This window comes from Rana temporaria, chromosome 11 (assembly GCF_905171775.1).
Source record: "Rana temporaria chromosome 11, aRanTem1.1, whole genome shotgun sequence".
Lineage (NCBI taxonomy): Eukaryota > Metazoa > Chordata > Amphibia > Anura > Ranidae > Rana > Rana temporaria.
In genome coordinates this window covers 57,908,780-58,052,958 of record NC_053499.1, presented here as the reverse complement: position 1 = coordinate 58,052,958, position 144,179 = coordinate 57,908,780, and the positions used below count along the sequence as shown (strand labels likewise).

The 144,179-nt window shown below is 45.8% G+C and overlaps 1 protein-coding gene across 4 annotated transcripts; it reads left to right on the top strand.

Annotated features, from left to right (window-relative positions):
* Positions 1 to 42,380: 42,380 nt before the first annotated feature.
* LOC120917363 (3-galactosyl-N-acetylglucosaminide 4-alpha-L-fucosyltransferase FUT3-like) lies at positions 42,381 to 102,421 on the top strand. 4 transcript variants are annotated; one of them, XM_040328598.1, is made up of 3 exons: positions 42,381 to 42,478; positions 93,099 to 93,311; positions 101,134 to 102,421. In XM_040328598.1, the coding sequence occupies exon 3, from the start codon at positions 101,209 to 101,211 to the stop codon at positions 102,265 to 102,267; it is 1,059 nt and encodes a 352-aa protein (XP_040184532.1). In that variant the 5' UTR covers positions 42,381 to 42,478; positions 93,099 to 93,311; positions 101,134 to 101,208; the 3' UTR covers positions 102,268 to 102,421. The 4 variants fall into 4 exon arrangements, with proteins under 4 accessions (XP_040184532.1, XP_040184535.1, XP_040184534.1 ...); XM_040328601.1 differs by lacking the exon at positions 42,381 to 42,478 and adding an exon at positions 70,284 to 70,481; XM_040328600.1 differs by lacking the exon at positions 42,381 to 42,478 and adding an exon at positions 76,543 to 76,585.
* The last annotated feature ends 41,758 nt before the right edge of the window (positions 102,422 to 144,179 follow it).

The window sequence follows — 144,179 nt, the reverse complement described above, 5'->3', positions numbered from 1 at the left end:
TCCATCATTGGTGTCAGGGGGATAAAGTACACTCCATCATTGGTGTCGGGGGGATAAAGTACACTCCATCATTGGTGTCGGGGGGATAAAGTACACTCCATCATTGGTGTCGGGGGGATAAAGTACACTCCATCATTGGTGTCGGGGGGGATAAAGTACACTCCATCATTGGTGTCGGGGGGGATAAAGTACACTCCGTCATTGGTGTCGGGGGGGATAAAGTACACTCCGTCATTGGTGTCAGGGGGATAAAGTACACTCCATCATTGGTGTCGGGGGGATAAAGTACACTCCATCATTGGTGTCGGGGGGATAAAGTACACTCCATCATTGGTGTCGGGGGGATAAAGTACACTCCATCATTGGTGTCGGGGGGATAAAGTACACTCCATCATTGGTGTCAGGGGGGATAAAGTACACTCCATCATTGGTGTCGGGGGATAAAGTACACTCCATCATTGGTGTCGGGGGGATAAAGTACACTCCATCATTGGTGTCGGGGGGATAAAGTACACTCCATCATTGGTGTCGGGGGATAAAGTACACTCCATCATTGGTGTCAGGGGGATAAAGTACACTCCATTATTGGTGTCGGGGGATAAAGTACACTCCATCATTGGTGTTGGGGGGATAAAGTACACTCCATCATTGGTGTCGGGGGGGATAAAGTACACTCCGTCATTGGTGTCAGGGGGATAAAGTACACTCCATCATTGGTGTCGGGGGGATAAAGTACACTCCATCATTGGTGTCGGGGGGGATAAAGTACACTCCATCATTGGTGTCAGGGGGATAAAGTACACTCAATCATTGGCAAATGTAAATCCAGTAAATCTACCCCTGTGATAAACAGAGGGTGGAGAGACCGGAACAGATTGGGGGGGGGGGGGCACCCAGAAGAAGACAAACTATGACTGGGGTAGGAATGGAAAGATGAGCGCACACATAACCTCTAATGCCATGACTTCTGGTGTGGGGACCGCTCATCCAACTGGTCAAAGACAAAATCCCTGCGCACTGGTCATAGACACATACCTTTGCTGGTGTCAGGCTCTCCTCCTCCTACATGATATGGAGATGGAGATGTGGAAGACAACTGGGTCCTCTGGCTTTTCTCCTAGGCTAGCTTTGTATCCAATGTGACAGTTCAGGAAGAGGAAGGAGGCGTTTCCAGGGCGACTCACAGCATGTTATTGGCTGAGGAAGGAGGAGGGGTAACTCCAGTAGCCCCTCCTCTGTGCTTGAACACAGGTAGAGCCTGCACTGCACTGTGAATGTTCTGGTGTTTGGATACCCAGACAGATGCCCAATTGATGGGGGTGCTTAAAGAAATGTTGAAGGTGGTATAGCACCCCCCATCCTGGTGCCTCCACTGAATGGAACATAAGTGTGGGACATCACGGCCCCCGTAGTCCATTGATCACTTCCTCCAGCCCTGTAACTGAATGTCCGTACCTCTGTATAGACCTGCAGCTGGAGGAATAGTCTGCAGGAGGCTGAGCATTGCACCGCCATCCACTGATCCTGATTGTAATGCTTTTCAGGCTCAAATGCAAAAATAAATAAATGCACGTTTTTTTCATCTGTGTGGGTGTGTTCAATGTTTTTTTCCAAAGGTAGAATTAAGATAAACTGTCGGTGTAAGTAGACTAATAAAGTTATGAAGAAATACTTTGTGGGGCGGTACAGAGATATAGTATAATCAGAGTATACATAGATTCTCTTAAAGTGACCCTGTCACCACTACATTGGCACAGCTGATAACTTTGGGGAAGATTCAGGTAGCAATTGCGTCTGCGTAACCATAGTTACGCAGCGCAATTGCTTAGTTGCGCCGGCGTAACGACTTTTCTGTATTCAGAAAGCTCGTTACGCCGACTGCAGCCTAAGATATGACTGGCATAAGGCTCTTATGCCGTCGTATCGTAGGCTGCATTCTTACGATGGCCGCTAGGGGGCGTTCCCGTAGTGGTCAGCGTATAGTATGCAAATTGCATACTAACGCCGATTCACAACCCTACGCGAGCCCTGCGTACGCAGTTTACGTCGTTTCTGTTCGTCGGGTTCCGCGTAAGGCTGCTCCTGCTATTAGCAGGGGCAGCCAATGCTACGTATACCCGTCGTTCCCGCGTCGCAAATTTAAAATTTAACGTTGTTTGCGTAAGTGAATCGTGAATGGCGCTGGACGCCATTTACGTTCACTTCGAAGCAAATGACGTCCTTGCGACGTCATTTGCCGCAATGCACGTCGGGAAAGTTTCCCGACGGAGCATGCGCACTACGTTCGGCGCGGGAACGCGCCTAATTTAAATGATCCACGCCCCCTACGGGATCATTCGTCGGGTTCCGCGTAAGGCTGCTCCTGCTATTAGCAGGGGCAGCCAATGCTACGTATACCCGTCGTTCCCGCGTCGCAAATTTAAAATTTAACGTCGTTTGCGTAAGTGAATCGTGAGTGGCGCTGGACGCCATTTACGTTCACTTTGAAGCAAATGATGTCCTTGCGACGTCATTTGCCGCAATGCACGTCGGGAAAGTTTCCCGACGGAGCATGCGCACTACGTTCGGCGCGGGAACGCGCCTAATTTAAATGATCCACGCCCCCTACGGGATCATTTAAATTACGCGCCCTTACGCCGGGCAGTTTTAAGGAGATGAATGAAGCGTAGCGCAGATAATTTGCGTAGGCGCAGGGTAAAAACAGTACGCTGCGCCTCCGTAAGAAGTGCGCAGCGGTACCTGAATCTACCCCAATGTATTGTAGGTAATCATAATATTCATTGTGTCATCATGATCTTCCCCATACACATCTACTACCGCCATTTCTACACATTCTGTGACCTCTATATTCAGTAATAAGAGAGAGAAATATGGAGGCTGCCATTGCTGGGATCTCTTCTGGAAATACTAGTGTCCTGGCTATCATGGTGACCCAAAGCTTACAGGACTTTCTGAGTCACTGACCCAGAACAAGTGTATTAGGAGATCTGACTTTTCTCTGACTTCACTAGCTACATGCTTTTTCCAGGTCTGTGAATGAGAAGGCATTGAAGCCAGAGGCAGCCAAGCACCTGGCATTTTCAGAAGGAGGAGGTTATCAATGGCAGTCCTGTGTTTTTGTCAGAACACGCCTCCTTTAACCACTTTCCGACCACCGCACGCCTATTTACATCGACAGAATGGCACGGGCAGGCAGATTGGCGTACAGGTACGCCCATTTAAATCTGCTGCCCAGTGGGCGCGCGTGTGCCTGGTCCCAGGAACTCGAGTCCCCCGATTGCGGTTGGCAAGAGCAATACAAGGCATTCATTCCCCTATTCTGCCTAGTGACACTGTCACTGATGACCGTTCCTCGTGATTGGGAACGGTCATCAGTGTAGCCACGCCCCCTAACAGTATGAATCACTTCCTAGGAAACACTTAACCCCTGCAGCGCCACCTAGTGGTTAACCCTTTCACTGCTGGTGTCATTTTTACAGTAACCAGTGCATTTTTATAGCACTGTTCGCTGTAAAAATGACAATGGTCCCAAAATGGTTTCCAAAGTGTCCGATGTGTTCACTATAGTGTCGCAGTCACGATAAAAATCACTGATCGCCGCCATAACTAGTAAAAAAAAAATTATAAATAAAAAAGCTATAACTTTTGCGCAAACTAATCAATAAACATTTATTGCAATTTTTGTTTTTTAACAAAAAATATGTAGAAGAATACGTATCGGCCTAAACTGAGAAACATTTTTTTTTTATATATATATTTTGGGGGGATATTTATTATAGCAAAAAGTAAAAAATATTGCATTTTTTTCAAAATTGTCGCTCTATTTTTGTTTATAGTGCAAAAAATAAAAACCGCAGAGGTGATCAAATACCACCAAAAGAAAGCTCTATTTGTGGGAAAAAAAGGACGCCAATTTTGTTTGGGAGCCACGTCGCACGACCGCGCAATTGTCAGTTAAAGCAACGCAGTGCCGAATCGCAAAAAGAGGCCTGGTCTTTTACCTGCATTTTGGTCCGGGTCTTAAGTCGTTAACTTCACTTTCAATGATAATGGTAAACAGGACAAATATAGATGGGGAATCTCCCTAACGGGGACACAGGCAGAAATAAATACATAACAGGAGTTCTAATCCTTCTCCACCCTTTCCAAAAAAAAAAAAAATTGCCTTTAGTTATACTTCGGTGGATCTTCAGTGGGGCTTTGGTGGAGCTTCGGTGAGGCTTCGGCGGGGCTTTGGTGAGGCTTCGGTGGGTCTTCAAGCGAGATTTGCCATAGACTTCTATAGAGCCTTTGAAGTTGCTTTGAAGCACCACTGAAGCTACATGGGGTATAATTTTTGAAGCAAAGCAAAGCAAAAGCAAGGTGTAAACAGGTCTGTAAGTTAACCATTTTTATTAGTGGCAGGAGCTTTGACTGGCGTTCAGAGAACCTTAACAAAGCCTGTTGAAGCCGAAGCTAGTGTAAATGAGCCCTTATATAGACTTTCTTAGCTAAAGACAGTGGCGGAACTACCGCCATAGCGACCCACCCGGGCGCTATGGGGCCCGCAGCAGAGGGAGGATAAGGGGGGCCCGGTGAGGATGAGAGCACCGCCGGCATGGTCTCCCATCCAGGGGAAGAGAGAGGAGAGGAAGAGGCGAGCTGTCCATATCAGCAGAGAGCGGAATTGCCCGCTGTAATATCTTTCATTAGAACTTTCAGTGTTCCAGGGGCTCACGTCACATACAGTAGCTTCACCTCTTGGCCCGGCACCTTTGATAGACAGAACGCTGGTCCAATGCGGGACATGTGACGACATCAAAGGCGTCGGGCCAAGAGGTGGGGCTATGTGACGATGAGCCCGGGAAGATGGGAAATTCAAATGAAAGCTATTACATCGGGCAATCCCGCTCTCTGCTGATCCGGCCAGCTTGCCTCTTCATCTGCACAGGTTAGGCTGTATTAAGCACAGGCAGTAGGGTTGCCACCTGTCAGGAATTCACCTGGACAGGCCGATTCACCTGCATCATCTTCCCGGGTTTCTGACTGCCTGTCACCCGGACAACAGCCACCTGGGAACCCTCAAAAATTCTTATAACACCCCCATAAAAATGTAATCAGGATTCAGGATCCATAACCTGTATAAGAATGTGACCTATATTTACATATATGTAACTGTCTGGATGGAAACAGCCCTAATTACAAGGGACTTGTTTCTCTCTGTGGAGGGATACAGAACCTCCTGGCCGCATAATCCGATGCTCTGCTTCTAGTCCCAGCTACTGGAGCCCTGCCAGGACTCTTCACTGTTTACAGAGGGAGCTGTGAGTGAGTGGGCGGGAAGAGGAAGGAGCTGCACGGTGTGTGAGGGGACAGCAGGACAGAGGGGAGGAGAGAAGCTGGCGGCACATTACCAAACTATTCATGTAAGTATTCCTCTCACAGTATGTTGTCAAGTGTATTTATGTCTGTTTGTGTGTATCTGAGTGCATGTATCTATCTCAGTGTGTGTGTATATATGTATATAATTGAGCACATGTACAGTATATATATATATAGGTAGATTCAGGTAGAAGGGCTTAACTTTAGGGCGGCCTAGCCTAGCCTGTTTAGGCTACACCGCCGTAAATTAGCTAGGCTAGTATTGATTCTCAATCTTCTTACCTGCTAATCTACGGCGGCGTAGCCTCAAACGAGCGGGCGCAAGGGCGCCTAATTCAAATGACTTGGAGGGGGACGTGTTGTATGGAAATGAGGCTTGACCTCACGTTTTTTGACGTTTCTTTACACTGCACCTACATTTCCCAGTGCGCATTGCGGCTAAGTACGCCGTACGGGCCTATTGATTTCGACGTGTACATAAACGACGTAACTCCCGATTCGCGGACGACTTGCGCAAACGACGTAAAAAATTCGAACCTCGCGGCGGGAAGGCCTTACGGAAACGACGTTAATCGACTGCGGCGGACTCGCGTACGTTCGGGAATCGGCGTACAAGCTCATTTACATAATCGACGCCGGCCGCAATGGAAGCGCCACCTAGCGGTCAGCCAAAACATTGCAATCTAAGATAGGACGGCGCAAGCCGTCCTATCTTAGATATGTTTAAAGAGGAGTTCCACCCAAATTTGGAACTTCCTCTTAACCCACTCCTCTCCCCCTTACATGCCACATTTGGCATGTAATTTTTTTGGGGGGGGAGTGGGGGCTTCAGCACGAGTGGGACTTCCTGTCCCACTTCCTCCTTCCTGTAGGCGACTAAGCTTAATCGCCTTCAGGAAGTGGCTGCTGTAGGCGATCGCCTAGGACACGTCACAGGTCCTAGGCGATCTCCTGGCCAATTACACGGCGCGGCGCCGGGCCGCGCCGCTCGTGCATGCGCAGTGCCGCGCCGCTCGCGCTCGCGCATGCGCAGTGGGTGCCCGGCCGTGAAGCCGAAAGCTGTCACGGCCGGGTGCCCACACTGAAGATGAAGACGCCGGCCGGGGAGGGGGGGAGAGGAGCGGAGCCCCGGCCGGCGCGTCGCTGGAGCGCTGGAGCAGGTAAGTGCCTGTTTATTAAAAGCCAGCAGCTACACTTTTTGTTGCTGCTGACTTTTAATAAACATACAAATGGCTGGAACTCCCCTTTAAGTGTATCTCTGTTAGAGAATACACTTAAACATAGGGCGGCGTAGATTCAGAGTTAGGCCGGCTTATCTGTAGATAAACCGGCCTAACTCTTTCTGAATCTACCTAATAGTGTGTATGCATGTACCTGAGTGTGTATATAGGTATGTATGCATGTTTCTTAGTATATATATCTTAGTGTTTCTTTACAGCATGTGTATATGCATGTATCTGAGTATATATACTGTATGTGCATGTACTGTATATAATTGAGCATATGTATATATCTGAGTGTGTATGAATATATCTCAGTATCTGTATGTATTTGAGTGTGTTTGCATGTTACTAACTGAACATATATCTATGTAATTTACTATATACAATATATATGGAATAGTGTGTTAATTGTTTTTAGGTTTATGTTTATATGGGAAGAATTGTTATTTAAAGCGGAGCTCCACCCTAAAGTGGAACTTCCGCTTCTCGGATTCCTCTCCCCTTCCGGTGTCACATTTGGCACCTTTCAGGGGAAGGGGGGTGCAGATACCTGTCTAAGACAGGTATTTGCACCCACTTCTGGGAATACACACTGTGGGTAGACTGAGGGTAGTGCGTCACTTCCCGCCCCCCCCCCCCCCCCATTGTGTTCTGACAAACACGCGGCTCCCAGAACACAGCGGGGACCAGTGAAAGACGCTTAGCGCTGATAGCGCATGCGCAGTAGGGAATCTGGAAGTGAAGCCGCAACGCTTCACTTCCTGATTCCCTTACCCATGGGGTGGGGGCAGCAGAGTGACGAGGGATCGCTCGTCTTCTGCTGCTGACGGCGCTGGACTCCAGGACAGGTAAGTGTCTTAATATTAAAAGTCAGCAGCTGCAGTATTTGTAGCTAATGGATTTTAATATTTTTTTTTACAGTGGAGCTCCGCTTTAAGGTTAAGTTCATCTTTTGGGGAAAAAAAATAAAATGACAATTTTTTTGCAGGTAAAAAATTTGCAAATATTTTTTCCCCTAAGAAATCTGTGAATAAAAGACACTGAGCCTTGTGGACGCCCACTGTCATGGGGGGGGGGGGGGGGTATTGGGGGGAGAGGGGGTGGATGCTGAACATGTTACATTTTATGCCCTAAATATGGGTGTAACTTGTTCAGAAGGGTGAACTCAGCCATTCATTTTAGTGGCCAGGGGGTAGTAAAACCAGTGCTAGGGGAAGAGGGCTGTGCTGGGAGATAGAATTTGGTGGGAGAAGGATTTGTGCTAGGAGGAGGAATTTGGGCTTAGGGGAAAGATTGGATGGAGGGGATTTGTGCTGGGGAGGGGGCATTTGTAGGGGAAGGGCTTGTGCCAGGAGGGAGATTTTGGGGGGAAGGATTTGTTCTAAGGTTGATTTGGGGTGGGTGGGAAAATATTTGTGCTGGGGGGACGGGGGGGGACTGGGAGAGGGTTGTACTAGAAGGTAGAATGTGGGGGAGCTACAGCTGCTGATTAGCATTTTCTGACAGGGTCTAGTGCTGCTGTCAGAATCCAATAGGGAGATTCCTCCATCTACAGAACTTCATTTGCTTGGATCGAGTTACTTTTTATTCAGCCAGTGGGCTGAACAAAAAAAAAATTAACTGAGTATGGTCAGCTAACAGACTCTGCACTATTCACACTATTGTACATTACATACCTCTGGCCAAAGTGATCATTGTCTCCACAGTTGCTGGTTGCTAATCAGTCCCTGGCTTTTTTGACGACGTTCTTCTTTAAGGTAGGCTCAGACAGAGTTAGCTGTCTGTTTATTTCCAGTGCACATAAAATGATATGTAATGGTAGCGTTTCATTTTTTTTAAATAATAGTGCTGATGGGTATGCATATCTGTGAGACTACTTCTTGTGGCACAGCAATCAAAGCCTCTTTTATGAGTTCACGAAGGTTTGATTTATTAAACCATACTCCATTCACTGTTCTCTGTAATTGGGCCAGCACCCAGTGTTCACCGTGATGTGCTGTGCATGCCACATTACTGCTCAAGTTTGGGTGCCCAAGGTCTTGTATAGTTATAGCAACACCCCTGTATTATACCCAGGCCCACCAACCCCATAAGGTAAGCAATACTCCACTCCTGGGCTGATTTAACCTAACATTTAAACAGGCTGTTTTGCAAAGTATTCATTGATTTTTTTTTCTTTAGAAGAATTGTCCATCTCACTACCCCCCCTGTTCACTCCCACTCCAAGGTCTTTAACAATCCTATCGTCTATAGCAGCCCTCAAAATTTCCACTCGCCTGCTAGCATTTGGCGAGTGGATTTAAGCTGGGGGCGAGTGATGACAGGGCTGCATGACCAATGTCCCTTCAATCTGTGCCTACACTTAGAGCCCCGATGCGATTGGCGGCCGAAGAGGAAAGGTGCATGCTCGGGAAAAGTAGTGTGGTGAGCAGCGCACAGGCAGAGCAGTACACAGGTGCTCTCCTTACAATTCTCATTAAGCCATGGTACCTAACAGTATGACCTCTCTGAGCCTGCCCCCCTCCCCCCGACCAATGTAGCTGGAGAGCAGAGAGCAGGGAGCAGGAAGTAATGAGTCAGGTGGAGGATTGCGAAAATTACCACTCCGGGTGTCCCAGGTAGGCAGTGCAGCGCTCACTGAAAGTTGCCCTGACATGAGAGTGGCAGCCTTCCAGTTTGTGCAGTTTTCTTCTCCTTGTGCTCTATGTAGGTGTCCAGCAGTTCAGCCTGAGCACTGTGAGCAGACTGGTCTCAATGTGTGCTGTGCGGTGTCAATGTGCGCTGTGCTATGGTGTCAACGGCTGTGCAGTTGTGTGGATCTCGGCGCTGGATTGTACTCCCTCCCACTGTGCTGCAGCTCCTCTCCTCACTGCCAGCCTGAATAAAAGGGGGAAGTGGGGACATGCAAGCATGGAGCCGCACACACAGGCTCCTGATGATGAGATGAATAGGAGAGGGAGAGAGAGGATGGATGGGAGTTGCAGAGGAGACAGCAAGAGAATGGGGAAGAGATCCAGTTCTAGTGCCCTGTCCCTCTGGTCTGCCCCCAGTGCCCTGTCCCTCTGGTCTGTCCCCAGTGCCCTGTCCCATTTTGTTAAAGTTGTTTAAGGTAATATTTAATTGTGTAACTTGATTCCGCATAAAACATTTAACAGTGTCATTCCATGAGATATTCTACGAGGGCGTATTTAGGGGCGCAATTAGGCATGGAGCAGTGTATGAATTAGGTGGGGCAACTGGTGGCGAGTAACCCTTGAGGCCTGGCTAGTAGCTCAGGGCTTGAAATTTTGAGCCCTGGTCTATAGTGTATACTAAAAAAAAAAAAATGCTGTGCGCCAGTAAAGTGTTCGGGTTTGGCTTGAAGAAAAGGTGGCAACCCTACCACCAGGGCACCCTCAAAAATTCTTATAACACCCCCATAAAAGCTTAATCACACTTAAGGATCCATAACATGTATCAGGATGTGACCTATCTTTACATATATGTAACTGTCTGGATGGAAACAGCCCTAATTACAAGGGGCTTGTTTCTCTCTGTGGAGGGATACAGAACCTCCTGGCTGCATAATCCGATGCTCTGCTTCTAGTCCTGGCTACTGGAGCCCTGCCAGGACTGTTCACTGTTCACAGACCATGTATTGGAGAGGAGCTGTGAGTGAGTGGGCGAGAAGAGGAAGGAAGGAGCCGGGCACCTGCAGCGGGTGGCACAAAACCCTGCCCAGATATATGATGCAGTGCAAGATGGCAATGCCAATAGTGCAGCAGTGGTCACCTGCGTTGGGGAGCTGCAGGCCACCACTGTGAACCTAGTGGCAGAGGTTCAAACACTTACTGAGGCCGTCCACGCCAAAACGGCTGCCATCCAGGAGGAGGGGAGGCAGAGGCAGCGCAACCAGCGGCATAATGTCACCCGCCAGCTGAGCATGCAGGCCCAGACTAACTACTTCCTGAGCCGGATTGCCGTGGCCTTGGAGGGCAGGCAGCCATCACCTGCCAGGAGTGGCACACCCGGGGATGAGCCACCTCCAGATGTCCCACCCCCCCACCCCAGGCTCCCCCCAGGCAGCTGAGGAGCCAGAGAGCTGCCACCAGGCGCAGCCCCCGTCAGCCCAAATGAGTGGCTTCATTTTTTTGGGACTCAGGAGTTGAGTTTTTTTGGTTATTGCTCAAGTCATGAGCCTTTTTTTTTTTAAGCACACAGTGAGGAGTGCTGGCTACAGTGTGACTGGTGTGTGAATGTGGGGGTGACACTCCTGCCAGCAAAGGGGTGTCACCTCGGTCGTTGGGGAGAAGTTATCCCCATGACCCGTGTGAATGTCATATGAATGGACAGCGACACCATTTGGGGCCTTGGCGCGGCGTTGCTGCTCCCAAGTCCTGCATGGTGGACTTGGGCTAATCCAATGTGATGTGGATGTGGTGTGTGTGAGCAAGGGACCACAGTGGTGTGCATGCGTGCATTCTCCTTGTGCCATGATGAATGTGTGTGTTTAACGTGCAAAGATGTCTTCTGTGAGGCGTCTCCTGATTGCTGCTCCCTCAGCAGACGGGGTACCCTCGGTTAGGGGGGGAATGTGTGGTTCGGGGGTCAGGTCATCACGTATGTCAATCTCCAGGCCCTTTCTCTCGGCAAAGTTGTGCAGCATGCCACATGCACCGATGATCTGGCACACGAAGTTTGGGGAATACAACAGGGTCCCCCTGGACTTATCCAGGCATCGGAAACGGGACTTCAGGAGGCCAAATGTGCGCTCCACCACTGCACGGGTACGTATGTGTGCAGCATTGTAGTTTTGCTCTCCTGTGGTTTGGGGAGTCCGGTATGGAGTCATGAGATGGGGCCCAAGTGCATATGCAGAGTCACCTGGAAGGGAAAAGACAGGAGGATGTTAGTCGTGCATGTGCCCCTCGTGATGTCTGCATCATGGGGACGGACAGTCATGCCTGACACCCATGTCACTCACCAACCAGCCAGCTGTCCCTGTACACGTTCTGTTCAAAATCTGTTAGGATGTTGCTTTGACGGTATATGTAGCTGTCGTGGCTGGACCCGGGGTGTTTGGCACGGAGGTGCCATATGAGGCATTGGGCATAGGCTATCACCTGTACGTTGATGGAATGCCAGTGCTTCCGATTGCGGTATATGTGCTCTGTGTCACGGGGGGGCCGTAGTGCCACATGTGTGCAATCAATGGCCCCCACGGTGAGTGGGAATCCTGCAATTCTGTAGAAATCCGCCATTGCCTTCTGCCGCAGATGCTCCTGGGTGGGTCTGATGATGTGGTGGGACATGCTTGTGAGGATTGCGGGGACAACCTGATGCACACATCTGCTCATGGTGGATTGTGACATCCCAGCCACTACTCCACTTGTACGCTGAAAAGAGCCACTGGCGAGGAAATGGAGTGTTGCCAGTACCTTGACCAGTGGCTGCACTGCATGTGCGCGTTGTGTCTTGCTGGTGATGTCATCATGCAGGGTTGTGGCTAATTCCAGGATGGCATCAGGGCTGAATCTGAAGATGCGATACACCTCGGAATCACCCATGCCAAAGACGTTCATACGCGTGCGGTATATCCTCTCCCGTGCCCTCCTACGAGTCGATGGACCCATTAGTAGTGCTAGGACCACGGCTGCCCCTGGCATGTTGGCACACAGATGTGGTCTCCTGCAAGTGTGGTTGCTCAGCTTGCTCAGCTCGTCCGTAACGGTGCTGCTGTAGCTGCTCTGCAGCTGACCTGTGCAAGTCTGGTGCAAAGATAATCCAGCTTTTTGATGGAATAACTTTAAGCCTGACGTACGACTAACGCGCACCGCGCATAGCCTGCGTCGGGCGCTCTTACATGCGTGAATCGGTGTATCTCCCTCATTTTCATATTTGAATAGGAAATCAATGTGAGCACAAGATGCGTCGAGCGTAAAAATGCGCCCACGATACGCCAGTGTAGAAAAGTTACATCGGTCGGAGGAAGCCTATTTTCAGGCGTATCTTGTTCTGTGGGTACGGAACATAAATCCGCCGGTGCATATTTACACTTACGCCGCGTATCTGTAGATACGCCGGCGTAAGTCTTTCTGAATCTGGCTAATTGTCTTTGAAATTGCCCCTGCCCCCTATTAAATCCAATCTGGGGACAAAACCAGGGACAGACTTGGTCCGGGGACAGTGTCCTCAATCAGGGGACTGTCCCCTGAAACTGGGGATGTCTGGTCACCCTACCCTAGAGGGTACTGTTTTTTTATTTATATCATGCTGTAGTTATATTAAAAAAATATATATATATATAGAATATTCAATCAAAATTATATCAATGCAAAAGTTCTTTGTACAGCAGGTCCATTACACAAAACAAATCATCAGCTTGTCTGAGCCACTAAGTGTAGGCTAACTAACAGGGTGCCCCCTAATGAGTTCCCTAAAACAACAAGAAAACTTTTTTAGTCTTTAGACTCAGCGGCATAAAGAGTTAGGCCTCGTACACTGATCCGCGGGTCAGTTCCAGCAGACAAATCCGGTCGGCCCGAGCGGACATTTTTCGGCGGAGATTTCTCCAGCCGACGGATTTCCAGCGGATAAAAATTTCTTAGCATGCTAAGAAATCTATCCGCTGGAATCCAGTCCAGTGGATTGATCCGGTCGTCTGTACAGACTCACCGTATCAATCCATCCGCTCTCCTCCCTCGCATGCATCGTAATGATTCGACGCATGCGTGGAAGTAATTACCTTCCAGCGTCGCGCATGTCGCGGGGACGGCTCGACACGTCACCGTGGATGGATTCCGCGCGGATTTCGATCTGATGGTGAGTACAGCCATCAGATCGAAATCCGCCAGAGGATTTATCCGCTGGGAACGGTCCGGCGGACCGTTTCCAACGGATATCCTCTGGTGTGTACGGGGCCTTAAAGAGAGCCCCGAGCATCAGCCAGCTAGCATAAATAAAGGCAGAGACCAAAAATAGCTAAGATGCTAAGATGTGAACCTAGGAATGGAGACATTATCCAAAACCAGACCCATAGGTCTGGGGCAAAAATCTGCAGCTAAAGTCTGGGGCCTGCAGCCCTAGAAAGTTAGCCAAGGAACTCTCAGGAGCTGTGAAAGACTATTCAGTCTAGTGTCCAGAGGACCTGGATTGGCGGCAGCTTCTTTTCAGGTCTGTGAAATGTTTCCCAGAACTGCTTCTTGGTCTGTGGGGTTGACCACCTTTACGGTCATTGGCCAGACTGTGCCTCCTTCACCACTTGCTCTAGATAATGTACCTTCATGATGCCCAAAATCCTTAAAGCGGATGTAAACCCTCACATATACCCAGTGAAGTGAACAGCCTCAGATGATACACAGAGATTAAATAAATCTCCCTACATAACTTTTACATGTATATCTTCTGTCTTCACCTTTATATACTGTTTAGAAAGTACACGTCCTGTTAGAATTTTCTATTCCTGATTCACCTGTAGGAGTGGATTATTGCTAGACACTGAGACAGCTGATTGGAGGAAAGGCACACACTCCCTCCCCAGAGTTTGCCTGTAAATAGTTTAGCTGTGTGCTAATCTATTTATAGCAATCTCCCCCGACACACTTCTGCCTCCTGTCTTGGAGAACTTGCCAAAAGTTATCAGGCTTATAACAGATGAACGAAGCAGGACAAAGTTACGGGACATATTGCTTTGAAGAGAGAGAGAGAGAAAAAAAAACACTGCAAATGTAGCACAGCCCCCTTGGGGACTGCTGAGAATTACCTGCTAATCTGCATGGCCATGACCAAGTGAACATTCAAACTCACCTGACACTCTGGGTTTAGACATTCTTGTAAAACTTTGTAGCAAGAATCAAACAACTCAGTAATATTAGGTTCTGAATATTTTACTTGAAGCAAACGGGAAGGTTATTTCACAGAAGGAGGTAATAAATCTGCTGAGCCGGGATAACAGCGCTGTCTCGCAAAAAAAAAATCCTCCCAATGTTTCAGCAACAAACAATATTATATACATATATGTACACTATATTCAGATCCGAAGTCCCCTCCTAGCGGATGTTTCAGTTAACTACTTATTTTGCCTCTTTGAGAAAGATGTAATCTAGCCAGCCTATGCTATCCTAATGGAAGAACAGGTCTACAGAAATTAATATATATGCTTTCCTATGAGTAATGGCGAAAGAGTTCCACGTTTCAGATCTGATGTTCTTCGCTAGCTAGTTGGAGCTCATTAACTGTAATCCGTTTGGTTGTAAATGTAGCACCCCCTTACTTTCAGTATGGGCACTACTCTAAAGTTAGTGGGGAATGGGAGAGTTATTTTGCTCCCATTCATAATTTGCTAAATTTGGGCTGCTGTCATTCCTGAACTGTCCTGTAGGTCAGTCTGCGCTCCAGGGGTGCCGATCCCACCCCTGGGCGACAGTTGGCGCTAGAGGGGTTCTGACAGAGCCACTTTTCCCCAGCAGCCAATTAGAGGAGTTTTCCCTCGCGGGGCATGCTGGGGCAGGGTATATCTGTGGCAGACGCCATTTTGGTGTGGTTCTTCGCGGGTTCCAGGTGCGGCACCCACCTTTAGGGTGTGCGCATCCAACAGACCCCGGCGATATGGCCTACCAGGCCGGCGTCGCATGCTACGCGGAGCTCCATGTTGCTGAAAGGGGCCCCAGTGACTTGCTGTGTCCCCGGCTCTACTGAAGAGATCCCAGGCTGTGTGCCGCTTGGTGGGGGGTCGGCTTGAGGAGAACCCGGAGGCAGGTTGTCCAATAGGGCTTGAACGAACCATCGGGGATCTGGTGACCGGGACATTGACAGGTACACTTCAACTGTCACCCGGTGACCCTGACTTAATTTACTGGGAGGATTCGCTCAATCCATTCAGCTCATCCAAGTACTAGGCCTGTGGCAGAGGTCCCTAGAGCCAGGTCTGTGGCAGAGACCTGTTCCTCCCAGCAACCTTAAAGTAGCGCTTCGGCTGCCAAACTCGTGGCGGGAGTTTGTCCGGGGGCACTTCACCCACTCTGGCTATAGTGGCGACGAACTGTGTTTATTACTACTGAGAGCAGGATTGCTCGCTTCATATCCAGGCCTGATACTGCAAAGTTATCTACCGCTTCATCAACCTTTCCTCTCTACCTCATGTTGATGTTGGTCATGTTGGGCCGAGAAAAAAGCATTCAGAAAACCTTTATTTACTGACTGGACATTCGCTCACTAATCTACTCATCAACTTCACCCCTAGACAACGGTAAGAGGTAACTTAATACGCCGATCCCAAAACAACCAGCGGCTCCTGAGGGGGTAGCACTACATAAATAAAGCAATAGGTTCTGAGCACAGTGTTAAAGCAATGCAGTAAAGTGTTCTCGGGGTAAAGTTGTCTGTGCACAGTGTTCTGTAATAGTGGTAATAAATGGATAAAAGGTCGAGCAATTTGCCCTCTCACCAACGACCAAATCAATCCAAGGTCCTCTGGATAGGAACACGTGTAGCGGCATTCGGGCAGCGGATCCGCTGTCTCGGCCTTCCGAAGTGGAGCTTGCCCCACTTACCCACACCAATGGGCAGGTGATCCAAGTGATGTTAGCCAGTGGCGGAACTACCGCCATAGCGACCCACGCGGGCGCAATGGGGCCAGCCGGGTCGCTGATGGGGAGGCAGATCGGTGCACTTTGACAGTTACAGAACCGATGCTGTGTATCTCTCCCTCCTGTCGGCATCATTTCTGTAAGGGCCCTTTCACACTGGGGCATTTTTCAAGCGCTTTAGCGTTAAAAAAAGCGCCTGTAAAACGCCTGAAAGAAGCTGCATCTGCAATCCCAATGTGAAAGCTCGAGTGCTTTCACACTAAAGCGCCTGAAAAACACCCCAGTGTGAAAATGGTCTTAGCGTTAAAAAAAGTGCCTGAAAGAAGCTGCATCTGCAATCCCAATGTGAAAGCCTGAGTGCTTTCACACTGAGGCGCTGAGCTGGCAGGGCGTCAAAAAAAGTCCTGCATGCAGCTTCTTTGCAGCGCTTTAGGAGCGGTTAATACACCGCTCCTAAAGCCCCCTTCCCATTGAGGAAGCTTTTTTTAACGCCAAAGCGCCTGAAAAGCGCCTCAGTGTGAAAGGGGTCTTAGCAGCGCTTTACCAGCGTTTTTCGGGCGCTGGCAGTGTGAAAGGCCTCTGAAAGCACTTGGGCTTTCACATTGGGATTGCAGATGAGGCTTCTTTCAGGCGCTTTACAGGCTTTTTTTAAACGCCAAAGCGCCTAAAAAACGCCCGAAAAACGCCCCAGTGTGAAAGGGGTCTAACTGTCACAGCGCACCGATCTGCCTCCCTGTTCTAGCCACATGTGATCCTCATCCTCCTATAGGTGCCTGGTCTCCCCCCCCAGCGCTGCCTGCTTTCCTCTCCCTAAAAGCTGGGGGATTCGTCAGGACACTGTGAGAGCAGTCAATACAGAAGCGCTGCTGTATTTACAAGTGACAGCGCTCTCCTCCCGACGGCCGTTTAGAACCCTCTCTGCTCTACAAAACACATTGTCTATCTATCTCTATGTGAAAGCAGAGAGGGGGGAAGGGGTGGGGGGTGTACACAGACAGGAGCTGCGCCACTAGGGTGACCACATTTCCAAACTACCATTCAGGGACACCCCCCTTCACAAAAATCAGGTGGGATTTATGATTTCTCCAATCACAAGCAGGAGGCGGGGACTGTGCTCCTCCAGGCATTCCCGGCCAGGGCAAGTACCGTCAGTGAGTAAAGCAGTGATGTGGCGGTCTTTTTTGGGGTCATCAGATTGGCCCGGGAGATGGCTGTGTCAGTTTCATTGCGGGACACTGTATTGTATTGAAGGTGCCCGGGACAGACCTGCAAAATGCGGGACTGTCCGGGGCAATCTGGGACATGTGGTCACCCTATGCTCCACGGACATGCAGTGAGTTACAGCTTCTCTTCTGCAGCCCATCTCTGATGTTAGTTGGGTGACCGGAATGCTCACTACTGAAAGGGGGAAGAAGGGGGGTTGATGCCAGAGGAATGTGTATTGATGGAGGGTGGGCTCCAAACTAATCTGGGGAGAGGAGAGCTCTGTACTTGGGAAGGAGGGTACTTGCATGTGCACAGATCACCCCTAAATCCTGCACACCGTACACAGATCACCCCTAAATTCCCCCATACACAGCTCACCCCTCAATCCTTATAAATTTTATATGTAGGTGCACCCGTATGATTTTTCCGTTAGTATATGTGCGCTTTCAGGGTTGGGGGACTTTTCGTTTTTTTTTGGGCGGGGGGGGCGTCATTGAAGGACCCGGCCTTGGGGCGGCAAAGGAAGTAAATCCGGGGGGGGGGGGGGCCCATACAACATTTTGCTATGGGGCCCTGTAATTTCTAGTTACGCCCCTGATGTTAGCGACAGGATGTTCAACAGCGGATAGCAGAGCTGGGCACCTTAGGCCGCGGGGTGGAAGTAAGGCTCTGTGTGGTAGGCCGCGACCCTTCTCTCCCTGTTACACAGAGAGGTCTGTCTGGTATCAGGCCCAGGAGGAAGAGAGTTCTGCGTGGCCCTCTCGCTCCTTTTATGGTCACTCCCAGCAACATTCATGCCACCATAAAGATCCCTGAGATGTACAGTACCTGCTGCCGAGAATGTGTTTTTAGCACGACGGCATCGCGCTGATTCTCGGCGACAGGGTGCCGACATCTCGCACTCGCTTGAATAGTGACAGCACATTCCAGCAAGCGCGTCATAGAAGCGACGGGAGATCCGACTTGGATTCCCGCCAATTCTACACGTGTGCGGCGTCTGTTATGAATCCTGAGGGGGAAGTCCCCGCCGGATTTTAAATAAAAATCTGGCATGGGTTCCCCCCTCAGGAGCATACCGGGCCCTTAGGTCTGTTATGGGTTGTAAGGAGAGCCCCCCTACGACGGAAAAACTACGTAGGGGGTCCCCCTACAATCCATACCAGACCCTTATCCAAAGCACGCTACCCGGCCGGCCAGGAAAGGAGTGGGGACGAGCGAGCGCCCCCCCCCCTCCTGAGCCGTACCGGGCTGCATGCCCTCAACATGGGGGGGTTGGGTGCTCTGGGGCAGGGGGGCGCACTGCGGGGCCCCCCCACCCCAGAGCACCCTGTCCCCATGTTGATGAGGACAGGGCCCCTTCCCGACAACCCTGGCCGTTGGTTGTCGAGGTCTGCGGGCGGGAGGCTTATCGGAATCTGGGAGCCCCCTTTAATAAGGGGGCCCCCAGATACCGGCCCCCCACCCTAAGTGAATGGATATGGGGTACATAGTACCCCTACCCATTCACCTGGAGGAAAAATGTTAAAGTCAATAAACACAACACAAGGGTTTTTAAAATAATTTATTAGTCTGCTCCGGAGGCACCCCCTGTCTTCTTTAGCTCTTTTTACCAGGGGGGGGCTTCTTCTTTGACGTCTTCGGGGGGGGGGGGGGGCGCTCTTCTTCGCCGCCGTCTGGTTCTCTTCCACCGCCGGGGGCGGTCGCTTTTATAAAAGCGCCCACCCCCCGGCGGGTTTCCTCCGACGTCTTCGGCGGGGGGTGGTGTGCTTCTCAGGGGGGGGCTTCTTCCGGTATCCGGGGGGGTCTTCTCCGCTATCCGGGGGGGTCTTCTCCACTCTCCAGGGTCTTCTTCTATGTTCGCCGCTCTCCGCTGTTGACTCGGCGCACCCCGGTTCTTCCTCCCACTGTCCGGTGCCTTCTCCTTCAGCGCTGAGCGTCTTCTTCTTCTTCCGTGCTGTGACGTCTTCTTCTTCTGGGCTGTGACGTCTTTTTCTTCTTCTCTTCTCCCGATGTTGACACGTCGCCTCTTCTCGCTGCAATGACGGGTGCGCGGCTTGCATCGGACTTATATAGGCCTCACAGTCTCATCATGCTCTGGTACCTACCCACGTGATACCTACCCAGACCCAGGACGAGGACCTAGTCCTCTTTACACAACACTTATCCACCTCTCCCCTAGTACAACACAGCAAATTCAGGCCAAAATCCATCTTCAACCCCACGCATGCTAAGGGACCCTTTCTCCAAACATTCTATCAAGTTGTATACTTATAGGTAGATTCAGAAAGAGTTAGGCCGGCTTATCTACAGATAAGCCGACCTAACTTTGAATCTACGCCGGCGTTTGTTTAAGCGTATGCTCAAACAGAGATACGCTTAAACAAAGCTAAGATAGGACGGCTTGCACCGTTCTATCTTAGCTTGCAATTTTTCTGCTGGCCGCTAGATGGCGCTTCCATTGCGGCCGGCGTAGATTATGTAAATGAGCTTTTACGCCGATTCCCGAACGTACGCGAGCCCGCCGCAGTCGAATTACGTAGTTTCCGTAAGGCCTTAGGCGGCCTAAAGTTATTCCACCTATGAAGTGGAATAACAATGTTAAAGTATGGCCGCCGTTCCCGCCGCGAGGTTCGAATTTTTTACGTCGTTTGCGTAAATCGTCCGCGAATCGGGAGTCAAAATCAATAGGCCCGTATGGCGTACTTAGCCGCAATGCGCACTGGGAAATGTAGTCGCCCGGCGCATGCGCAGTAGCAAAAAACGTCAAAAAACGTGAGGTCAAGCCTCATTTCCATACAACATGCCCCCCTCCAAGTCATTTGAATTAGGCGCCCTTACGCCCGCTCGTTTTAGGCTACGCCGCCGTAGATTAGCAGGTAAGTTGATTGAAAATCACTACTAGCCTAGATAATTTACGGCGGCGTAGCTTAAAAACACTAGGCTACGCCAACCTAAATTTAATCCAATCTACCTGAATCTACCCATTAGATTTCATAAAACTCTGCAATCAGACCCACACCAGCCATTCTAATTAGGGTTGTCCCGATACCATTTTTTTAGGACTGAGTACAAGTACCGATACTTTTTTTCATGTACTCGCCGATACCGAATACCGATACTTTTTTTTAAATGTGTCCCCAAATGCAGCCATGTCCCCCCACATATGCAGCCATGTCCCCCACATATTACAGCCATGTCCCCCACATATTGCAGCCATGTCCCCCACATATTGCAGCCATGTCCCCCACATATTACAGCCATGTCCCCCACATATTACAGCCATGTCCCCCACATAATGCAGCCATGTCGCCCCACATATATCTAGCCATGTCCCCCACATATTGCAGCCATGTCCCCCACATATTGCAGCCATGTCCCCCACATAATGCAGCCATGTCCCCCACATAATGCAGCCATGTCCCCCACATAATGCAGCCATGTCCCCCACATATTGCAGCCATGTCCCCCACATAATGCAGCCATGTCCCCCACATATGCAGCCATGTCCCCCACATATGCAGCCATGTCCCCCACATATGCAGCCATGTCCCCCACATATTGCAGCCATGTCCCCCACATATTGCAGCCATGTCCCCCACATATTGCAGCCATTTCCCCCCACATCTACCTGAATCTACCCATTAGATTTCATAAAACTCTGCAATCAGACCCACACCAGCCATTCTAATTAGGGTTGTCCCGATACCATTTTTTTAGGACCGAGTACAAGTACCGATACTTTTTTTCATGTACTCGCCGATACCGAATACCGATACTTTTTTTTTAATGTGTCCCCAAATGCAGCCATGTCCCCCCACATATGCAGCCATGTCCCCCCACATATTGCAGCCATGTCCCCCACATATTGCAGCCATGTCCCCCACATATTACAGCCATGTCCCCCACATATTGCAGCCATGTCCCCCACATATTGCAGCCATGTCCCCCACATATTACAGCCATGTCCCCCACATATTACAGCCATGTCCCCCACATAATGCAGCCATGTCCCCCCACATATTGCAGCCATGTCCCCCCACATATATCCAGCCATGTCCCCCATACCTGGATGATGCCGCCGCTGCCACGTTAATCAGCGTGCGGGGAACATTACAGCTTTTGTTTGAATAGCTGTATCCCCGCCGCGCCGTGTATAGACACTCTCCCTTGCTCGGGATTGGACAGATCATCCGTCCAATCCCGCGCAAGGGGGAGTGTCTATACGCGGCGGGGATACAGCTATTCAAACGAAAGCTGTAATGTTCCCCGCACGCTGATTAACGTGGCGGCTTTACGGTACGCGGCGGCTTTGCGGTTTGCGGCGGGGCAAGTATTCTATTCAGGCATCGGGGGCATTTGCGGGAGTACAAGTACTGGTATCGGTATCGGGACAACCCTAATTCTAATCATTCCAATCTCACCCCAAATGAGAAAACAGCTCTCACTGACCTTGCCCAGCACCATGACTTGGTTGTAAAAACCGCTGACAAAGGCGGCGGGATAGTCGTCCAAGATAAAAAGGATTATCTTTTGGAAGCCTGCCGCCTTCTGTCAGACACTACGACATACATCAAACTTCGGTCCGATCCCTTATCGAACTTTATGGTTGAAGTATCTACACTCATTAAAAAAGCAAAGGAAGATGGCATAATCACCAAATTAGAATATGCTTTTTTTAACAGGGACTCTTTCTCCACACCATACTTTTATCACATACCCAAAATCCATAAAAACACCACCACCCCACCCGGCAGGCCAATAGTAGCAGCCATGGACAGTATAACCAGTCCTATTTCACAATAGGCCGTGACGCGCTGCTCGATTTTGGCGCGAATGCCCCAAAACGTTCGCAATTCGATGAATGATCGAACATACGATGTTCGAGTCGAACTCGAAGCTCATCCCTAGAGACAAGACTCAGATGGTAAGTTAAATACTTCAAAGCCTACAACACTCTCTAAACACTTGGTGATGAACACCTTCATATGCTAACAATATGATTGTATCGCAGACAGTTCCATTGTTATCTCATGATTCGTGCTTATGTTTCTTTTAATTTTGTAAAATCTCAATAAAAATATTTAAATATAAAGAGAAACCTTTGTGATGTAGATAATAAGACTCCTTTGCAAAGTCCATTTCATCACAGATTTTTCCATCCAGCATCGGAATATCAAACATCTTATTCAAAAACCCTGGCATATTTTGGGCAATAATAGGGTTTTGAACACTATGGCCCGGATTCACAGACAGCAGGCGCACATTACGCCGCCGCAGCGCATCCCCCTGTGCGCTACGCCGACGCAGCGCAGAGAGGCAAGCACTGCATTCAGCAAGCTATTGCTCCCAAAGCTGCGTCGGCGTGGCGTAGATTTCGAAGGTGCAGGCCGGCGTAGGTGGAAGTGGGTGTGACCCCATGCAAATGATGGTCCGAGTGTGGTGCAGTGTTTTACACCCGGAGTATCATAAACGGCGCATGCGCCGTGACGTGGACGCATGTTCAGCACCCCTCTGTACCTGCTCACAACTACGCCGGTGTAACCCCCTAAGATACGCCGGCCCACCGCGTACGCCGAGAGCATAAGTACGCCCAGCCATACGCCCGTCCAGCGCAAAAGTACACCAGCTTGTATTCCCTAGGGCAGAGGTAATTTTGTTGTCTGAGCCATGTCAGATAGTGAAGTGGACAGGGAGAGGAGAAAGAAAAATTTCTCAGCGGAAGAGAGGGCGATCCTGACCTCAGCAATATCCAAGTATGATGCCTACCTCCATGGCACACAGAGCGCCAGGACCAGCAAGGCCAGGAAGCAGGAGATCTTCCAGAAGATCACCCTGGAGATCAATGCCCTTGAGCATGAAACCAGGACCTGCAAAGATATACAGAAAAAGATCAACGACATGCGTTGGCGTGTCAGGGAGAAGCTGGCCAAGGTGAGAAGGCACCTCAGGGGCACGGGAGGCGGACCAGCTTCTTCTCTCAAGTTGACACCTGAGGAGGAGGTGATTGCCAGCTGTCTGGAGCAGGAGCAGGTGGAGGGCCTGGAGGGCTGTGACTCCAGTGACCAGGACTTGAGGAGAGGTAAGTGTGTTTTATCCCCCATCCGTGTGGAGCATGTGAGGGGGTGGAAGGGATCTACGGATGCAGGCAGATACCAACAGCGTTCTGACATGCATTGCCGTTGCATTGGAGGGGATGCAGGCAACATCTGCCATTAGATCCAGGAGCGACAGACCAGGGGATGAACCTCCTCATGATGCAACACCGCCTCCACCCGAGTCGTCGCTCAGACAATTGAGGAGCCGAACCCTTGGCACGAGGCCTGGCCTACGAGAGGGCAAATGACTGTGCTCTGGACGTTTACAGCTCAGAGTATGAGCTTTATATATATTTTTTTTGGACGTGCACAGATGTATGTGCCGTCCTCCTGTAAGGGCATGATCCCTATTTTAATTTTTTTGTCACTGCACACGGTCAGGAGTGCAGAAGTGGTGACTGGACACCAGTTTGCAGGGGCAGGATTTGCCTGGTGCTGCTACAGTGTGACTGGTGTGTGAATGTGTGTATGTGTGTGTGACATTCCTGCCAGCAAGGCATGTCACCTTGTTTCGTCGGGAAGAGGTTATCCCCACGACTGTGTGAATGTGGTATGAATGGACAGCAACATCACTGGGGCCTTGGCGTGGCGTTGCTGCTCCCAAGTCCCGCGCGGTGGACTTGGGCAAAACCAATGTGAGGTGGTTGTGATGTGTGAGCTAGGGACCACAGTGGTGTGCATGCGTGCATTGTTCATGTGCCATGATAAATGTGTGTGTTTAACGTGCAAAGATGCGTTCCACGAGGCAACTCCTGACTGCTGTTCCTTCAGCAGACGGGGTAGCCTCGGGCAGGGGGGGACTGTGTGGTTCGGGGGTCAGATCATCACATATGTCAATCTCCAGGCCCTTTCTCATGGCGTAGTTGTGCAGCACGCAACATGCACCGATGATCTGGCACACAAAGATTGGGGAATACAACAGGGCCCCCCCGGACTTATCCAGGCATCGGAAACGGGACTTCAGGATGCCAAATGTGTGCTCCACCACTGCACTGATGCGTATGTGTGCAGCATTGTATCTTCTCTCGCCTCTGGTTTGGGGATTCCGGTATGGAGTCAGGAGATGGGGCCCAAGTGCATATGCCGAGTCACCTGGAAGGGGAAACACAGGAGGATGTTAGTCGTGCATGTGCCCCTCGTGATGTCTGCATCATGGGGTCAGACAGTCATGCCTGACACCCATGTCCCTCACCAACCAGCCAGCTGTCCCTGTACACGTTCTGTTCGAATTCCGTTGGGATGGTGCTTTGACGGTATATGTAGCTGTCGTGGCTGGCCCCTGGGTGTTTGGCACGGACGTGCCATATGAGGCATTGGGCATCGGCTATCACCTGTACGTTGATGGAATGCCACTGCTTACGATTGCGGTATATGTGCTCTGTGGCACGGGGGGGGGCCGTAGTGCCACATGTGTGCAATCAATGGCCCCGACGGTGCGTGGGAATCCGGCAATTCTGTAGAAATCCTGCATTGCCTTCTGCTGCAGGTGCTCATGGGTGGGTTTGATGATGTGGTGGGACATGCATGTGAGGATTGCGGGGACAACCTGGTGCACACATCTGCTCATGATGGATTGTGACATCCCAGACATGACTCCACTTGTACGTTGGAAAGATCCACTGGCAAGGAAATGGAGTGTTGCCAGTACCTTGACCAGTGGCTGCACTGCATGTGAGCGTTCTGTCTGGCTGGTGATTTCATCATGCAGGGCTGTGGCTAATTCCAGGATGGCATCAGGGCTGAATCTGAAGATGCGATACACCTCCGATTCCCCCATGCCAAAGACGTTCATGCGCATTCGGTATATCCTCTCCTGTGCCCTCCTCCGTGCCTGTGGACGCAGTAGTGCTATGACCATGGCTGCCCCTGGCATGTTGGCATACAGATGTGTTGTCCTGCAAGTGTGGTTGCTCAGCTCGTCCGTAATGGTGCTGCTGCAGCTGCTCTCCAGCTGACCTGTGCACATCTGTTGCCGGGTTGCACCTCCTTTATGGGGAATAACTTTGCGCCGGACGTACAACTTACGCGCGCCCCGCGTAGCAGGCGCCGGGCGCACGTACGTTCGTGAATCGCTGTATTTCCCTAATTTGCATATTTGAATACAAAATCAATGGGAGCGCCACATGCGTCCAGCCTAAATGTGCGCCCACGCTACGCCAGCGTAGGCAAGTTACGTTGGCACGTTTAAGCCTGTTTTTAGGCGTATTTTAGTTTGTGGGTCCGGCGCACAGATACGACGGTGCACATTTGCACTAACGCGGTGTATCTTGAGATACGTCGGCGCAAGTGCTTTGTGAATCCGGGCCTATCTCACCTAACAAACCTCAGGTTGTTTTTAGAGGTGCTCCTTCTTTCCCAGTTAAACTAGCTCATAATGTATTGGACTCCCCACAAAGAAAGCCAATTTTTTTCACCAACCTACGGCTATTACCAGTGTAGGAAGTGCCAAGTATGTTCTTCTAAATGATTGTAAGAATAGCAGATCTAAAAACTTTGGCCCGAATTCACATACATCGGCGCATATTAATGCGGGCGTAGCGTATCTAATATACGCTACGCCGACGCAGCGCACAGAGGCAAGCACTGGATTTACAAAGCACTCGTTCCCACTCTCTCTTAAAGATACGCTGGGTTTCCTCAGTGTAAGCCATCGTAGGTGGAAGTGGGCGTGAGACATGCTAATGAGGCGTGACCCCATGCAAATGATGGGCCAAGCGCCATAGAAGTACTTAAAATGAACGGCGCATGCACCATCCCGTGGCCGCATCCCAGTGCGCATGCTCAGAATCACGTCGAAACAACTGCCTAAGATATGTCGAATCACTGCCTACGACGTGAACGTAACCTACGCCTAGTCATATTCACGTACAACGTAAACGACAAAACATACGACGGCTTGTGTTCCCTGGTCCATACCTTTGCATGAGTTGCGCCTCCTATATGGGGAATAACTTTACGCCGGACTTACGCAAACCGCATATATTATGCGCCGGGCGCAAGTACGTTCGTGAATCGGCGTATATCCCTCATTTGCATATGTGCATAGAAAATCAATGGGAGCAGCAAATGCGCCCAGCGTAAATATGCGCCCACGATACGCCGGCGTAGGAAAGTTACATTGGTCGGATGAAGCCTATTTTCAGGCGTATCTCAGTTTATGGGCACGGCGCATAGATACGACGGCGCATATTTACACTTACGCGGCGTAAGTGCTTTGTGAATCCGGGCCAGTGTATCTACTAGCACTTCGGTTGAGTAAAGGATAGAGCCTTTTATTACATGCTCTACTACAGGAGTTGTTTATTTATTGCAGTGCCCTTGTGGACTGCAGCATGTGGGCAGGACCAAACGCCCATTGCAGGTTCGATTAAACAAACACATAATTAATATTAGAAAGGAGTTCACTAAACACTCAGTTTATAGACATTATATGACAGTCCATAATAGAGATACCAGTAATACTATATGGGCTATAACTTGATATGGGCCTTGGGTGTTTATTAGATAATATTTACCCTTATGAATAAAAGTAATCCATTTTATCTCTGCCACCTTTGATTCCATATGGGCATAATATTTAACTATCATGATTGAGATCTTTTCCAATTTTTATAATTGGGGGATGTTTTTTCAAATGTAACTTTAATATATATATATATATATATATATATATATATATATATATATATATATATAATTATTCAACTTTAATATTATGTTTATCTATATTTGACATATTGATAACGTATACTAATCTAATATGATTAAGATTATCCCTACTTTTAATACTAGGGTGCCTTATCTTGGAAATATTGGTATACTTAGATATGGTGATGAGGGTTAATTAGGTGTACATTGAGGTGATGCATGATTCTAACATTAGAGGTCACCCTAAGATGTCATTTTTGTACTCTGTTTTTGTGATTTAATATAATGTATGTACATCCTCTTTACATGGATGTTGTACATGCGTTCTATAAAATATATTAAACCATTAAAAAAAAAGCATATTTTCAAACATATCTAAATATACAATTTGGCATTATATCGCTCCATGGAACTTTTAACCATGTTGGTCGTTATGATCACCTGGTGAGCTTTAAAGAGTCGATGGGGACTTGTTCATCCTGTCTCCTATCATTTTGGTGTTTTTAGCTCTGACGCGGCAAGATTTGTGGAGTGGAAGGGGATTAGATCAGTTTGCCCGTTACTACTGGCATTTTTTTCCTTATTCAAAATGGTGGATGCCGTTGTTACCATCCGAGGCTCAGACCGAGGTGTGTTTTTTGTGTATAAATTGCGAGTCAGCACGCCGCCCATGCCCCAGAAGGATGTCATATTGTGACAAAACCCATCGAAAGAAGGGACGTGCTGACATCACTACATTGTTTGTTATCCCGGAAGGACGGGGATTTGCTCCAGTCAGCCGGCTTTTTAAAATCTGATTTTTACCATCCAGTTTGACGTAAGTGCAATACGTTTTATATATTAAACGATTAGTTTGGTTTCACACTATGGCGAGTCTCTCTCTTTTTGGATCCATAATCATGGTGCCCGAGTGATGATCCTTTACCAAGTGGAAAACATGCTTATCCGGTTACCTTGGCTCAGTGAAAGTGCTATCTCTCCGACATTTTGTGAGGAAAAGGCCCTGGCTGGGTATTAGCCACAAGCGATTCAGCTTGTGCAAATTGGTAAGCGCGGAATTTATGTGGATATTCACTTTGTTTGTCAGTGAGATCTGATAGATCACAAGGAGGATTTACATTTACAGACTATTTTGCGTCTTCAAAAACTTCAAATTTTTGGTGGATATGATGTCATATGTCACCCTAAAGTTTCAATGCACACTGAAGCTAAAAAAAGCTATAAAAAAACGCCAGTAGCTTTGCAGGGAGCCTTTTAACATTTTTTTGCATTTTTGCAATAGCTTTAATCAGCGTTTTTCAGTGTAGCTTTTCTTTTTTTTTTTTTCACTTTTTTTTTTTAGTTTTTTTTTTAAATGGATAAAAAAAACGCTGGCGCCAGCGTTTTTGAGCGTTTATAAACGTTTTGCATTTTTTAACATTTTTTCCCGCCAAAAAAATGCACTTTGAACGCAAATTTTGGGCATTCAGAAAAAAGCCAATAAACTCCAAAGCTCATAAACACTAAAAAACGCCCAGGTGTGCATGGGCACATAGGCTAACATAGAGTTCAGTTTATGGGCTTTAAAAAAAAAAGCCAAAACGCCAATAAACTACAGTTTATCAGCTTCAGTGTGCATGGACCTATACTTACCTGAGTCCGTTCCTGATCCAGCAATGTGCGCAAGAGCAGCAGCTCTCGCTGCTGTCTCCCTCCTCACTGAGCACATTGATAGCAGAAGCCATTGACTGTGATGAGGGAGCGGGGGCTGGGGACGACCCGTCGGTCGGTCTCAATGGACACAGGAGCAAGCCTACATGAGAGCCCCACAATAAAAGCCATTTGTTTTAGGGAGTGGTTTGCAAAGTCTATTGGTTGCCTGAAAACTGGAAGCGAGTGTGTGTGAGGACTTTAAAATACTCCTTATATTAGTTCTTGTAGATGTGCCCCATAAATAAGTGTAGCACTACACCCCTCAAGAGCTACTTGGATAGGGAATAGAAATTATGGGATGCCCAGGTTAACGGCAACAATACATAGGTACAACTTCCTTGTTGTCTCCAAATCCCTGGTGATAGATAAAAAGAGATAAGAGAGAGACAACGCTCTCTCTGAGATGTTGGGATTTTAATTGGAGGTATTGGTGTCTGTTACCAAGGTGAGCACACATACGATAAGATAAGTCTAATATGTATTTTCCATGCTCCCATGTTTGCACAATTATATGTGTAGTATTTACAAAACATGCACCACAAAAAGAATTGCACACACGTGCAACCAAAGGGTTGAGTACTGGATGTAAAACTCAGAGCTAGGACTGCAGATAAAACTGAGGTGTGGTAAAGTGGCTCTGCAGCTTAAAGGGTTTGTAAAGGATTTTTTTTTTTATCTTATTAGCTTCCTTTGCTGTTTTCTTTTTTTTCATTCAAGTTTAAGTTTATTTTCAGAAAAAATAAATCAGTACAATGTAATGAACATCAATTAAAATTATTACATTGCGGCATACAGTCAAAAACAACAAGGTACATTTAGTTCATTTCCTGCCCTTCCATTCCACATTGAAACAAAGTACCATTAAAACGTAAAAGAAATTGTGAATAACAAAAAAGAATAAATATATTGAAGAAAACAAAATCCAACCCAATTGTCCTCCCCAACCTCCAGAGATACTATAATCCGTATAATCCAATCCAGACCCATGAAATTTAAAAAAATATAATAGATTGTTTGTTTAGATCTATAAGGAGGATAGATGCCTAGGGTAAACTCCACCCCCCGACACCCCTAATGGGATCACTCTGTGCCCTAAGAGGCAGAATAACCCCTATCATCCCCCCTCTCTTTTAATAGATAATAAGAATAACCCGATAACAAGAGGACAACTTCAAAACCATCCTCCATATAACATACCTAAGAGGGTTTAAGAAACCATTACAATTAGGTTCAATCAAACCATTTTAAAATAACATGTAACATATGGGAAGAATAATAAAGAATATATATTATTCTTGTCAAAATAAAGGAAAAGAACAATATATGTATGCAAAACCTGTTCCTTATTCATATAATAAAATAAAAAAAAAGAAACATAAACAAAATAATAAGAGAGAAAGAGAAATAATAATAGAGAAAAAAAAGACAGCTTAATAGAAGAAAGAAAGATAGAGAAAGAGAAAGGAGTTGGAGAAGAGATAAAAGAAGGACAAAGAGCCTACCTGTCAAAAGTGCACATCAGTCCAAAGCGAAAGCTAATACAAAATCCGCAAGGTATATGAGATTCCCATAAATTTCAACCAAGGCTCCCATATTTCATTGAACTGGGTAAGTTTATCCATCATGGAGCCAATTCTTTTTTCTTGTTCCATATCAGAAAACTGATATTATTTATCCTGACGGGTGCTAGAATTACTATAGCAGCTGCCTGGAAGAAACCATCGGTTTCTATACTAAGTATGAAAAGAAAAGTCACATGGATAATCCTTTGCTGTTTTCATGTCCTCGTTGTTCGTTTTTGCTCTCAAGTTGCTGTAATTCTTCTCTGATCTCCACACTTCCGTGTTGTCTGTTTCCTGATGACCACAGTGCTGGGAGCTTTCTCTCTGTGGTCACTAACTTAAAGGAGGTGTGATTTCTGTGTGTCTAGTTTCTAGTTTCGTTTTCCAAACCAACACTGCTCTATGGCTCTGTATGCTCTGTAAGGCAGAGAGGCAGGAAACCGCATGCAAAAAAAAAAAAAAACTAGAAACTACAGGTACATTATATGATTGATTTTTATCTATTTTTAATAATTTTTAAAAGGAATCAGTTAACTATTATGGGGCAGATCCACGAAGAAGTTACGACGGCGTATCTATTGTTTTGTATCCACAAAACAAGATACGCCTGAAGCTGGGCTAGATCCGACTGGCGTACGTTTTAGTACGCTGTCGGATCTAAGGTGCATATTTACGCTGGCTGCTAGGTGGCGCTTCCATCGAATTCCGCGTCGAGTATGCAAATTAGCTAGATACGCAAATCCACAAACGTACGTCCGGCCGGCGCATTTTTTTACGTCGTTTCCGTAAGGCTTTTTTCTCGGCGTTAAGTTACCCCTGCTATATGAGGCGTACTCAATGTTAAGTATGGACGTCGTTCCGGCGTTGAATTTTGAAAATTTTACGTCGTTTGCGTAAGTCGTTCGCGATTAGTATGACGTTCACGTCATAAGCATTTGCTTGTTGTGGGTTAATTTCGAGCATGAGCACTGGGATACCCCCACGGACGGCGCATGCGCCGTTCAGAAAAAACGTCATTTACGTTGGGTCAAGTAAAATTAACATAAAACACGCCCACATCTTGAACATTTAAATTCCGCGCCCATACGCCGGCAGATTTACGCTATGCCGCCGTAACTTTAGAGGCAAGTGCTTTGTGAATATAGCACTTGCCCCTCAAAGTTGCGGCGGCGTAGCGTTAATACGATACGCTACGCCGGAATAAAATTACAATCCGCTACGTGGATCTGCCCCTGTGTCTCTATACCCTGTAAACAGTCATTTCAGCAAAAAAAAATTTTTTTATTTACAACTCCTTTAAGTATTTGTATTTGCAAGTGTGTGCTAACTAATTCACTGTTTTTAATGCATACTGTTAGAAAGGATAATTCAGATGGTTGCAGCATGGTTGGTAAGTTGAGGTGGGAATTTTCCTTGGTTTTGACATGCGTCATCCTTCCATTTGCTCCTTGCTGCAAAGGCCAGTTATAGGCGTGGGCAGTGGCCATTTGTTTGTACTGTTAGAATACTGGTGATGGGATGCACTGGACACCTTTGCTGCCATTGTGCTATATGCTGGGTGTCCAGTGCACCCCTGTGCCTTTATGGAGGGGTGGGCTCTGTTCAGACTCACCTGCCTTTTGCCTATCAATTATAATGCCGCGTACACACCATCGTTTTCTGCGATGGAAAAATGCGACGCTTTATGTGCTTTAAAAAAACGTCATTTTTCAAACTTCAATTTGAACAACGACGTAGCATACACACCATCGCTTTTTCACAACGCTCTAGCACAGCGCAGTTCCGTCAATCACGCACGACGTCACTATAAAGGGTCGTTTCCATGCGGAAGACGGCCTCTTTTGCTGATATCGTGTTGCTGCGTGTTAGTAAAAGTTTGGTGAGATACGATTCGTGATTTTCAGTGACTGTGCTTTAAATTTCGTTTTCTTGTCTATAAGCTGAAAAACACCTTAACGAATGTGCTGATTCCATTCTGAACAGTCGTTTTACATGAATGAGCGCTGCCGTCTCCTAACTTGCTTCTGAGCATGCGCGGGCTTAAATCGACGTTTTTACGTACAATGTTTAGAACACAGAAAACGACGTCGGCCAAAAACGACACATAAAATTGAAGCATGCTTCAATTTTTTTCTGTCGTTTTTTAGAAGACATAAAACGACGTTTTTGCCCACACACGGTCAATTAAATTGACGTTTTTGAAAATGACGTTTTTTTCCATCGCAGAAAACGATGGTGTGTACGCGGCATGAGGCATGTGGAGGCTCTCAAAATACTGCAGATAATACTGCTGTGCCGTGAAGTGGCTCTTTACAAATGTGTGCAAACTAAATCCATGTTTTTAATGCATACTGTTATGCTGCATTCACACCTAGGCGTTTTTACGCCCGACGCCCCACGCTATTGCAGCCTGCAATACGCTGGAGGGGTGATTTAACATTGTCGGCTATGGAGATGGTTCACATCTCCACGCCGAACGCCGAAACGCCGTACGCCTGAAGCTCAAAACAAGTCCCGGACCCTTTTTTCAGGCGGCTTTCGGCGTTCGGCATAGCCGACCATGTTAAATCGCCCCTCCGGCGTATTGTAGGCTAAAAAACGCTGCGTCTTGTCGCGGCAAATCACGGGACAAAACGCCGCAATTTGTCACGGCAAATCGCGGTACAATACGCCGCGTTCAGGTGTGAATGCAGCCTTAGGCAGGATAATTCAGTTGGTTGCAGACTGGTCAGTAAGTTGAGCTTGGGGATTTTCTTCGGTTTTACTGGATGTAATACCAACAGTTTTTTTTTATGGAACGAGGTCTCAAGATCCACTCTTTTCTTCAGGTCAAAGCAGGGAAAAGTGGATCTTTTAAGTAATTTTACTATAAGCCATGCCTAGGGGACTTCTGTGTCTTGGCAGGGGGTACTCTCAGGGCCGGATTCCAGACAAGGCCACCGAGGCCATGCCTCAGGGGGGCAGTGGGTGCAGGGGCGGCGCCACACTGCAGCAACAGAGGGCAGGGATGGACTGGCCATCGGGACTACTGGGAGTTTCCCGGTGGGCTGATGGGCTGCATCGGAGGTCCGCGGCGATTTACCTGTCACTTGCCGGATAAATCGAGATTTAGCCAGCATACAGAGTAGCGCAGAAAGCGTGTGTAATAAGTTCTCTCTCATGTCATTCTGCTCCCCTGCGGCCCCTCCTCTCTTCCCGTCCATCCCTATTTGCTTGTGACATCATCTGGGATAGACGAGAAGAGAGGCGAGGCTTTGCACTGTACCCTGATATGTTGTGCCTTGATGTGCTATGCCCTGATGTGCTGAGCTCTGTACCATGCCTGATGTGCACTGTACCCTGATGTGTTGGGCCAGTCTGGATGAAGACCCCCTATGTGATGGTGTGTCTGTGTGTGTGGGGGGGGGGGGGGTGGCATTGAAGGACCCGGCATTGGGGAGGCAAAGGGAGTAAATCCGGGCCTGGGTACTCTGGCTCCAGGCTGGGCTTGAGGAGATCCTTACAGATCCTTTGAAAGAAATCTTGCCTAAAGGAGCACCAGGGAGCAAGGAGGACAGTATGAGTACACTCAGGTACTCACAAGGGAAGAGACTGCCACACGTACCAAGCTTTCAGGTGGACAGCGTTGGGCTTAACCCTTCCTTTCCCTTGCCCTTGGAGATCTTCAGAGCAGCCAGGTGGGCTGGTAGTTCCTGCAGGCAGTAGAGCTGGGAGCAGTTTCTACGGTGGATTTGGAGATACTCTTGTATACAGCTTACAACCCCAATGTGCTACTTCCTAGAGGGACTGACAGTTCCTAGTCCTTAACCACTTCAGTACCGGCATATAGTCTTATGATGTCCAGAGAGGGGATCTCCTATAACGGGTGGACGTCATATGACGTCCTGGTCTTTGTGAGGGGATATCTGAATGATGCCTGCAGCTAGAGGCATCATTTAGATATCATTGTTTGCCGGCGGCGATTCTGCGCACCATAAGAACGATCATATAAGCGGTTCCGCCGCTTGATCATTCTTATAGGCGGCGGGAGGGGACATCCCTCCCCTCCCGCCGCCATCCGGTGCTTTTCCCGGCTCTCCCGTGCCATCGGGGGCCCGGAGAAAGAATCATCCAGCACCGGATGGGAAGCATAGATGGTCACCAGTCATCTCTATGACCATTGGAGGCCCGGGCGCAAATTTGATGACGTCACGCCCGGGTACCCGGAAGTAAACAAAGCCACGATTGCGACTAGTAAGCATGAGATTGGTAAATCTTTTTTCACGATCTCATGCTTTCCAGCCTGGAGGAGAGATGTGGGGTCTTATTGACTTATTTCCTTTTAATAGGAATAAAAGTGATCAAAAAAATAAAAATGTAAAAAAAGTGTAAAAATAAAAAAAACTAATAAAAAAAATAAAAAAATATATATATATTTTTTAAAACACCCCTGTCCCCGCACACATAAGTCCCGCTCGCGTATGTAAACGCAGTTCAAACCACATATGTAAGGTATCGCCGTGTGCGTTAGAGCGTGTGAAACAATTCTAGCACTAGACCTCCTCTGTAACTCTAAACTGGTAACCTGTAAAATGTTTCAAAGCGTCGCCTATGGAGATTTTTAAGTAACGAAGTTTCGTACCATTCCATGAGTGTGCGCAATTTTAAAGCGTGACATATTAGGTATCTATTTATTCGGCATAACATTATCTTTCATATTTTACAAAAAAATTGGACTAACTTTACTGTTTTGTTATTTTTTAATTCATGAAACAATTTTTTTCCAAAAATGATTGCGCAAATACCGTGCAAGATAAAAAGTTGCAATGACCGCCATTTTATTCCCTAGGGTGTCTGCTAAAAAAACATATATAACGTTTGGGGGTTATAAATAATTTTCTAGCAAAAGAATGATGATTTGTACATGTAGGAGAGAAGTGCCAGAATAGGCCCGGTATGGAGGTGGGTATAAAAGCCCTGTATGGAAGTGGTTAAAGTGATTGTAAAGCCTTGTTTTTTCCATAAAAATAACAAACATGTTATACTTACCTGCTCTGTAAACTGGTTTAGCACAAAGCATTTCAGATCCTCCTTTTCTCTGGTCCCTCTTCGGCTATCCCGGCCCCTCCCTCCTGTCGAGTGCCCCCACAGCAAGCAGCTTGTTATGGGGGCACCTGAGCTGAGTCACAGCTCCTTGTGTCCATTCAGACACAGAGCTGCGGTTCGGCCTGCCCCCTCTCTCCTGATTGGCTAACTGACTTTGATTGACAGCAGTGGGAGCCAATTGCGCCGCTACTGATCTTCAGCCAATTAGGAGGGGAGTTCCAGACGTCTGAGGCACTCATGGACTTTGCTGGATAGAGATGGGGCTCAGGTAAGTATTGGGGGGCTGAGGAGGGCTGCTGCACACAGAAGGCAGGCCAGCTAAGTTCCTCCACCCCAAACACGCTCATCCATGTCTTTATTGACCTTGCTTTGTGCACTGGTCCAAATCATTTGGTGGAGAAGGATTATGTTGTGTGTTTTTTTTTCAGGGGTTGAGCTTGGCCCCTTAGTTCCAGTGAACGGAACTCTTAAGGTGTCAGCATACCAAGACATTTTGGACAATTTAATGCTCCCAACTTTCTGGGAACAGTTTGGGTATGACAACTTCCTGTTCCAACATGACTGTGCACCAGTGCACAAAGCAAGGTCCATAAAGACATCGATGAGCGAGTTTGGGTGGAGGAATCTGACTGATCCTGACCTCAACCCGATAGAACACCTTTAGGATGAATTAGAGCGAAGACTGCGGGCCAGGCCTTCTCGTCCACATCAGTGCCTGACTTCACAAATGCGCTTCTGGAAGAATGGTCAAACATTCCCATGGAAACACTCCTAAACCTTGTGGACAGCCAATACGTTTGTATTTTGTATACTTAACCACTTAAGACCCGGACCAAAATGCAGCTAAAGGACCCGGCCAGGTTTTGCGATTCGGCACTGCGTTGCTTTAACAGACAATTGCGCGGTCGTGCGACGTGGCTCCCAAACAAAATTGGCGTCCTTTTTTTCCCACAAATAGAGCTTTCTTTTGGTGGTATTTGATCACCTCTGCGGTTTTTATTTTTTGCGCTATAAACAAAAATAGAGTGACAATTTTGAAAAAAATGCAATATTTTTTACTTTTTGCTATAATAAATATCCCCCAAAAATATATAAAAAAACGTTTTTTTCCTCAGTTTAGGCCGATACGTATTCTTCTACCTATTTTTCGTTAAAAAAATCGCAATAAGCGTTTATCGGTTGGTTTGCGCAAAATGTATAGCGTTTACAAAATAGGGGATAGTTTTATTGCATTTTTATAAATAATTTTTTTTTTTACTACTAATGGCGGCGATCAGCGATTTTTTTCGTGACTGCGACATTATGGCGGACACTTCGGATAATTTTGACACATTTTTGGGACCATTGTCATTTTCACAGCAAAAAATGCATTTAAAATGCATTGTTTACTGTGAAAATGACAGTTGCAGTTTGGGAGTTAACCACAGGGGGTGCTGATGGGGTTATGTGTGACCTGAAGTGTGTTTACAACTGTAGGGGGGTGTGGCTGTAGGTGTGATGTCATCAATTGTGTCCCCCTATAAAAGGGATCACACGATTGATGACGCCGCCACAGTGAAGAACGGGGAAGCTGTGTTAACATACCGCGGTCACGGAGCTTCGGACCGGGTCGCGGGTGCGCGCCCGCGACCCCACAGCTGGGCTTAAAGGGCAACGTACATATACGTTGATGTGCCCAGCCGTGCCATTCTGCCGACGTATATCGGCGGGAAGGGGTCCTTAAGTGGTTAATATATGTCTGTATATTTACAGCAAACCTTTGCTGACAAAAATATGGAGGCTGCCATTGATCACATTTTGAAAATTCAAAAAGACATTCCCAAGATTACTTATGAATTCAGGATGCTGGAAACATCATAATGTAACCTTAGTAAGGGCAGTTACAAAAATCAAGGCTTTCCTTGATGAGTACCCAGAATATGACTTAAAGCGGGGATGTCATCTTCATCCAATCAGAGAACACTTTGCATTTATTTATAAAGTGAAAAGCAATCTCTAAATGGCACCCATGCTGAGTTGGCAACTACCTGTGTTTACAATACAATACAGCAAGGCAGTTGCTTGGCATTGGAGTCGGACCCAGAAGCTAGTGAAAATCACAATTCTCCCCATCAAAAGCGGACTAACATGGTCCCAGACCTGCAACTGGTGTTAGTGTTAGTCGGACAGAGTGAACTCACATAGTCAGTACACATGATCTCCATTCTTTGCATCAAGGAACAGTACAAGGAATAGTTGTCGTCAGTAAGTGTGGGGCAGAGGTCATTGACTCTCTGTCCAGCTGCCAGAGCTTCAGCTGGGTGGTTTGTAACATACCTGGGCTCGGTCTGCTGCTAAGGAGAGGGGCTGATCGCCCCAGCTTCCTGAAGCTGTGGAGGCACTGTAGGCGATTGAGCTGGGAGTAGAAGCTTCACTACATCAGCTTGTCGTTGGAGAGAGGGGCCGACTGCCATGGCTCCCTGAAACGCCACAGTTGTTGCTGGTGCTGGGCAGAGGTTGGTAGCACTTTGTCCTATTGCCAGCACTTCTGCTGAGGACTCCACACCATCTGCTCCAGCTAACCGTTGGGGCAGGAGGCCAGCTTCCTCCACTCCCAGACTGTGGATCTGTTGCTGGGGAGGAAGGATGACCTCCATCTCTCCCAAATTGTGTAGCTGCCATTGGGGAGATGAGCCGGCTGCTTCCTCTTCCGTTCTCTTATCTGGCTGCTGGGTTGAAATGTCTCTGTCACTGTCTCCCAGGTGCATGGATCCTGGCTGGTGGGTGAAGACTATTGCCTCCACTCTGTCTGACTGTTGGGAAGGGAGGACGACAACCTGCTCTCCCTTCTCCCCCTGGATCCTGATCTGCTGCTGGGAAGTGACCATTTCCTTCTCACCCTGGGCCTCTGGAACTGCAGGAGGTGTGGGGCAGAGGTCTTGGACCCTCTGTCTGGTTGGCAGCATTTCAGCTGGAGAAGTTTTTTGTAACTACACAGATGCTGTTGGCAGGAAATCCCATGTCCCTGTCAGTGTTGTGGGAGAAAGGCTGACTGCCTCGTCTCTCAGGAAGGTTGAATATGTTGTTGGTGCTGGGCAGAGCTCAGTGATGTGTGGCCCTGATGCCAGCACTTCTGCTGAAGGCTCACCAGGTTGTTCTTCCTCAACGGAAAAGTATATTAAAACCCTGGTCTCTGGAAGTGGTGTCTGGGGATAGAGGTTCACATCCCCTGTTCGTTGAAGGAAGAAGATGTTACCAGTGCTGGCCAAAGGATTTCAGAGCTCTCTCTTGTTGTCAGCACTCCAGCTTTGGGAATGGCCATCTCCGGAGTTTCCGCTGCCGATTCTGGGGCACGCTGCTGAACATGTTCTAGCAATTCCCTGTATGTCCTTTCCAGATGCTGTTCTTTCCTTAGCAAATATTTCAGAGTAGGTTTAAGTCACCCATTGCTCCTGGGCCGATCTCCCAGGAATGGCATTCGCAAATCCCGTTGGTCACTGGCCCATTGCTCTGGGGATGGAAAGCACTTGCCCTGCTATATACCAGAAACCTGGAGGACTCCAATCCAGAGCCCTACCCCAATCTTCTGCCTGAGCTCTAGTTATTCATCCGCAGAAACAGTTATGGAATATGCTAAAAGGATTATCCTCAGCAGCCTCGGGAACGCTGATACCAAACCCATATCTCTGCTGGGGTGATCGAAGTCTGCTATCCCAAGGCTGGATCCCAGTGAAGGTTTGGATGTCCCAAACTTCAGAAAGCATCCCACCGCTGCCAATCAAATGTGACTGAATCGCTTCCCACACTCCGCTTGAGTGCTTCCGTCACTATATCGCTTCATAAGCTCTGGAACGCAAGATCAGTGAATCTGGCTATAGCTACCCCAAGAACTAGGCAACGCCAGTTTTGGAGAACTGTTTATTTGAACAAGAATATAAGCTTTTATACACTTGAGAAGGAGGTCACTGACCACATTAACAATGACCCAAATATTTACCCAAAACATCACATAAAGGTTTAGGTAACGGGGTACAGCTGACTCATGGCTAATCCTATCACAGAGGATCCTCAATTAGCCACCCGCATGACCTGGGTGAGTAAACACCCAGAATATTACTATTCAGACATTTCATTCCAGATCAGACTTGCTGTCACCGAGCTCCTGAGTACAATACATATTATGGCTGGGGGGCTCAGACAGGTGGTTTGCTGATGACATCAGCATCTTTTAGTCTCACAGTGTAAAGTAGTCCATGCTGGGAATGTGCCATATAGGCCCTTAACATGGATCCCAGAGTCTGCGTGTCTTGGGGAGACATGGACCCAAAGTAACAGTGTTCCTCTGAAAGCCAGGGACCATGTCAGTAGGCAATAGGCTAGCATTCAGTCCCCTCCAAAATAAGGTAACCAGATTTTTTAAATGATATATGAATGAAAGTACCTTAATCTGTCTTGATATCAGTCTCCAGAAATCACTACACAGCAGGGCACAGAAGTGGTATGGCCAGCACATAATGATGCTCAGCATCCAGTAAGTGACAGTAAACATGCTGACAGGAGAGAAGAGTGTGAGCAGATGGATTACTCATCAATGTGCTGCTGCACTTTTGTTTTCCCATTTTGGGTTTGGAGTTTACTTTGACCTGTGATTTGGAGCACTCTGTGCTGCAGAGGATGTCTATAATCTATCTTTGCTGCCTGGCAGGGCTGGATGGGTCACATAACTGGCTACATGTATTTACATATCCTTTGCCAGCTAATTAGATTGTCCCACAGTCCATGGTTCAAAAGTTGGGAGGTATGCTAGTGACAGTACTATTCAGTGTTAACACATTCTATTTTGCTTACCCGAGGAGTACCGCTCTACTCTTCGTCCTGCTCTCCCCCCCCACTCGCCGCCCCTCTCACAGCCCGCTCTTCACCTCCTCTCAGCCGCTCTTCGCCCACTCTCTGTCCCTCTCACAGCCCACACTCAGCGACCTCTCCGCCTCCTCTCAGCCACTCTCCGCCCACTCTCCGCCCCTCTCACAGCCCACACTCAGCGACCTCTCAGCCAGGGCTGTCTTTTCCATTGGGCACGCTGGGCAGTTGCCCGGGGGCCCCACTTGCCTGGGGGGCCACCACCGGCTGCCCAGCAACTCCAGTAAAAAAAATGGTGGAGAGCAGCGGCTCAGAACTGTAGAACTGTATCGTGTCTACAGTCTCTGAGGAAGAGTCTGAAGAGGAGTCAAGAGTGGGAGCGCCTCCGGGATGGGGGTCAGGGGAGAAGTCAGACATGAGGAGACAGTAGGATAAAACCAGAGCAGCCAAGCTGGAGCCATCTGACTGAGCCGTGCATGTTGCACCTGAGAGGAGATCAGTGATAGTGCCGCCAGGCCAGTCTAAGGGGCAGGTGGTTGCTGATGTAAGGGGGAGTGAATACAAAAATATTAGTGACCCCCCCTTACCTTAGTGTATTTACGGAAGGTGGTCTCTGGTCACCAGAGTGCCCCACACATCAGAGTTCCTGGTGTTCCCCTTTACATCAGAGTCTGCAGGATTCCCCCTTACAGTGCAAGGACCCTGATGTAAGTGGGAACTCTGATGTAAAGAGAAAGCAGTGAACTCTGATATAAGGTAGTCTCTAGTCCCCCTCCACATCAGAGTTCCCCCTTACATCATGATCTGCAGCGTTCCCCTTTACATAAGAGTTCCCTTTCACTGTAAGGGGGAATACTGCAGACTCTAATGTAAGAGGAAACTCTGAGAAGGCTGGGTTATAGTAACCTAACCTTCATGTCAATGAAGAAATTTGTAAAACTGTAATTTTAGGTACTTTTTTTTGCAGTGGCAGTAAAATAAATGTGGTTCTGCCAGTAAATTTCATGATTTTTGTCAGTAAATTCTCGTGCACGATTGTGTAGACAGGGCCCCAGTGCACTGTATTGCCCGGGGGCCTATAATTCTCTTAAGATGCCACTGCTCTCAGCCGCTCTCCGCCTACTCTCTGCCCGCACTCAGCGACCTCTCCACCTCCTCTCAGCCGCTCTCCGCCCCTCTCACAGCCTGCACTCAGTGACCACTCCGCCTCCTCTCAGCCGCACTCTGCCCACTCTCCGCCCCTCTCACAGCCCGCACTCAGCGACCTCTCCGCCTCCTTTCAGCCGCTCTCCACCCACTCTCCGCCCCTCCCACAGCCCACACTCAGCCCGCTTTCCGCCTCCTCTCAGCCCCCGCTCTCCGCCCCCTCTCGTCACTCAAAAAAAAAAAAGTATCGGTTTAAGCATCGGGAGCATTTGCGCGAGTACAAGTACTCGCGCAAATGCTCAGTATCGGGACAACCCTATTTTCTTTTTTACCAGTAATGGCGGCAATCTGCGACTCTCTGCCTGTCGCCGCCTGCCGTTCTTCTGGCCAAGGCGGAAGAACATGCGAGCGGAGCTGAATGGGCATGCACCCGAAACTGAAGAAATATTCCCTCCGCTCTGACCAGCACATGATCATCAGAAAGGGGCACAGATAATGGAAAAAAATACATCCCCCTAAGCGAGTAGGAGCAGCGGAGCGGCGTTGTGTAATTCAGATTTTTTTTTTTATTATTCTGCACTGGCTGTCTTTGAAATTGCACCAACCCCTGTTCAAATCCAATCCGGGGACAAAACCGGGGACAGACTTGGTCTGTAGACAGTGTCCTCAATCCGGGGACTGTGCCCTAAAACTGGGGATGTCTGGTCACCCTACTCCAAAAGTCCCGGGTGAGTCTATCACAATGCGGACCTTCTTCTGAAAATAATAATTGCATGTCTCTCTGTTAGGTCACTGACCTGGAACAAGCATAGTTTGGATGATGCTTTTAATTTCCACTCTTTGCACCCTGTATGTGTATGTCAAATGTTTTGCATGGCAGATAAAATTTCACTTCTGCTACAAAAATTCTGCTCTTTGTCATTCTTCTCAATTTCCCTATGTGTTTGTTGAGGGGCAGGACTTCAGTAGTTTGAGTTCAGTTTCCTGAACCAGATCCTGCTGTGTTCATTTACGCTTCATTTGTCTTCTCTGCAGCTTCACAAACAGACATGCAGGTATTGTTCCCTTATATTTGCGCTTTTGTTCATTTTTTCTTTCAAAGACCTATTTACTCATATGATGATTTTAAAGATAGTTGTTAATTAATGTATTGATTGTTATTCAAGTTTCTAAGGATGAATTAATTACCTTAAAAAAAATCGAATAACCTGCTAATATGCTAAAGGTACATACATTATACATTGTACAATCTGATTATACAAACTCCCTTAGATTCCCCCATCCACTATGTCGTACGAGAGCCTACCTGACTGAATACAAATTGAAAGTATTGTTTATGTTTATCCTCGTGTTATGTAATTTAGGTTCATCTTCAGAAGGTTGCACACAAATTATACAATCAGATGGCATAGTGTGGGGCCAGCCTTAGATTGCAGTTTATCCACCAGTGATTGTATACCCCTAATTGAACTTTTTTTTTAGCATGTAGTCATAATTTTTCTGAATGAAAACCTTTCTGAATGCAATATGCTATATTTTATAGAACAATTATAAATAAAATAATAAAATAAAGACAAAAAAAAAAGAACAGCAAGAAAATTAATTATAAAAATGCAGTATCTTATCTTTTCACAATATCCCCACTGTACTTTGGGCTCAGCGTGTGTACAGCGTAGTGTGTACCTACAGTTTTTATATGGTTTACCATTTTAAAGGAGGCAGTTACAATCCAATTCAATACAAAGAGGATTCAGAGGGAAATTCTCATGAGGGCTTACAATCTAGAGCTCATTCACACTAGGGATAGACCGATATAGTTTTTTCAGGGCCGATACTGATAACGGTTATCGCCCACCTTTCAGGCCGATAGCCGATAACAGGTGCCGATATTCTGTACATTTAAAGTTTTGAAAAATCAACACAATTTCTACACAAATCTGGTATAAACTGAACATGTTTATTAAAAATTCACCCAATAAAAGTACAAACTAATCACATTACCGGGCTGGTTATTGGTTGCTAAGATTGCCAGGCAACCAATTATCTACTGTTTAATGTAAACAGTTAACTCCAGCAGCTCCCACCCCCATCCAGCCCTGTGCTACTGGCCGCTGTCCAGTAAAGAGCAGAGCGGCGAAGGCTTAGGGGAAGGACTGGCAATACAGGGCTGCCTGTAATCTATCTGTCGATCCCTATTCTAGCTAGTGTCGGGTGCAAGAGCGCACTCGGCACACCGATGCGACTCTGCAAATCTACAGCACATGTGATCTGTGAGCAATGTGAATCGACCCCACTTTGTCCCAGCCCTGTCAGTGGCCCCCGGCCCACCGGGCAAAAGCCTGGTGTGCCCTATGGCCAGTCAGGGCCAGTTTAAATTTACCAACCGCCTGCCGTACATTAACTGCGGCAAGGCAGCGATTTTGTCAATAGCTACTGGGGGGGGGGGGGGCGCATGCGTGCCACTGGAGCCACAGGGGGAGCCAATCTGCGATGTTCGCCGGCTACCGGCGATCGCTCACTGCAGACAGAACGATGGTCTGCCGATGAAAACAAGCAGGTCGCCATGCTGTCAGGCATGGACACTCTGATTTGTGTTCCTGTTAATCACACACACAGTTAGAAACACACTGTTAACCCTTTGAATACCCCTGATGTTAACCGCTTCCCTGGCAGTATTTTTAGCACTGATTATTGTAATAATGTCACTGGTTCCCTAAAAAGTGTCAAGTGTCAGCTAGGTGTCCAATCTGTCTGCCACAATGTCGCAATCCCGCTAAAAATCGCTGGCCATGTCCTAGGTGTACACCTACAAGGGGTTCATATCCAGTTGCTATGCTATGTTGTTAAACCTCTTCCTATCGGGTACCCCTCTTAAGGCGGTGGCGCGATGGGAACGGGATGTGGGAGCGTTCGAGGGTGAGCAGTGGGAGGAGGCCTTGCAGGCGGTCCCCACGTGCTCCCTGAATGTGGCACACAGACTGTCGCAACTCTACATCCTCTTACGGGTCCATTATACGCCAGCCAGGCTAGCACGAATGGGATTGGGGGTAGACCCCTGCTGCACCAGGTGCTGCAGGGACCATGGTGATTTCATCCACCTTTTGTGGCGCTGCCCGAAGCTCCATCTGTACTGGACGGGGGTGGTTGACACTATTAACAGGGCCTTCCAGACACAAGTTCCCTTGGAACCCAAGGTTTGTCTGCTGGGGATTACTGAAGGCCTCCTAGTGGAGGATATCCCTAGACAGGCTATAGGCAGGGCCCTGTTCCAGGCTCGCTTAGTGATACTGAGACACTGGAAGGACACTGAACCACCTACAGTGCAGGAATGGATTAAGCAGATGGGGATCACTTTGAGGTTGGAGAAGGTGGTATATCAGAGAAGAGGGACCAGCGGCAAATATGAAAAGCTGTGGGCCCAGTGGCTTGATGTTCCGGGGCTAGCCCTGATAGATCTTGTGTACGACAGGTTATTCTAGATCTGCGACCGACTGGTTCCTGGATACTTGTACATGCCCCCGCGGGGGGGAGTGGGGGATGGTTGCAGGGAAATTTACAATAATGTGTGGCTTTGGATGTAGTGACATGTCATGTTATATGTGTACTCTCCCATGTGATTTTAATTGTGATTATGCTCTGGAGTTTTGTAAGCTGTTTTTTACATTTGCTCAATAAAAACCTTTGTTTAAGAAAAAAAAAAAATCGCTGATCACCGCCATTACAAGTGAAAAAAAAAATGCCATTAAAATATCCTCTATTTTGTAGACGCTCTAACTTTTGCGCAAACCAATCAATATACGTTTATTGGGGTTTGATTTTACCAAAAACATGTAGCAAAATACATATTGGCCTAAACTGAGGAAGAAATTTGATTTATAAAAAAAAAATGTATTGCATATGTATTATAGCAGAAAGTAAAAAAATATTGTCATTCTTTTTTGTTTATAGCACAAAAAATAAAAACTGCAGAGGTGATCAAATACCACCAAAATAAAGCTATATTTGTAGGAAAAAAAGGAAATCAATTCTATTGCTGTACCGTCTCGAACGAACGCGCAATTGTCAGTTAAAGTGAAGCAGTGCCATATCGCAAAAAATGGTCTGGTCATTGAGGGGATAAAACCTTCTGGGGCTGAAGTGGTTAAATGGGATCCGGAGGAACAGATTAGCAGAGACTGCAGTGAGCGCAGCGTGTGGAAAGGGGGAGGTCTGACCAATATCGGTAAGTTTCTGACTGATACCAATTATTTGAAAGATTGTGAATATCGGCCCTAATAATTGGCCCCTCAGATAATCGATCGACCCCTAATTCACACCGTACAACTTTTGCCATGCATGTGCCAATGCACAATAACGTGCTGTAGATGTGTATTGTGGTGTGTTGCCATTTTAAGTTATTACACACATATACAGTGTCCTGCAATACACCTGCATTATATCACACCGCATTACACAGACGCCTACTGTGTTTCCCCAAAAATAAGACCAGGTCTTATATTAATTCTGGCTACAAAAAACACACTTAGGCCCTGTACACACGAGAGGATCTATCCGCTGGAATTAATCCGCGGATCCGTTTTTGGTGTGTACAACCCAGCGGATATTTATCCGCGGATTTTTTTCGGGCCGACCGATTTCCAGCGGATAAAAATTTCTTAGCATGCTAAGAAATCTATCCGCTGGAATCGGCTCCAGCGGATTGATCCGGTGGTCTGTACAGACTCACCGGATCAATCCGTCCGATTCCATCCCTCACATGCGTCGTAATGATTCGACGCATGCGTGGAAGTCCTTATATTACAGCGTCGCGTACGTCGCCGCGTCATCATCGCGGCGACGGCGCGACACGTCACCACGGAGGGAATTCCGTGCGGATTTTGATCTGATGGTTAGTACAACCATCAGATCAAAATCCGCCAGAGGATTTATCCGCGGAAACGGTCCGGAGGACCGTTCCCGTGGATAAATCCTCTCGTGTGTACGGGGCCTAGGGCTTATTTTCAGGGGATGTCTTATTTATTTATGGTATGTACAAAAAAAATTCTCCCCCTGTCAGCTCTGGAGTCAGCATTGTGAAATTCTGTCATCCCAAAAATAAACCTTTGTTTAAAGACCTTATAAAATGATGTAATGCGTTCTGTAAAAAGATAATATCATGTGCAGTGTGTCTCCTTGTGTAACATTATTGTGGAAAATACCTTACTTACTGTGCCGCTTGCCGCTCATGTGAGCCGCTGGAGCTCTTCTTCCCTACTCCAAATACTGCAGAGGGAGGGGCCAAAATCCCCAATGACATCAACCCCACTCTGAGTACTGCAGTGGGTAGGGGCTTAATAAAGTTTTATTGGAAAAAAAAAAACAGCTGACATCAGCCGGGAGGAGAGAAGAGCTCCGGCGGGTCACGTGAGCGCCCAGCAGTGCTGTAAATAAGGTATTTTCCACAATAAAGTTACAAAGGGGAGACACTGCACATTATATAATCTTTTTACAGAACGGATTACATGTTTTTACAAGGACTTTAACTAGGGCTTATTTTTGGTGTAGGGCTTATATTGCAGCCATCCCAGAAACTCACGCTAGGTGATTTTTGGGGTAGGGCTTATTTTCGGAGAAACAGGGTATATGTTTTGTGCTTCAATTTTTTTAAGCAGGACTTATTTTTGTGAGTTTAGGTAGACTGAGAGGCCATTAAAAAGAAACTGGCTGACTAATGCAATGTACCTTAACATACAAAAATGTGAGCTTTGCCGGGCACTAGATTACAGTGTAAATTTAGAATAAACTGAAGTAGGCATTTTACATTTTATGAATGTGGTCAGTAATGTCTGTCTCTGCATTTCTTCCAGTACAGTCCCAGATAGCAAGGATAACTTGCCACAAATTTGTGGTTTGTGTTGAATTGCAAGTCTGTTAACTTGCTGCACATTTTCACTGGCAATTTGTAGACCTGTACAGCACGTGAAGCACAAGTTCTAGTTGACACTTTTTCAATTTGTAGAAAATATGCGTGGCAAATCTCTAGCAAGAGCAAAGTTGTACTGCTGAGTCTATAGCAAGAGCTCTGCAAGTCTACAGCATGAACATTCAGCCACAGTGTCCCCTGTGATGGGATGACTATTGGACAACATAAATGAACCAGAACTCACGGAATGTTTGCAAAGAATGTTGATCTGGAGTCATGTGATGCGGACTTGCTGCAATTTTGCAACAAACTTGTGAAGCCTGGCAAGTCTAGCAATAGCTTAGCAAATCATTTTCAGATCTGGGGGGTTTTAGTAGATCATAAGCTCAATAATAGTATGCAATGCCAAGCTGTGGTTTCCAAAGCGAGGAAAGTCCTTTCCTGTATTACAGTTTTTCTCTATTGATTTAGCTCATTTCTTGAAACAGAAATTACATTCTGAAAACTCTAAGATCATTTGTCAAAATAGTCTTACAGTTTAGCACAACACTATAACTCACGTGCAAAAGCTCATATCTCTCCCAAAACTGTTCACTCATGCTTCAAAACCGTATTCCTTTCCCATATAAAGAGTCAGTGCCCTCAAAATGGCAAAGATTCTTCTCAATTGCTTTGGCTCATTTCTTGATACAGACCGGACGTTCTCAGCTCTTTTGATGCTTTTGCCAAAATAACCCGGATGGTTCGGCACAACACCATGGTTCACCTTCAAAAATTCATATCTTTCCCAAAACAGTTCACTCATGTGTCAAAACTAAATTTCTTTCTCATTCAAATAGTCAGTGCCCCCAAAATGCTTCATCCCTTTGGCATTGTGTAAGCACTGCAAGTCAAAATGTTTAGATGTTTTGTCTCTATGGCAGAGGACCATTGAAATATCCCTCATGTCCACCTTTCAGTCTTAGCCCAGTCCTTCATTGACAATGGTTACTGTACAGTTTTTGTCTAGCTAATTGAATACAATTGTGTATAAAACTGAAAAAAAAAAGAAAAGATTTTAGGGTAAGAGTCGCCTCCAAGGTTTGACATCACACATTGCACTACTGTAATACTGCCAAGCAAAAATTACTTTACAGTAGTGTAACCATTATCATTCACACACAAAGTAACTTCCATACTTCAGAGTAAAAAGAAAATGTATATAGCATAATATATACGGAAATATAAATTCACAAACATAAAACAAGGAAAATTACATTTAGCCTACAATGCTGTAAATAAAGCTGGAGTTTTACAACTACTGTAACATCTCTTCACTGGTCGCTGTCCTCACCCTCCCTGTCCTGTCCACCGTCCTCACCCTCCTGCCCATCCACACGCTGCTGTCTGTCTGGCCACAGATTTTTGTCAACATCACAGCGTATATTCTCCCTTGCGATGCAACGAGGGAAGAAACGGCGTGCATGTTGCAACCATCCCCTACACTGATCTCCTGTAATATCCTCACAGGCAGCGTCCATTGTATGGAGCAGGGACCTCTGATCTTGAGACCGATGCTCATACACTCTCCACCTCCAAGCAGAGAAAAACTCCTCAATAGTATTGAGGAAAGGAGAGTAAGGTGGTAGGAACACCATATCCATCCTTGGATGAGCAGTGACCAGGCCCTGATAAGCGGGCCATGGTGAAAATTCACATTGTCCCATACAATTATATTTTGTGGTAGGTGAGGCCCTATGAGACCTCTCTCATTTTCAGGGATCAAATCCGAATGAAGGTGGTCCAAGAAGATGAGGAGCTTCTGTGTATTGTATGGGCCAAGACTGGGCATGTGAGTGGCCACACCATTCTCAGAAATGGCAGCATACATAGTTATATTGCCCCCTCGCTGGCCTGGGACATCCACCGTGGCCCGGTGGCCAATAAAATTACGGCCACGTCTTTGGCCCTTGGCCAGGTTGAAGCCAGCCTCATCCACATACACGGGTATGTGAGAGGTCTCGTTTCCTTCCAGTGCCATTATTCTCTACAATAGAGTAAAAAAAGAAAACATCAAATCAAACATACAGAAGAGTCATACACTAGAGTTACAGACAGCTACATAGGAATGTTCTATGTTCCACAAGTTCAATATACTACTGGCCAGTATAACAGTGGTTCCAAACCTGGGGTACATCTTCTTCTCAGAATTGGGGACCCAGTCGAATACTGGGGCCCCGCCACAGCTTTAAATGTTCCGGGCCAACATGGTCCTGGAACCAGGAACACCGCGTGGCACGCGCACCCCTGTCTGGTAGGCCATCTCGCCGGGGGGCCGTGATGTGTGGTCACCCTAAAGGTGGGTGCCACCTCAGGAAAAGAACCCCGCCTCAATGGCGTCTGCTCCAGAAGTACCCTCCCCCAGCATGCCCCGCGAGAGAAACTCCCTCCCGATTGGCTGCTGGCAAGAGGCACCCCAGCCTGGACTCCACTGTCGCCCCGGGGTGGTATGACACCCCAGCAACCACAGAATGGACCCGCAGCACAGCCCAGCTGAAACAGAGACCCTTTGTAAAATTGCAATCAGAATCAGAGTCAACTACACTCTGATTATCCCTTAACTTTTACAGTAATAGCACCGGTACTTGGAGGTACACAGACGCTACATCTACAATATTTTTCCTGTCATTGTTAGTATCATACGTAACATCCCACTGAGGTAAGATACTGTAATACTGTAGGCCTATCACACACACGAAATGAATATGTAAATGAATAAACATATTTGTTTCTCTATGCACAGTGTCCTGTCCTATACATTATATAATTCCATCATTGATTGTGAGGCCATGGTTGATGACATGGTCTATAATTGTGGCCCAAATTTCATCAGGGAGAGCATGGTGTCTTCGTGCTCCTCGGCCTCTTCCCCCTATTCTACCACCATGCACCCTTACTCCTCCTCCTCTTCTTCATCCTCGAGCAGACAGTTGCCATTGTTCATTTACTTGGCCAGGTGACTCCATGTTCAGAAATTGTACTGGTCCTGCATGGTCAAGCTCTATATATACATGTTTGGCAGCATTCACAATCATGGACAACATCTGTCAGGTACAGTAACTAAACATACTGTTTGATTGGTCATCTGAGACCAACTCCTCCTTCGTTAGTCAAGTTCTAGTTGCACCCGACTGTCAATTGCTGTAATCATTTTATCAAATGTTCCAAGAGATTCATATATGGTATTCATGGTATTATGTTCCTGAATAATTTTGACAATTGAACAGACTATTGTGCATGTGATGACTTAAACAATGAAATGATGCTGACATGTTTTGGAGAGAACGACCATTAGACTGAAGAAATGACAATCAGTTTAGATCAACAAGATCTATTCAATTGGAAATTGTGCTAAATGTAGGCTACTTGTACTTAATCATTTGAAAGATGTACTGAGACAGTGAGACATGTACTGAGACATTTGCAATTTGATGAAATGAATGAGAAATGCCATTCAGTTGTGAACAATTGCGAAGTGGTTTGGAGACTTGTCCATGTTGTTTTGAGAATGTCATTTCTGTTTCAAGAAATGAGCCAAAACAATGGAGAAAAACTGTAAGAGAGGTGTGGACTCCAGAGACAGTGATATAATTTTGCCCCTGTACAAATCATTAGTAAGACCTCATCTGGAATATGCAGCTCAGTTTTGGGCACCAGCTCTCAAAAAGGATATCGGGGAACTGGAGAAAATGCAGAGAAGGGCAACCAAACTGATAAGATACATGGAGGAGCACAGCTATGAGGTAAGATTAGAGGAACTGAATTTATTCACTCTTGAGAGGAGGAGATTAAGGGGAGATATGATCAACATGCAGGGCTTTTTTTCAGCGGGAACGCGGGGGAACGCAGTTCCGGCACCTCCTGGACTGACTGTATGTAATGTCAAGGGGTGCTGGGGTGTGCTGCAGGGTATTGATGCTCACTGCTGGCGGATATATTCTAGCTGGAGGGGATCTATTTTTGCAGGGGGGTCTAGTGTTGCTGAGGAGGTCTAGTGTTGCTGGTGGGGGACCTATTGTTGCTGCGGGGATCAGTTGTTGCTGAAGATGATCTATTGTTGGGGGAGGGGTCTATGGTTGATGGCTGCCAGAGAGTCTATTAATGCTGGCTGTGCGGAGATCTGTTGATGCTGCCGGTAGTCTATTGTTGCTGGGGGGGGGGGATTTTGTTGTGGGTGGTACATTGTTAGGAGGATCTATTGTTGCTGGCTGAAGGGGAAACTAAATTCCATACAAATTACTTAGCACAACAAAATGATACTTAGTTCTGTATTGTCTAAAAGGGGCTGTACTGGGAGGTGGGTAGAGGATGGAACCAAGGGACGTTGCTCGGAGGTGGGTAGGGGCAGAGAAAAGTGACTCGGAAAAGGGGAGTTCCTGCACCTATTGTCTGAGAAAAAAAGCCCTGTCAACATGTACAAATATATAAGGGGTCCATATAGTGAACTTGGTGTTGAGTTATTCACTTTACGGTCAACACAAAGAACAAGGGGGCACTCTTTACGTCTAGAGGAAAAGAGATTTCATCTCCAAATACGGAAAGGTTTCTTCACAGTAAGAGCAGTGAAAATGTGGAATAGACTCCCTCCAGAGGTGGTTCTGGCCAGTTCAGTAGATTGCTTTAAGAAAGGCCTGGATACTTTCCTAAATGTACATTAAATAACTGAGTACTAAGATTTATAGACAAAGTTGATCCAGGGAAAATCTGATTGCCTCTCGGGGGTTCAGGAATTTTTTTTTCCCCTGCTGTAGCAAATTGGATCATGCTCTGCTGGGATTTTTCACCTTCCTCTGGATCCACTGTGGGTATAGAATTGGGTATATGGGACTGTATAATATTTGTTATTGTATTTATTTTTATGGTTGAACTACATGGACTTGTGTCTTTTTTCAACCTGACTATGTAACTATGTAAGACTTGCAGCACAATTGCTTGCTATCTGGCTGGTTCACCCTTAGCCATTGTGCGCTGAATTGTAAGATAACAACCAGTGTTAATTGATTTTTGAATAGGCATATTGTATCATAGCAATCATTTGTTTAAAGCTACTTTACTCCTTAATGATAATACCATCTATTTGTTGAAGTCATGTAGACGACCTGAATTTCCAATGGAATTAGTTGTTTGCTCACTGTGCCATAGTCCATGCAAAGTCATATGGAAATACATTTTATTGCTAACTGCAAATGTCACATGGAATGTGGAACTGGATAATACTATAGCCATAGCTCCCAACTTTCCTTGATCCCTGATAGCTCCTCATTTGTCCCTCATTTTGGTCTGATCTATATAGCTGTATATAAAATGCACTTTTTATCTATCAAAAGGTGTTTTCCAGTGCTAAACCCATCATCATATTTATAAATTGCTGCATTTGTAAATTCCAAAGGCCAATATAAAGGAATAGTAGGGTTAAAAAAAGCACTTGTGGGTTTTTTTCTTGTGTGCAATTTAGGGTGTTCCCGATACCACTTTTTTAGGACCGAGTACAAGTACCGATACTTTTTTTCAAGTAGTCGCCGATACCGAATACCGATACTTTTTTTAAATGTGTCCCCAAATGCAGCCATGTCCCCCACATATGCAGCCATGTCCCCCCAGCCATGTCCCCCCAGCCATGTCCCCCACATATGTAGCCATGTCCCTCACATATGCAGCCATGTCCCTCTAGCCATGTCCCTCACATATGCAGCCATGTCCCTCACATATGCAGCCATGTCCCTCTAGCCATGTCCCTCACATATGCAGCCATGTCCCTCTAGCCATGTCCCTCACATATGCAGCCATGTCCCTCTAGCCATGTCCCTCACATATGCAGCCATGTCCATCCAGCCATTTCCCCCATACCTTTGCCGCCGAAAGCCGCCGCCGCCGCCGCCGCATGGAGAAAATCACAGCATTCATTTGAATAGCTGTTTTGCCCGCGCGTATAGACACTCCCCCTTGCTCGGGATTGGACAGATCACGATCACCCATCCAATCCTGAGCAAGGGGGAGTGTCTATACACGCGGGAACACTACAGCTATTCAAATGAAAGCTGTGATGTTCCTGCACGCCGTTTAACCCATGCGGCGGCTTTCGATGCGGCGGCTTTCGATGCGGCGGGGGGGGGGAAGTATTCTATTTAGGTATCCGGGGTATTTGCGCGAGTACAAGTACTCCCGCAAATACTCGGTATCGGTCCCGATACCGATACTGGTATCGGTATCGGGACAACCCTAATTGCACCTTTAAGGAGGCGTGGCAAGGGATGTGTCCTATGTCTACATACCTTTGCTTATAGGTGTCCCTCATTCCCATCTCAAAAAGTTGGGAGATATGCTATAGCTCTAGAATTAATAGAATGCTTTTGTGATGGAAAAAAACGACATTTTTAAAAATGTCATTTAAAATGACCGTGTGTGGGGAAAACATTGTTTTTTGTCTTCTAAAAAACGACCACATTTTTTTTCGAACATGCTTCAATTTTTTATGTCGTTTTTCAAAATGTTGTTTTTTGTGTCATAAAAAATGACAGTGTGTGGGCTAAAACCACGTTTAAAACAACGTTTTTAAACCCGCGCATGCTCAGAAGCAAGTTATGACGCAAGCTTGAATGGAACAGAGTGCCGTCGCACGTGCTGTACGTAACCTACGCTTTGCTAGAGCTTTTTGAAAAACGATGGTGTGTAGGCAACGTCGTTTTTTAAAATGAAGTTTGAAAAACGTCGTTTTTTTTTCATGATAAAAAACAACGTTTTTTTCCAAGACAAAAAACGACCGTGTGTATGCGGCATGAGGCAGTGATCCATGACATATGACTTTGCACATGTAGGAGAATGTGGGACATACTGTATCACAAGGCTGGACTATGTATGAAGACAAGCCTGCAACCAGGGGTCAAGTCCTGGCGAAAAAAGTGTGGGAACTCCCACCCAAGATCCACTCCCCCACCAAAAAAAATTAAATGATACGCTCATATGCATAATTACTAAACCGCATGTTTTTTTTTTTTTTTTTCGATCTACTGTACCTTAGCAATCCTTTATGTTACTGGCCGCTTCTTGTATATGGATTCATCGGGTAGTGTTCCGTCACTTCCTCGATGCCACAATGTCTCCTGGGAGCTTTTGTCATTGTTCCCAGGAGACATTGCGGAGGTCTGCCACGAGTTATCGCGGGATTTACAAAGAACTTGCTTAAAGTTCTTTCTAAATCCGAGGAAGTGACGGAATACCCGCACACTACCTGATGAATCCATATACAGGAAGCGGCCAGAAACATAAAGTATTACTAAGGTTCACCTGCCCCTGACAGTGACTCGAGCTGGGCATCGCCGCTTAGTATAGGATTGGCTCGGGCGGCTCGGCTGCTCTAGTCCTGCAAAGGGAACTGCGTTCCTGCTGTGAAAAAAGTGCAGGAACTCCGTTCCCACGTGTTCCCGCAGGACTTGAGCCCTGCCTGTAACCATGTGTATACTGTCCGGGGAATCCAGGACTCAGAATAAAAGATATCAGATAAGCGGCACACATCAAAATTTGCAATTCCATTTGTTTAATTTTCTGATACCATCATACCTATTGTGGATGGGTTACCGTGTACTGTGGTGTTTATGGTGACATATAATTTAGAAAGATGCTATGTAAGGATGGTCATACACACTGTTAGCTTTCTTTCGTTCAACTTTCTTGCTGAATGAAAGAAATGATTCTTCCACCCAAGTTAAAGAGCGTAGATGCCCCCGCTGGGCTATTTATTCTGAGAGCCAGCAGTGACAGACTGTATTTGATTTTTATCTGCAATAAAGATGCCTTAAACGGTGTGCGGCCGATTTAAAGCATGACTTTGCAAGGCGATTTGGAGGCAAATCAAAAAAACAAATAAAAAAAACAACAAAAAAAAAACAGACAAATGTTTATCAACATTCCTTAACACTGAGACATAGAGAAGAGAATAGATACAATGGCCCGGATTCACATACATTGGCGCATATTTATGCCGGCGTAGCGTATCGAATATACACTATGCCGACGCAGATTAAGGGGAGATATGATCAACATGCAGGGCTTTTTTTCAGCGAGAACGCGGGGGAACGCAGTTCCGGCACCTCCTGGACTGACTGTATGTAATGTCAAGGGGTGCTGGGGTGTGCTGCAGGGTATTGATGCTCACTGCTGGCGGATATATTCTAGCTGGAGGGGATCTATTTTTGCAGGGGGGTCTAGTGTTGCTGAGGAGGTCTAGTGTTGCTGGTGGGGGACCTATTGTTGCTGCGGGGATCAGTTGTTGCTGAAGATGATCTATTGTTGGGGGAGGGGTCTATGGTTGATGGCTGCCAGAGAGTCTATTAATGCTGGCTGTGCGGAGATCTGTTGATGCTGCCGGTAGTCTATTGTTGCTGGGGGGGGGGGATTTTGTTGTGGGTGGTACATTGTTAGGAGGATCTATTGTTGCTGGCTGAAGGGGAAACTAAATTCCATACAAATTACTTAGCACAACAAAATGATACTTAGTTCTGTATTGTCTAAAAGGGGCTGTACTGGGAGGTGGGTAGAGGATGGAACCAAGGGACGTTGCTCGGAGGTGGGTAGGGGCAGAGAAAAGTGACTCGGAAAAGGGGAGTTCCTGCACCTATTGTCTGAGAAAAAAAGCCCTGTCAACATGTACAAATATATAAGGGGTCCATATAGTGAACTTGGTGTTGAGTTATTCACTTTACGGTCAACACAAAGAACAAGGGGACACACTTTACGTCTAGAGGAAAAGAGATTTCATCTCCAAATACGGAAAGGTTTCTTCACAGTAAGAGCTGTGAAAATGTGGAATAGACTCCCTCCAGAGGTGGTTCTGGCCAGTTCAGTAGATTGCTTTAAGAAAGGCCTGGATACTTTCCTAAATGTACATTAAATAACTGAGTACTAAGATTTATAGACAAAGTTGATCCAGGGAAAATCTGATTGCCTCTCGGGGGTTCAGGAATTTTTTTTTCCCCTGCTGTAGCAAATTGGATCATGCTCTGCTGGGATTTTTCACCTTCCTCTGGATCCACTGTGGGTATAGAATTGGGTGTATGGGACTGTATAATATTTGTTATTGTATTTATTTTTATGGTTGAACTACATGGACTTGTGTCTTTTTTCAACCTGACTATGTAACTATGTAAGACTTGCAGCACAATTGCTTGCTATCTGGCTGGTTCACCCTTAGCCATTGTGCGCTGAATTGTAAGATAACAACCAGTGTTAATTGATTTTTGAATAGGCATATTGTATCATAGCAATCATTTGTTTAAAGCTACTTTACTCCTTAATGATAATACCATCTATTTGTTGAAGTCATGTAGACGACCTGAATTTCCAATGGAATTAGTTGTTTGCTCACTGTGCCATAGTCCATGCAAAGTCATATGGAAATACATTTTATTGCTAACTGCAAATGTCACATGGAATGTGGAACTGGATAATACTATAGCCATAGCTCCCAACTGTCCTTGATCCCTGATAGCTCCTCATTTGTCCCTCATTTTGGTCTGATCTATATAGCTGTATATAAAATGCACTTTTTATCTATCAAAAGGTGTTTTCCAGTGCTAAACCCATCATCATATTTATAAATTGCTGCATTTGTAAATTGCAAAGGCCAATATAAAGGAATAGTAGGGTTAAAAAAAGCACTTGTGGGTTTTTTTCTTGTGTGCAATTCTTTAAGGAGGCGTGGCAAGGGGTGTGTCCTATGTCTACATACCTTTGCTTATAGGTGTCCCTCATTCCCATCTCAAAAAGTTGGGAGATATGCTATAGCTCTAGAATTAATAGAATGCTTTTGTGATGGAAAAAAACGACATTTTTAAAAACGTCATTTAAAATGACCGTGTGTGGGGAAAACGTTGTTTTTTATCTTCTAAAAAACGACCAAATTTTTTTTCGAACATGCTTCAATTTTTTATGTCGTTTTTCAAAATGTCATTTTTTGTGTCATAAAAAATGACCGTGTGTGGGCTAAAACCACGTTTAAAACAACGTTTTTAAACCCGCGCATGCTCAGAAGCAAGTTATGACGCGAGCTTGAATGGAACAGAGTGCCGTCGCACGTGCTGTACGTAACCACGCTTTGCTAGAGCTTTTTGAAAAAACGATGGTGTGTAGGCAACGTCGTTTTTTAAAATGAAGTTTGAAAAACGTCGTTTTTTTTTCATGATAAAAAACAACGTTTTTTTCCAAGACAAAAAACGACCGTGTGTATGCGGCATGAGGCAGTGATCCATGACATATGACTTTGCACATGTAGGAGAATGTGGGACATACTGTATCACAAGGCTGGACTATGTATGAAGACAAGCCTGTAACCAGGGGTCAAGTCCTGGCGAAAAAAGTGTGGGAACTCCCACCCAAGATCCACTCCCCCACCAAAAAAAATTAAAATGATACGCTCATATGCATAATTACTAAACCGCATGTTTGTTTTTTTTTCCGATCTACTGTACCTTAGTAATCCTTTATGTTACTGGCCGCTTCTTGTATATGGATTCATCGGGTAGTGTTCCGTCACTTCCTCGATGCCACAATGTCTCCTGGGAGCTTTTGTCATTGTTCCCAGGAGACATTGCGGAGGTCTGCAACGAGTTATCGCGGGATTTACAAATAACTTGCTTAAAGTTCTTTCTAAATCCGAGGAAGTGACGGAATACCCGCACACTACCTGATGAATCCATATACAGGAAGCGGCCAGAAACATAAAGTATTACTAAGGTTCACCTGCCCCTGACAGTGACTCAAGCTGGGCATCGCCGCTTAGTGAAGGATTGGCTCGGGCGTCTCGGCTGCTCTAGTCCTGCAAAGGGAACTGCGTTCCTGCTGTGAAAAAAGTGCAGGAACTCCGTTCCCACGCTTTCCCGCAGGACTTGAGCCCTGCCTGTAACCATGTGTATACTGTCCGGGGAATCCAGGACTCAGAATAAAAGATATCAGATAAGCGGCACACATCAAAATTTGCAATTCCATTTGTTTAATTTTCTGATACCATCATACCTATTGTGGATGGGTTACCGTGTACTGTGGTGTTTATGGTGACATATAATTTAGAAAGATGCTATGTAAGGATGGTCATACACACTGTTAGCTTTCTTTCGTTCAACTTTCTTGCTGAATGAAAGAAATGATTCTTCCACCCAAGTTAAAGAGCGTAGATGCCCCCGCTGGGCTATTTATTCTGAGAGCCAGCAGTGACAGACTGTATTTGATTTTTATCTGCAATAAAGATGCCTTAAACGGTGTGCGGCCGATTTAAAGCATGACTTTGCAAGGCGATTTGGAGGCAAATCAAAAAAACAAATAAAAAAAACAACAACAAAAAAACAGACAAATGTTTATCAACATTCCTTAACACTGAGACATAGAGAAGAGAATAGATACAATGGCCCGGATTCACATACATTGGCGCATATTTATGCCGGCGTAGCGTATCGAATATACACTATGCCGACGCAGCTCACAGAGGCAAGCACAATATTCACAAAGCACTCGCCCCCAGTCGCTGTTAAAGATACGCTGGGTTTCCTCAGCGTAAGCCAGTGTAGGTGGAAGTGGGCGTGAGCCATGCTAATGAGGCGTGACCCCATGTAAATGAAGGACTGAGCGTCATAAAGTTACGAATAACGTACGGCGCATGCGCCGTCCCGTGGACGCATCCCAGTGCGCATGCTCAAAATCACGTCGAAACAACTGCCTAAGATACGTCGAATCACTGCCTACGACGTGAACGTAACCTACGCCTAGCCCTATTCACGTACTACGTAAACGACATAAAATACGACGGCTGTGTTCCCTGGTCCATACCTTTGCATGACTTGCGCCTTCTATATAGGGAATAACTTTACACCGGATGTAGGACTTACGCAAAGCGTGCATATTATGCGCCGGGCGCAAGTACGTTTGTGAATCAGCGTATCTCCCTAATTTGCATAGGTGAATAGGAAATCAATGGGAGTACCACTTGCGGCCAGCGTAAATATGCGCCAACGATACGCCGGCGTAGGAAAGTTACGTCGGTCGGATAAAGCCTATTTTCAGGCGTATCTATTTTTGTGGGCACGGCGCACAGATACGACGGTGCATACTTACACTTACGCGGCGTATCTCGAGATACGTTGGCGTAAGTGTTTTGTGAATCTGGGCCATTGTGTCATTTCGATCTTTTAGAGATTAGGGCCCCTTTCACACTGGGGCGGGAGCTATACCGTCGGATTTGCCACGGGATTCGGCCGCTAGCGGTGCAGTATTTACCCCCGCTAGCGGCCGAGAAAGGGTTATTACCGCCCGCAATGCGCCTCTGCAGAGGCACATTGCGGGCGGTATTAACACGGTTTCCCATTGTTTTTAAATGGGAAGGAGCAGTGAAGGAGCGGTATACACGCCGCTCCTCTCACCGCTCCAAAGATGCTGCTGGCAGGAGATTTTTTTTTCTCTCCCGCCAGCGCATCGCCTCAGTGTGAAAGCCCTCGGGCTTTCACATTGAGTATGCAGTGAAGGAGTTTTTCGGGCGGTATAGCAGCGCTATTTTTAGCGCTGTACCGCCTGAAAAACTCCTCAGTGTGAAAGGGGTCTAAAGGGATGAACTTCAGTCTGTAGATTGCAGTTTAACAATTTAAAGACTAAACCTTTTTTGACACTTGTTGCTTAGAAGTTAAAATCTGTATTTTTTGCCAGAAAATTAGTTGGAACCCCCAAACGTTATATATATATTTTTAGAAGAGACCCTAGAAAATAAAATGTCGGTCATTGCAATATTTTATGTCACACTGTATTTGCTCAGCAGTCTTACAAATGCAATTTTTGGGGGCAAAAATACACTTCAATTAATAAAAAGATGAAATAAACAGTAAAGTTAGCCCAATTTTTTGTATAATGTGAAAGATCATGTTACGCCGCAAGAATCATGACAGAATTGCAATGTTTATTCTAAGCAAAAAAATCGTGATTCTCATTTTATCCAAAATCGTGTGCCTCCTAGGGCTCTGTGATATCAGCAGATGGATTGGGGACAGTAAAAGAAGTGGAGGATCAGAGATTACAGGATCAAACAGCCTTTTTACACAATGCAGAGGATTAACCCCATAGGTTCCACAGTAAGTTAACACTCCCCTTCTCCCAGAGTGACAATGCTGCTGTCCAAAGGTCTTCCTCCTTTGTCCAGAGCAGGGGCACTCTAATACAGGAGGTGTGTTACTGGTCAGATCATCAGGTCATCAACAGAGGGGGAAAAGCCTAAAGAAGAAAACGAATGCAGCCACCAATTCTAACGATCAGCAAGTTGAAATATTTTACATTTTTGTTTTTGGGTTTAAAACTTCTTTAAAGCGGAGCTCTACCCAAAAGGGGAAGTTTTTTTTTAAGCACTTTAGGACGTATATTGAAGTTCTCAGTTCATTGGTTAAAGGTAAAGCCAACGGGTGAACTCGAGTAGAAAAAATAAACCCTCAAGTGTGATGGACTTTTATACCAAGTGGGCCTCTATACCCATCTAAAAATATCTTGCAGAGGGTCATTTTTATCACATTCAGAGGGGCAGCAACTTGAAACCATATGATGGACTGGACTGCCTGACACCCTGGCTGGGTGTCAGACTACAGCTTCCTCCACTCTGGAACCCAAATCTCCCTAATTTCCAGACAGGACCAGTATATTAGGTTAGGGCTGTAGATAGAAAATGTACTCCTAGCATCAGTCAGAACCAACAGGACTGACATTATTAACCACTTAAGCCCCGGACCATATTGCTGCCTAAAGACCCAAGGGGTTTTTACAGTTCGGGACTGTGTCGCTTTAACAGACAATTGCGCGGTCGTGCGACGTGGCTCCCAAACAAAATTGGCGTCCTTTTTTCCCCACAAATAGAGCTTTCTTTTGGTGGTATTTGATCACTGTGACGAGATCCTTCCTCGCCCAGGTCCTGCTCTCCCGACACTCCTCTGCTACCAGTGAGTCAGCTTGCAGATTGCAACGTCTGATGGTCCAGTCATCCAAGGTTCCGGGGTCCGAACTACAGCTATGTGCCATTCAGACCCATTAAGAACAAACACCAGGCAGGCTGTATGTAAGTTCAAGCAGGACTCTTTATTTTCAAATACACAGCACACTTTTATACAGAATTTTGGAACATCCCACTCCCAACAACCGCTTTCCTATTGGTCAATTGTAAAGTATATCCAGTCTTCACTCAAGTCCTCCTTGACCATGCAAATGAGGACTTGAAATTGTCAACAGGGATTGGTCCAATAGCTTGGATAGAAAGACTTGTGTATTGAGACAGAAGCCCCAGGGGGTAATCAATGTACACAATAACCCGGTCTACTTAATTACTACCTCTGAGAGGTTACATTGCTTTAGACAATAGAATGCTAATTCAATGCTCCTGACAGGAGGCTTCTGACCTTTAGAACAGTACAAAGGCACTTAGCATAAACACTTACATCTTCAGACGGGCTGTCTCCGACAGAAGACACCCACACCTGATAATCACAAAGGCTTTAAACAGGCTTATCACATAATGGAAATGTCTCAATATAGCTCAGTAACCACTCCATTACTCCAAGGTCCATGACATTACTTCCCCTGGGAAACAGTCCAACAGCCGCAGTGGGACCCAAACGGGTCAACTCGAGGATGTTGGAAAAGTAGTCTTAAGGTTCCAGGACTGTCCGCTGGGATGACCCATCTGCCTTCCTGTTTTGAGGTCCTGGCCCATAATCGGATGGCAAGAGGCTCACATTCAGTCCTCTCCAAAAGCCCCTGTCCCGGCTAGGTCTGTCACACATCTCCCCCTTTGGCAGGAGACTAACACTGGGAGAGACCCCAATTCCGGTACCCACCCAGTACCCCAGATAACTTGTCCCAAACAGAGCATTACTCACCCAGCCAATCTCTGCCTCTCTCAGAGAACACGCCTGCCGCTGGGGAGAGGCCTGGACTGGCCCTTCTCCCTGGAGTCCTTTCAGCCGCTGGAGAGAAGACAGGGTGGCTGGGCTCAGTTCATCATGCCGTTGGGAATCTGGGCCAACTGGCCACCATTCCTGGGGTATACCAGTGGAGACTGCAGTCCCATCCACTGAGGCTAGGTAAAAATCCCCCGGTGCTTGCAAAGCAAAGCCGACATCCTCCTGTCTCAGTGCCGCACCATGTTCTGGGGTTGTGTCCGTGGAGATCGGAGTCCCATCCACTACCACCGGAACCCCCTCTTCTGTTAGTTGAGAGCAGAGGCCCGGGGCACTCTGCTCTGTTGCCAGCTCTTCCGCTGGGTTGCTGTGAGTGGGGACCACAGTCCCATCCACCGATATCCGCTCAAGCTGTAGTGGTGTGCAGCAGCCAGTAGCATCCTGCCCTGCTGCCAGTGATTCAGCTGGGAGTAACAGCTTCACTACCTCAGCTTGTTGCTGGGGAGGGGGGCCAACCGCCCCGGCTCCCTGGAACTCCACAGTTGGTCCCGGTGCTGGGCAGAGATGGCTAGCACTCTGCCCTGTTGCCAGCACTTCTGCTGGGGGGATGAACATTGGGGTAGTGTCCAATTGCTGGGGAGGGAGAATTGCTTCCTCTACTCCCGGTGGGGATATCTGCTGTTGGGACAACAGCTCACGCAGATCCTCTCTCAGACTCTCCGGATCCCCCTCTTTTTCTGATGCTGGGCAGATGCCAGAGGCATTCTGCCCTGTAGCCAGCGCTTCTGCTGGGGCACCCGATGAGATACTCTGGACTTGCTGCTGATCATCATTTCCCAGCCTTCCAGCGCCTGTCTCAACTCCCCTTTCTGAGACCTTCATGCTATTAGCTTGTCTCGCTGCCTGGGGGACCTCCGGTGCGTTCTTGCATTCTAGCGCTCGCAGTGCCCTCTGTATCATCGCTGCTTCTTCCAGTGCGGTTAGAACGGGAAAACGTAGGGTCACCCCTGGCCCCATTTGCTCCTCATCTTTTTGACTGTCTGCTATTTTTCCCAGACAGTCCCAGGCAACGGGAGCCCCACCCTGCTGCTGAGCAGAGTCTAGCAGCTGTCTGTAGGCGGTCTCCAGCTCCTCTTGCCGCTCTCGTTCTCTCTGTTGCCGCTCTCGTGCTCTCTGTTGCCGCTCTCGTGCTCTCTGTTGCCACTCTCGTTCTCTCTCATCCTGCCGCTGGAGGTCTCTAATGGTGTTCTGTATGGCGGTCTCTGATGGGTTCACACCATATAATGCCAACCGCTGTTGAACTCGCTGCTGGAACAAGTCTTCAACTGACCGGGGTCCTGCATCACCATCCCTCTGATCCATCTCGGCTAGCGCAATGATCAGGGTGGCCTTGTTCTTCCCACCGGTCCCTCCACGGCTCTCAAGCAAGTCTTTTAGCATGGTTCTCCTCCAGGCTGCATAGCTGGTCATTCATGGTGGTGGTTTGGAGTTGTCCCAGTAACTGGAGAGCAAATCCCACCGCTGCCAACCAATGTGACGGCTGGGCGAGGAAGGATCTCGTCACAATCACCTCTGCGGTTTTTATTTTTTGCGCTATAAACAAAAATAGAGCGACAATTTTGAAAAAAATGCAATATTTTTTACTTTTTGCTGTAATAAATATCCCCCAAAAACATATATAAAAACATTTTTTTTCCTCAGTTTAGGCCGATACGTATTCTTCTACCTATTTTTAGTAAAAAAAATCGCAATAAGCGTTTATCGATTGGTTTGCGCAAAATTTATAGCGTTTACAAAATAGGGGATAGTTTTATTGCATTTTTATTATTTTTTTTTTTTTACTACTAATGGCGGCGATCAGCGATTTTTTTCGTGACTGCGACATTATGGCGGACACTTCGGACAATTTTGACACATTTTTGGGACCATTGTCATTTTCACAGCAAAAAATGCATTTAAATTGCATTCTTTATTGTGAAAATGACAGTTGCAGTTTGGGAGTTAACCACAGGGGGCGCTGTAGGAGTTAGGGTGCACCTAGTATGTGTTTACAACTGTTGGGGGGTGTGGCTGTAGGAATGACGTCATCGATCGTGTCTTCCCTATAAAGGGAATGACGCGATCGATGCGCCGACACAGTGAAGCACGGGGAAGCCGTGTTTACACACGGCTCTCCTCGTTCTTCAGCTCCGGGGAGCGATCGCGACGGAGCGGCTATAAACAAATAGCCGCGCCGTGGTCCCGGATCGCTCCCCGAGCGGACCCGACCTCCGCATGTAGCGGGGGGGGTCCCGATCGGACCCCCCACCCGCTAATAGGCGAGGACGTACCTATACGCCCATGTGCCTGTACGTGCCATATTGTGGACGTATATGTACATGCGGGGGTCGGGAAGTGGTTAACAAACAGCACAGCATTTATACACAAAAACCTTCCTTCTGGACAGGTATGGCACACATTACAAGTCCCAGAAGAAAATGACATTACATAAACACAGAGGGCCATATTCTCTCTAAATATCCGCCTGCTTCGCTTAGGGCACTTACACTCCGCTGTCCCAACTTACTGGAGCAGGTGTTGTATTCCCCAACCACTTGCTCCATAAGTTGGGACAGCGGAGTGTAAGTGTCCCGGCGTAGCCTGGCGGATCTCCAAGGGGGCGGCTTCTATTCAAATGAAGCGCGCCCCCGATGCAAAAGAACTGGGCATGCGCCGGGCTGCAAAAAGCCCAGTGCGCATGCTCCAGTTCTCGGCGGAAAACGTCAATGACGCCTACGTGTGCGTCATTGACGTAAAGTCGTATTCAAGAACGACTTACGTAAACGACGTATCCGACGAAAAAACACGACGGGGACCCGACGCCATCCGTAACATGGCCTACGCGAGACTTGCGGAAACTTACCCCTCATATAGCAGGGGTAAGTTTCCGCTTACGCAAACGACGTTAGCGACGCGAACTCGTTCGTGAATCGGCGTAGAAGGATCATTTGCATATGCAAATGACTCCTTCATGTAAATGCCATCTAGCGGCGGCCGGCGTCATTGCATTTAAGATCCGCCAGTGTAAGTGACTTACAGATGGCGGATCTTAAGTGTATCTATGCAAAAATGATTCTGAGAATCAGGAGCATAGATACACGGGTCAAAAAAGGGAGTTACGATGGAGTATCCTGAGTTACTCCATCGTAACTTTACTCAGAATATGGCCCAGAGAGAATAGGTGCAGGAACCCAACCCTCCCTAGTCAACTCCTAGCCCACCAACTGCACCCCCCAATCCCACCATTTCTAAGGAAGTAAAGTGATGCCAAATAATAGACGTGGTTAAGGCCCGCCTTCTCCCCATCCACAGCTCACCCCTTTCCCTCTGTCCACAGCTCACTTCCCCCCCATCCACAGCTCACCTCTCCCCCTGTCCACAACTCTGTCCAAACTCACCCCTCCCCCCATCCACAGCTTACCTCCCCAACCACAGCTCACCCTTCCCCCCATCCACAGCTCACCTCTCCCCCCGTCCACAACTCTCTCCCCTGTCACAATTCACCCATCTCCCCCATTCACAGCTTACTCCCCCAACCATAGCTCACTTCCTCCCTCCACAGCTCCTTTTCCCCTCCATCCACAATTTACCATCTCCTCTCTGTCCACAACTCCCCCAACCCCCCATAAACAGCTCCCCATTTCCCCATCCACAACTCACCCTCTCCTCCCTGTCCACAACTCCCCCCATCCACAGCTACCCCCTCCTCCCTGTCCACAACTCCCCCCATCCACAGCTACCCCCTCCTCCCTGTCCACAACTCCCCCCATCCACAGCTCCCCTTTCCCTCCATCCACAACTCACCCTCTCCTCCCTGTCCGCAAACCCCCCTCCCTGCATCTACAGCTCCCCTTCCCCTCCATCCATAACTTACCCTCTCCTCCCTGTCCACAACTCGCCCTCCCCCTCCCCCATCCACAGCTCCCCATTCCCCCCCATCCACAACTCACACTCTCCTCCCTGTCCCCAACTCCCCCTCCCCACATCCACAGCTCCCCTTCACCCCCATCCATAACTCACCCACTCCTCCCTGTCCACAACTCCCCCAACCCCCATCCACAGCTCCCCTTCCCCACACCATCCATAACTCACCCTCTCCTTTATTCCATAACCCACCTTCCCCCATACACAGCTCCCCTTTCCCCCACCCACAAATCCCCCTCCACAGCTTCCCTTCCACCCCATCCACAACTCACCCTCTCCTCCCTATCCACAACACCTCCTCTCCTCCCTGTCCACAACTCCCCCTCCACAGCTCCCCTTCCCCTCCATCCACAACTCACCCTCTCCTCCCTGTCCATAACTCACCTTCCTCCCCATTCACAGCTGCCCTTCCCTCATCCATAACTCCCCCTCTCCTCCCTGTCCACAACTTCCCCTCCCCCGTCCACAGCCCCTCTTCCCCCCCATCCACAACTCACCCTCTCCTCCCTGTCCACAACTCCCCCTCTCCCCCCAACCACAGCTCCCCTTCCCATCCACAACTCACCCTCTCCTCCTTGTCCACAATTCACCCTCCCCCATCCACAGCTTACTCTCTCCCCCATCCCCAGCTCTCCTTTCTCTCCCCATCCACAACTTACCATCTCCTCTTTATCCACAACTCCCCCTCTCCGCCATCCATAGCTTCCCCCATCCATGACTCACCCCCCCCTCTCTGTTCACAACTCACCCCCCTCCCCATCCACAGCTCACTCTCCCCCCAAATACACCCCCCTTTCCCCCTCCCTACCCATCCACAGTTCACCTTAGTATGTGCTACCTCCCATCCACATCTACACTCTGTCAACATATCACCTCCCCATCCCGACTCTACCACCTTTAATTTTCCCCAACATTTTCCCATATTGGCTTTCACTGCTTCAGCCAATCAGTGCTTGCAATGCACTGTTCAGCGCCGCAATGCATTGTGGTCAGTTCGGGGGGCCAAACAAACGGTCGAACGACATGAAAGTTCGGTTGTTTCCGGAACAAGCAAACAACGAATGTTCGGCCCAAACAGTATATAACAGTATATAATTGGAGTCTTTTAAGCTTTGCAAGCAATATCAGCACAAAGTTCATATTTCACTAGGCTGCTCTGTAACATGCCTCACTGTGCTGTAAGTAACATGCCTCACTGTGCTGTAACATGCCTCACTGTGCACATGATTGGGTAATAAAATCAGCAGAGCTTCCCCTCATTTCAGGTCTACCCCTCAGATTTACAGCGACTGCACTTTCAGTGCAATTTCAAGTGCAATTGTAGTTTGCACTTGTAGTGCAAAGTGGATTTGCCTTTCGTAAATAACCCCCAATATGTATGAGATTAAACCGTGTAATATACTGGAATTTTTTTTTTTTTTTTTTTTTAAAGAGTTAGCTGGAGGTGGAAAGACTAAATAATAACCATGGGTCCCAATTTCTCTGGAAATCATGTATAATGTGAAATATGTTTTTCATTAAGCTAGTAGAAACCATCCTAGCTATTTTTTGAGAAAAGGGAACTGTGGGGAGTTCCCAATTTAAGCCTATTGCTCATTGCGTGGCAACACAAATGAATCATCTTCTCTGTATGGTGTGATATTTCTGGAATGAAAGAGAATAAACAGTTATACATTGTTAGGGTGATAGGTGTACTGGCGAATTTCGTGGAGAGATTTGCCAGACTGGATCAACCTTTTTTACAAGGCCAAAATCTCCCGACATTCGGACTGTGTATACCCGGCCTAAGAGGAGTATAGTGCCATATGATAAAAAGATGGAGCGCTGTTTCTCTGATTGATAGGGATTTAGTACATTTTCTCAGGTTGCACCACATGGCATCCCAATACTGCTCTGTGTATTGTATTCCACTTTCAGTCTTCTAGTTAAGCATATACACGAAATTTGTGAAAAAGTATTAGGACACTGCCTTTACATGCACATGAACTTTAATGGCATCCCAGTCTTAGTCTGTAGGGTTCAATATTGAGTTGGCCCACCCTTTGCAGCTATAACAGCTTCAACTTAGATTTAGATTTAGGAGTGTGTCTTTGGGAATGTTTTACCATTCTTCCAGAAGCGCATTTGTGAGGCCAGGCACTGATGTTGGACGAGAAGGCCTGGCTCGCAGTCTCCATTCTAATTCATCCCAAAGGTGCCCATTGATTTCAAAGATGCTGCTTGCAGGACTTTTTTTAACGTCCCGCAAGCGCATCGCTCCAGTGTGAAAGCACTTGGGCTTTCACAATGGAGTGACAGGAGAGGCGCTTTACAGGCACTTTGCAGGTGATAGAATTCCTGTAAAGCGCCTCAGTGTGAAAGTAGCCTTAGCGCTGCATGTGGACTTTTCATGTATTTTCATTTGTTAATCAAACAAATTGTGTTGGCCGCTTCATCATTTGCTTATACAGGTAGTGCAGAATTATTAGGTAAGTTGTATTTTTGAGGATTCATTTTATTATTGAACAACAACCATGTTCTCAATGAACCCAAAAAACTCATTAATATCAAAGCTGAATATTTTTTGAAGTAGTTTTTTGTTTTTTTTTTAGTTTTAGCTATTTTAGGGTGATATCTGTGTGTGCAGGTGACTACTATTACTGTGCATAATTATTAGGCAACTTAACAAAAAAAAAAAATATACCCATTTCAATTATTTATTTTTACCAGTGAAACCAATATAACATCTCAACATTCTCAAATATACATTTCTGACATTCAAAAACAAAACAAAAACAAATAAGTGACCAATATAGCCACCTTTCTTTGCAAGGACACTCAAAAGCCTGCCATCCATGGATTTTGTCTGTGTTTTGATCTGTTCACCATCAACATTTCGTGCAGCAGCAACCGCAGCCTCCCAGACACTGTTCAGAGAGGTGTACTGTTTTCCCTCCTTGTAAATCTCACATTTGATGATGGACCACAGGTTCTCAATGCGGTTCAGATCAGGTGAACAAGGAGGCCATGTCATTAGTTTTTCTTCTTTTATAACCTTTCTTGCCAGCCACGCTGTGGAGTACTTGGACGCGTGTGCTGGAGCATTGTCCTGCATGAAAATCATGTTTTTCTTGAAGGATACAGACTTCTTCCTGTACCACTGCTTGAAGAAGGTGTCTTCCAGAAACTGGCAGTAGGACTGGGAGTTCAACTTGACTCCATCCTCAACCCGAAAACGCCCCACAAGCTCATCTTTGATGATACCAGCCCAAACCAGTACTCCACCTCCACCTTGCTGGTGTCTGAGTAGGACTGGAGCTCTCTGCCCTTTACCAATCCAGCCACGGGCCCATCCATCTGGCCCATCAAGATTCACTCTCATTTCAGCAGTCCATAAAACCTTAGAAAAATCATTCTTGAGATATTTCTTGGCCCAGTCTTGACGTTACAGCTTGTGTGTCTTGTTCAGTGGTCGTTGTCTTTCAGCCTTTCTTACCTTGGCCATGTCTCTGAGTATTGCACAACTTGTGCTTTTGGGCACTCCAGTGATGTTGCAGCTCTGAAATATGGCCAAACTGGTGGCAAGTGGCATCTTGGCAGCTGCACGCTTGACTTTTCTCAGTTCATGGGCAGTTATTTTGCGCCTTGGTTTTTCTAAAAGGTTCTTGCGACCCTGTTGACTATTTTGAATGAAACGCTTGATTGTTCGATGATCACGCTTCAGAAGCGTTGCAATTTTAAGAGTGCTGCATCCCTCTGCAAGGTATCCTGTCAAGTCCTTCTTTTGACCCATTTTGCCAAAGGAAAGGAAGTTGACTAATAATTCTGCACACCTGATATAGGGTGTTGATGTCATTAGACCACACACCTTCTCATTACAGAGATGTGCATCACCTAATATGCTTAATTGGTAGTAGGCTTTCGAGCCTATACAGCTTGGAGTAAGACAACATGCATAAAGAGGATGATGTGGTCAAAATACTCATTTGCCTAATAATTCTGCACTCCCTGTATAGTATGTTATAGCATGATACCTTCACATATTTTTAATTTCAAAATAATGTTCCTCAACGTAAAATTGCAAAATATCATGTACCTGGTGTTGTAGGCCAATGGTGAGAGGGCTCTCCTTGCAGATAAGCTCCAGGCACCCCTGAAGGAGGTACAAGGCTCAAAGAAGAACAGGTCATCAACTTGGGCTGCTTGCAGGGATGTTCCGACTGTCTGGGTATACAGCTGAGGCACTGAGATCAGGTGGTGCCCAAGGTAAGTAACAGGTCTCAAGTGGAGTAGAAGTCAGAGGAGTAGTTAGTTCAAAGCCAAGGTCAGGTACCGGATGTAGATATAGGTAAGCATGATCAGGAGGGTAATAATAATAATGATAAATGTAGTCATATACAGGAGAGGTAGAGATATTACCAGAGCAGCATTTGGAGTGATCACCAGAGGGGAAGGCATGTTTGACATGATCTATATAGATCCAAAGCTGAAGGTAAATGCACAGGCACAGAGGTGGTGGGGGTCACTGTAATGTGGTCTGATACCTGTGAGGCCTCGTACACACGACCGAGTTTCTCGGCAAAAACCAGCAAGAACCTTGCTGGGAGATATTTTTTTGCCGAGGAAACCGGTCGTGTGTACATTTTCGACGAGGAAACTGTCGAGAACCTCGACGAGCTAAAAAGAGAGCAAGTTCTCTATTTTCTCGACGGGAGTCTGATTTGGCTTGTCGAGTTTCTGGTCGGGCTGGTTTTCAACAAGAAACTCGGACGTCTATATGCTAAGAAACCCGCGCTTGCTCAGATTAAAGTATGAGACGGGAGTAAAAGTAGCATTTGTAATGGAGATAACACATTTTTAAAGCTGTAACATACTGAAAAGTGCAAATGTCTCTTAGCAAAATTTTATTTAACACGCAAACACATGAAATTAGCAAAAGCAGCCCCAAGAGTTTAGCTAGTGGAATCGAACTTCCCCTGCCGTTGTATGTGTTGTGTGTCACCGCGTTTGAGAACGAGGAGATTTTGGCTTGACTGTGTGTACACAAAGCAAGCTTGTCGAGTTCCTCGACAAGCCTAACAAGGAACTCGACGAGGAACTCGATGTGTTTCGCCCGTCGAGTTTCTTGGTCGTGTGTACGAGGCCTAACACTGAGTAAACAAGAAATACACATGGTGGAAAAGTGTGATATAAAAAAGACGGTTTTGAATAGTATATTGTTTTATTTATACACTGATAAATGTGATATGTGGTGTAGCATCCTCTAGTGTGTACTACTAGAAGTGAGAGTAGGTAAAAGGATTTGTCTGGCCAGGGATAAACCTGAATAACTGAATCTGGGTCAGGGTTATTAGAGTCCAGGGCTGGATGACTCATCCTGGCAGCTCCCTGGTGCCTCCCCCTGGTATCTGGAAAGTTGGAGAACATTCTGGAACTAGTGGATGGAGGTGAGCAGCATCTGCTCTGCATATTTATGGGCCCTTAGCTAATCCCCAGGAGTGGGCCTGGCAGGGAACTAAGGAAGACCATAAATAGGCATTTGAGCGGGGAGTCGGGTGGAAGATAGAGCAGGGAGTCGGGTGGAAGATGGAGAGGCAGTGCTGAGGAGAGACTGTCGGTGGCCCCCAAGAGACCCTTGACTGTTAATTTTATGCGGAGTGATCAGCAGGTGCTGTACATAGTGAACCAAGTTTATGCAGCAGGAAGGAAGAAGGAAGTTGTCCCTTTTTGTTCTGTGTTATGGACATTTTCAAGTTGGGCATCCTATAATTCCCTACCCCATCCAAGTTATCATCCCCTAATAAAACAACCAAAAAGCAAGCCAGAGACTGTTTACTGCATTTGAATTTATCAAGGAAATGCTGTGTGACAGGCTGTGCAGCAGTGGGGACCCAGAATTCAGCAACTCCTACGGGGGTAGTGCTACAATTGTAAAACTTGTATGCACATCCACTGATTATTAAGCCCATTTATGTGGAGGTATCAACCTGCTGACACTCTCTTCTCTGCAGATCTGTGTCATCTGCCCTTGTGACCCCTGTCCTATGCCCTACCTCTATCCTATGTCCTGCTGACAACTGTACAACTGTACACCATCCGGCTGACCTACTTTCCTCTGCCCTACTGACCCCCTTTCCTCTGCCCTACTGGTTCCCACCCTCTGCCCTTGTGAACCCCGTTCTCTGCCCTGCTGACAGGGCTGTCTTAATAAAAGGGCACACCTGGGCACTGCCCAGGGGCCCCAGCTGCACGGGGGCCCCTGCACTTTCCCAAAAGCAGCTGATCCTTGATCCCACGCTGCCCCAAAATTGGGGAACCCATGATGGCACTAAGAGTGATGGATACACAGGGAAGGCAAGAGGGCAGCGGTGCTCCGTGCTGTGCAGAATGATACCCAGTGATGCTCTGACCCCGCCCCATGCAGCTTGAATGCTCGGGAGTCGGGAATGAGTCGTCATCATTGAGAGTCCTGTGGAAGTAGCATTGTGGATGGTGTCATGGTGAGCCCAGCTGTCCAGCACTGTTTGCACCAAAAGGCTTGGAATGCCCTTTTGGTGCTCCCTTCCTCTGCCCCTCCTTCTGCCTGCTTGATTGGTATAGGTAAAAGTAAGTGCTGGAGGTGGGCACAGCCAAAAGTTTACATGCACTGTATCTCAACTGGAAAATGGGGTACTACATGGATGGGTGTAGAGGGGTCAGAGTGCTGGGGGGATATCTGGGATGTAGAGGGGTCAGAGTGCTGGGGAGATATCTAGGGTATAGAGGGGTCAGAGTGCTGGGGGGATATCTGGGGTGTAGAGGGGTCAGAGTGCTGGGGGGATATCTGGAGTGTAGAGGGGTCAGAGTGCTGGGGGGATATCTGGGGTGTAGAGGGGTCAGAGTGCTGGGGGGATATCTGGAGTGTAGAGGGGTCAGAGTGCTGGGGGGATATCTGGGGTGAAGAGGGGTCAGAGTGCTGGGGGGATATCTGGGGTGTAGAGGGGTCAGAGTGCTGGGGGGATATCTTGTGTGTAGAGGGTTTAGAGTGCTGGGGGTATATCTGGAGTGTAGAGGGGTCAGAGTGCTGGGGGGATATCTTGTGTGTAGAGGGTTTAGAGTGCTGGGGGATATCTAGGGTGTAGGGGGGTCAGAGTGCTGGGGGGATATCTGAAGTGTAGAGGGGTCAGAGTGCTGGGGGGATATCTGGAGTGTAAAGGGGTCAGAGTGCTGGGGGGATATCTAGGGTGTAGGGGGGTCAGAGTGCTGTGGGGATATCTAGGGTGTAGAGGGGCCAGAGTGCTGGGAAGGCATCAATCTAGCAGATATATTATATGCACAGGACAGCTTTGTTACTTTATGTATGTAAGTATTTTCCCCGCTATTTCTTTGTTGTACCCCGTCCACTTCTAATCTGACCCCTGAACACTGTCCTGCTGACTCCCTATCCTATGCCCTGCTAACCCCCATTATCTGCTCTACTCGCTCACTTACACTGGCCTACTGACTCTTGTACACTTCCCTACTGACCCCCTGACATTTTTTACTGCACCCCCCACATCAGACCTGCTAGATCTGGCCTGGAAGCTACAGACAGGGGTTAGTAACTCTTGACAGGATCTCTGAAATTGAGAGCTTTCACATTCCCTGATTAAATTTTATTTAATATTATAAAAAAAAAAAAAGGATACACTCAGGGTTCATTCACAAAAGAGAGGTCCATTGGGGTGTGTTGAATGCATAAACATTAACATGCTTTGTATTATGAGCCTGTTCATTTGAATGGGCTGCCTAACACACTACAACAGATGAAACATTGTACCTGCATCATTTTTGGCAGTCAATCTCCTGCTTTGTGCTGAAGGGGTGGGCATGAGCCATGCAGATAGCAGAGAAAGAACATGGCAGTCAGAAATCACACTAAGTGCTTTGGATTGAGGCAATTACACACTATAGAAAGATATGCTTTGTTCATTTTTAATATCAGAGATTTACAACCATTTTGTCCTTCATCAGCTTTTTTATAATGAAGCACTACAACCATTTAATAAACTGGCAGAAAAATACCATTTAACCAATAAATGATTATTTCAGTACTTGTAGTTGTGGCATGCTCTGCGGAGTCAGGCAGTAACCTTCCTATTAAAATATAACCCTTCCACTAGTTTAACTATGGTTGTATCTACAGGGAATTACAAACAGGGACTTATTGGTGACCTATATTCTTTCCTACAAACAACAGCTAGCGCGGATGGTGGTGTATGGATTTGGAGAATATTAGTGATGAGGAATGGGAACAAGCTTTGGGAAATCTGACCAGAGTTTCCTTATCCTCTTCACAGTGTTTGACCCAGTTATTTATCATTCATAGGTCTCCCTATAAAATTACATATTTGGGGTAAAGCAGCTACACCAAACTGATGCCCCGTACACACGATCAGAATTTCCGCTGGGATAAACTCCTACTGATTTTTCTGACGGAATTCCGTTCAAGCTGTCTTGCATACACACTGTCACACCAAATTCGACTGTCCAAAACGCGGTGACGTACAACACTACGACGAGCCGAGAAAAATTAAGTCCACTGCTTCTGAGCTTGCGTCGACTTGATTCTGAGCATGCGTGTTTTTTTCTCCGTCTGAGTTCCATACAGACGAACTGAATTTCCAATAGAATTTTTCTACATGTTCTCTTTCTATGTCCGTTGGAATTTCCGATGGAAAAACTCAGACATAATACATATTTTGTGGCCTTGCCCTAAACTACATCGGTATTGGGAGCATATATTTGATATTTTAAATACTCTATGCTCTACACACATTCATTCTGACCCAAAAATAGCTCTGCTAGGGATTGTATCGGAAGATATTCTCCCATCTGAAATGCATGTGATATTGCTGCGGTCTATGCATATAGCCCGAAAACATATATTGCAGAAATGGATTTCAAACTCCCCACCAACAACTACTCAATGGTTTGAAGTGATTAACTGTAATTTAAGAAGAGAAGAATTGACATATAAACATAGGCTATACCCCCATTTTTTTTGAAAGATTTGGTCACGATGGCTAGACTCCAATTTGTTGATGTAAATATGTTCACACAGATTCACAAAGGTTAGCGGATCTTTAGATTCGCGTAACCTATGTGATTTAAGATCCGCCGCCGCAAGTTTTTGAGGCAAGTAGGTAATTCACAAAACACTTACCTCAAAACTTGCGGCGACGGATCGTAAATCCCCCGGCGGAATTCAAATTCCGCGGCTAGGGGGAGTGTAGTATTTAAATAAGGCGCGTCCCCGCGCCGATTTAAATGCGCATGCGCCGTCTGCGAATTTTCCCGGCGTGCATTGCTCCCAACGACGTCGCTAGGACGTCATTGGTTTCGGCGTGAGCGTAACTTGCGTCCAGCGCTTTTGAGAATCGACGTACGCAAACGACGTAAAATTTCAAAATTCGACGCGGGAACGACGGCCATACTTAACATTGGCTGCGCCTCATAGAATCAGGGGTAACTATACTCCGGAAAATAGCCGAATACAAACAACGTAAAAAAAAAAGCGCCGGGCGGTCGTTCGTTTCGGAATCGGCGTATCTCCTCATTTGCATAATCGTCGCGTAAATAAAGTGAAACGCCACCTAGCGGCCGGCCGGGAATTGCAGCCTAAGATCCGACGGTGTAACACAGTTACACCTGTCGGATCTTAGGCATATCTATGCGCAACTGATTCTATGAATCAATCGCATAGATACGACCGACGTAAATCAGAGATACGACGGTGTATCAGGAGATACACCGTCGTATCTCTTTGTGAATCTGGCCCGTTGAGTCTACAGATGAGTTGACTGAAAGTTAGTAGAGGGACAGATCTCAGTTATGCACTAGAAATACCTATAAGCCGTTAAGAAGTTATAATTAAACTGAGTATAATGACTTATCCTGTAAAGGTAATCATTAATCCATTGCTTGGATGCAAGGTCTTAAAGGAGTTGTAAAGGAAAACATTTTTTTTGCTGAAATGACTGTTTACAGGGTATAGAGACACAATAGTTAACTGATTCCTTTTAAAATGATTAAAAATAGATAAAAAATCAATCATATAATGTACCTACAGTTTTAGTTTCGTTTTTGCATGTTGTTTCCTGCCTCTCTGCTGTACAGAGCCACAGAGCCAATACAGGGCAGTGATGGTTTGAAAAACAAAAATGATTGGTGTTGAGGGGTTTTAGATACACAGTAATCACACCTCCTTGATTAGTGACCACAGAGAGAAAGCTCCCAGCACTGTGGTTATCAGGAAACAGACAACCGGGAAGTGTGGAGATCAGAGAAGAATTACAGCAACTTGAGAGCAAAAACGAACAATAAGGACATGAAAACAGCACTGCATTAAGGTAAAAGAAGCTATTAAGATAAAAAAAATCCTTTACAAACCCTTTAAGTAACAATGAATGTATAGTTTGGAAGTTGCATAGTCTAATTAAAAAAAATTGAAACAAGAAATTTAATTAGCGGCGCTAATTTAATTTCTTGTTTCAAACCTTTGGGGTGCTTACCTTATAGTTTAGCAGCAGCCCTAATTATTAATTTATTGTTTGGACACATCACCATAGCGCGGGTTTGTTAAATTTTTCTTTATATTTAAAAAAAATGTTTTGCTACGAATTGTTATTGTTAGTATAACTGTCATTTTAGTTCTTTAGTGGGTATGTATTGTATGTATTGATTTTGTTGTAAATTGAAAAACATTTTTCTCAATAAAAAAAAGCTTTTGATTAAAGAAAAAAGGAGATTTACAACCATTTTAGTGCAGCACAATAATTTTGAATAGGCTGCAAATCCAGCACATTGTAGAAAGCAATCAGACATGGACCTTTTTTTTTTTAAACATGGAGCACTACAGTGCACGGAAGGTTGTCATCTGTGTATTATGGTTATGGTGAATGTCAAAACATTTTAAAATAGAAAGGTGAACGCAGAAGGGATATACATGCCCAAACTATTATGTCTCTAAATACAAAGGTGTGAATGGGCCCTAATAAAACTAGTTAAAAAGTAATAAAACTTTATTACTGAAATCTTATATACATTATGGGGCATCTTTCACTTTAACTTCCATGTTGATGGATTCAAGCAAAGTAGCAAAGTGAACTAACTATTTTAGTATTAATCCTGCTAGATGTGATTCCATGCCATAGAAACAGAAAATGGAACAGACCCAATAACTAAATTCATTTTAAGATTACATTTTTTTTTAACACAGTAGACCAAACAGAAGAGAGAATATCCAGAGAATATCCGGAGAATAGATGTTAACAAAGTATATTGTATACCCATTTTTCTTTAACGAGTATTTAACATCTGGAGAAAGTTCAACAAAAAAAGATACATCACATTCAATATCCTCATAGAGGATGTCATGTACAGAGATGTTACATACAGGATATGTACAGTATTGCCGCGTACAGACGATCCAATCGGACATTCCGACAACAAAACCATGGATCTTTTTTTACGACGGATGTTGGCTCAAACTTGTCTTGCGTACACACGGTCACAGAAATGTTGTCGGAAATTGCAAACGTTAAGAGCGCGGTGACGTACAACACGTACAACATACCGAGAAAAATGTTCAATAGCCAGTGCGGCTCTTCTGCTTGATTCTGAGCATGCGTGGCATTTTGTGTTTCGTAATTGTGTACACACGGTTGGAATTTCTGACAACAAGTTTTGTTGTCGGAAAATTTGAGAATTAGCTCTCAAATTTTTGTTGTCGGAAATCCCGACAGCAAATGTCCGATGGAGCCTACACACTGTGTTTTTTTTCTGACAACAAGCTCCCATCGAACATTTGTTGTTGGAAATTCCGACCGTGTGTATGCGGCATATATATGATGAATAGGATTTTCATGTGGAGAGAAGGGGAAGTAGGAAAGCCACCAGTTCCTGTAAATTCTTGAGCTGTCTTGCATTTGAGATCGCCCCAGAGTGGCTCAATGGTATTGAGGTCAGGAGACTGGGATGGCCACTCCAGAACCTTCACTTTATTCTGCTGTAGCCAATGACAGGTCGACTTGGCCTTGTGTTTTGGATCATTGTTGTGTTGGAATGTCCAAGTACATCCCATGCACAGCTTCCTGGCTGATGAATGCAAATGTTCCTTCAGTATTTTTTGCTAACATACTGCATTCATCCTGCCATCAATTTTGCCCAAATTTCCTGTGCCTTTGTAGCTCACACATCCCCAAAACATCAGTGATCCACATACGTGTTTCACAGTAGGAATTGTGTACCTTTCAGCATAGGCCTTGTTGACTCCTCTCCAAATGTAGCGTTTATGGTTGTGGCCAAAAAGCAAAATTTTGGTCTTATCACTCCAAATGACTTTGTGCCAGAAGGTTTGAGGCTTGTCTCTGTGCTGTTTGGCATATTGTAAGCTACTTTGTGGCATTTGCATAGTAATGGCTTTCTTCTGGCGACTCGAACATGCAGCCCATCTTTCTTCAAATGCCTCCTTATTGTGCATTTTGAAACAGCCACACCACATGTGTTCAGAGAGTCTTGTATTTCAAGTTATTTGTGTGTTTTTCTTTGCAATTTTCCTGGCAGTTGGTCTACCTGACCGTGATTTGGTTTTAACAGAACCCCTCATTTTCCACTTATTGATTATAGTTTTGTAGCACTACCCCCGAAGGACCTGCTGGTTTGTTTTGGGTGACATGTTACCTCATGGCTCATCTGCCGTCCAGGGGTGTATGGTGAATAAAGTAGTAACCGAATGTCTACGACAGGTGTCTTTTTCTGTGCCAGAAGAGTTGAGGTAAAAGGAGAAATACCAGGTTCAGGCGTAACAATAGGGAAACAGTCCTGCTTCCAACAACACTGAGGCCCCGTACACACGACCACTTTCCTCGGCAGAATTCAGCTTCCGACCGAGTTTCTGGCTGAATTCTGCCGAGAAACCCGGCCGTGTGTACACTTTCGGCCGAGGAAGCCGACGAGGACCTCGGCGAGGAAATAGAGAACATGTTCTCTATTTCCTCGTTGTTCTATGGGAGAACTCGGCCCGCCGAGGTCCTCGGCGGCTCCAGGACTGAACTGGCCGAGGAACTCGATGTGTTTGGCACGTCGAGTTCCTCGGCCGTGTGTGCGGGGCCTTAGTCTTCTTGGCCACTCCAGCCGGAGTGGGTATGGCGTACCTGGACAGGCCTCTCTCACTGACTTGGCAGCCAGAGTATCACTCAGAACTTAGAGGAAAAGTCTCTGCCACAGACGCTCCTTAGGATTGAGGTAGCGGAGGTGATCCTCCCTAATAGACTTTGGCCTGGATCTCCTTCAGGTAGTTGCAGGCTTATGTGAAATTTTGTAAAAATGGGAAAAGTCTGCTTTAAAAACAAATGAGATAGACATGTAAGAGGGCTTCTGATTGGCTGGGTGTTGGTACTAACAGGTGCAAGTCCCCATCCCGTTTCTAGGAAAGAACAAGAACCCACCTGCTTGTAACCCTCCACCTCTGCCATATTGTGCCCATTTCCTTACCAGAGGTCTTGTCATAACATCCCCGGCCATTGGCCTTTTTATTAAAAAAACAGGAATGTCCACACAAAAAATATTGTTTCCACATTTTACTGGTAGCATTGACACATCAAACCACAGACATATGGGTCACTTAGCACTAGTTTGCAAATTACACATATTGTGGGCATACTGTAGCGGTTATTATGTGGAAACAGTACATTACACAGCACTTATAAGCCATCATCCCTTTTGCATAATCTCTTGCTTTTTGGGGAGTACCACAGTGTTGTGACCCATCTGCCTTCATACTATATCTGCAGCATTCTGCTCTATTCAAACCAAGATTCTCAAGGTGAAGCATCCTGCTCTTTCTATGCAGGGGTAGGCAACTTTGGAGAGGTGGAGATCTAACAGAACAACAAGAGATCAAAGATCATTAGGGTTTAACGTCTTTAAAAAAAAAAAAAAGACCTAGCAAGGCCTAACAAAATTTTAAGAAAAACGTAGAAAAATATAATTAAAAAAATGCCACGATAAAAATATAAATTTGGCCTACCTTAAAGGTGGACAGTGTCACTCAGTAGAGCAGTGGATGGTGTGTGGATGGTGTCAGTGGACAGTGGATGGTGTTCATTGATACAGCAGTGGACTGTGGATGGTGTCCATCAGTAGGGCAGTGGATGGTGTGTGGGCAGTGGATGGTGTGTGGACAGTGGCCCAGATTCAGTAAGCAATTGCGCCCTCGTAACCATAGGTTACGCAGCGCAATTGCTGACTTGCGCCGGCGTTACGAGTTCTCCTGATTCAGAGAACTCGTTACGCCGACTGCAGCCTAAAATCTGCGTGGCATAAGGCTCTTATGCCACGCAGATTTTAGGCTGCATTCTTGCGTTGACCGCTAGGGGGCGCTCCCATTGTGGTCAGCGTATAGTATGCAAATTGCATACTTACGCCGATTCACAATGTTGCGCGGGCCCTGCGTACGCAAGGTACTGAGTTTCCGTACGGCATCTTTAGCGTAAGGCTGCCTCTTCTAATAGTAGGGGCAGCCAATGCTAAAGTATAGCCGCCGTTCCCGCGACGTGAAATTTGAATTTCACGTCGTTTGCGTAAGTGATTCGTGAATGGCGCTGGACGCCATTCACGTTCACTTTGAAGCAAATGACGTCCTTGCGACATCATTTGCCGCAATGCACGTCGGGAAAGTTTCCCGACGGAGCATGCGCCCTACGCTCGGCGCGGGAGCGCGCCTAATTTAAATGATTCCCGCCCCCGGCGGGATCATTTACATTGCGCGCGCTTACGCCGGGCAATTTTGCCGGCGCGCCCTCGCAATTTACGGAGCTACTGCTTCGTGAATAGAGGGCAGCGCAAAATATTTGCGTGGGCGCAGGGAAAAATCATTGCCCTGCGCCTCCGCAAATATAGTGCAGATCTCTTTGAATCTGGGCCAGTGTCAGTAGGGCAATGGATGGTGTGTGGACAGTGTCTGTAGGGCAGTGAATGGTGGCAGTAGGGTTAGTGGATGGTGTGTGAACAGTGCTAGTAGGGGAGAGGTTGGTGTCAGTAGGGCAGTGGACGGGGTCAGTTTTTTTTTTTATTCTTTTATTAATTTCTTCTTATTTTTTTACAGTATTTTTTATTATTCCTTTTTACAATTTTTTAGGACCCTAGTGGGGGGCTTTTTGTTGCTTTACGTTTGAGGCAGAGAAAGGGACTGAGGACAGATTTCCCAGTCCCTTTCACAGCGAATTAATGGGAAGTGCTCTGTGCTGAACAGTTTTCTGTTCATTCACAAACTGAAGCATAGTAAACACTGTTTACTGTGCTTTAGTTATGAATGGACACAGTCAGGTATTGGTACCGATCACTGATTATTTATTCATTTAGAAAAGGAAGGGGCTAGGAAATATGTCCCTGCTCTCCATCCTGACACATCCCCCACAGCAGCCAGCAGGAGGGGTGAGTTGGGGAACCCGGCAGTGCTGGAGAGGTGGGGCAGGGTGTACAATGGAGCACATGGGGGCTAGGCAACACAAAGAAGCAGAACCTGAAGATGAGGGGAATGGGGGTAGCATGCGATGGAACTGATGGCTGTATTTTCCTCCATGCAGCAGCTGAATGCCGGTGGGAGGGTGAGGAGGAGAAGCGGGTATTGCCAGCATTTAGCTGCTGCAGGGAGAAAATTACAGCCATCGGTTCCACTAAATTCTGCCCCTCCTCTACAGGTTTCTGGGGTTGACAATCAAAGGACACGATTTACCCACCACCTGTATGCGATTGACCCCTGTTTTCCTTCCAAGTCCCATTCCATAGCTCTACCCAGTCAGATATGCTCCCTGAATTGACTCTTTTGTTCCTAGAGCTATTAGTACCCACTTAGGAGGGCTCTAACTAGCCCATTAGGCCATATTCTGCACACTTCAAATGAGACTTCTGCCCTGAGCAGGGCCATGGCCATGTTGACTACATCTGCATAGGTGTGGAGTAATTGACTCTCATGCCTCGACTGCGGCTAGGCTAATCCCAAACGGTCTTATGGGCACTGACTGCACCTATTACATCACTAAAGAGACTTCTCTAAAAAGGAAGCTATTACTTATAGCTTCCACCTTTACCATGCTATAATAAGTATAGAGCCATCTAGTGGCCAGCCAGCTAACTGCACCTGCTTACAGATAGCAATTCCCTTAGTTAGTCATTTATATCAATATTTCCTGTAAAAATGTTAGTGGTCTGCCAAACACCCCTAAGCCTAGGAAACACAATGAGATTATCAGATGAATGATTGCCCTCTTCTTTTTTTGCATGCTAGTCTCCATATCGAAAACAAATAGGTTACTAAAGTACAAAAATGTTTGTACAACAGAATAACAATTTGGAGGTGATGTTATGTATGTGTATTGTATTTATGGACAAAAACTGTACTGATTAAATGAGAAAAACCTACGATCTGGTATCATACAAGAAATTTTGTCCCTTCGGAAAATTTGGGACAAGAGCTGTGTACTAACGATCAGATTATCGCACGATCGCTTTAAAAGCAGTATTTTTTGTATGATTTTCTGATTGTGTGTATGGGCTTTTAGCACACACACACACTGTTTGGTGAGCTACAGACTTTTAAAGCCTCTAAGTATGAATTTATTGACAGGAAACCTGTTCTAAAAATATATTTCATATCCTCATATGCAACCACGAAGAGGCGAGTGATACACAGTCAAACTCATTTCAGACATGCAGGAGTTTCACAGGCAAAAATGTTTGAGAGTGTGTGGGTTGAAGTTTCTAACCTTCTGAACTTTGAATTTTTCTTGACCAGTGTAGTCAAGATAGTAGTCAAGCTATCTCCAATTTTCCTACCACCCCTTAAACCCCACACTCACATTACCATACCCCCATCCAATGATAAGACCAGACAAGAGTTTGGAGTATAAATGGCCATAACAGCCTTTTTATTAACCAAAATATTTTAATAATTTCCAAATAACCTTTTGTAACGACACTTTTAAACACACATCCTGTTGGTCTTTGACGGCACCCCGAAATTCACATTTTTCACCACCACACTGCGGGACCTTTTTACAATACCAGGCCTCCAGCCATATCCAGCTCAGAGACAACCCCTTTTCCGCAGTGCAACCAATCCCGTATTCCAGCAGACACCGTTCCACTGGAATACCCCAGAGGGGCCCATACCACGGATGAGCCCCCCACCACTTCCATCACATCTGTTTTCTGCCACCATCAAAGACACCGCCGTTACACCGCTGCTATGACGATCCGAAATACATTGAACCTGAAATAAAAGAAAACTAACGAAACACACAAAGACAAACAACAGGGAGGGTGGGTGGGAAACTGCTTCCTCCTGTCTCCCTCACCAACTGAAAATGTTCCGGACGTTCCCGCCTCCACCTTTTGTACAGCTCCTCCCCCTATCCAGCACTTTACTCCTGAATCCTCCCTTTCCATTTTTACCAACTTAACCCTTTTGTTGACTCTCCTTTCCACCTTGTCATGCCCGGCCCTTCACTATATTTTCCTTTGTCTTTTTCCGTTCCGGGCCACCCTGTATGAAGCTAATGGTGGGGTAATGGTACACAGCCCTTCTTGTACTCCCATACATCATCAGTTCCATTTTCCACATTGTAGTTCAGCTGGTGCTGCTTTAAATCCCAAAAGCAAAGTTATAATATATGGCAGCTTACAAACCCTTTAATGCATTCATTTTCTCATTTTCTATATTTTCAAATGATGAACCAGTCAGTAACTAACTTCCTGGGGTAGATCCACAAAGAAAGTACGCCGGCGTAATTTAAAAATTCCTGTGTCGTATCTTTGTTTTGAATCCTCAAAACAAGATACAACGGCATCTGGGCTAGATCCGACAGGCGTACGTCTTCGTACGCCTTCGGATCTTAGATGCAATTTTTCGACGTCCGCTAGGTGGCGTTCCCGTCGTAATCCGCGTTGAGTATGCAAATTAGCTATTTCCGACGATCCACGAACGTACGAGCGGCCGTCGCATTCTTTTATGTCGTTTCCATTCGGCTTTTTCCGGCGTATAGTTAAAGCTGCTATCTTGTGGCGTACTCAATGTTAAGTATGGCCATCGTTCCCGCGTATAATTTTGAACATTTTACGTCGTTTGCGTAAGTCGTCCGTGAATGGGGCTGGACGCCATTTACGTTCATGTCGAAAACAATGACGTCCTTGCGACGTCTCTTGGAGCAATGCACCCTGGGAGTTTTGACGGACGGGGCATGCGCAGTTCGTTCGGCGCGGGGACGCGCTTTATTTAAATGAAACACGCCCCCCTACTCGCCGCATTTGAATTCCGCGCCCTTACGCCGCGAGAGATACCCTACGCCGCCGTAACTTACGGTGCGAATTCTTTCAGGATTCAAAGAATAGCAAAGTAAGTTACAGTGGCGTAGCGTATCTCACATACGCTTCGCCCACACAGATGTATGTGGATCTGCCCCCCTGTCTATACTCTGGAAGGAGGAGCATCAGAGACACACTTGGGTAACAGCTTTGATAATCTGTAAAGAGGGTAGTGTTAAATGCACTAGCAGATTTAGATGGACTTAACTAACAATTTAAACTGAAGTCCAGCTAACGCATTTTCAGTAGTAACAGCAACAGTATGTAAAACTCATCTAAAAAAGGTAGACTAAGCTCTACCTTTTTTAAATGAGTTTTACATAAATTATTAAAAGGTTTACCATTTTAAGAACCCATGTCAGTGTTAAATGATGATCTCAACCCTCTAACTGCCACTTTTGCTGAACTGCTTGGAATGTTAAAGTAAGTTTAAAAAAGAACATCCTTCCTCCCCATATCACCAGGTGAAAAATAAAGTAAAAACGACTTAAAAAAGAAAACAAATGCAGCCATTACATTTAGGAACTGGTAAGCTGTGATACAATACATTTTTGTTTTTAATACCACTTTAAGTGTTTTCTGTGCTGCGTTGATTCATTGGAAGTATACACTCCCTCCTTGGAACCAGACCAAGCGACAAGCGACTAGGCAATATGATTTAAATGAAAGAACATGAGCTCCGTTGTTGAAAAGTTTTTCACTTACATACCTGCTACCATTGGTTTAGATGGTATGATATGGTGTCTTCTCTATGAAAACCAATGCAATGCTTTGCTGTGGTTGTTTGTAAAATACTAGTTGAAGGACTATTTAATTGTGTCAAAAGTACCGTATTTATTCGAGTATAACGCGCAAAATTTTATACCCCCAAAAAAAATCAACGTTTTGGGTGCGCGTTATACACGAGGACTGGGGTGGGATGACAGTGGCGGGACCGAAACCGAGTATTAGCGGGAGTACTCGTACTCCCGCTAATACCGCCGATACTAGAATACTTCCCCCCGCCGCTACCGCCACCAACGCCGCTACAACGTTAATCCCCGCGGCGCGGGAAACATTACAGACAGCTTTCGTTTGATTAGCTGTTTTCCCCGCCGCGCATAGACACTCCCCCTTGGACGGATCTGTCCAATCGCGAGCAAGGGGGAGTGTCTATGCGCGGCAGGGAAAACAGCTGTTCAAACGAACACTGTCTGTAATGTTCCTGCGCCGCGGTGATTAACAGTAGGTGGCTGCATATACAGGGGACATGGCTGCACATACAGGGGACATGGCTGGTTATATGGGGGACATGGCTGCACATACAGGGGACATGGCTGGTTATATGGGGGACATGGCTGGACATACGGGGGACATGGCTGGACATACGGGGGACATGGCTGGACATACAATAAATACAATAAATGATTTTTGGCAATTATAATGATTTTATACCGATTTTTAATCGAAAATTAGGGGTGCGCATTATACACGTGTGCGCGTTATACTCGAATAAATACGGTAAATACAATGGTGCATATATCACCGCGCTACCTTACTAAACATATAAATGGCAGCCAACACCACAGAATCAGATCAATTCTGCAAATAAAAAAACAAAAAAAACAACAAAAAGTGTAGCGCTAAAAATATGTGTGAATAGATATAACGATGTAAATGGTCATATAAAAATAACACCAAGTGATCGAAGTTCATTAAAGGTGATAAAGTACATGAATGAATTCATGAGTGAGGGATAAGTCTCAATAATGATTCCAAATCCAGAAAGTCCAAACAAACGTGACTAATGTGGGAAATAGATTGAGAATTGATAGCAGATCCACCGCCAAAGTGAAGATGGGAGGCTTACCGGAAAGCGTAGACCCAAATAAGCATATACTTAATGAGTCATATAGGCTTATGAGGTGACGGTATCCAGACTCCAAACCGTTAAGATAGTAGACAAAGGATGGAATTCTAAAGAGATCCACTCCATATGCAATAGATGGTAGACTGTAAATGATGATGCCAGGAATAGCCAATGAAGACCGTGGGCGCTTACAGGAAATCCAGAGGCTCAGAGTGTAACAGATAGGAAAGGAAAAACAAATGCGTACATAGTGTAATAACGTTTAAAATTCTTTACGTGACATCAAGAGATAAAACATTGCACTCACATTTCAGTAGTCATGGCAAGCATGTAACGATATAGCAGTAGAGTCAGCATAAATCCCGGCGCGTTTCGATCAATTGATCGTCATCTGGGGCGCTCAAGCGATATTTAAAATATTAAAGTACATTTTTAAATATTAAAGTACATTTTTAACATCTTTTAACTGCTTGCCGACCAGCGCATGACAATATACTTCGACACAATGGCACGAGCAGGCAAATGGGCGTACCTGTACGTCCTTTTAAATTTGCAGCCCAGCGTGCCCGCGATTGTGGTCGGCAAAGGCAGAACAGGGGGATGCCTTTGTAAACAAGGCATTCCTCTGTACTGCCTAGTGGCACGTCAGTGATCTACTGTTCCCTGTGTCACTGGTAGCGCCTCCCCATAACAGTTAAGCCGCGTACACACGATCGGTCCATCCGATGAGAACGGACCGATGGACGGTCCATCGGTTAACCGATGAAGCTGACTGATGGTCCGTTGCGCCTACACACCATCGGTTAAAAAAACAATCGTGTCAGAACGCGGTGACGTAAAACACACTGACGTGCTGAAAAAAAGAAGTTCAATGCTTCCAAGCATGCGTCGACTTGATTCTGAGCATGCGTGGATTTTTAACCGATAGTCGTGCCTACTAACGATCGGTTTTGTCCTATCGGTTAGGAATCCATCGGTTAAATTCAAAGCAAGTTGGCTTTTTTTAACCGATGGTTAAAAAACCTATGGGGCCCACACACACGGTCAATCAGACCATTGTCCTCTGTTTAACCTATCGTGTGTACGAGGCCTTAGAATCACTCCCTAGGACACACTGAACCCCTTCAGTGGCACCTAGTGGTTAATCCCTTCACTGCCAGTGTAATTTTCACAGTAATCAGTGCATTTTTATAGCACTGATCGCTGTAAAAATGACAATGGTCCCAAAAATGTGTCCAATGTGTCCCCCATAATGTCGCAGTCACGATAAAAATCGCTGATCGCCACCATTACTAGTAAAAAAAATTATTATTAATAAAAATGCCATAAAACTATTCCCTATTGTGTAGACGCTATAACTTTTGCGCAAACCGATCAATAAACGCTTATTGTGATTTTTTACCAAAAATATGTAGAAGAATACGTATCAACCTAAACTGAGTAAAAAAATATTTTTATATATTTTTTGGGGATATTTATTATAGCAAAAAGTAAAAAATATAGCATTTTTCTAAATTGTCGCTCTATTTTTGTTTATAGCGCAAAAAATTAAAACCGCAGAGGTGATCAAATACCACCAAAAGAAAGCTCTATTTGTGGGATAAAAAGGACATCAAACATTGGAATCCAGTGCGTCTTGCAGGTTATGGGCTGGGCGCATGGATTAGGGGGGCGACGCCTCTGCGTCCTTTATGGACGGGCAGCCACTGTCACTTAGAGTACATCATCAGTTCTTACTCTTCCCAGGCTCAACCCACTAAGGCCCCAGGAACTCCCATGGGGACCACGACTAAAGCGTTACACTACACTGTACCTATACCTCTCTAAGCTATCAATAACTAGCTGTTTCCTGCAGAGATCTATATACAGAACCTTCTACGGTATATACTGTATATCGTCTTCTAATGGGGAAAGGGAGATCTCTAGTGGCCAAACAGAGAACTGTGCCTCTCTTTACTATACTGGGGAGAAGCGATACAAGAAAAATTCCCTTTGTAACACCCCGTACATTTAGTGCATAGAAATGAATAAAATGTAACCTTGTGACATTTAAAATAAAATTAAAGTTAAACAGTGCTCTGCACTTTAGAAGCATAAAGCACTGCCGGATACAACTGACACTTTCTGAATGGTAACATTTTGTGTTTTATGTACAGGAAATGTGAACCAGCCAGTACTTAAATACAAAGGTTTAAAGCTGAACTCCATGTTTCCTTTCACTTGAAATTTTTGTTTGGGCCAAGCTGGCCAAAACTATTTCCATAATTTTCCATAACTAAGCTATTCTGCAGCTGTCAAAGAGGGTTTTACTCAGAAATGTAATATATAGAGAAAGTGTTCCTCCTCATCCCATGGGTGTCCGCTGAATTTTTTTCAGAGGGGGCGCTTCAGCAGCGGCGATGCACAGTTGCATTTTAGCCTTTTTTTTCTAACCTCTAGCGCGGGTTAAAAGCCCCCCCCCCCCCCCCACGTTAAAATGTAAAAACACCCCACTGTGCCCCCTGCATCTTTCAATATCTCTTTGTCACTACTGTGTACCCCCGCTCCACAACTGCACCTCTGAACCCCTTTACATTACACGGCACCCCACAGCTCTGGACCCCTTTACATTACAAAGCACCCCACAGCTCTGGACCCCTTTACATTACACAGCACCCCACAGCTCTGGACCCCTTTACATTACACAGCACCACACAGCTCTGGACCCCTTTACATTACAAAGCACCCTACATCACTGGACTTCTTTACATTACACAGCACCCCTTTCCCTTGATTGAAACACTACACTATATTGACAGTATATTTATTTCAGGTCAAAAAGAGGAACCTTTTGAAATGAGGGACAAATGGATTTGATTCCAGAAGAGGGACAGGCACTCAAAATAAGGGACAACTAGAGGGGAGGGGAGCTCTGCAGTCACCGATTAAATTGGCCCCAGGGCCAGCTCGGCCCTGCTCCTGGCTCTCCCTGGTGATTCCAGGGGGCAAACGACCCCCCTTGCCCTATGGAGCGGATGCCCATGCCTCCTCCCTATGCGTACAGAGAATCGAGGAGGTGAGAGATTTGTGAAAAGGATCATTATCCCTGCATGCTTTCCCTTGGCTGAGGATATTACCATCTTTTCTGTCCACATCCTATGCATTCTGTAAAAATCACTCAGTGACAAATGAGTATCCTGTAGCGACACTATGTCGGCCAAAGGGTTTGTAAAAGTTTGTTTTTTATTTTCTAAATTAAGCTAGTGCATTGTTGGTTCACAAACCTTTCCCTTCAAAATGTTTTTTGTCTTTGTTTTCTTTGTCTGAATTCCTCACTTTCTGTTCCTCATCAGTAAGCTGTTCTGGCTGACTAACCCCGGCAAGCTTACTGAGGAGAAACAGGAAGTGAGAAATTCAGACAAAGAAAAAAAAAACATTTAGAAGGGAAATTGAAGGAAAAGGTAAGTGAACCAACAATGCACTAGCTTAAAGCGGTTGTATACTCTCTGATATTACTTTCACCTACAGGTAAGCCTACATTAAGGCTTGCCTGTAGGTGCTTGCAATATCTCCTTAACCTACATGGTTAAGGAGATATTTGCAGAAAATCAGGCACTGATATCTACGGCGCATGCGCACTGAGCCCCTCAATGGGAAAGTGCCGGAAATGCGTGCATGAACGGGGAACGTGCTGGTTTTGCGCGCATGCGTGGGAGTGACGTCATCGCCGCTCCAGCCAGTCACAGCGCCGGGGCAGCGATACCCAGAAGTCACTCTGGGTATCATGGCAGCGGAGGAGAGGAACGAGGGTCACTGCGGGGGCTTCGATCTAAGGTAAGTAATTCATAATAAGCTAGTATGCTAGTCATACTAGCTCATTATGCCTTTGTCTTGCAGTTTTGTTGTTTTTTTTTTTATGTTTTTTTGGGTATACAACTGCTTTAAAGGAACCTATTTAGAAAATAAAAAATTAACCTTTACAATCCCTTTAAACCTTTTAAGATGTTAAAGAACCATTTTTTTGTTGGGTTCCAGAGACCATTCACATTCCAAGAAACCATTTTCATGTTATCAAGAAATCAGATACATTGAAGTGTTTTCCATGTGGCTTAATACACACAAAATTTGAGTCTTGCATTGAGACAAATATAGATCCTTGATGTCTACACACCTTGGGTACCTGTAAATAAATGTGAGCTAACTATAGTAGTAACGCAAGCGTAACAAGCAAATAAACAGCAGGTATAAGCTGTAAATCAGCACGGTTGAAGTACAACATGCACCCAACCATGTGAATAACTTCAGAGCAGATCAGAGCTAAAAATGGCGCTTAAAGCGAAACTTTACAACTTTATAAAAAATAATGTTCTTTAGCAAGAAACATACATTCCACAATAACAGTAGGGAAACTATGGGCTAGATTCAGATAGCTTGGCGCTTCTTTTGGCCGGTGTAGCGCATCTCATATGCGCTACGCCGACGTAAAACAGGGAGCCCAGACCAGTATTCACAAAGATCTGGCACCGTACATTGCGCCGGCGTAGTGTAAATAGGCCGGCGTAAGCCCGCCTAATTCAAAATAGGCAGGTAGGGGGCGTGCTCCATGTAAATTAGCCGTAACCCCATGTAAATGAATGGCCGTTCGTACGGCGCATGCATGCTCAGAATCACGTTGCAAATACTCCCTAAGAAACGTCGGCTCAATACTTTAGACGTGAACATAACCTACGCACAGCCCCATTCACCTACCACTTACGTAAACGACGTAAAATTTGACGGCTGTTCCGACGTCCATACCTTAACATTGGCTGCGCCTCATAGCAGGGATAACTGTACGCCGGACGTAAGCCTTACGTAAACGGCGTAGCGGGCGCAAGTACGTTCATGAATCAGCGTATCTAGCTCATTTACATAGTCTATGCGTAAATCTATGGAAGCGCCCCTAGCAGCCAGCGTAAATATGCACCCTAGATACGACGGCGTACTAAAACTTACGTCGGTCGGATGAAGCAGGAATTCAGGCGTATCTAGTTCCCTGAATAGCGGCGCATCTTTCAACTTACGCGGCGTATCAATAGATACGCCGACGTAAAGGGTACGTGAATCTAGCCCTATATATTTAGATGCCATATAGAATGGGCCAAGTACAATGGTATTGTTATTGCAAAACAATAAATGGTAAAAACAGGAATATAATAAACAGATGGGAGTACGAAGCTGGCATCATTAGAGATACGTCACAAAGGCAAGGCAAAAAATAATCCCTTGATAGCCAAGATCAACTGTTGAAAATCAACAATTTGGGTCTATTAAATGGGTAAGGGGGGGGGGGGATTCCTTGTCACTAGAGAGGTGTCACCTTGGAAGCTCCTCTGAACTGCACTTGCTACATCAGGCGGTGGAACCGGAAGTAAAATGGCCGATATTTGTGAAAGCAGGGACACGCTTTAGGCATTTTATGGTTAAAAAATATTTTTATTAGAAGAAAACCAAATGAAATAGGTACATTCCAGTTTTACATACAGCCAAAAAACACAACAAGCCTTGGACCAGAAGGATGTTTGGCTCACATCGCTACACTCTGCCTGATTTGCCAATATAACAAACCATAAAGCTATGTATGAAATAAATATGATCTCAAATTATAAATGGAAGTATAAATACAGAAATAATAAATAATGTAAACTACTGAGTGGGTAGCCCAACACCTAGACACACAACTACTGCACACTAAAGCCGCGTACATACGATCAGTCCATCCAATGAGAACGGTCCGAAGGACCGTTGTCATCGGTTAACCGATGAAGCTGACTGATGGTCTGATGTGCCTACACACCATCGGTTAATGAACCGATCGTGTCAGAACGCGGTGACGTAAAACACAACGACGTGCTGAAAAAACGAAGTTCAATGCTTCCAAGCATGCGTCGACTTGATTCTGAGCATGCGCGGGTTTTTAACCGATGCTTTTGCATGCTAACGATCGGTTTTGACCTATCGGTTAGGCGTCCATCGGTTAAATTTTAAAGCAAGTTCTAATTTTTTTGACCGAAGGATAACTGACCGATGGCGCCCACACACGATCGGTTTGGACCGATGAAAACAGACCTTCAGTCCGTTTTCATCGGATGGACTGATCGTGTGTACGCGGCCTAAGAGGAGTGCTGCTGTAATAAGGGAGAGTAGGGTGACCACATTTCCAAACTACCTTTCAGGGACACCCTACCTTCCCAAAAATCAGCTTGTGCTGTAACGAATCACAGCACAGTGATTGGACACAAGAGGTAGGATTTATGATTTCTCCAATCACAAGCGGGGGGCGGGGATTGTGCTCCTCCAGGCATTCCCGGCCATGACAAGTACTGTCAGAGAGTAAAGCGGTGATGTGGCGGCCTTTTTTTGGAGGCATCAGTTTGGCCGGGGGGGGGGGGGTGTGGCTGTGTCAGTTTCATTCCGAGACACTGTATTGTCCTGGAATGAAGTTGCCGGGGAAAGACCTGCAAAATGCGGCACTGTCCCGGGCAATCTGGGACATGTGGTCACCCTAAGGGAGAGGGAACTCCACCTGTGAAGACAAAAGCAAGGGAAGGGAGAAATTGGTGTAGATTTATGGTGTAGTACAAGGAAGAAGAGAAGTCCTCAAAACTCATCTTGCGATCTTACTTTTACAGGAGACCATCGTCCACTGAGAGCTGCCCATGGGATTGAGCGAGCCGAGCAGGAGCTGCAGAGACTTCTGGCATCCAGCCCAATTCTTCACCGGTCAGCTGGACACAAAGTGATCCAGACACTGTGGCTGCTCATCCATCCTTTCCTTGTGACTTTGTTGTGTGTTGAGTGGGCTCTTTCTCATGGAATATATGCATCCTTTCACATTTTATTTTGTGAGTATATAATATGTTGTTTTTAATAAAGCCCTTTGATCATTTTACGACACCAGAGGTCTGCGCTGTTTTCTCCCTTCCCTTGCTTCAGTTTTACATTCAGTTCTGCTCAAAAGTTTTAGGCTGTTGTGAAAAATATGCTGTAAATTAAGAATGCTTTCAGAAATAGAAGTGCTAATAGGTTATGTTGATCAATTAACTAATTGGAAAGTTAATGAACGGAAGAGAAATCCAAATGAAATCAATGTGGTATGACCACTCTTTGCCTTTAAAACAGCATAAATTCTTTGATTCTTCAAGGTACACTTGCACACAGTTTTTGAAGGAACCTGGCAGGTAGGTTGTTCCAAACATCTTGGAGAACCAACCACAGATCTTCTGTGGATGTAGGCTGCCTCAAATCCTTCTGTCTTCTCATATAATCCCAGACAGGCTCAATGATGTTGACATCAGGGCTCTGTGTGGGCCAAACCATCACTTCCAGGACCCCTTGTTCTTATTTGTCATAAGATGCCGTAAGAAAGATACCTATGTACGGTAGGGGTTCATATTTCCAAGGAAAATCATAACACTGTTTCAAATGATCTAGCATGGGTTGTCTTAAGGAAATATTATGCCGCATACACACGATCATTTTTCGGCATGAAAAAAACGTAGTTTTTATTTTCTATTCTATTTGAATTTATTTAATTTTGAATTTAGGAGGATGGTTATATTCTTTCTATTTTATTATATTCATTTTTTTCCTATTCTGTTTTTTCTATTCTATTTTATTCTTTTATTTTCCATTTTATTCAAATTAATTATTTTTCTATTCTATTCAAATGTATTCTATTCCAATTTTTGAAAATGACAATATTCTTTAAATTTTTCATATATATTTTGATCGATATTTTTACTTTCTATTCTGTTCTATTCATATTTGAATTTATTCCATTTGAATTTATTTGAATTTCGTAAATCTGATATAAAAAAAATGTATATTCTGTTTTCTTTTCTATTCAATTCTTTTTTTCTATTCTATTCTTTTCTGATGTATTCAAATTTGAATTTCAGAATATGGTTAGATTCAATTTTATTCAATTCTATTCCTTTATTTTCTATTCTATTGTTGTATGCTGTTCTTTTATTTTCTATTATATTTTGTTCTATTTCTCTATTCTTTATCATTCTATTCTTTTATTTTCTATTGTAAAAACATTTTTTATCCCTTTATTTTTGTTCTATTTTTTTCTATTCTTTTATTTTGTCTTCTGTTCTATTTTACTCTATTATCTTCTATTCTTTTATATTATATTATGTTCTCTTCTATTATATTATTTTCTGTTTTATTCCTTTATTTTCTATTTTATTATATTTGGAAATTTGAAAATGTCGTTATTCCGCATTCGTTTAACCACTTAAGGACCGCCTAACGCCGATATACGTTGGCAGAATGGCACGGCTGGGTACAGGTACGTTGCCCTTTAAGTGTCCAGCCGTGGGGCGCACTCGCTACCCGGTCCGAAGGTCCGTAACCGCGCCCGCGGGATCCAATCACCGCCGGTGTCCCACGATCAGATCACAGGAGCTGAAGAACGGGGAGAGGTGAGTGTAAACACACCTTCCCCGTGCTTCTCTGTGGCAGTGTCACTGATCGTCTGTTCCCTGTTATAGGGAACGACAACCAGTGACATCACACCTACAGCCACGCCCCCCTACAGTAAGAATCACTCCCCTAGGGCACACTTAACCCCCCCTAGTGGTTAAACCCTTCACTGCCATTGTCATTTTCACAGTGCATTTTTATAGCACTTTTCGCTGTGAAAATGACAATGGTCCCAAAATTGTGTCAAAAGTGTCCGATGTGTCCGCCATGTCCGCCATGTCGCAGTCATGAAAAAAATTGCTGATCGCCGCCATTACTAGTAAAAAAAAAAAAATATATTAATAAAAAATGCCATAAAACTATCCCCTATTTTGTAAACGCTATAACTTTTTCGCAAACCAATCAATAAACGCTTATTGCGTTTTTTTTTTTACCAAAAATAAGTAGAATACGTATCGGCCTAAACTGAGAAAATGTTTTATTTTTGAGGATATTTATTATAGCAAAAATTAAAAAATATTGTTTTTTTTTTCCAAAATTGTCGCTCTACCTTTGTTTATAGCGCAAAAAATAAAAACCGCAGAGGTGATCAAATACCACCAAAAGAAAGCTCTATTTGTGAGAAAAAAAGGACGCCAATTTTGTTTGGGAGCCACGTTGCACGACCGCGCAATTGTCACTTAAAACAACGCAGTGCAGAATTGCAAAAAGGGGCCAGGTCCTTTACCTGAATAATGGTCCGGGTCTTAAGGCCCCTTGCACACTGGGGCGTTTTTCATGCGGTACAGCGCTAAAAATAGCGCTGCTATACCGCATGAAAAATCATGCCCTGCAGTGTTCAATGTGAAAGCCCGAAGGCTTTCACTATGAAGCGGTGCACTAGCAGGAGCGCACCAAAAGTCCAGCTAGCCGCATCTTTACCGCGGTATAGGAGCGGTGTGTTCACCGCTCCTATACCGCGCCTTCCCATTGAAAGCAATGGGAAAGCGCGGTATTAACCCTTTTCCGGCCGCTAGCGGGGTTAAATACGACGGCGCAGATTTGAAATTACGACGGCGTATCTGGAGATACGCCGCCTTAACTACTACCTGAATCTAGCCTAAAATGTCTTAAGTCATGAGCTTGGTGAGCAGCTTAATAGGGAGACATATACATTTGTCATTAACTAGTTACCGACCGCCCACCGTCGTTATACGTCATCACTTTAATGATGAATATCTCGGTAACGGCAGCAGCTGCTGCCACAATCGAGATATTCATCTCTTCAGTGGGCGGTCCGGTACACGATAACGGCGGTCTCCGCGGCGGATTCGCCGCGAGATCGCCGTTATCAGTGGCGGGAGAGGGCCCCCCCTCCCGCCGCTCTCCCGCGCCCTCCGCCGCTTACCGTAGCCGTCGGTAGCGGCGGAGGCGATCGGGACCGTTCGGCTGGTGACTTGGGACGAGACTGAAGGAAAAATCTCCTTCACCCGTCCCCATAGCTCTGCTGGGCGGAAGTGACGTCAAAACGTCAGTCCCGCCCAGCGTCTTAAAGCAAAATTTTTTTTTTGTCATTTGAAAAAATGAGATTTCCAAATTTTTTTTTTTTTTTTTTTTTGCATTTAAGCCTAAATATGAGATCTGAGGTCTTTTTGACCCCAGATCTCATATTTAAGAGGACCTGTCATGCTTTTTTCTATTACAAGGGATGTTTACATTCCTTGTAATAGGAATAAAAGTGATATTTTTTTTTTTTTTATTTCAGTGTTAAAAATTGTAAAATAAATAAAAATAAATGCGAAAACCAAAAAAAACATTTTTTTAAAGCGACGAGCTCGCGCGTAGAAGCGAACGTATACGCGAGTAGCGCCCGCATATGAAAACAGTGTTCAAACCACACAAGTGAGGTATCGCCGCGATCGTTAGAGCGAGAGCATTAATTTTAGCCTTAGGCCTACTCCAACTCAAAAAATGCAACCTGTAGAATTTTTTAAACGTCGCCTATCGAGATTTTTATGGGTAAAAGTTTGACGCCATGCCACGAGCGGGCGCAATTTTTAAGCGTGACATGTTGGGTATCATTTTACTCGGCGTAACATTATCTTTCACAATATATAAAAAAATTGGGCCAAATGTATTGTTGTCTTATTTTTTTATTTAAAAAAGTGAATTTTTTCCAAAAAAAGTGCGCTTGTAAGACCGCTGCGCAAATACGGTGTGACAAAAAGTATTGCAATGACTGCCATTTTATTCTCTAGGGTGTTAGAAAAAAAAGTAAGTAATTTTCTAGCAAAAAAAAATGTTTTAGTCTCGTAAACACCGAATCTGAAAAACAGGCCCGGGGCTAAAGTGGTAAGACTGGGTTCCTACTATGTATCCAGGAGAAAGATATTAATTTACACATTTTTTATAATAATGATTATGTTAAAAGAACGGTGGGTTGGAAAGATTCCGTGAATAAGTAATGTCACAATTCTCCACCTTTTTTATTTGTAATTGGGTCTATAGGAGGTTGGGCTCTGAAAAAAATAACAAGCAAAGTTTTAGGTTTCTAGACTTAGGCCCCTTGCACACTGGGGCGTTTTTCATGCGGTACAGCGCTAAAAATAGCGCTGCTATACCGCATGAAAAATCATGCCCTGCAGTGTTCAATGTGAAAGCCCGAAGGCTTTCACATTGAAGCGGTGCGCTAGCAGGAGCGCACCAAAAGTCCTGCTAGCCGCATCTTTACCGCGGTATAGGAGCGGTGTGTTCACCGCTCCTATACCGCGCCTTCCCATTGAAATCAATGGGAAAGCGCGGTAATACCGCCCGCAACGCCTGAATAGCGCGGTAAATACGACGGTATAGCCGCGCTACAAATAGCGCGGCTATACCGTCACCGCGGCTCCACGCTGCAATGTGAAAGCAGCCTAATTATACAGATAAGTAGTGATGTTTTTTTTCTTTTAATAATTTCATATATTTCAGTACATACTAACATTAATACATGACCTATTGGAAAACTCCCTTTCCCAAATCCCATTATGCAGTGCTCCTTGGATTGGACCAATTCTCCAATGTTCCCAAGAGGCATGCAACAAATTAAAAATGTCCTTAATCCCTGGACCTCTTACCCCCATTTTAAAAAATCTGACTTTGTGCCAGGACTGACTAATCACCCATGTTCTAGTGGACAACCTGTTATCGGATTGCGGATCACTCACTTACTCCAAATCGGTAAAATCCCCTCCTACGAAGACTTTAATTCACAATGGGCTAACTCTCATTTAACAGTTTGGGATTACCTGCAACTTAGACGTTTCATTCAATTCACCAATCGTATTCATAATTTGTCTGCTCCACTAACCCTGTTTGAAAAATTATGCATCAGTGCAAATCTCCAATGTCACGTTATATCGACTATGCACAACCTACTTTGGAATAACATACTATAAAAGCCAATGAAGGGAAAGCCTGTAACGCTTTAACCCGGGACCTACACACAGAAATCTCCGAAACGCATTGGAAAAAATCCATTGAAACGTCTACAAAGAGTCCATTAATGTTTCCATACAGGAAAAAAATATAAATAAATTCCCGCTGGTATCGCACACCCTCTCTCCTACATAAAATAGACAGATCTATACCAGACCAAAATGCCAACAAACAAATGGCGATCTCCTTCACATCTGGTGGAACTACCCACTCATTGGATCCTTTTGGACTAAGGTACATAACCAAATAGCAACAATAACCACTTACCCTTGAGAATTCATGCCTGGACAATACCCCCTTCACCACCAATTCTATGTTTTTCTTCGAATCTTTACCTATGATGTTAATCAATGCAGCAAAAATGTGTATTCCTAGGCTGTGGGGTATCCCAAGAGTCCCTTCTCTCGCTAATTGGTATAAATGCATAGACAAATTAGCAGAAATGGAGGAACTCATCTCAATTTCACATGATTCTCCCCCCAAATTTACATCTACATGGGCTTGTTGGATATACTTCTACACAACTAACCACTACACGCAGGAAATGGGCCGCTCTCATCGAGTCCAAATTTAAGTTTAGACTGGCCCTCCATACCCCCCAGTAATCTCAAACCTTAGAATCACAGACCTCTTAACCCACTTTATTGATATAGCTGCATATCACCAAGCTTTTACTGTACTCACTGAACCAGAATTAAATAAAAATTATTTATTCTCGTCACCTTCAAAACTCACATGGATACACTCACTCATCCTGCTTCAAATACAACTACCTACCGTTTTTTTTTGTCTTCTCTCTCCCATCCATTCCCATTCCATTCAACCTCATCCCACCTAAGCTTATTCACATTTCTCATCTTATATACACTTATATTCTTTCTTATCTCCCTATATACAAATATACAGAAAAAAAACTTGGATTGCAAGCATAATTTGTTCCGGAAACATGCTTGTAATCCAAAGCACTTGTATATCAAAGCGAATTTCCCCATAAGAAATAATGGAAACTCAGATGATTCGTTCCGCAACCATTTATTCATAAGTCCTTCAGTTTATAGTCTATATAAATATAATTATAGCAATGTGATAGGTTGTGTAACCATAAAATGTCCTTCCACAAATGGAAGCCTCCACAAGGGGATTAGAAGCAAAATCCAGCAGGAGCTACAGAGTATAAAAGAGAAGAGAGGCGCCTCCAATGCCCCGTACACACAATCAGAAATTCCGACAGCAAAAGTCCGATGTGAGCTTTTGACCAGAAATTCCGACCGTGTGTATGCTCCATCGGACTTTTGCTGTCGGAATTCCCGCCAACAAAAGATTGAGAGCTGGTTCTCAAATTTTCAGACGAAAAAAATTCCTATCGGAAAATCCGATTGACTGTAGCAATTCCGACGTGCAAAATTCCGACACATGCTTGGAAACAATTTGACGCATGCTTGGAAGCATTGAACTTAATTTTCTCGGCTCGTCGTAGTGTTGTACGTCACTGTGTTCTTGACGGACGAAAGTTCAAAGAACTTTTGTGTGACCGTCTGTATGCAAGCCAAGCTTGAGCTGAATTCCATCGGAAAAAACATTCAAGGTTTTCCGAAGGAAAATCCGATCGTGTGTACGCAGCATAAGTGTAGCAATATGTTGCTAATTCTTGTACCTTCATTAAATGTAACCCTATTGCTACACTTAGAGGCACCTCTCTTCTCTTTTATACCCAGTTGTGACATGACGCCACTCTTACATCTAGACATCGCTTGTATATGAAGTCAAAATGTATTAAAAAATGTTGCTTGTCTTGCAAAACACTCTTAAACCAAGTTACTCTCAAACCAAGGTTTTACTGTACTCATTTAACATATATCCATGTTCATTCTATCTCATTCAAAAGTATTACACTATCCTTTGTAAGAAAATGATAATTGGTTATAGTATTCAGAGCAAAGACTAATCTCAAGCCGACATATTCTTATACCCCATACACACGAGCGGAATTTCCGCCAGCAAAAATTTGATGTAAGCTTTTCATTGGATATTCCGATCGTGTGTATGCTCTATCAGACTTTTGCTGGCGGAAATTACGACAGCAAAAGTCTGATAGAGCATACACACGATCGGAATATCCGATGAAAAGCTTACATCAAACTTTTGCTGGCTGGCGGAAATTTCGCTTGTGTGTATGGGGTATAAGAATATGTATCATTAATATTTGAGAGCAGATTCTCAAAAAATCCGTTCGTCTGTATGGAATTCTGACGGGAAAAAAACACACGCTTGCTCGGAAACAATTCGACGCATGCTCGGAAGCATTAAACTTCTTTTTCTCGCCTCGTCGTAGTGTTGTACGTTACCTCATTCTTAATGCTTGAAAGTTCAGAGAACTTATGTGTGACCGTGTGTATGCAAGCCAAGCTTGAGCGGAATTCCGTCAGAAAAACCATCCAACTTTTTTCCGACGGAAATTCCGCTTGTGTGTACAGGGCATTCGTTTTATGCTGCACTCAACCCAGTTATACAGTCATACCCCACTTTTAAGTACACAATGGGGTATATTTTGTACACCAACAGTATCTTATTCATTTTGTTTCTTACCAATTTACATTCATTACTAGTTGATTGGTTCTTTTGTCAACAGTTTAACCATTTATGTAAACATGAATCTATGTAACCCATTCAGATTCATATGTTTGTAAAACCTACATTACTTGTCTTTTTTTGATGTTGCTTTTTGTCTACATTACTTTTTGGAAGAATACATGACCTATTAATCTGTTTCTCCAATAGGAAAAAGAATAATACGTGGCATCCCATCCACAGGACTGTCTCAACACTGCAACACTCCTAAAGAGTTCCAACAAAATGGATTCCCCCTGTAGCAATATATCTTTAAAGAAATCTATTGTAATATTGATTTCACAATTTTGTATAGCTTGCATTTTGTTTATGCTCTATAGCAAAATAAATCTTACATCAATACTTTTTAAGAATAACTTTGAGGAGCTGAGCGTGGAACTATCTAACCATTCACAAGTCACCATTCTACTTTGGACTTGGCCATTTGGAGATACCTTTCCACTTAATCAGTGCCCACTGAGTATTAATATTTCGGGATGTTTTTACACACAGAACAGACTGTTATATTCATATGCTGATGCAGTTATTCTGCACCACAGAGATGTTTGTTGCTCTAAAAAAAAACTACCACACATGCCAAGACCACCAAATCAGTACTGGGTATGGTTTAACTTAGAGTCTCCATCAAACACTGCAAACTTAGACTTTATGAACAATCTCGTCAACCTGACTATGAGTTACAGGTCTGACTCTGATATTTTTGCCCCTTATGGTTGGCTGGAGCAGAATGATAAAGAAGTGAACTTCACTATTCCAACGAAAAATAGGCTGGTAGCCTGGGCAATCAGTAACTGGAATTCTAATTCCAGGAGAGTGCGCTATTATGAGCAGCTAAAACAGCATGTGTCCATTGATGTGTTTGGACAATTTCATAGAAGTCTCCCCAATAGTGAACATCAACAAGTCCTTTCTCAGTATAAATTTTATCTAGCCTTTGAAAACTCTGTGCATGAAGACTATATAACCGAGAAATTATGGAAGAATTCTCTCATGGCTGGTTGCGTGCCTATTGTATTAGGTCCTCCTCGGGCAAATTATGAACGTTTTATTCCTAAAGACTCTTTTATACATGTGGAGGACTTCTCTACAGCACAGGAACTGGCTGCATATATTCTGCAGTTAGACAAAGATGATAAAGCATACCAAAAATATTTCCATTGGAGGAGAAGGTTCCATTCGATTCAAGACTTTGGTTGGGATATCCATTACTGTAAAATATGTAAGGCGCTTAAAAAAGCACCTAAGCATAAGACTATTGCTAGCATTGCAGACTGGTATAAATAATAATCAGAAAAAGACATACACCAGGCCAAGGTGCTTAACTAGTTGTGGTCACTTCCAGTAAAAAATTCTGCACGCCTGGGAAGAAACGGGATATGTATGACTGTGTTTGTATAGGCAGAACCTTTTTGGTAGAGTATAAAAGAGTTAAAACCCCTGTCTGTATACCACTGTGTACATTTCCATCTTCCTGTCCTAGATGCGCAACATTTCCCAAATCCCACTTGCAAAATTTCTACAAGGGATGACAGTTCAGCTCTTAGATAATGTTCTAGAACAGGTGTCCCTGTTCTGGGGACAACTATAACATTTTGGATTTCCGCTGACTTTATTTCTAAAGGTTTATAGTCACCAGTATAAAGAGAAATGTGAATCTGCCAAAAGGGGACACAGCAAACAGACTTGAGGTTCAAACCCTTCCCCACCTTGTTAAAAAAAAAAGAAAAAAAGTTTTGCCTAGAATTGCATTTAAAGCAGAGTTCCACCCAAAAGTGGAACTTCCACTCATCGGATTCCTCCCCCCCTCCGGTGCCACAATTGCCACTTTTCGGGGGGGGGGAGGGGGGACAGGTATCCTTTCCCACTCCCGGGAGTCCGGGCCGCGGCCTGTGACGTCAGCGCAGAGGTTCACTCCTCCTCCCCCGGCCGTCGGGCCAGTAGGAAAGAGGAGCAGCCCTCGCGCATGTTCTGTAGGGTTCCCAGTGTGAAGCCGAAAGGCTACACTGCCGGGTACCCTTACCCCCAATGGTGGCGGCAGCACCCGACATCGCTGAACTCCAGGACAGGTAAGTGTCCATTTATTAAAAGCCAGCAGCTGCAGTATGTGTAGCTGCCTGTTTTTAATTATTTTATTTTTTTCGCCAAAACACTGCTTTAATTTTATTTATTTATTTTAGGACTGATGCAACATGTTGTGTGCATCTTTTTAATTATATTCTTTTCGATTCTGTTATAGTCTATCCTATTCTTTTTTCTTCTATTCTTTTCCTATGTATTCAAATTCAAATGTATTCTATTTGAAATTTGAATTTCAGAAGATGGTTATATTCTATGTTATTCTATTCTATTTTTTTCTATTATATTATATTCTGTTCTTTTATTTTCGATTCTATTTTGTTCAGTTTTACTCTATTATCTTATTTTCTTTTATTTTTATTTTCTGCTTTATTCTTTTCTAGTCTATTTTTTTTTTACTATTCCATTCCTTTATTTTCTATTCTATTTTATTCTGTTTGGAAATTGGAAAACATGTCGAATTCGAAAAGTATTCAATAACTATTTAAAAATTATCTGAATTTGAATGTCGTCCGAATTTTTTTTCAGATTTGTTTAACCTCCTTAGCGGTAATCCCGAGTCTGTCTCGGGGTGAATTTTTTATACCAAAAGCGGTATCCCCGAGCCAGACTCGGGATCGCATTGCAGTGCCGCCGATCTCCGTTCCCTGTGACATTACGACGCACAGGGACGGAGTTCGGCGCCAAATTCAAAAAGTGAAAAGAACAGTACACATACAGTATACTGTAATCTTATAGATTACAGTACTGTATGAAAAAAATACACACCCCCTTTGTCCCTAGTGGTCTACCCAGTGTCCTACATGTACTTTTATATAATAAAAACTTTCTGCCTACAAACTGTAGATTGTCCATAGCAACCAAAAAGTGTCCCTTTATGTCAAAAATGGTTTTAGACCAGCTAGAAAACAGCGATAATAAATTATAATCACTTGCAGAATTGTGCGATAGCGATTTGTGGGGAAATTCGTCATCAAACAATAAAAATAATGACAGCGACAATTCTGCAACTGAGCAAATTTCAGTGTTTTTGATTTGATTACATTATTGAATCATTTTTATTATAATTACATTATTATTTGTTATAATTATTTATAGATATTTATTATATTATAATTTATGATTTTGTTTTTCAAACTTTATCATACCTGAGATGTCTACTAGACTCTTGTTTGCACAGATTTAAGTGAGTAATTCTTAACCTCCCTGGCGGTATGATTCTTTCAGAAAAAAAGTGCTGAAAGCGGTACCATTATTTGCAAGGAAATTTGGCATTTTATACTGTAGGCCTGTAATTCTTAGGAATAACTCACTTAAATCTGACCAAACAAGAGTCTTGTAGGCATCCCGGGTATGACATTTTTTTAAAAACAAAATTATAAATTATAATATAATAAATAATTATAAATAATTATAACAAATAATAATATAATTATAATAAAAATTATTCAATAATGTAATCAACTCAAAATCACTGAAATTTGCTCAGTTGCAGAATTGTCGCTGTCATTACTTTTATTTTTTATGACGAATTTCCCCACAAATCGCTATCACTCAATTCTGCAAGTGATTATAATTTATTATCGCTGTTTTCTAGCTGCTCTAAAACCATTTTTGACATAAAAAGACACTTTTGGTTGCTATGGACAATCTACAGTTTGCAGGCAGAAAGAACCGTTTTTATTATATAAAAGAACATGCAGGGCACTGGGTAGACCACTAGGGACAAGGGGTGTGTGTATTTTTTACATACAGTACTGTAATCTATAAGATTACAGTATACTGTATGTAATGTGTTTGTTTACGTTTTTGAATTTGGCGCCGTTCTCCACTCCCGTGCGTCGTAACATCGCAGGGAACGGAGATCGGCGGCACAGGAGGATGCTGTGTGAATCGAGCGAGGTCCCGCGTTTGCTCACACAGCGCGGTGGCATCGCTGGATCCAGGGACAAGGTAAGTAAACACTGCCTGTGGATCCAGCGAGGCGAGCCCGAGTCTGACTCGGGGTTACCGATCCTAGCAGAAAAATCTAACCCCGAGTCAGACTCGGGAACACCGCCAGGGGGGTTAAGAATTGATAAACAGTCAATTTGGTGATGATCGTATTACGGGGTCAGAAATATCTATAAATTCAGTTCCATGTTTAAGCCATTCGGCACCAGAGTCCCTAGCAGAAAAATCACTCCCTTTCTTTTTGAAGCAGTACCGTGTCAAAGTCACCTCTTCTGATTGGGAGTTTTAGGGCATTGAAACCTTTCCAGCTCTTGCAGCCCCTGCCTTTGCCCCATTAAATGTATAGTCCTACTCCCTTTATTCCACCATCTCGGCTGCACCAAAAAGGCATCAGCCTCTGCCCACTTCCTATTCTAGCTCTTCCCTGAGCCCTGCGCTTTCTCCTCTTGCCTCTTCATTGAACTGCTCACTAGCCAGGTTCACAGCACCATCATGAGCTCTGCACATGGGTCCAACCTACTACCTGGACCTCATCATTGCCCGCTGCCATGAAAACCAGGTGCCACCATAGAAACCATGAATGTTGCTCGGGAATATGGCACCCAGCCTTAAACAACTTAAACCCTTATGTTGCATCAGACCTATAGACTAATAAAAATTTGCCTAATGCGAACCTTATTATTCTAAATTAACCAACATCTACAGCTGTTTAAGTAGTAAAAGAGAAAACGTCATGGTGATTTTGTATGTAATTTATTTGTTGTTTTTTTTGTCAGAACTAAAAATGTTAAAAATATATTTTCTCAGTAAAAAAAAATAAAAAAAATGAAATATTGCTTTTGTAATATTTTTCTAGTCAGCTGGGGTAGCCTAAATTATTTGTGAACCTTCACCTTAAAAAACAACCCATTCAATTTAAAATAGATATTTTATATATATATGTATACGTGTGTGCAGGGGTGGACTGGGACAAAAATTTGGCCCTGGACTTCATCCAGACTGGCCCACATAATTTTTGCAAACAAACACAGTAAACTATACGCAATTGTCGGCGGTAAAAATAGCGGCGTTTTACCGCCGACACTATGGGCGGCTCAGTGTCTAAGGGGTCTAATACATCAGTTACTATGACCAGTGGCAGTGCATTTACCCCCGTCCCCCCACCATGCTGCATATTAAAAAAATCAGACACATACACTGACCCCCCCCCCCTGACACAAACACTGACCCCCCCTTCTCACACATATACTGACCCCCCCTCCTTACACATATACTGACCCCCTCCTTACACATACACTGACACCCACTTCCTTTCACAGTCCCCTCCTTTCTGGTATCCTTTACAACCATCTTCTTTCTTTGCAACAAACACAGTTCCCTTTATGTCAGTGCCCCCTCCCTTACCTTACACAGCAGGGAGAAGACAGAGGCGGCAGACGAGTCCAAGCAGAAGGCGGGAGCTGTTTAACTTTCCATGTAACAGACAGACGATTGGTTGCTAGGACTGCCTCTAGCAACAAATCACAGGCTTTTTAACTTGAAAAGTTGGACAGCTCCGCCTTCTGCTCGGACAGTCTGCTTATTGTATGGATGAAAGTGGCTGTGGGGGGGAAGGAGGAGTTACACGGGAGAGAAGAGGTCTGAGAGGACACACAGGCAGGATGTTCAACAGGTTCACTGTTGTCACCCTGCACATGCACTCCACGCACCCCCTCCAGCAGCGATACTCTGCAGCCTGCACTGGAACCGTGCACTTGCAGTAGTGGCAACGGGTGCGGCCACCACCTTCCTCCCCAGCCAGCAGTCAGACTCTGCAGTCGCAGGTGCCCCTTCGTCCAGTACATCGCAAACACTGCCTGTATACATTCTGACCAGGGGAGGGCTGGCAGCCTTCGGCCTGGGGGGCAAGTCCAGTCAAGTGGCCCATTGGTGGTTCAAGTGGCCCATTGAACCACCGAATCAGCTCACCATTCAATTATCCATATGATCCGCTGTGTCCAATCATGGATCACAAGTGTCGTTTATCGCCTCTCCTTGCCTCACACTGACAGAGTGTGAGGAGAGGAGAACCGATCAGTGGCACCTCTTCGCAGGGGAGACCCGTACAGGTGAAAAAGGGCACTGATCATCAGTGCAGCCCCAACAGTGCCCAGCAAGTGATGCCATTCTGTGCCCATCGGAGACACCAATCAGTGCTGCCTTTCAGTGCTTGCCCACCATCAGTGCCACCTATCTGTGCGGCATATTAGTGCCTCCACATCAGTGCCAACTAATCAGTGCCGCCTCATCAGTGAAGGAGAAAAATTACTTATTTACAAAAAAAATAAAATAATAATTTTTGCTATTTTTTAATTTTTTATAGCCAAAAAAAAAAAAAGACGATCAAATGATGGATTGCATGAGGGAATATGTACCAAATGTTTTTTTTTTTTTTTACATTGGAGGATGAGCAGGTGTATGAAGGGTTTGACTGTTGTATATTTAGGGGAGGGGTAGGTTGCATGGTGATGGTTGCAACCAGGCTGTAAAGGGTGGTGACAATAAAAGAGGGGAGTACACAGTGTATAATGCAGTGTGTGATGGGTGTATACAAGGTAGGACAGGGTGTGATGGGGGGTCATAGCTGTAAGAAGGTGTGAAGTGTGATGGGTAGTGAGAGGTGCAAGAGTTCTTATGTGAATGGTGTATGCAGAGTATAGTAGGGTGGGATCTGTGGTGAGAGGTGTTGGTAGTGTGGGGTGTGATTGGTGTATGCAGAGTATAATAGGGTATAATGGGGAGTGTTGGGTGTAGGGTTGCCACCTCATGCCTTTAAACTAGGGATGTCCCGATACCGATACTAGTATCGGTATCGGGACCGATACCGAGCATTTCCCCGAGTACTTGTACTCGGGGAAATGCTCCCGATGCTTCACCCGATACTTGGGCGGGCAGGCAGAGGAGTTGCAAATCTTCTCTCCCCCATGGTCAGTGTTGTCTTCCCCTGTCCGTGCCGTTCTCTCTCCTCTTCCCCCGTCTGTCCATCCATCCGTGCAGTTCTTCCCCCCCCCCCCCCCGTCCAGATCTCTCTCCTCGTCCATCCGTGCAGTTCTTTCCCCCCCCCCCCGTCCAGATCTCTCTCCGTCCATCCGTGCAGTTCTCTCTGCATTCCCCCCCCCCCCGTCCGTGCCGCTCTCCCCCCTCAATCTGTCAGGGGGAGAGCGGAGGTAGGAGCCGCTAAGCCCGGCTCCTACTTTTTCCGAATGAACAGAGTCGGTGATCACCGACTCTGTCCATTCATATAACTGAGCATCGTAACCTCCTGTGTTTACGATGCTTCAGTTTATGAATGGAGGAGCTTCCCTCCATTCATTTCAGCTGAGGCTGCTGAGAAAGGGACTGGGGAATCTGTTTCCCTAGTCCTTTTCTCTGTCTTAAAGGGGAGATGCAAGAGGTCTGTTAAGACCCCTGATATCTCTCCAAAGACCCCCTACAGGGCTGATTAAAAATAAAATAAAAAATTGCAATAAATATTAAAAAATAAATAAAAATAAAATGTAAAAAAATAAATAAAAAAAAACACACTGACAATTCACCCCCCCCCCTAAAATAAATAAATAAATAAAAATCACTGTAAAAAAAAAAAAAAGTGAAAAAAATAAATAAATACTGCCACTGTCACATGACATTAAAAAAAGTATCGGTATTCGGTATCGGCGAGTACTTGAAAAAAAGTATCGGTACTTGTACTCGGTCTCAAAAAAGTGGTATCGGGACAACCCTAGTTAATATAGAAGGAAAAGTAATCTTCTTAAAAAAAAAAAAAAAGTAAATGAAGGAAGGGGTGTGGGTAGTTGGCCAGAAGAACCAAAAATAAAGGGAAAAAACAATACAATTAAAAAAAATATATAATAGTGAAAAAGAACCCTCTTAGCACAATAACATTTATAAAAATAGACTATGGGCCAGATTCTCAAAGGCGTTACGACGGCGCAACACCATTTGCGCCGTCGTAAGTCCTAATCTGGCTCGGGTATCTATGCGACTGATTCTTAGAATCAGTTACGCATAGATATCCCTTAGATCTGACAGGCTTACGCTGTCAGATCTTAAATGCAATTTTTTTCCCGCCGCTAGGTGTCGCATCGTCGTTTTCCCCGTCTTCTATGCAAATTAGCTATTTACGCGAGATTACCGAACGTACGCGAGGACGACGCAGTGATTTTACGACGTTTCCGTAAGCGTAAACTTGCCCCTGCTATAATGAGGGGCAAATTTACGTAGGTCCGTCGTATGCCATGTTAAGTATGCTTTTTTTTGGCATCGGCTTTTTCCGTCGTTTACGTCGTTTTCGTAAGTCGTTCGCGAATACAACTTTACGTCAATGACGCTCACGTCGGCGTCATTGACGTTTTCCGTTGTGAGCTGGAGCATGCTCACTGGGCTTTTTTCCGCCCGGCGCATGCCCAGTTCGATCGGCGCGGGGGCGCGCTTAATTAAAAAACAAGCCGCCCCCTTTGAATTACGCGGCCTTACGCCGGGCCAATTACACTACGCCGACGCAAATTACGGAGCAAGTGCTTGGAGAATACGGCACTTGCTCCAGTAATTTGCCGTGGCGTAGTGTAAATGGCTTACGCTACGCCGCCGCAGATTCTACAAGAATCTGGCCCTATGTTTATCAATTGTATAGTGCTGAGAGGGTTATTTTTCATTATTATATCATTTATGTACTATTGAAGTTTGTATTGCATATGAATACTAGACTTGTGAACACTGAAATATTTTGTTTCGGAATCTTGTTTTCGTCCGAAAAATAAATTTATTTAGTTACTCCCGAAATAGTTTTTTTTTTTTTTTTCCATTTTTTGTTGGAAATTGCATGCGTCCGAAAATCCGAACGAATTAAGGTTGAATTTGTCCTTGAAGGCTTATGGTGTCTGTCAAATGTTCTAAGAAGATTCGACGGAGCAGCTAAACTGTACGACGCCGCAATCATACATTTCCGGTGGAATGTTCCGCCTACAAGGTATAGTAGAATTCTAATGTTGTATGACACTATAATGTCGAATCTTTTCTCTCTATATAGAATAATCTTGGACTAATAGGGCCAGATTCTCGTAGATTGGAGTAAAACTGTGCGGGCGTAACGTATCTCGTTTACGCTACGCAGCCGCAAGTTTTACGGGCAAGTGCTTGATTCACAAAGCACTTGCCTGTAAAGTTGTGGCGGCGTAGCGTAAATCCTCTGGCGCAAGCCCGCCTAATTCAAATGATCCAGGTAGGGGGCGTGGATCATTTAAATTAGGCGCGTTCCCGCGCCGATCGTACTGCGCATGCGCCGTCCCTAAAATTTCCTGACGTGCATAGCGCTAAATGACGTCGCAAGGACGTCATTGGTTTCGACGTTAACGCACATGGCGTCCAGCGCCATTCACGGACAACTTACGCAAACGACGTACATTTTTAAATTTCGACGCGGGAACGACGGGCATACTTAACATTGGTTGCCCCTCATATAGCAGGGGCAACTTTACGCGTCGCAAATGCTACGGAAACTTCATAAATTCACTGCGTCGCCCGCGCGTACGTTCGGGAATCTCGCATAAATAGCTAATTTGCATAGACGACGTCGACGTCGGCGACACCTAGCGGCGGGAAAAAAAAATGCATCTAAGATCTGACAGCGTAAGAGCCTTACACCTGTCAGATCTAATGGATATCTATGCATAACTGATTCTAAGAATCAGTCGCATAGATACGCCGGGCCAGATTAGGACTTACGACGGCGCAAATGGCATTGCGCCGTCGTAAGCCTTTTGAGAATCTGGCCCATAGAGTTAAGGTTAGGCACATTCGACCAATGAAAATGAAAATAAAGCATTTGTTTATGTCGGATGTTTTGGTTTTCGTACTCTGTGCGTTTGTTTTCGTTTGTTAAAACCATAACGAAAATACCTGAAATTCGGACGAAAACGAATGCACATGTCTAATGAATACCATGGTTTGGTCCTCCAATTGACTACTTCCCCTTTCCCCAGTCTTGTTTTTCCCTTTATTTTTGATACAATTAGCTAGATTCAGAGACGTTTACGCCGTCGTATCAGTAGATACGTCGTCGTAACTCTGAATCTACGCCGTCGTAAATTTAAGCGCATTCTGGAAACCAGATACGCTTAAATTAGGCTAAGATACTAGCAGTGTAAGTCTCCTACGCCGTCGTATCTTAGGGTGCATATTTACGCTGGCCGCTAGGTGGCGCTTCCGTTGATTTCGGCGTAGAATATGCAAATGTGCTAGATACGCCGATTCAGAAACGTACATGTTCCCGGCGCATTTTTTTACGTCGTTTACGTAAGGCTTTTTCCGGCGTAAAGTTAGTCGAACAAAAAGCTGGCCTAGCCAATGTTAAGTATGGACGTCGTTCCCGCGTCAAATTTTGAAATTTTTACGTCGTTTGCGTAAGTCGTCGCGAATGGGGCTGGACGTAATTTACGTTCACGTCGAAACCAATACGTCCTTGCGGCGTACTTTGGAGCAATGCACACTGGGTTAACCTACCAGTCTTTGGACAGTGCCGGCCCAAGACATTGTGCTGCCTGGGACCAATAATGAAATGCTGCCCCCCCCCCCCCCCAGAAAAAAAAGGAGTATAAAGAGGACCTGTCATGGCTCTATACATGTATATAGCGGACCTGTCATTACTCTTTACATGTAAAGGGATATCAAGAGGACCTGTCATGGCTCTATAAATGTATATAGGACTATAAAGAGTACTTGACATGGCTCTATACATGTATAAAGGAGTATAACGAGGGCCTGTCATGGCTCTATACATGTATAAAGAGGACCTGTCATGGCTCTATAGATGTATAAAGAGAACCTGTCATGGCTCTATACATGCATATAGAGGACCTGTCGAGACTCTTTACATGTAAAGGAATATAAAGAGGACCTCCCATGGCTCTATACATGTATAAAGGAGTATAAAGAGGGCCTGCCATGGCTCTATACATGTATCCAGGAGTATAAAGGGACCTGTGAATTGCCAGCGGCCACAAACTCTTTTGCGCAAACTAATCAATGTACGCTAATTGTGGGGTTTTTTTGGTACCAAAAATATGTAGAAGAATACATATTGGCCTAAACTGAAGAAAATTGTTTATTTTTCTAAATTTTGGGGATATTTATTATAGCAAAAAGTTAAAAAATATATATATTTATAGCACAAAAAATAAAAACCGCAGAGGTGATCAAATATCACCAAAAGAAAGCTCTATTTGTGGGAAAAAAGGACATCAATTTTATTTGGGTGGCGGAACGGGCTGGTGGGCATCAGTATGCTGCCCCCCTAAAAGTGCTGCCTGGTACCCATGGTACCACCCGGTCCCATCATAGGGCCGGCCCTGTCTTTGGAGAGTGTGAGGAAACTCACACATACACAGGGAGAACATGCAAACTCCAGGCAGGTAGTGCCGTGGTCGGGATTCAAACTGATGACCCTAGTGCCGCTTTTTTTTGTTGCATTGCAGGTAAGTGGCCAGACCTGAACCTGTAGCTCTCACACTTGTTGCCAGCGGTTTAGACATTTATGTGTGTTGAGTTATTTTGAGGGGACAGCAAATTTACACTGTTATACAAGCTGTACACTCACTACTTTACATAAAGTGTAATTTCTTCAGTGTTGTCGCATGAAAAGATATAATAAAATATTTACAAAAATGTGAGGGGTGTACTTACTTTTGTGACATACTGTATATGATTGAAGGGAAAATGTAATGTGTAAGGCTTAAAGTGATCCATCCGCTAATAGGCTTATGCAGAAATCAAAGGGCCAGATTCTGGTACATTCTGCGGCGGCATAGCGTAAGCCATTTACACTACGCCGCCGCAACTCACTGGAGCAAGTGCCGTATTCCTCAAGCACTTGCTCCGTAGTTTGCGGCGGCGTAGTGTAAATGGCTCGGCGTATCCCCGCGTAATTCAAAGGGGGTGGCTTGTATTTAAATTAAGCGCGCCCCCGCGTCGATTGAACTGCGCATGCGCCGGGCTGAAAAATAGCCCAGTGCGCATGCTCCAGCTCACGACGGAAAACGTCAATGACGCCGACGTGTGCGTCATTGACGTACAGTCGTATTCAAGAACGACTTAGGAAAACGACGTACCAGACGGGAAAAGACAACGCGGACCCGACGCCATACTTAACATGGCATACGGCGGACTGGCGTAAGGTTACCCCTCATATAACAGGGGTAACCTTACGCCTACGGAAACGACGTAAGCGACAACTACGCAGCGCAAATTTGTTCGGGATTCGGCGTATCAGGCTCATTTGCATAGTCAAATGAGACCTGAACTTAAACGCCACCTAGCGGCCAGCGGCGAATTACATTTAAGATCCGACAGTGTAAGTCACTTACACCTGTCGGATCTTGGCCGTATCAATGCGAAAATGATTCTAGGAATCACTCGCATAGATACACTGGTCAAAAAACAGAGATACGACGGTGTTTCCTGAGATACGCCGTCGTAACTCTGCTGAGAATCTGGCCCAGAATATTCAATTTGAAAGGCACACGGCTAAATATGTAATTGAAAAAAAAAAACATATACAAAGTGGTCTAACAGCCAAATCAGTGTATTTTGGTTTTGTGCCGCCCTAGGCAAGACTACAATTTAGTCAATCTCAGCCGCTTTAAAATTGCGCACGAGAATTTATACAGATTCCCAGTCACCATCTGGACGCTTCTCCCCAGGGATTGGCCAGGGCTGTATGAATATTCAGCTGCTGATTAGACTTCTCCTCCTCACTAACTTCCAATACATCTCTGGAGCAGCCATTTGGAAGCAGTCATTCCTACAGCCACTGATATATAGAACAGGCCAGAACAAACATATCCAGATACAACACATCCACAGGCGTTACTCTATCCGAATTGCAGCTCACCTCCTCATAGAATGTTAACAGGTTGGTTTGGCAAGAAGGGATCTTCATGAATCTGTATTGGTCATTGGCAGACTGACCATTTGGGAACTCGGGCAATGCCCGAGGGCCCCATGCCACTAGGGGGCCCCATCGGGGTTACCAGCCTCAGTAAAACCAGGGACAGTATGTAGAGATCTGTGTTTTTTTTTTAAATCCCAAGATTATTGCTGCCCCGCCTCTCCAGTACATTTTCAGTGCGTGTATGTGTATTCTGTGTGTATGTATACTGTGTATGTATACTGTATGTGTGTATGCGTATTCTGTGTGTATGTATACTGTGGGGCAGATCCACAAAAGGATTATGCCGGCGTATCTATTGATACGCCGCGTAATTTTAAAGTTCCCGCGTCGTATCCTTGTTTTGTTTCTACAAAACAAGATACGACGGCATCTGGGATCGATCCGACAGGCGTACGTATTAGTACGCCGCCGGATCTTAGGTGCATTTTTTCCGCCGGCCGCTAGGTGGCGTTTCCGTCGAATTCCACGTTGAGTATGCAAATTAGCTAGTTACGACGATCCAGGAACGTATGTCCGGCCGGCGCATTTTTTTCCGTCGTTTGCGTTCGGCTTTTTCCGGCGTATAGTTAAAGCTGCTATATGGTGGCGTACTCAATGTTAAGTATGGCCGTCGTTCCCGCGTACAATTTTGATTTTTTTACGTTGTTTGCGTAAGCCGTTCGCGAATAGGAATTTGCGTAGAATGACGTCAGCATTGGCTTGTTCCGGTTAAATTTCGAGCATGCGCACTGGGATACCCCCACGGACGGTGCATGCGCCGTAAAAAAAAAACGTTGTTTACGTCAGGTCACGACGTATTTACATAAAACACACCCCCATCACATCCATTTGAATTCCGCGCCCTTACGCCGCCAAAGATACACTACGCCGCCGTAACTTACGGTGCACATTCTTTGAGGATTCTAAAAAAATAAGTTACGGCGGCGTAGTGTATCTTAGATACGCTACGCCCGGCGGAGAGAAGCGCCGATCTACGTTGATCTGCCCCTGTGTGTGTATATTGTGTGTGTATATCAGTGGCGGAATTATAGGGGTCGCTGAGATCGCAATGGCGACCGGGCCCCTTGCTGCAGGGGGCCCTTGAGGGCCCCCTGTACTCTTCGATAGAAGGATCGGCAGTTGAGCGGCAGGGGCGGCTGAGATGAGCTCCTCAATCGTCAGCCGAACTGTGCAGGGAAGGAGCTCGTCACATGAAAGTAGTGTGTGCTCTTTGTCTCCCCCTAGAGTGCAGTACCCGGCAGGAAGAGCCAAGGTAAATGTCTGCCGTTTTTTTTATGACTATCTATCTACTGTATGTGTGTATGTGTGTGTGTGTGTGCAATGTGCATGTATATGTGTGTGTGTATGTGTATGTATGTGTGTGTGTGTGCATGAATGTGTGTGTGTATATGTGTATATGTGTGTGTGTGTGTGTGCGTGCGTGTATGTATGCATGTGTGTGTGCATATGTATGTAAGTTAAAGCGATTGTATACCCACTGTCATTTTATTTATTTTTTTTAAACCTGAAAAGCAAAAGCCATAATCAGCTAGTATGCGGTGCATACTAGCTGATTATGAAATACTTACCTTGGAACGAACCTGGCCCACGCCGAGGGAGATGTCATCTTTCCTCGGCGTGTCTTCCGGGTATCGCCGCTCCAGCGCTGTGATTGGCTGGAGCGGCGATGTCGTCACTCCCGCGCATGCACGCAGGAGACTTCTCTCCGGCAAGGTCCGGCAGCTGCCGGCCCTTTAGCCGAGGATCCCCGCTGCGCATGTGCCGCTGCAGTCAGCAGCGCATTGCGGGGGGAACACTGGCGTAACTACCGGGGGGGCAGCCGGTGCATCTGCCCCGGGCGCTGAGCTGAAGGGGGCGAAATCCCGCGCCAGTATGTGTCGCCGTCCGTCCGAAAGTTCCGAGTCCGGCCGACGCCGTGCTCCGGTGCCATGTTTAGACTCAGGCCGGCCCCTGGCACCCCGTGATTGAGTCAAGTGCGGCGAGCGGGGCTGGCCTGGTCTACGATGCGACGAGCGGGGCTGGTCTACGATGCGAGCTGTGTACACTCGCTGTCTCCGCCTCCTCCTCAGCCTCCACGGAATGGTTAACATCATGGGTGCCGGGCGTGCAGTGTGACCAGCGGCACAGAGTAGGAAGAAAAAAAACTTTAGGACGCATTGGTGGCCTACAAGGCCCAGCTGTAGTACACCAATGCCTCCTATTGTAAAATGCTGGGCCTTGTAGTCCACCAATGCCATCCTAAAGTAAAATTCTGGGCCTTGTAGTCCACCAGTGCCTCCTATAGTAAAATGCTGGGGCCCAGCATTTTACTTTAGGAGGCTTTGGTGGACTACAAGGCCCAGCATTTTACTTTAGGAGGCTTTGGTGGACTACAAGGCCCAGTATTTTACTGTAGGAGGCATTGGTGGCCTACAAGGCCCAGCTGCTGGGCCTTGTAGTCCACCAATGCCTCTATAGTAAAATGCACCAATGCTGTAGTGTCTGTGTGTATTGTGTAGCGTTCTGTGGGTAGTGTATTGTGTAGCGTTCTGTGGGTAGTGTATTGTGTAGCGGTCACTGGGTAGTGTATTGTGTAGCGGTCACTGTGTAGTGTATTGTGTAGCGGTCACTGGGTAGTGTATTGTGTAGCGGTCACTGTGTAGTGTATTGTGTAGCGGTCACTGGGTAGTGTATTGTGTAGCGGTCACTGGGTAGTGTATTGTGTAGCGGTCACTGGGTAATGTATTGTGTAGCGGTCACTGGGTAGTGTATTGTGTAGCGGTCACTGGGTAGTGTATTGTGTAGCGGTCACTGGGTAGTGTATTGTGTAGCGGTCACTGTGTAGTGTATTGTGTAGCGGTCACTGGGTAGTGTATTGTGTAGCGGTCACTGGGTAATGTATTGTGTAGCGGTCACTGTGTAGTGTATTGTGTAGCGGTCACTGGGTAGTGTATTGTGTAGCGGTCACTGTGTAGTGTATTGTGTAGCGGTCACTGGGTAGTGTATTGTGTAGCGGTCACTGTGTAGTGTATTGTGTAGCGGTCACTGTGTAGTGTATTGTGTAGCGGTCACTGGGTAGTGGTCACTGGGTAGTGTATTGTGTAGTGGTCACTGGGTAGTGTATTGTGTAGTGGTTAGTATAGAAATAAGGTAGGTTAGTGGGTAGTGTAGTAGTCAGTGTGTAGTGGTCAGTATAGGAATCGGGTAGGTCAGTGTGTAGTGTAGTGGTCAGTATTGGAATCAGGCAGGTCAGTACTATTGTAGTAAGGGAATGGACTCGTGGCGTGCGAAAAGTCCGCGGATTAGGTGGGCGCAAATTACTTACCTTGCCCCGGGCGCTGACAACCCTAGCTACGCCACTGGGGGGGAATATCACCTAAACCTAACAGGTTTAGGAGATATTCTTTATACCTACAGGTAAGCCTTATTATAGGTCTTATTATAGGCTTACCTGTAGGTTAAAGTGGTAGTACAGAGTTTACTACCACTTTAAGGTGACCAGATCTTTAAAAGGAAATCCGGGGACATATTTTTTTTTTACTAGTAATGATGGAAATCAGCGACTCTCTGCCCGTTGCCGCCACCGCCCGCCTAACAGCCTGTCAAGTCTCACTCTCTGGGTCCCGGCTACTACTGGGTGGGGAGCGGAGGAAGATCACTCCGCCAGGGAAGGCGAGGAGATAAGCAGGCAGGCAGCAGGCCGGGGCTTGAGCCAAGGCAGAAGAGGCATAATCATCAGAAAGGGGCACAGATAATGGAAAAAAATTACACCCCCCCTAAGCTAGGAGCGGCGGGTGTGTAATTCAGATTTTTTTTTTTATTCTGCACTGACTGTCTTTGAAATTGCCCCAGCCCCTGTTTAAATCCAATCCGGGGACAAAACCAGGGACAGACTTATTCAGGGGAAAGTGTTCTCAATACGGGGGCTGTCCCCAGAAACCGGGGATGTCTGTGTGTGTGTGTGCATGTATGTATGTATGCATGTGTGTGTGCATATGTATGTATGTGAGTGCATGTATGTGCATATGTTTTTCAGTGGCGGTGCGTCCATAAGGGTGCATGGGTGCCGCCCCCTCTCTCCAGCCACCCCCTCTATCACTAATGGATAGATTCATGCATAGCATGAATCTATCCATGGTCACCGCTGCCACCCCCATATTTAGATGTCCGGCCCCTTTTCGGGCGCTGGGTGCCTGAATTACAGAGGGGGGGGGGGTTTGAAGCACCTGATTAGAGCCATAGGCTCTAATAGGCTTCAAAATAGGTGAACTTCACTTTCCCAACACTGAACCACCTCTCCACCAATCAGGTGTGCGGGTCTATTACCCGCCACCTGATTGGCTGAAACGATAGGAGCAGCTATTGGACGATTATCAGGAGGAGAGGAAGGGAGATGAGGACGGCAGGAGACGCATGAAGGACCCTGCTTATGGCGGTCACCTGCTGCCCCACGAGACAGGGTAAGTTCTGGCCGAGCGGGCAGGGGGATTCACAGTGATGGCACAGTTGCAGCATGGCAGCATTTAATGGGCACACTGGCATTTAATGGACACAGTGGCAGCATTTGATGAGCACAGTGGCAGCATTTGATGCATAGTGGCAGCATTTAAATGGGCACAGTGACAGCATTTGGGCACAGTGGCAGTGTTTGGCACAGTGGCAGAGTTTGATGGGCACAGTGGCAGCATTTGATGGGAACAGTGGTGGCGTTTGATGGCACAGTGGCAGCGTTTGATGGGCACAGTAGCAGCATTTGATGGGCACAGTGGCAGCATTTGATGGGCACAGTGGCAGCATTTGATGGGAACAGTGGTGGCGTTTGATGGTACAGTGGCAGCTTTTGATGGACACAGTGGCAGCATTTGATGGGCACAGTGGCAGCTTTTGATGGGCAGGGTGGCTGTAAATGAAGGGCACAGTGGCTGCAAATTATGTTTTTTTAAGAATTTTTCAGTTTGCTTACGCCCCCTAAAAATTTTGAGCACCAGCCGCCACTAGTTTATATGTGCGTGCATATGTGCATTTATAAATATGTGTGTGTTTTTATATGTGTTTGTGTTTACATGTATGTATGGACATTTTATGTATGCGCTTTTAATCCTGACACCCTATATGTATACAATCAGAACCTACTTGTTTATTTATTTTTTGATTGTTCATAGTACCAGCAAAAAAAGGCTGTTCCTCCAAAAAGCGATCCATGCTCAGATCGCTTTTCAGAGGCATTTGACAGCCGGTAAAGAGGCAATATCTTGCCTACTGACCGCCTGTTTTAACCCCTTAAATGCATCATCGCTATGCTGCAACTGCACGCAATGCACACAGTTGCAGGGGGGTTTGCAGTGTAGCCCCATTCACCTAGGGGTATACTTCAAGGGTGCCCTGACTGGAAAAAGATTGAGAAACACCGACATAGAGCAACCGATGCCTCCATTTTCCTCCTGCAGCCGCTGAATGCCTGCAGGAGGGAGAGGAGGAGAAGCAGGGGGAACTGGAGAAATCGGTTCCTTTATATGCAGCCACCCACTTGCAACCGGGTCCTGTTCCGCCAACGGGTTCAGAGAAAAGAGCCCTGTCCGGGGGTCAGGGGGGCCCTTCATGGTTTCTTGCATCGGGGCCCTGAAGGTTCTAGTTACGCCACTGGTGTATACTGTGTATGTATCAACGGCGGATCCAGGGGGGGGGCAACAGGGAAATTGCCCCCCCCCCCGAGACAATCATGTCACAGTCACACATTCGCTTGCTGTTTTTAAAAAAAAAAAAGAATTTTTTTTTTTTTTGGGGGGGGGGGGGGGGGGGGGGTTTCACTGCTTGCTCTGCAGCTATCTGCCGCTGTCTCGAGTCTCTCTCAGACTCTCACATCAGCTAATCAGCGGCGCTGCTGCCGAGAGAGAGAGAGACTCGTCTGTGACTGTGTGTCACATCTGTGTAGTTACGCGGCGGCGTCGCACAATCATTCATAGCAGGCGCGGAGGAGGAGGTGGGTCGTAACCCGGGCACATGATTCAGCCCAGAACAGGGGCAGACCATCCAGACAGGGGAGACCAGGCATCAGCACACCTTTCACTGTGAAACAGCAGCATTGCAAAGAATACACTCTGCCTGCGGTGTGTGTTCGGGATTCAAAGCTAATTTCTGTCCCCCCCCCTCCCTCCTTCCAGTCTCGTGCTGTGTGGGGTCCTTGTTATCTCTGACTCAGCCCCCCCCTCCAATCACCAGTGCGGTGTGCTGTGAGACCTGGGAGGCGGAGCTCACTGTAGCTCCTGTCGGCTGGCCGGAGGAAGGGAGGAGGTGAGTGGAGTTGAAGTTTCCTAGGGGGGATAGTAGTTGCAAACTTTCAAGGAGATGTTTTCTTCAGGAGAAGAATCTTGGAGGAGATAGTGAGGGGGGGTGAGGTGAGGTCTGCAGCCTGATCACATGTGACAGATCACTTCTAAACATGAACAGTCTGTGCAAACATCATCCAATCCAATTGTTCAGACTAGATATGTGGAGTCATTTATAGACATTCATGTAATCTGTATATATGTGGTGAGTTCACACCTCTGATTGTACAGACTCAGAGCCTGGATAACACAGGGTTATATGAATGATCATATATTTACCTTCACATTATCTGGGCATACAGAGTGCTAGGGGCTGGATTTCATAGATCTGTACTTACATCTAGTAGTACTGTTGTATGATTTATTGTTGTAAATGTCTTTAATGGATGATTTTATTTTTATTTTTTTATTATTATTATATACATCGCTATCTGACCACTTCTCAGCCCCCATCTTGCATCACCCCCCAGACCACTTCATACAGACACCACTCCGATCTGCTTCCTACCCCCCCCCCCCCCTCCAGCTGAGGGACATCATTCCATGGTCACTTTCCTTCCCTTTTCTTCTCAACATCACTCCCTGATTACCCCATAGACACCACAAGACATCCCTCCCCATTATGCCACTGCCAGTCCGCCATACCCTCCAAACTCCTCTCCTGTACTAACTGTGCCCATCATACCCTCCACACTCCTCTTCTGTACTAACTGCACCCATCATACCCTTAACACTCCTCTTCTGTACTAACTGCACCCATCATACCTTCCAAACTCCTCTTCTTCTGTACTAACTGCACCCATCATACCCTCCGCACTCCTCTTCTGTACTAACTGCACCCATCATACCCTCCGCACTCCTCTTCTGTACTAACTGCACCCATCATACCCTCCGCACTCCTCTTCTGTACTAACTGCACCCATCATACCCTCCGCACTCCTCTTCTGTACTAACTGCACCCATCATACCCTCCGCACTCCTCTTCTGTACTAACTGCACCCATCATACCTTCAAAACTCCTCTCCTGTACTAACTGCACCCATCATACCCTCTGCACTCCTCTCCTGTACTAACTGCACCCATCATACCTTCCAAACTCCTCTTCTTCTGTACTAACTGCACCCATCATACCCTCTGCACTCCTCTCCTGTACATACTGCCCATGTCATACACTCCACACTCCTCTTCTATACATACTGCCCCCATCATACCCTCCACACTCTTCTCCTGTACATACTGCCCCCATCATACCCTCCACACTCCTCTCCTGTACATACTGCCCCCATCATACCCTCCACACTCCTCTCCTGTACATACTGCCCCCATCATACCATTCACACTCCTCTCCTGTACATACTGTCCCAGTCATACACTCCACACTCCTCTCCTGTACATACTGCCCCTGTCATACACTCCACACACCTCTTCTATACATACTGCCCCCATCATACCCTCCACATTCCTCTCCTGTACATACTGTCCCCATCATACCCTCCACACTCATCTCCTGTACGTACTGCGTCATTTTCCCCTCCACACTCCTCTCCTGTACATACTGCGCCATTTTCCCCTCCGCACTCCTCTCCTGTACATACTGCCCCCCTCATACCTTCCCAACTGCTCTTCAATACATACTGTCCCCATCATACCCTCTGCACTCCTCTCCTGTACATACTGCCCCCCTCATACCTTCCCAACTCCTCTTCAATACAAACTGTCCCCATTATACCCTCCGCACTCCTCTCCTGTACATACTGCCCCCCTCATACCTTCCCAACTCCTCTTCAATACAAACTGTCCCCATTATACCCTCCGCACTCCTCTCCTGTACATACTGCCCCCCTCATACCTTCCCAACTCCTCTTCAATACAAACTGTCCCCATTATACCCTCCGCACTCCTCTCCTGTACATACTGCCCCCCTCATACCCTCTGCACTCCTCTTCTGCAGAACCCTGTGCATTCAGATGTAATGGGCAACTCTGTGGAGAACACTGTTGACTCTAATATAAAGGGGGACTCTTGTGATTAACTCCATATGATTAGAAATTGTATTTAATCACAAAAATATATATACAGTGTATACTGCATAAAAAAAAATAGCTGTGCATTGCTTTGTACAGAGGTAATGAATTTAATGTACTACAAAATATATATATATATATATATATATATATATATATATATATATATATATATATATATATATATATATATATGTATTGGCGTGCGCTGCTAATGTGTTCGGGTTTGGCTTGACGAAAAGGTGGCAACCCTACTCACTGTCCGCCCTCACTCCGGGACACAGCCACTGGCAAGTGACAATCCACATCTGGTGGCAGGGAATGTGGCAAGTGACACACTCGGGGCTCCCACTGATTCTGCATTATTACAATGTAATAATATAAATAATGCACTTCAATCATCCTGACACCATAACAACCATGGCGCCGTGATGATTGAAGCGCCAACACCAGCCATTGCCCACGACAATTTGCCCGCAAAATTTTCTGCAAGTGCCCCTCCCGAGACCAGACTCTGGATCCGCCCCTGGTATGTATACTGTATGTATGTGTGTGTGTGTATAATATGTGGCCCCATAATCTATTGCCTGGGGGCCCCATAATCTCCTATTGCTCGGGGGCCAAATAATCTCCTATTGCCCGGGGGCCCCATGAGTTGTCAGTCCACCCCTGGTGTTGGTTACCCCCAGTGTCGCTATTTTCATCAGCAATTTCTTGTATACGTTCTCTAATCATTTGTTCCAATAGTTTACATGTTATTTATTTTTTTATTTATCCTATTTATCGTCGTATACCGCGCACTATTTTGCCCTGAAAATCAGGGCAAAATCGTGGGTGCGCGGTATATGCCGATACCCGCTTTCCCGCGCTGAATTTGAATACTGCGCCGGCATATACCAAGCGCAGTACACTCGTGTATCTTCGGGCAGCTTCGGCGCCTCTCGCGCTGATGTCCTGGACGTACAGGACGTCAGCGCGAGAGTAGCCGAGCCTGCCCGACGATACACGAGTGTACTGTGCTCGGTATATGTCGGCGCAGTATTCAAACTCGGCGCAGGAAACGAGTGGGGAGGACGCGAGGATGCCGCAGAAGGACGCCGGACCCGACGAAGAGGACACCCAAAGCCGCAGACGGACGCCGGACCCGACGAGGCCGCCGATGGACGCCGCGGAAGACACCAAAACTGTAAGTACAAAAAATCTTTTTTTCACAGGAATCCGGGTCAAGTTTAGGGGTGAGCGCTATACACGGGAGCGCGCTATACCCTGATAAATACGGTATAATTTTATATAAAAAAAGGAAATTTGGGCTTGGAAGAAGCTTAACTCACGACCCCCATGATCATGTGCACAGCAAAATGACACCCCTAGCTACTGCGCCGCAGCACTTCCAAACTCCACATGTTATAGAAGTTCCATTAAAATTGAATCGCCAACTGCCGCCTCGCGCTCAATCGTGGTGCCAATGAAAAGTTTTAATGACACAGATAACGTAACTCATTTCCTACTTTTGGAAGATTTCATATTGCCAACTGCTACACTGAATTCCTACTATAGCGAGATGCAGTTGCCATGGCAACCAGCAAAGGGAATTCTTACTATAGCGATACACTATTAGCATGGGAACCACTACATGGAATTTGTACAGTACTATAGCGATATGCAGTTACTATGACAAGTACTACATGGAATCCTTACTTTAGCGATACACAGTTACCATGGCAAACATCACGCCAAATTATTTCTATAGTGCACGTGCCATGGCACTTGGTACTCTGAATTCTTACTTAACCACTTCCATACAGGGCACGTATACACCTTCCCGCCCAAGCCAATTTTCAGCTTTCAGCGCTGTCGCACTTTGAATGGCAATTGCGCGGTCATGCTACACTGTACCCAGACAAAATTGGCGTCCTTTTTTCCCCACAAACAGAGCTTTCTTTTGGTGGTATTTGATCACCGCTGCGATTTTTTTTTTAAACAAGACTGAAAATTTTGAAAGAATATTACGTTTTTATTTTTTTCTGTTAATTTTTTTGGTAAATAAGTAAGTTTTCTCTTTCAATTACGGGCACTGATATGGCAGCACTGATGGGCACCGATGAGATGGCACTGATGGACATCGATGAGGTAGTACTGACGGGCACAGATGAGGTGGCACTGATTGGCGGCGCTGGTATGCGGCACTGATGGGCACTCATAGGCGGCACTGATGGGCACACATAGGCGGCACTGATGGGCACACATAGGCGGCACTGAGGGGCACTCATTGGCGGCACTGATGGTCACTCTAGGGCGGCACTGGGCACTCATAGGTGGCACAGATGGGCACTCATGGGCGGCACTTATGGATACTTATGGGTGGCACAGATGGGCACTGATAGGTGGGCACTGGGCATGGATGGGCACTGTGGGGTGGCACTGATGGACACTGTGGGGTGGCACTGATGGACACTGTGGGGCGGCACTGATGGACACTGTGGGGCGGCACTGATTTACCCACATTGCCAGTCAGTGCCCATTTGTGGGCACTGATTGGCATATTTTTTTTTTATGTTTTTTTCTTTTCCCCCCAGACTTCCCTGGTCCAGGGTGGGCTTCCCTGGTGGTCCAGTGTGGCGATCCGAGGGGGGGGGCTGCGCTGATAGACAATCAGCGCGAACCCCCCCTGTCAGGAGAGCCGCCGATCGGCTCTCCTCTACTCGCGTCTGTCAGACGCGAGTGAGGAAGAGCCATCAACGGCTCTTCCTGTTTGATTGGACACGGCTGATCACGTGGTAAAGAGTCTTCGTGAGAGACTCTTTACCGAGATCGGTGTTGCGGGGTGTCAGACTGACACCCTGCAACAACGATTGCCGCGATGACGTCATATGACGTCCAGTCAGGATTCTACAACCACTTTGCCGACGTCAATATGTCATTGGCGGGCGGCAAGTGGTTAAAGTGATCTACAGTTACTGTGGAAACCAGTACATGACCCTCCCAAGCAAGTGTGAATGAGCCTTAAAGCCTCGTACACACGACCGGTTTCCCTGGCAGGAAAACTGCCAGGAGAGCTTTTGGCCGGGAGAACTGGACGTGTGTATGCTTCCTCACAGTTTTCCAGTCAGGAAAACAGCCGGGAATCCGGGCGGGAAAATAGAGAACCTGCTCTCTATTTTCCCGTCGGGACTCGTTTTTTCCCCCGATCTACTACTTACCTATGGGAAACACTGCGAGGCAGTGCCGATGGAGCATACACACGGCCAGGATTCCCGGCCAACTCTCCATGGCAGTTTTCCTGCTGGGTTCTCAGCAGGGATGTATCTTGGCCTAGGCCTAGTGCGGCACTTTAGCAATAGGAGGAAGGAGATGGACAGCCGCACTCCGAAATAACTTTTCAAAAAAGTTGTCTTTTATTTTCAAGCAGGAACATGCATAATCACCACAACCATAAACCAGGACAGCCGACTAGTTTCGCACTCTTGCTAGTGCTTATTCATGACTATGTGAGTACGTGAGTTAAATGGAGGAACAATGAGAAATGAATTATGTATAAAGTTAATGGAAGAGATGTAATGTGCTACCTGTACCTCCTTTGAGTATAAATAAAGAATATATATATATATAAAAAAAAAAAAAAAAAAGAGAACCAGCTCTCTTTTTACCTCAAAGGTATCAGTTTCTGCAGCATTTGTATGAGTACTAATAATAATTAAAAAATAAAAGCGAAGGAAAAAGCTGAAATACGTAGCAATAAATGATGCAACAGTTGACGGTTTTCTGTACTGGCTAATAAAAAAAATGTCAAAGCTCAAAAACCTGTGCAAGTCACGCATAAAAACGCGCCAAAAATGCTGAAAGAACGCTCAAAGACACTGGGCCAGATTCATGTACAATGGTGCAGATTTGCACCGGCATGGTGCATCATTTTTAGACTACACCGGTCCAGCGCGGAGAGGCAGTTAGGTGATTCAAGAAACTTTTTTTGTCTACGATGCCCCAGCGGGGCGGATTTTAGACGGCGTAAGGCGGGGTAAGGCCAAATGGGAGTCACCCTATGCTAATGAAGTGCCGACCGTGGCGCAGGGGTCACGCCGGGGCGCATCTTAGACCGCACATGCTCAGTGACATCCAGGGGTAAATGCCCCAATCTGCACATGCTCAGAACTGCGCCCTGGCGTGACCCCTGAGCTACGCCGGCCCACTACCAACGCCCAGTCCATGAATCAGCCCAGACTTCCGCCCTGCAGGTGCAAATGTACTGAAGCTTTTTTTTTCCAAGCTAGGTCGTTTGCATTGTGGTGGGGCAGTTATGGCTGATGAGGAATCCTCAGGTGAACGGATGACCAATTTCAGCCCAGAGGAGAGGGCTGTAATTATTGAGGGCCTCTCCCAACATGGGGACCGCCTCTATGGGCCACAGAGTGGCTGCCCCTGGCATGTTGGCACACAGATGTGTTGTCCAGCAAGTGTTGTTGCTCAGTTTGTTTGTAACGCTGCTGCTTTAGCTGCTCTCCAGCTGACCTGTGCAAGTTTGGTGCAAAGTTACCCCTGCTTTTATGAGGTGTAACTTGGCGCCGGAAATTTCAGCTCCGCTCACCGGGAGTAGCCTGCGCCGGTCAAGCTTAAGTTGATGAATCGGCCCAAAAACCTCATTTGCATATTTAAAACACAAAAACCATGGCCGCGCCAGATCCGACCAGCGTAAATCTGCGCCAACGCCGCGCCGGAGTGGAAAGGTTACACCGAGGCGATGAAGTCTATTTGGAGACGTAATCTGGTTCTCTGGGTACAGCGCATCGATCCGCCAGCGCAAATCTGCACTTACGCCGCGCATCTACCAAAAAAACGGTGTAAGTGCTTCATGAATCTGGCCCACTATGCTCAGATGTGAATGCAGCTTCATAAGCATGTCTTATGTATGTATTTCAGCACTGCAAGTGGCTATGTATGGCTCTGGGCTCCATTTGTATTACTAGGTTCCCATCTAGTGGTGTCTTTTGGAATTACACTTATGTTATGAAAACTTAACATTATCTCCACCTGGAACGTCAGGGGTCTATATTCTAAATGTAAAAGAGCCCTGGCATTGCAATATTCAGTCTCAACACCCTCGCCTTACGTTCTTACAGGAGATGCATCTGATGGGCAACAAGATACTCGCTTTACGGCATCCAACAAGCCATGCATGCTACGTTCAGGGCGGTCTTTATTGTTGATTGGACCCTAGGAAAATCATTTCTTGGGGCCCACCGTATATAATTTTGCTCTCCAACTGCTCTGAGACATACAATAAATATCAGCCTGAGTTAAAATCAGTCAAATTACTGTATCAGATCAGGCAGTGATTGCGATTGGTTGCCAGAGGTTACGGCATATCATTACCACTTGCTGACTGGATGCTAGAGGTTACAGCACACATTACGGCTCACTGATTAGTTGCTAGAGGTTACAGCACATGCTTTCTACTTGTTGATTGGTTGCTAGAGATTACTGAACAGTAATACTGCTCACTGATTGGTTGCTAGAGGTTACAGCACATCATCTCTTCACTGCAGAGGGGCATGATATACATATGAATGCTTCCCTTATTTACATATGAATGCCGCCTGGCTCAGCTATTTACATATGAATGACGCTTATTTACATGTAAACACCAGGTCTGCGGGTGAGTCATCTGTATACAATAGGGCAGAGCTGGGCAGCATTAGTAGCAGCACTTCACACTGAGATATCAGGACACAGCAAAGGACTAAAACTTCAAGGGACAAGGGCATTTAAACTGGGATAGTTGGCAAGTATAAAGCAGCTGCTTTGGGCCCCAAAACAATGACAGGGCCCAGGGCAGCTTCCCCTTTTGCCCTGCCTTATAGATGGCCCTGGGTGCGAGGGCCACATGAAATGGTCTGGAGGGCCAGATTCGGCCCGCGGGCCTTGTGTTTGACACCTGTGCTGCAAAGTGTATAAATGCATACAAATATACATATAGCCGCCCCTGGATTCCTCCATCAAGATTAAAAGTGCGGTGTCCAAAAAATTATATATATATATAAAAAAAAATCATATAAAAGTGCAGTGTCCATTTTAAAATATACAATTTTACGAGATTGCACATTTATTTATGGTAATTATTTTGCTAATCCACTAGAGACATCTGGTGGTCGTTTATGATATCGCACCTGATTGTGATTATGTTGTATTTATGTTGATATATGTTTTCACATAGTAGTAGGGTGTGCGGTTCATTATATTTTTCACATATTTTTTTTTTTTACACTGTCCCATTTTTTTTTCTTCCGATTACTGTTTTTGCAGTCACAAGTAATGTAAGCATCCCTTGTAACAGTAATCGGCAGTGACAGGTACTCTTTATGGAGGCATCTGGCATACCTCTCAACTTTTTGAGATGGGAATGAGGGACACCTATCAGCAAAAGTATGCCAGCATAGGACACACCCCTTGCCACGCCCCCTTAAAGGAGGAGTGTACAAAAAAACAAGATTGGTTAAACCCACAAGGGTTTTTTTTTACCACCACTATTCCTTTATACTGGCTTTTGGAATTTACAAATGCAGCAATTTAGAAATCAGATGAAAGGTTTAGCGCTGAAAAACACTTTTTGATAGATAAAAAGTGCATTTTATATATATACATCTATAGAGATCAGACCAAAATGAGGGACAAATAAGGAGGAATGAGGGACAGAGGGACATTGCTCCAAATCAGGGACATTCCCTAGAAATCAGGGACAGTTGGGAGCTATGTATATCTATCTACTGTATCCAGTGGTGGTGCGTCCATAGAGGGCGCAGGAGCGCCTCCCCCTCTCTCCTGCACCCGTAAATCACCAATAGATAGATACATTTATTGCAGAGAGAGGGAGGCGGCCGCCAACACCCTATGGTGAAAGTCACAATTGGGACATGAGGGGCAGCATGTGGAGGAACCTCCAACGTGCAGGGAGCAGAGACTGGAGCCGCGAAGGAAGCTCTGTGTCGTGTGTGTCAGTGACGTCACTGACACAAAATCCGGAGAGAAAGTCGCAAAGTGGAATGGATGCGCCGTAGAACGCTCTTCCACACAGGGAAAATCTCCACTGCTGCCACCTGGTGGGGATAACTGGAAAAGTCCCGACTTCACGGACCAGCTGGAGACCGGCTGGAGGAACTGTCACGTTGCCAAATATACTGGAGATGTGCTCCTAGGTGGTGGATGGATCGTGGTGGATCAGCAAGCATAAGCTGGGTTGCCTTAACGGCGCGTTTTGCGCGCATGCACTTTGTCACAGTATAGGGGACATTGCAAGTTTTCCTTTTCATATTCAGTTGTGTCCATTAAGGACTATATTTTAGCTTCATTTTGGTTGAATACAGAATCAGTTTTTTGCAACTGCCCAGAGACTGCCTGCTCTTTGTGCCCCATGAGCGCTGGATCACAATGGGCCAGATTCAAGAAGCAATTGCGCCTGTGTAACCATAGGTTACACAGCGCAATTGCTTACTTGCTCCGGCGTAGCGAATGCTCCTGATTCAGGAACATCGCTACGCCGACTGCAGCCTAAAATCTGCGTGGCATAAGGCTCTTATGCCACGCAGATTTTGGGCTGCATTCTTGCGTTGGCCGCTAGGGGGCGCTCCCATTGTGATCTGTGTATAGTATGCAAATTGCATACTAACACCGATTCACAACGTTGCGCGAGCCCTGCGTACGCAAATTACGTAGTTTGCGTACGTCGGGTTTCGCGTAAGGTTACACATCCTAATAGCAGGCGCAGCCAATGCTATAGGATACCCACGTTCCCGCGTTGCGATATTTAAAATCTACGTCGTTTGCGTAAGTGAATCGTGAATGGCGCTGGACGCCATTCACGTTCACTTTGAAGCAAATGAAGTCCTTGCGACGTCATTTGCCGCAATGCACGTCGGGAAAGTTTCCCGACGGAGCATGCTCTCTACGCTCGGCGCGGGAGCGTGCCTAATTTAAATGATTCCCACCCCCGGCGGGATCATTTACATTGCGCGCGCTTGCGCCGGGCAATTTTGCCGGCGCGCCCTAGCAATTTACGGAGCTACTGCTCCGTGAATCGAGGGCAGCGCAAAATATTTGCGGGGGCACAGGGCAAAATCATTGCCCTGTGCCTCCGCAAATAAAGCGCAAATGTACCTGAATCTGGGCCAATGTAAACACTCCCATAGACACACTCCTAAACCTTGTGGACAGCCTTCCCAGAAGAGTTGACTAAGACTGGGAGGCCATTAAAGTTCATGTGCGTGTAAAGACAGGCGTCCCAATACTTTTATTTATTTATTACAGGTACTTTATATAGCGCCGTCAGTTTACACAGCACTTTACATATGTTTTGTAGCTTCACATCAGTTCATGCCCTCAAGGAGCTTACAATATAGTGTATGTAGTACAAGGGCCTGTCTAATTGGATACAGATTGATAGAATAGGTAGGTCCTCATATTATATGGTTTTGGTAGTTAATTGCACAAAGATTGTATGGTCAGAATGTAACATGTATGGTGACCCTTAGAAGTAAAGCTTTGGCTGTCACTGATCCCCCCTTATGTCTTCTCTTGAGGTCACCAACTGGAGAGGGAATTTTTTTTAGCGCTTGGTTTGTGGCATTCATCATACCTGCGGCTGTGGTTGGTACATGTTTATGTCGATTTCCATTGGGTTTGGGTTGTCTTCTACTTTGTACAGTCATTTTTCTGTATGACAAGTAATTTCATTGGCCCAGATTCACGTAGTGCGGCGTATCTTTGAGCGGGCCTAGCGCAGCTCATATGCACTACGCCGACGTAACATAGAGAGGCAAGTACAGTATTCACAAAGCACTTGCTCCCTAAGTTACAGCGGCGTAGCGTAAATGGGCCGGCGTAAGCCCGCCTAATTCAAAGTAGGCAGGTAGTGGGCGTGTTGTATTAAAATGAATCGTGACCCCATGTAAATGAAGCGCTGAACGAACGGCGCATGCGCGCATGCTCAGAATCACGTCGGATTTACCCCCTAAGATACGCCGGCTCAATGCCTACGACGTGAACGTAACCTACGCCCAGCCCCATTCACGTAAATGACGTAAAATCCGACGGCAGTTCCGACGCCCATACCTTTGCATGGGATGCGCCTCCTTTTTGGTGGTTTATCTTTACGCCGGACGTACGCCTTACGTAAACGGCGTAGATTACAGCGACGAGCTTAAGTACGTTCGTGAATCGGCGTATCTCGCTCATTTACATATTCGACGCGTAAATCAATGGAAGCGCCCCTAGCGGCCAGCGTAAATATGCACCCAAGATACGACGGCGTAGGAGACTTACGTCGGTCGTAGGAAGCCAAAATTCAGGCGTATCTTGTACTGTGAATTAGGCGCATAGATACGACGGCGCATCCTTGGACTTACGCGGCATATCATTAGATACGTCGGCGTAAGTCTTTGTGAATCCGGGCCATAATGTTTGTATTTAAAGTGGTTGTAAGGGCAGAAGTTTTTTTATTATCTTAATGCATTCTATGCATTAGGATAAAAAGCCTTCTGTGTGCAGCAGCCTCCCCTCAGCCCCCTTAATACTAACCTGAGCCCCATCTCAATCCATCGATGCCCACAAGTTCCTCAGCCTTTCGGTCGGACGCTCCCTCCTGATTGGCTGAGACAAAACAGCGGCGCCATTGGCTCTTGCAGCTGTCAGTCAAAGTTCATTAAAGCAATGAGAAGAGAGGGGGCGGGGCCGAAGCGTGGCTCAGTGTCTGAAGGGATACACAGAGCTCCGTGCCTCGGCTCGGGTGCCCCCATATCAAGCTTCTTGCTGGGGGGACACTCTACAGGAGGGAGGGGCCAGGAGAGCCAAAGAGGGATCCGAGAAGAGGAGGATCTGGGCTGCCCTGTGCAAAACCACTGAACAGAGCAGGTAAGTATAGACATGTTTGTTAATTTTATAGAAAAAAAAACTTACTTTACAATCACTTTCATTGAAGATTAGATTTTCCTTGCTGACTTGCTCGTCACTAAACAAAGTTGGCTGCCTCGGCTTCATATTTAGAAGCCAACACATGCTACATGCAATAATGTACTGAACCAAGGAGGGTCACTGTGATAGATTTTATAATACTTATTAAGTATATATGTGTAGCGGGTATAACAGGAGTAGCCCTGAGAGGTACCACAATTCATGAATTTTAAACCCACTTTTTTAAATATGTAACTGTATAATATATATATATTTTTTTTAGGCAATTGTCGTTTTATCATTGTTTCGCATCTTTGATCCTTTTGCTGCCCCTTATATATGTCACACGTCAGCAGCAAAGGTGTGTAAGATGGAAGCGATCAGACAGCTCTTCAGTAACACACCCGGCAACAGTCATTCCAATCCCTCACCCACACACAAACTCCCAACATGTTTCCCAGACTCTGCACTCCCATCAGCCAACCCAGGACCGGCATGGCGGGTGCCGCCTGGTAGACGGTAGGGAGATCGATTAACATCCACTCCTTGATCTCCCCTTTCTATTAACAGACAAGTTTGGGATTTTTTTAAAATCATACTTACCTGCAGCATTGATTTCACAGGGCCCGCGGGCACAGTCACGGAGAGTGCTGGCGGGCACACGATCAGTGCTATAAAAATGCACTGATTACTATGTAAATGACGCTGGCAGGGAAGGGGTTAATCACTAGGGGACAAGGAAGGGGCTAAGTGTGTCCTAGGGAGTGATTCTAACTGTGTGGAGGCTGGGCTACTTGTGACACGACACTGATCACTGCTCCCGATGACAGGGAGCAGAAGATCAGTGTCCTTTCACAAGACAGAACAGGGAAATGCCTTGTTTACACAGTCATCCCCCTGTTCTGCAGCTCAGTGACATGACTGCGGGCCGCCGGCAAACATTGAGTTTGCGGGTCCCGCGGGCACGGTCACGGAGATTGCGCGTGCCCGCACGGCGGGATTTTCGGTGCTTTATCTGTTTCCGGCCGGTTCTAAGGCTGATCGCTCACTTCTCTCTGCCGCTCTGAGCAGAGATCGGTGACTGTCAGCTCTGCCCTTCCAGCACTATCTGGAGCGTCGGGCTAGGGGGACTCCGGCCACATGAATACCAAAAAGCGTTCATGGCCACATAAATAAAAAAAAACCTGAATCAACCCTCTACACACTACTATACACATATAACTTTGCATAAAAACAGGGATTTTTGGTTCACATACATTGCAATGCATGCTTAAGCTGGCCAACTGCGTCAAAGTAATCCCTATCTGGCCAGTCCCTACTCTACTCTACAAAATGCAAATTTACTTATAGCATTCTTCAGTGGTTATAATGCCCAAATGGGGCAAATAAGACAGTGTTAGTGTTAGAATCTAAATCCTTTACAAATATGTATATAGATAACTTATGAGGTGTTAAAGGGGTTTGACCACGTGAATACCAACAAATTGGAATCAACCCTCTGCAGATTGGGCACCAGTGCTCTAATTGTTTTATTCAGATGGACAATGTTGGAATTACATAATGTGACAAGCAGCACTTGTGAGATCACACTCCTGAGCCAGCCTGTCTGCATCCATAGACACATGCAGCACAGCTCCGCTTCTTCTCCAAGTGACCCCTCAGCAAGCTGGCTTCAATGAGGAGACACTCATACAGATGCGCTCCATGGCTGGGCTGTGTGCATCCCCCTCCCTTCATTCCTTCCCCCAAATGAAATGCAGGAAGAGAGGAGCAGCACAACTGCACATGGGACAGCACTGGATTGAGAAAGAACTCAGATAAGTGTTTAAAGAAGAGCTCCAGTCACATTTCTAAAAATTAAAGTTTTTGTAGCTGCTGACTTGTAATAAAACAGACTCTCGCCAGTCTTAGGATCTAGAGCTGTGCTCACTTGAGCCGTTTTTTTCACTGGTCTTCGGTCCCCGGTCCCAAAGACCAGTGAAAAAAAAAACAGCTCAAGTGAGCACAGCGCTAGATCTGGAGAGTGTCTGTTTCACAGCCCGCTACCCGCTGCGCATTGTGAGTGGTCCCACAGTTTTCTGGGACCTGTGATGAAGAAGGGGGCAGAGAACTTGCACTCGGATCTCCTAGGAAAAACTAGGTACCCGCTCCCCCCCCACCAAAAAAAAAGTGTAATTTGTGAAAAGAGGAAACCACTTTTAAGACCCTCTCCCGATGAACAGTAGTTAGGACAAAAATTTGCACTGTTACAGGGTGCGGTCCATGGCTGGGCTATGTGCACCCTCCAGCCCCCCCAAAGGAATGGGAAAAAGGGAGGAACAGCACTGGATTGAAAAAGAACTCAGATAAGTGTTTAAAGAAGAGCTCCAGTCACATTTCTAAAAATGAAAGTTTTTGTAGCTGCAGACTTGTAATAAAACAGACTTTTGCCAATCTCAAGCTCTAGAGCTGTGCTCACTTGAGCCGTTTTTTTCACTGGTCTTCGGTCCCCGGTCCTGAAGACCAGTGAAAAAAAACGGCTCAAGTGAGCACAGCGCTAGATCCGGAGACTGGCAAGTGTCTGTTTCACAGCCCACTGCGCATGTGTGTGCCGTGCCGCGCTGTACATTGTGAGTGGTCCCGCCGTCTTCTGGGACCTGCGATGAAGGAGGGGGTAGAGAACTTGCACTCGGATCTCCTAGGCAAAACTAGGTACCCGCTCCCCCCACCAAAAAAATAGAAAAAAGCGTCATACTCCTAAACGAGTAGACACATGCAGCACGGCTCCGCTTCATCTCTAAGTGACCCCTCAGCAAGCTGGCTGCAATGAGGAGGCACTCATACAGGTGCGCTCCATGGCTGGGCTGTGTGCGTCCCCCTCCCTTCATTCCTTCCCCCAAAGGAATGTAGGAAGAGAGGAGCAGCACTGCTGCACATGGGACAGCACTGGATTGAGTGCCTCCTCATTGCAGCCAGCTTGCTGAGGGGTCACTTGGAGATGAAGTGGAGCCGTGCTGCATGTGAAAGAGCTCAAATAAGTGTTTCACAGACATATTTCTAAAAATGAATGTTTTTGTAGCTGCTGACTTGTAATAAACAGACACTCGCCAGGCTCAGGATCTAGAGCTGTGCTCACTCAAACTGTTTGCTTTTTTTCACTGGTCTTCAGTCCCCGGTCCCGAAGACCAGTGAAACAAAAACGGCTCAAGTAAGCACATCTCTAGATCTAGAGACTGGCGAGTGTCCCTTTCACAGCCCGCTACACATTGTGTGTGGTCTCACAGTCTTCTGGGACCTGTGATGAAGAAGGGGGGCAGAGAATTTGCACTCGGATCTCCTAGGCAAAACTAGGTACCCGCTCCCCCACCAAAAAAAAGTGTAATTTGTAAAAAGAGGAAACCACTTTTAAGACCCTCTCCCATTAAAAAGTAGTTAAGATAAAAATTTGCACTGGTACATGGTGCGCTCCATGGCTGGGCTATGTGCACCCTCCAGCCCCCCCCCCCAAAGGAATGGGAAAAAGGGAGGAACAGCACTGCTGCACATGGGACAGTACTGGACTGAGAAAAAACTCAGATAAGTGTTTAAAGAGAAGCTCCAGTCATATTTCTAAAAATTAAAGTCTTTGTAGCTGCTGACTTGTAATAAAGAGACTCTCTCCAGTCTCAGTATCTAGAGCTGTGCTCACTTGAGCCGTTTTTTTCCCACTGGTCTTCAGTCCCCGGTCCCAAAGACCAGTGGAAAAAAAAAATGACTCAAGTGAGCACAGCACTAGATCCGGAGACTGGCGAGTGTCTGTTTCACAGCCAGATACCCGTAGCGCATGTGCATGCCACACTGCGCATTGTCTTCTTATCTGTGTCACCGTTCTTTGTGGGTGACTTCAGGATGGCCAACTTCTGAGGCCGGTACTTCTTCTTTTTCTTCTCCTCCTTGTCATTTGTTGATCAATTTCGTCTGGCTAGTTTACAAAGCCAGCAATTCTTCTCTTCCTTGTTCTCTTGGCTGTTATCATTGGTGGATGACTTTGGGCTCACCAATCTAAGAAGCCAGCACATTTTCTTCTTCTTCTCATCCCTCTGATCATTTGTGGAGGACATTATGCAGAACAATTTGTATAGACAGTTCTTCTTGACTTTCTTTTCCTTCTCCTGTACTTTTTGTAGCTGCTGACTTCTTAAAAAAGAGACACTCGCCAGTCTTTTTTCACTGGTCGTCAGTCCCCGGTCCCAAAGACCAGTGAAAAAAATGGTTCGAGTAAGCATGGCACTAGATCCGGAGACTGGCGAGTGTCTGTTTCACAGCCAGATACCCGTAGAGCATGTGCATGCCACACTGCGCATTGTCTTCTTATCTGCGCCACCGTTCTTTGTGGGTGACTTCAGGATGGCCAACTTCTGAAGCCAGTTCTTCTTGTTCTTATCCTCCTTGTCATTTGTTGATCAATTTAGTCTGGTTAGTTTTCAAAGCCAGCACTTCTTCTCTTCCTTGTTCTCTTGGCTGTTATCATTGGTGGATGACTTTGGGCTCACCAATCTAAGAAGCCATCACTTTTTCTTCTTTTTCTCATCCCTCTGATCATTTGTGGAGGACGTTATGCAGAATACTTTGTATAGCCAGTTCTTCTTGACTTTCTTCTCCTTCTCCTGTACTTTTTGTAGCTGCTGACTTGTAATAAAGAGGCACTCGCCAGTCTCAGGATCTAGAGCTGTGCTCACTTGAGCCGTTTTTTTTTTCATTGGTCTTCAGTCCCCGGTCCCAAAGACCAGTGAAAAAAATGGCTTGAGTAAGCACGGCACTAGACCTGGGCATTGTCTTCTTATATGTGTCACCGTTCTTTGTGGGTGACTTCAGGATGGCCAACTTCTGAAGCCAGTTCTTCTTTTTCTCCTCCTTGTCATTTGTTGATCAATTTTGTCTGGCTAGTTTACGAAGCCAGCCCTTCTTCTCTTCCTTGTTCTCTTTGCTGTTATCATTGGTGGATGACTTTGGGCTCACCAATCTAAGAAGCCAGCACTTTTTTTCTTCTTCTTCTCATCATTTGTGGAAGACGTTATGCAGAATACTTTGTACAGACAGTTCTTCTTGACTTTCTTTTCCTTCTCCTGTACTTTTTGTAGCTGCTGACTTGTAATAAAGAGGCACTCGCCAGTCTCAGAATCCAGAGATGTGCTCACAGAGCCGTTTTTATTCCACTGGTCTTCAGTCCCCGGTCCCAAAGACCAGTGAAAACAATGGCTCGAGTAAGCATGGCACTAGACCTGGAGACTGGCGAGTGTCTGTTTCACAGCCCGCTGGGCATTGTCTTCTTATATGTGTCACCGTTCTTTGTGGGTGACTTCAGGATGGCAAACTTTTGAAGCTAGCTCTTCTTTTTCTCCTCCTTGTCATTTGTTGATTAATTTCGTCTGGCTAGTTTACGAAGCCAGCCCTTCTTCTCTTCCTTGTTCTCTTTGCTGTTATCATTGGTGGATGACTTTGTGCTCAGCAATCTAAGAAGCCAGCACTTTTTCTTATTTTTCTTCTTCTTCTCATCCCTCTGATCATTTGTGGAGGACGTTATGCAGAACAATTTATATAGACCGTTCTTCTTGACTTTCTTCTTCTCCTCCTCCTGTACAGTCTCTATGTTTGGGAGACTCTTCTCTTCTGTTTCCACAGGTAGATGATTATCAGGTCCCAGGGGGTCCGGTAGACCATCAACCTGTTGAGTGGCACAAACAGATGTATCCGTTGTGCCCCCGATGAGAGATTGTATTGGCACAATGGGTCTCTCATTGTCCTTGAAAGGTTGTTCCTTTGCTTTTTCTTCCACTTCCAAAGCTTTAGGTGCTTCGGAGGTGCTTTCGGCTGTTTTTGGTGGGTAAGGCTCAGTTGGTGCTCTGAAATAGATAAAAAAAGAGAAATTGTTATGGCAACGTTAAAGTAAAAAAAAATGAGCTTGAGGCTTGGATAGGTGAAAGGACTTACTTTTTGTAGAAAAGCAGATAGGCCTGTTGTTGTAGGACATTGCTGATGCTGCATGGGGTTACCTCACTGTCGTTCATCTTATACCACCGATCGTCACCAGCCTGAAAAACAGATAATTAGATTACCAAACACACCTCAAATAAATCATCTTTTTTTATAATATTGGGGGGAATTTGGGGTACCTTACCTTTACGTAGGCATAATAATGTCCTTCTGTGGAAAAGTATCCTTTGTGCACAATCACAGCATACAGATTGTAGTTGATATGGTCATCAGGCTTTGAGGTGTAAGGAGCGACGTCAAAGGTCTCAGGGTATTTGATTTGCTGTAAGACAAAAAATATATATTTTTAATGCATCCAAATATAAAACGACAAGGGACCTTACAACATGAATTCCATAATTTAATCAAGACTTACCTTGCTCAGCTTTCGTCCACTGAACGCGTTGAACCTCTTCAGAGTCAGGATTAGGACGTTCGGAGTGTTGTCGATCGTACTCCTCATTTCAGCCGACACTAACTGGTAACACCTAAGCAAACAAGAAATTTAAATGTAAGCATAGTTCTCAGGTTTAGTCTTTTATTAAAAGTTCTGCTCAGATGCTGCCTGTCATTAGCAGGACTGGAGTAGCCTCTGGACATATAATGAAATGCTTTACCCACATTGCCACAGTTACAGTATATATGTAGGGGCAGATCCACAAAGAAATTACGCCGGCGTATCTATTAATACGCCGGCGTAATTTCAAAATTCCTGTGTCGTGTCTTTGTTTTGAATCCTCAAAACAAGATACGACGGCATCTCGGCTAGATCCGACAAGCGTACGTCTTCGTACGCCGTCGGATCTAAGCTGCAATTTTTCGGCAGCCGCTAGGTGGCGTTCCTGAAATTCCCGAAATTCTCGTTGAGTATGCAAATTAGCTATTTACGGCGATCCACGAACGTACGTCCGCCGGGCGCTTTTTGTTACGTCGTTTGAGTTCGGCTTTTTCCGGCGTATAGTTAAAGCTGCTATTCTGAGGCGTACTCAATGTTAAGTATGGCCGTCGTTCCCGCGTACAATTTTAAATTTTTTACGTTGTTTGCGTAAGTCGTTCGCGAATAGGAATTTGCGTCGAATGACGTCACAGTCGTAAGCATTGGCTGGTTCTGGTTTAATTTTGAGCATGCGCACTGGGATACCCCCAGGGACGGCGCATGCGCAGTTAAAAAAAAAACGTAGTTTACGTCGGGTCACGACGTATTAACATAAAACACGCCCCCATCACAGCCATTTGAATTCCGCGCCCTTACGCCACGAGAGATACACTACGCCGCCGTAACTTACGGCGCGGATTCTTTGTGGATTCAAAATAAAAAAGATAAGTTACGGCGGCGTAGCGTATCTTGGATACGCTGCGCCCCGCGCAGATGTATGTGGATCTGCCCCTTTATGTATAAGTCTGAATAATCAGAGAGAGTCTTACCCATTGCATCGGTATGCGTTGTCTCCTTCCAGTCTCTCTGTTCTGGTGAAGTTCTTCAGAGATTCCAAAATCGTTTTTGAGGACTAAACAAAAAAGAAAAGGAAAAAAAATCATTATTCGTATTTATAAGTGATAAAAACACATTGTTTTTCATAAAAAGAGGGTATCTGGTCAATGAACATGACAATCCCTGACATTTGGCAACTTTTGGATAAGTTCATCTTTAAGGAAATAAAGATAATAAATGCACATCTTTTTCCAATATGCATTTATTATTTTTTTACACCGGAGCCTAAAAAGCATTGCACCCGTGATAAGCAGATAGCGGGTGCAATGCCAGGATCCTGCGACTGTCAGTACAGTAGACTGTCTACCTGTACCTCCGATATGGGCAGGCAGTTACTGAATTGCAGGAAGAATCAATGACCTATGGGAGCGCTCACCAGCCTCCTCACAGTCCATTAAGAACTACAAGCCATCGGTAGAGGTGGCTGGCGGTACATGTAGTTTATTCATTTACAGGACTCTGTGAATGAATAATGTGGTCATGTAGGTGGAACTCCGCATGGCCGTGCTATTTTTACATTGTGTCAGTGAGTGCGGGGAGAAGATCCGCTGTCACAGGGAAGGGGGGATTGGGGGAGGGGATGCAGATGCTGGAACATGTTATGTGTTCACCCTAAATAGGAGTGGGACATATAACATCTTCCAAAGGTGAACTTAGCCTTTAAGCCCCGGGTCTCACTAGAACACAGTGCGAGAAAACAGTGCACATTTCCTGCACCTTGTTCAGAACGCAATGCACTTGCGATGCGCAGCAGGTGTCAGTGCAACATTAATGACACCCCAAACGCTGGCATTTGCCTGCACCAGATTGCATGGTACAAAACAACCTTGCAATCTGGTTGCAGTGCGTTTCCAAAATTAGTGCATGCAAAATGAATGGGTTCAAATCGCACCGCACTGAATCACATGTGAATTGCACAGGAAAGCGATGTGCAATTCAAAGGCGGTTCACAGTGTGGATCAGGACATAACGATAAATATCTTTACTGTAACATCTACCCCATGTAAGGAAACGGTGAATGTCACCATCTCTTCACATTGTCAACATTCACTTAACTGAGCTGCAAAATAATTTCATTTCTACTGAAAAATGAGCTACTGCTCCGTGAATCGAGGGCAGCGGCGCAAATTTGCGGGGGCGCAGGGCAAAATCGATTTTGCCCTGTGCCTCCGTAATTTATGTGCAAATCTTACTGAATCTGGGCCACTGATAACAAACAACAATAGCAAAATAAAAGTAAACTTATTTTTTATACATAAAACTATACTAAATTGTTACTTGACTGCCAATGTACAGGGAAATCTAAAAATGCTAAATTATAATACAATAAAATGTAATCTAATATAAAACAATATAAAATGTATATCTGATATTTACATTTATCTCCAGAGGGATGTCCAGGAATTCCTCAAATCTGTTGGATGCGTAATGACAACTCTGACAAACCACTGCAAAAGAAACAGAAGAACATTTTTAGTTAGCTTTGTTCATATATTTAGACAAAAATGAAATTTGAATTCTTAGAGATATAGTAATGCACAAACTTACATTGTGTTTGTAGAGTGCCGGAAAATATGTGGTCAATAAGACCGATGTTTCTGTCCTTGGTTTGGTCAAAGCTAAAAGATAAAAAACAGAAAACAAAACAGTCAATTTGATTCTATAACTCTTAGAAGCGGACATAATCACAATACAGTTAAACATTGCTGTTATATTATATTGACGTGTGGATGAGAATGGCTTCGGTCTGAACTCGGTAGAAAGCTGTCAAGGCCGAACCTAGAGGAAATATGTCAGTGCCGGACTTGGCCGGGGCAGCTGCACATACACAAAGGATGCGCCCAATAACCTCAGGAGCAACCCTAGAGTAAGGTGACCAGATTTTTAAAATGAAATCCGGGGACATATTTTTTCTTTACTAGTAATGGCAACAATCAGCGACTCTCTGCCCGTCGCCGCCCGCCTCACAGCCTCTCAAGTCTTACTCCTCAGGCCCCGGCTACTACTGGATGGGGAACGGAGGAAGATCACTCCGCCAGGGAAGGCAGGTGGCTGGCCAGGATTTGAGCCAAGGCAGAAGAACATGCGAGTGGAGCTGAATGGGCATGCGCCCAAAACGGAAGAAATATTCCCTCCGCTCCGACCAGCACATGATCATCAGAAAGGGGCACAGATAATGGGAAAACTATAACCCCCCTATGGTAGTAGGCACGGCGGAGCAGGGGGATAATTCTAATTTTTTTATTTTAATTCTGCACTGATTGTCTTTGAAATTGTCCCTGCCCCCTATTAAATCCAATCTGGGGACGAAACCAGGGACAGACTTGGTCCGGGGACAGTATCCTCAATCAGGGGACTATCCCCTGAAACTGGGGATGTCTGGCCACCCTATCCTAGAGTTCCATGGAACCTTGGCTGAGAAACACTGCTCTAGGTGCCAGGTTATTATTATAATACAGGATTTATATGGCGCCAACAGTTGGTGCAGCGCTTTACAACATGAGGGCAGACAGTACAGTTACAATACAATTCATAACAGAAGGAATCAGAGGGCCCTGCTTGTTATGGCCCTTTCACATGGGCGGACCGTATGTCCGCTTTTTCATCCATCCGTGTACGGATGAAAAAGGTACATACATTGGTCCCTCTGAGATCACGAATGTCAGCGGATAAACATACGCTGACAACGATCTCGCCCGGTTCCGCATTCCTCCGGTTCTGTAGATGGAGGAAAACCCTATTTTTCCATCCGTCATCGGATCGGGTGAACATGGACAGACGGTCCGTGTTCATCCGATCCCCCATAGAAGAAAGACAGGGCGGTCACTGCACACCTGTGCGGGGACCGCCCTGTCATCTGCCGGCTCAGCGGGGATCAACGGAGCGATCCCCGCTGAGCAAGCGGAGGTTCACAGGGCGGATCGGTAATGAAAGGGCCCTAACAAGCAGGGCCCTCTGATTCCTCCTGTTATGAATTGTATTGTAACTGTACTGTCTGCCCTCATGTTGTAAAGCGCTGCACCAACTGTTGGCGCCATATAAATCCTGTAGGGCCCTTAGAGCTGTTAGACATTTTTGGTTGATATCCTGATGTGCAACCATCCTGATGTGCCCAAGCACCCTCTAGGTAGCAATAAAACGAAACCCAAATGTTGTGTAGAACAATAATACTTACCTTGAGCGAAATACAGACTCGTATTTGGATGAAGTCCGCAGCTGGGCGATTAGAAACGTCAGAAATTCATTGGCGTCTTCTTGGCGTCCAAGCTCAAAATGCTCTGCAATAGCTAAAAGGAAAAAGAAAACAAAAAGATATGTATAAATCGATCACATCATAATATATGACTATGCACACTTAAAGAGAATAGTTCAATCGTCCATTTTCACTGCTCTCCCCCACCACTCTGTTTTTCCACTGGAAATACCCGGAGCTTCTGGGGAAGCTTTTGTTTTTATTCCCTTCTTTCCAAGATGCTGGGCACAGGCCTGATCAGTCGATCACAGGGCCAGAAAGCCATCATGTACGGGCAGGGAGCGGGCCCCTGTATAAGCTCCAACACTGTCTGGTGTAAAACTTACACAAGAATTAGACCCACGGGTACAATGGAAGAAAGGAGTGTTTGGGAGCCTGGCAAGGGGATGTCACCCCCCCTCCCCCCCACAAGTATGCAAACAGGGATACGTTTATAAACCATTGAAACGTTTTTATTTGCATTGTGTTAATATGCATTTTGTCATGCATTGCCATGCATTGCATTAAGTTCTGCCAATTCCTTGGAGAGGGGGTCTCCAAACTTTCTGAAGAAAAGGCCAGTTTACTGTCCTTTAGGCTATGAAGGGGCCAGACTGTGGCCAGTGGGATCAGAAAACGCTGTGGTGTTGGTGGAAGCAAACTGTGTCCCATCATTGCTTTTAGTGGAAGGAATAGTGCCCTATTGTTAGAATTAAAGATAGGAATCATGCCCCATTGTCTATGGGAGGAATGGTGACTCATCATTGATGTACGTAGGAGGAATGGTACCTCATCATTGCTATTTGTGTGAGTAATGGCGCCCCATCATTATTGTCTGCGGGAGTAATGGTGTCCCATCATTGGTGTCTGTGCGAGGAATGGTGCCTCATCATTGGTGTATGTGGGAGGAATGGTGTCCCATCATTGGTGTATGTGGGAGGAATGGTGTCCCATCATTGGTGTATGTGGGAGGAATGGTGCCTCATCATTGGTGTATGTGGGAGGAATAGTTTCCCATCATTGGTGTCTGTGTGAGGAATGGTGCCCCATCATTGGTGTCTGTGTAAGGAATGGTGTCCCATCATTGGTGTCTGTGTAAGGAATGGTGTCCCATCATTGGTGTATGTGGGAGGAATGGTGTCTCATCATTGGTGTATGTTGGAGGAATGGTGTCCCATCATTGGTGTATGTGGAAGGAATG

What these genes read in the sequence shown, in the direction of transcription:
- LOC120917363 (XM_040328598.1), top strand. Translation starts at nt 101,209, where the DNA reads ATGGATTCCCCCTGTAGCAATATATCTTTAAAGAAATCTATTGTAATA.